The sequence below is a fragment of the Haliotis rufescens genome, unplaced genomic scaffold (assembly GCF_023055435.1).
Source record: "Haliotis rufescens isolate VD_foot unplaced genomic scaffold, xgHalRufe1.0.p SCAF_1, whole genome shotgun sequence".
NCBI classification, from domain to species: Eukaryota; Metazoa; Mollusca; class Gastropoda; order Lepetellida; family Haliotidae; genus Haliotis; species Haliotis rufescens.
In genome coordinates this window covers 61,668,259-61,812,437 of record NW_025963779.1, presented here as the reverse complement: position 1 = coordinate 61,812,437, position 144,179 = coordinate 61,668,259, and the positions used below count along the sequence as shown (strand labels likewise).

Genomic DNA, 144,179 nt, shown 5'->3' with positions numbered 1-144,179 from the left:
TTCCCTTTATACTTCTCAGGATAGTTCCAGAAGTCATGTAGCCAGTTCAATAGGGGTGTAGAGATGGAGGTGTATATAAGGAGTTGTGGAGAGATGGATATACGTGGAGACGGGGCAAGGTGTAGCGATGGAGATGTATATAAGGAGTTGTGTAAATATGGAGATACGTGGAGACGGGGCAAGGTGTAGAGATGGAGATACGTGGAGACGGGGCAAGGTGTAGAGATGGAGGTGTATATAAGGCGTTGTGAAGAGATGGAGGTGTATATAAGGAGTTGTGGAGAGATGGAGGTGTATATAAGGAGTTGTGGAGAGATAGAGATACGTGGAGACGAGGCAAGGTGTAGAGATGGAGATACGTGGAGACGGGGCAAGGTGTAGAAATGGAGGTGTATATAAGGCGTTGTGAAGAGATGGAGGTGTATATAAGGAGTTGTGGAGAGATAGAGATACGTGGAGACGGGACAAGGTGTAGAGATGGAGTTGTATATAAGGAGTTGTGTAGAGATGGAGGTGTATATAAGGAGTTGTGGAGAGATGGAGGTGTATATAAGGAGCTGTGTAGAGAGGGAGGTGTATATAAGGAGTTGTGTAGAGATGGAGGTGTATATAAGGAGTTGTGGAGAGATGGAGGTGTATATAAGGAGTTGTGTAGAGAGGGAGGTGTATATAAGGAGTTGTGTAGAGATGGAGGTGTATATAAGGAGTTGTGGAGAGATAGAGATACGTGGAGACGGGACAAGGTGTAGAGATGGAGTTGTATATAAGGAGTTGTGTAGAGATGGAGGTGTATATAAGGAGTTGTGGAGAGATGGAGGTGTATATAAGGAGTTGTGTAGAGATGGAGGTGTATATAAGGAGTTGTGGAGAGATGGAGGTGTATATAAGGAGTTGTGTAGAGATGGAGGTTTATATAAGGAGTTGTGGAGAGATGGAGGTGTATATAAGGAGTTGTGTAGAGATGGAGGTGTATATAAGGAGTTGTGGAGAGATGGAGGTGTATATAAGGAGTTGTGTAGAGATGCAGGTGTATATAAGGAGTTGTGTAGAGATGGAGGTGTATATAAGGAGTTGTGTAGAGATGGAGGTGTATATAAGTAGTTGTGTAGAGTGAGGTGTATATAAGGAGTTGTGTAGAGATGGAGGTGTATATAAGGAGTTGTGTAGAGAGGGAGATACGTGGAGACGGGGCAAGGTGTAGAGATGGGTTGTGTGTAAAGATTGAGGGGTTTACAGATGGAGTTTGTGTAGAGAGTAAACCTTCAAATGTTCGAGTGAATTATTGCGGGGCAAACAAACAGCTTGAGCATATTTTGTTTCAAAGCCTGTTGTCAGTGATTGACAACCCACTCAAAACACTGGACTCAACCCACGCCGCTTCACTCAATATACTTGCTAACACCAAAGAGTTCGCGTTTTATTTAGTCATGGCAGAATGTAGATGAACATACTGTGTTTTCAAAGTATTTATTCAATGCTAAATTTAACATTTGAAACCTCAAGTTGCGCGTTCGGTTCCAAATTCAATTTAGCGCGGTTAAATCTACAGGTAATTAACCTAGCTCTACATTGAAAACAAAGTATGTTTATTTCCTAATTATAAGTGTTGTTGCTGCTTGATGAGGTGCCTCACATCTGCTACTGCCATAACTAGTTTTTCACTCACAGTTTACAACAGGTGCCTGGTGTTCCTCCATCATACAGTTTGGAAATGTTTCTTACATTCATTTTTGATAACATTGAAGGCCAATATCACTCAGTGATATAAGAATTAATGTTAGGAACTTGAGGAAGCAGTATCCATGATCTCAAGATCGATGTCTTGATTGCTTCAATAAATGTGTGACCTCCATATAGGTTTAAGGTCACAGGACGTCACATAATGAAACTTTGCTCAAAACACAAGAAATTTGGATTTCATTCTTTTCAGTTTGAATTAGACAAAACTTGACACATAGTGTGATGAAGAGTTTATTGTGACACCGAGCATAAATATTTACCATTTTCGTGAATATAAAAATCACGGTTATGATACTGACAGACCAAGGGTCATAGTCGGGGAGAAACAGGGATTCGAAACAGATCAGGGACGCAACCCTGCACAACGAGATAGGAGACTATACTCTCTTGCACTCGGTATAGGAAGAATAAGCGGGAAATGCAGGAAAAAGATCATTATTTACAAACGCCCACGGCACACAATTGTGAACAGCATGGTAATATAAAATAAATTTGCATAAAAATTTAAGAAATTAAAATGAGAACATTATAAGTGTAACATATTTATTTGTTTGAGGATTGACTGTGATTTATTTGGGTTCATTGAGGTATGGATCGAAAAACCGACGTGCAAACTATGAATCCGCGTAGCTAATCAGAATCAGCTCATCAGAATGCACGAATTACAATGAACACAACGACAATTTATTTATATAAACATGACATTAGGCCTGTTTACAAATCAAGAAATTGAGCTATATTTAAATAAATTATCAACTCAAATAATCAACAGTTTATATAATATAACGTTATCCACATGCTCGTAAGTGCAATATAAAACATGCTGTCTAGATCTGCGATCAAATAATTGAAAACTTGCAGGTCTGTTTGTTCGTTACAACTATATGATGGTCTTCTGTATACAATCGAATCTGGACCATGCAAACCAATTAGGATCTACGGCATTGGGACACGATGACATGCATCGACCAAGTCAGCAAGCCAAGTCCCGAAAGTTGCCTCTTACGACCAGCATTGGTTGATGAAGACCAATTCTAACCCGGACCTTCTCGGGGAAATTTTATGTGGGGGTTGTAGCGAAGTGGTTAAAGCGTTGACTCATCACGCCGAAGGCCGGGGTACGTCTCCTCCCATGAGTATTTTGTGTAAAGCCCATTTCTTTTGTCAACTGTGATGTTGCTAGAATATTGCTAAAAGTGGCTGAAAACCATACTCACTCTTTTATGTAACTTTGCATTTACCAATGACTAATCTACTGAGGCTTTTGTCATGGAAAAACTAATACATACTGTTCCTGTATATAGTCTTACGATATCTTCTGAAGAAATTTCATTGAGTAGGCGCTATTTAGGATATAATGTGCGTTATCTTATCTGTATACAGATGTTTCCATACACAGTCCAGGCAGGTAATGTATAGAGTGTAGATGGTCGGGTAACATTCACCTGAAGACACACACGATGTTGGACCGTGTTTTGCTGGCAGTGCTCGGACTGTCCTATTGCCTGCTTCTGGTGGGGAGTGCGGCGGAAATGTTCAAAGACCCTGGTTTCGAGAGTCCCGACATCCAGTCTAGTTGGACAGCCAGAGGATGTCAGATGCGTTCATCCACTGATCATGTGGAGGGAAAGCACTCGGTGGAAATCTCATCACGGTAAGAGTTCGAATCCAAAATTCCCTGTGATTATGTGTCGAGGTTTGTCAGCACCGTACCCGTGCTCGTGAATTTCCTCAAAGTGATAAACATCTACATCACTGTCTTTCCAAATTAAGCTGAAACGCAGAAACAGAAATATTGTTCAGAGCGGCGTTACGCCAACCTCACTCACTCACTCACTCACATACATCCATGTTAATGTGTTGTACGCAGAACTGCTTCATGGGCGGGGCCTGGACAGATGGCTTCCCTCCACGTCAACACCCGTTACTTCGTCCAGGCCCGTGTCAAACAGCTGAACGATGTGACTGGAAAGATATTTCAGAAGTTCGCCATTTTAATGGACATTCAGCTTCATAATGGTAACCTAAAATAACAAAATGTCTTCACATAGATCAGTGTTGTAAAGTCGTCATTTTCGTCAACAACCGAAGTCTTCATTGAATAAAAAAAACAAATATTAATCTGCCTGTCCCACACGAGAAACTTTAGCGGAGTAAAATGGCAGTGCTATACCTTACCTGAATATATATGTACTCGAGGTAATAGACTAGTACATTCTAAACATGTATTGACGTTGCACCAATGTCGAAGCAATGACCCCGGATGATAGCCAATGCTTTTCACAGTTCCCTCACATCTACCCTGCTGGACATATTTGCTTGGGATGACAATTGTCTCTGGGGATAGAACATAGTAATGGCCAGAGGACGACACTGATCTTGTTGCTACGTTACGCTCCTTGGCCGTGCCAGGATCCGCTGATTTTGGGTTGGAAGCCCACATTCGCCTGTATGATGCTTGATTTGTCATCATAGTACCCTATGGCTTCGCCCGATTATTGCTCTGTTATTGTCGTGATAGAACTGAAATTATGTTTGTTTATGGCATTAAAGCCAACTTTGTAGGCACTGAGTAGACTCTGTTTATCCTAGGTTCCCACAGCTACGTGGACGTGGTGGAGAACAAAGCCATGTACAGCCAAAAGGGATGGACCTCCATCTCGGGCTACTTCATGTTCCAGGAGACAGGTTTGTTTGTTTGTTGATTGGTTGGTTGGTTAGAGCCAAGCCCAGCAATATTCTATTTATATGACTGCGGTCTGTCAATAATCGAGTCCGGGACAGACAAAAAGTGATTGATATTGTGAACAACGATCTATGCCGTGAAGGTACGGTGACACGCTATCAAACAACACATTGATCCCGTCGATCCATTTGGTCACTTAGTATAGGTTGCTGGGGACCTGTTCTACTCCTGAAGCCCCACGGGGCCCAGAAAAAGCGCAACACGCTTGATGGAAATGCAATATTGTCACGAATTGTAAGATTTACGTTGACTGTGCGTTATAAGGGTGATAGCAATATAGAGACTGTTCAGTCTCCGGTTCAGTACAAAGCCGAAGCAACGCACTGCCATAGTCGGACGCTTACACCTTTTGTTAATTAAGATTATTCTTTATTTATTTTGTGTAATATATAGTACTCAGATGCATTGGTAACTGTACCGATGTTCCTGGTTCAGATCACACGACCATAGAACTGAGAGTGTCCGGGCCAGACAAAACCGTCAATTACCGAGTGGATGACATGTCACTGACGGAAATACCCGAGGACAAGAACTGGAAGTCTGAGGCCGACAAGAGGATTGATCAGCTCAGGAAGAACAACATACACTTTAGGTATGGAATCCTGTTTGTCAAATAGTTTTGCACATGGTCATTTGTATATAATTGTTCGAAGTAAAGGATGAACTGTACTTCAAATCCTCTACAGTATTGCCGAGTAGTGAAATGAATTGCTGTTATAAAACTCAAGTATTCAACAGGATTGTTTTTTAAATTCTAAAAAGTATGTTTAATGAGGTGTGATGAAACTCCGTCTTTGGCGACATTTGTTCTATATTTGCACGTGGCTCCTGACCCCATGAGTTCAGATCCCAATCACACGTGTCTCCTCATTACATGAGTTCAGATCCGAATCAGACACGTGTCTCCTCATTACATGAGTTCAGATCCCAATCACACACGTGTCTCCTCATCACATGAGTTCAGATCCCAATCACACACGTGTCTCCTCATTACATGAGTTCAGATCCCAAACACACATGTGTCTCCTCATTACATGAGTTCAGATCCCAATCACACACGTGTCTCCTCATTACATGAGTTCAGATCCCAAACACACATGTGTCTCCTCTTTACATGAGTTCAGATCTCAAACACACATGTGTCTCCTCATTACATGAGTTTAGATCCCAATCACACACGTGTCTCCTCATCACATGAGTTCAGATCCCAAACACACGTGTGTCTCCTCATTACATGAGTTTAGATCCCAATCACACACGTGTCTCCTCATTATATGAGTTCAGATCCCAATCACACACGTGTCTCCTCATCACATGAGTTCAGATCACAATCACACACGTGTCTCCTCATCACATGCGTTCAGATCACAATCCTACACGTAGACACATGCTTTCAGATCACAATCCTACACGTGAATACACCTCTTTCCATACTTATCAGAAATCTATTGCACGTTTCCGACTGTCATGAGCTTGTGTTCATGAACACTATCAGATAGTGATAAACGCAGGTACAGTTCTGTTTATGGTTTATCGCCACATATTCCAGCTTCATGACGACAGACTGTAAATAATCGGGCCTGGACCAGACAATCCAGTGACTGATATTGTGAGAAATGATCCACGCCGAAGGTGAACGATGACACGCAATCAACCAAGTCACAGAGCCTGAGCACCCGAGCCATTTGTTCGCCTCTCACGATCAGCACAGGTTGCTGGGGACCAATTCTAACCCGGAATCCACACAGGGGTTCCAAGAATAACACTATATAGCCATAAGACATCATACCACATATTGTAATCACATCATCTTGATGGAACATCATTTTCGCCTTTGTTAAGGGTACTTTGTGTACGTGTGTCAAAACGTTTGGGGGCATTGGGGTAGCCTTGTGGTTAATGCGCTGCTTCGTCACACCGAAGGCACAGGTACAATACAAGAACCCAATTTCTGTTTGTATTGGAAGATTATTGCGATACTTCCCGTAAAACCAGACTCACTTATCCAAAATGTTTGGTATTTCTTTCAGCGTAAAACAATTCAACAGCATTTCAATGACGCCATTTCGGACATGTCTGTTACAGCGTCCATGCTCCGCCACATGTATCCACCGCTGACCTTGACATTCAGGTAAATGGACATGGCGATACACCCATAGGGGCACATATAGAGAATCTCACATAGGTGGGTTTTGTTATATCAAATATATCAACACGAGTCGATAAGTTCATAACTCCGAGGCTTTATAACTTTTTTCTGTTTGTAAACAATAATAACCAGTGCATTGAGTGTAAACAGTACACCTAACCAGCAGAAAGGTGATATCATTTGGTTGTGACGTCGCAATGGCTTGCAAAGCATTGTGATGCAATCCATTCTGGTGATATCTCCTCGGAGAATAAACTGACGATATCTCCTTTGGAAACTAGTTTTGGATCATAAAAGATCCGCTTCGGGTAGACACAAAGTAAATATAGCGCGATACGGGTATCATACTTGTGTTTTGGATATTGTGTTTGCAGTGTTTCTGCGACTGTTTTCAGCCCGTTAATGTTTTGTTTACGGTTTTAATTTTTCGGTCAATTCCTATTTCAAGTTAATACTTTCTTTTGCCCGACAGTTGTGTCCACTTTTGAGTGGTCAGAACCACATATTAACTTGTGCAAGAACATTTATATAATCTCATACAAAGGTGGACTTGGTGAAACACAGCTTCCCATTCGGATCCCAGACGCGATATCATGAGATGTTTACATACCCGCACTACGACGACTTGTTCTACTACATGTTCAACTGGGCCACCGAGAACGACTACTACTGGTTCCAGAATCATCAACCACGGGTAATCCTTCCAACCACGTCCTTACTTGAGAACCATGTGGGGATTCCGGTTTAGGATAGGTGCCTATGTCTATCGGAAGAGTTGAATTAAGAGGCTGACCAGGCTGAATACCTCGGTTGATTGTGTCATTGTACCCAGTATACTTGGATCGTTGCTTCTATTATCAATCACTGGTTTGTCTGGTCCAGACTCGATTATTTGCAGGTCATCATTATTCAAGTCTTTAAAAGGCATTTTGAAGTGATACACATACGGGGGAGACTTTATTGATGTCAACTTCTTTATTATGAGGAACACAACATTTCAGAGTATATGCTTACTCCTTCATCAGGTGAATAAATATATTATTAATATGTTGTTGTTGCTTTAAGTGTTTAAGAGGTCGTCTTCTGCCTTAGCAATTTCGGCTGACCTGTACCTCTTTGGGACTCATGTGTGTGAGTAGGGTACACATATCACTTGCGAATTTGGTATTCACAGAATTTTTGTTTTTGTATTGATATGATTTCTATTTTCGTATATTGATATCACCAAGTCTTCATTTTTATCTTTGGCTGCTCTGTATACACTTTCGAGTAGCTGTCCATCACTCATAAATAGTGTTAGTTTGGCCTTCGCTATTGCATCTCTTGGCTTTAGGAGATCTACGATAGATGGCGGATGTAACTGCAATTCTTGTTTTAACCGAGCTCGGGGTGGGACGTGGTCTTGACATTTCAGTAACAAGTGAGCAATGCATTCAGGTTAATTGCAAGATGGGCATACCTTGTCATAGTGCTTTTTGTGACCGAATCTGAGGCGTGAGATTGCAATTTCAACTGTCCTTTCATTGGAGTATAAGTATGGCTTTTGGTGGATCGGTTAAATTTTGTATAGCCATCTGCCGATCTTACTTGCGTACCATTGGGCTTGCCATCTTTGGGCTATGGAGGCTTTGATTTTGCTTTTTATCTCTAGTTCAGGGAATAGGCTGTATCCCTGCTTTGTCTAGAGCTAGCTTCGCCAGTGTGTCTGCGTTTTCATTTCCATGAACATCTATGTGAGAGGGGATCCAACACAGCTCCACCTGGTCCGATAGTTTTGTGTAGTCGTATCGAATATTATTGACTGTGCACTGATAGTTATGGACAAACGGAAGTCAGGAGTAAATTATCACTGCTAGGTAATTCCAGTTGTCCATAACTATCAGCGCTAATTACTGTAAAGTGTTGGCTTCTATTGTCTATTGCTCATCGCCAATCAGCGGCAGTTATCTGTTGGCCTCCCGTGTTAAGTTTCCACCTTTTGTTATCTTATCACTTTTGATGTTCTTACATGTACATATACATGCTCTCTGCCTTATATCATTCATTCACCTGATGAAAGAGTAAGCATATACGTTGTGTTCCTCATCATAAAGAAGTTGACATCCTTAAATTCTCTTCTTCATCATTATACAGCTGAAATATTGATGGGTGCGGCGCCAGACAAGAAAAATCCAACCTACGATAACCTCAAGTCAAGTCTGTATTTTGCTGTTCTTGTTGTTGAATGTATATTGTCCTTTCACTTGCTATATTCAATTGTTCTATGAAAAGTAAAGTGCAGACCAGGGTTAATTTTATGTTGTCAAAAGCTTGAATCTAAAATCAAGAGCATATCTTTAACAGACTAACGGCAGTAGTGCGACTGTATAGAAACATGGACCTGTATGACTGAACGATCCTACATCTGTGACTATCGTAACTCTCACAACCCATTCATAGAAGACGTAGCACTTCCGTCACGGCCTTGAACCAAGACAATGCAAGGAGTGCAATTACTGCCTACAACGTTGAGGATAACTCAGGTGCCATACACTCAGTAATATTACTCCAGGTTCAGCACATGCCACGGAGACAGGGGATGATTGCTTGGGGGTGTGCACCTCATTTCAGTAATACCCCAGTACATTATAGACGTTTGCCACTTTGGGCATTGTACAGCCACCCAAGGGTCATAATCAGGGCCAAGTGAGAACATTCTGCACTTCTGTATTTCTAGCACGACCCTGACTACGGGAATGTTACAAAAGCACTGAATCTACTTCACCAGCATGGGTAGGTCTATTCGGGTGTGATCTAAGGGGGGGGGGGGGGGGGGGGGGGAATAATTAAATGACACTCGTATTAATGGTGTGAGAAGTATTATTTACATGTACATGTATTTCTGTTAGGCTAGGCATCTTGGGATGCATGTTTCATGCATTGATAACATGTGTAAGTTACAGTATAAGAAGGGTAGATATTTTTCTCAATTGCGTGAAGTGTTGACAAACAACATGAATCTACATATCATAGGACACATTTCAGAGATTCAGCTGCCAATTACCATTTCGTATGATGAAGCGTCCCCAGCAGAATTTTTACACGTTTTATGAAATGTTCTGTTCAGGATTCATTAATGCGTTTGTGTGTACCTGATTTATGATAAATGCGATTGATACCTATTTAATGGTGCCGTGCATGTTTGTTTCATCATAACTATTGAGTTCAATTGAGTATATGAATGGTTTGGCTGTCTTTCCATTATTTTGTTATTTCATGCACGTGTTCTAAATTCACAATGCATTCCAAACCCTGTCGATATGCTTTAAAAGTCCTCCTATTGCACTTGCGGCACATCTTCTATCATCTTTCCTATCTTAATTTTGTGTATTTATTTTGCCTTGATATTAGAATATCTATACGAGGTCACAACATATTCTGGGGTAACGCTCGTCGAACACCAGCGTGGGTGCAGGGTCTGAGTCCCGACCAGGTCAAGCAGGCAGTGGATGAAAGGATACAGTACATCGTCAAGGACACCAAGGGGAAGTAAGTCACAAATTAGTGAGTAAACATGGTGAGCTTTAAAACAAAATTCCTGCTCAGAAGCCTTCATTTGTTCTGCGAAAAACCAATCCTATCTCCTTTACCTTGATGTTAATCAAACAGGTTGCAACATTGGGATGTCAACAACGAGCATCTTTACGGGCACTGGTTCGAGGAACACACTGGAGACAGATTCTTCACTCACAAGATCTTCGCCAAGTTGCACCAGGCAGATCCAAGTGTCAAGCTCTTCCTCAATGATGCCAATGTTGTGGCGAGAGGCACATTGACATCAGTGAGTACAAAAAACGGGGTTATTCTAGACGGGTAATTTCCATGATCGTTACAATAATAACTGTGTTTTGAAAACCTAATTTAAGTGGAAACACTTTGTCTCTGGCATGGTGGTTGTTGGGTCATTGGTTTTTGAGTTATAAACTTATTATGTAATCAGTCTGGAAAATAGTGATATTGTTATGGTTCTGTGAGTTACAACTGTTCCGGTGATAATTATCTCATCAGGCATACGTGGACCAGGCGAAGGAGTTCAAATCGGCCAATGTCGGTCTGTATGGACTGGGTGTCGAGAGCCACTTTACACCCTACAAGGCCCCTGATCCAACACTTATCAAGGTAATAAGACAATCAAGAATAACTTACAGACACTTGCACACTACATGGACCTTCAACGCATGTCCAGGTAGGCAGGTCAGTCAGTCGCTTCATTTCATACAGTATTTCTGAGTCAATACTTATCAATAAAACAGCAACTAACATCATCACTTTCGGTATGCATGTGAAAATGAAATGCTTTTTTTAAAGATTTGATGGCAGAAAAACAAGATCGGCAATATATGATGTATTTGAATAAAACCTCGGTAGTCATGTTAATGACATGAACAACACATCGAATTACAACATTCCTTCTAATTTAACATGTCTTCAACTAATACTGTAAGCACAAGATATGGGTTAGAATTGGTCTGCAGCCACTCATGCTTCTCATAAGAGGCGAGTGTGTGATCGGGTGTCAGGCTCGCTGCTCATGATGTCAATGACTTGCTTGTCTGATCCAGACTCGAGTATTTCCAGACCGCCGGCATATAGCCACCATGTACTGCGGTGTTAAACAACAAGCAAATAAATAAAGACACAAATGTTAGTAAATATAAGCAAGTTATCAGAGTTTGTTTTAATCCTGTTGACTCACAATCCCCGGGACAGAAAGTGGTGTTATATATAATGGCAGCAATAATTATATACTTCTCAAAAGAAACAACACCCAAGTTTTTCATATGACTAGAGTTCAGTCAGTCATGGATGATAGTATATATTTGTTAAGGTGGATGACATATATATTTTATCATTTAATTGTTAATTTATTCACGCTTGTGCTTCATTTGATTTCACCACTTCAACGAGTTTGGTACATATTTCTGAACAATATTTCAGAGACGTCTGGACATGTTGGCCACAACTGGCCTGCCTCTGTGGGTCACCGAGATGGACGTTGTGGCCAGTGACGAAAATACCCGAGCTGACTGGTATGACACGGCATTGCGCATTGTGTTCAGTCACCCGGATGTGGAGGGCATCATACTCTGGGGATTCTGGGATGAACATCACTGGAGAGGCCCGGATGCAGCTCTTGTTAATGGACCCCAGTTCCATGTGAGTTTTATTATACAACTGAATTTGTTTATGACTGCTATTTCTTTGATGTGTGAACATGGATTATATAACTAAGAAAATAAACATACTCAGTACGTGGTGGTAGGTAACCTGTAGATTTAACCTTGTAAATTTGAATTTGGAAGCAGCGTCAGCGTGGTCAGAATCGAGTATTTTCCAATTTCCTGGTGGAATGTAGAATAAACATGCATGGTTTAGATTAACGCAGCAGGAAAGAGATACATCGACCTCCTCTACAAAGAATGGAGTACGCATGTCACGCACAGGGTGTCATCAGGGACACAGTTTAACGTCAGAGGATTCCACGGAAACTACAGGGTGGTCGTCAAATACCATGGCAACCCGGTGATGCAGCAGACTTTTACCCTCGGGAACCAAGACAAACAAGTTAGCATCCAGATCACCAACGTCAACCGTGAGTTCTGTTACATTCTACTATTATGAATCAATCGCACAATACATATAATATACACTGGATGAAATTCCCCACGGTATGATCAATAACCATGGCAAACCCGGTGGTGTAGTAGGCCGTTTGTTTTAGAGAGCAGAATATTAATGAAATTTAAAAGAATTATTTACAAAAAATAATTATATTTTTCAAAAATAAACCTGAGTTTTGTTGCCCTGCTTTTGTATTTGCCAAATGCATGTATTTGTATCTTTTTTTGACATTGACTAACATGATACAATGAATAACCTATTTGATACCTGGCCAGGCTTTCGGTTAACGTCAGATTTGGTTCTTTCACAGATATCATCAATATCCCCACGGCGACATCCCCGCTTGATTACCATCATTCAGTACCCCATCCTGTGACACACATCAACGAACGAACAATTGGTCACATGACTTCCGGCTCTTCCAATCAGCTTAAATGTTTAACCAGATACTCAGGATTTTCTGAAGTCGCAGATGACAAGAAGGCGGAAGTAGGATGTCCTTCCGGGTACGTCCTGACTGGATGCTCAGGAAAGGTGAAGGTGAGTAACAGCCAGATTACACGGAGTTTGATTCCTTGCACAACCCCAAGTTATAGCTAAAGCATGAGTGTATTCATTCCACTCCCCATCTAGCATTCACCTGCATTCACCTGATCATAATGTTAACTTATTAAGGTATTACATCTCCGAGTTGCTTAAGCAGAGAGTTCACGCAACTATTTCTTTTTTAAGGACAATCGTGATCAAACCGATGGGGAGAAAATATCCTTCCACACTGGAGCCACATGTGGGGCCTATGAAGGAGGGTCACCTACGGCACGTGAGTCAAGCTGCAAATTATCGCACATCATTCTGACGTGAAGAAGTATAGACATTTCTGATACCTCTTTATAGTAAACATGCTTTCAAAAATGTTTAAAACGCCTGAAACATGTGCTATTATGAACATCACTCACACACTCAATCATATTTTTATTCAATGCCAAATCGACTCTTGCGACAAGCTTGAGGTAATGCAGTCTCATTTAAATCAGATCTAGGTTCTAAGATCTGAGGACATTCCATTACGGGTCACGTCAGAACGACCTTTCGCGAACTTTGACCGACCACTGAAATGACTAACAAGAAGTCGACATCAGCCAATTAGAAAGCAGCTTTGTCATGCTTTACGCCACTCGTTTCAACTTGGCGACTTTCATTTCACACTACGCTTGAAAAATATGTTGACACAGTTCTCGATTAAAATTTTCAAAACTAAACAAACGAACATTCCGAAATGTCTTATATATGGTTGAGATTGTATGGCAGTGCTTCCCACGTGCTGTGCAACGCCTCCTCCGTTCAAATGTATATGGCACGGCAGCGAGAGGTAGACGATAATTTTGACGGAATCAGTCGTACGGGCCGTAACTGTCGTTCGGAATACCCGTGTTAACGTTTCGAGGTTGCATGATTAGAAAACACATTCCGACTGTCACTTTCATGATCTGATAAGTAACGCTTTGATTGGTCGGATGAAAGGTCGTTCTGACGTGACCCGTTATGGGATGTCCTCAGATGTTTGTTTAGCGATAGCGAGAACTAAGATCTGATTTTAATGATATTGGAGGTAATGGAGATCGATCTTTGGTGACCATGTCTCAACTGGGATGAATTTTGAGAAGTAAAAGATATTTCATTCAAGTGATTTTCTGTCAACTATATCTACCATACGAACGGATCTCACAATTCTAACATTGATAAAAAAAATCATCCCACCCGATCTCGTTTCAGTTGGCTATGACTCAACTGTTTGTCGTCTCTCTGGGTACGTTGCTTGTCTCTCTCACAGCTCTCCAGGCGGTGGCAAGATGTTGCATGTTGACGGGTCTCAAGTGTGACTACCGGACGTCCGGCCCTTCACTGGATGTCCTCGGCCAGAGAATTGAGACTAGGTGTCAGAACAACATGTATGCCACTGGTAAGACAGAGCTTGTCTCAATATCCTATGAAATAGAAGTACATAGGTGTTTTGGGTAACTTTGGTAAGTACTCCACCCATGAATATATAGAACTCTTACGATTCTCTACAAAATGACGTTTCCACTCTAATCCTTCAAATTCATGCATTCAGGATTCACTTATAATCCAATAAATCCTGAGGCTGCAGCAAAATGCAAACAGACAGGAGTAGTTCATGGTCTTAATAGAAGGGGCGCAGGCAGAAGAAGGAGTTGGCTGTCAATTCGCAGTAGGGAAACATATTGTTAAACAAAAGGCTACATCAATGGCCACAATGCGGGACACTGGGGTGACGTCTCGAGTGATAAATGGCGTTACCCCCAATTATCGGTGTCTAAGTTTCAAGTGTTAGTGTTAGAGTTTACATAAACAATCCCGAATGTCGTACATACAGCAAGAATCCAGAGGATGTATGTTGTCATCTTTGACGTGTGAGTCTTACTTTAATAAGGAATAGAGACAACAATCACCGACTCAAACTCATTTAATATGGCCAGGAATATCAGCAACATTTACACCTCAAGAGCACTTTAAAGTGTCTGTACCTCTTCCATATCAGGTTGTGCTGCGCACACCTTCTTCCGGTTATCTGACGGAACCTTCCCATCAGCACATTCCTGTATTGCTCAGAATTTTGAAAACAAAGGAGGTAAGTATGTTAAAATTGTAATATAATATATAGCATTTATGAATAAGCTGACCAATCTGGTCGTAAGCCTCATGGACGTTATATCAATTTTTCACATAGATGTACACATTCTACATTGGATGGAACTGATCCCTCCAATCTCTTCCACATACTACACTGCAGGGTTGCAGTCTTCGGCAGTGTGTTGCTCGGCTCCCCATCTCACATGCCGCGTGAAGGTCTCCCCTCCCTCGGGTCACAAGTTGGGGGACACAACGTCTGTGTCATGTGACTCTGGCTGGCACCTCGTGGGATGTTCAGCCTACTCAGAGGATGCTAAACTGAGTGGGGCCTATATAAGAGGTACACGGCATTGCACTACATTTCAGTAACTTTAAAACCTTCGAAACCTCCTCCAACAAAGCGTTTTATTCCAAAAATCCCTACATTGTTGTGAGCTTTCTATAACGTTTAGAAACTGAGAAACATTTGTGACATATAGGTTTGATAATGATGTGGGTTGATTGCTAACTTCATAAAATTACTTGTATGATAATTGTATTATGGGTCCATGACCTTTCACTGAATGCACATAAGCTAATTTACCGAAAAACATTCACTGATGACGCACCAAAAATATATTTATAAATATATTGGAACATGTATTTGAATGTTCCTTAATAATATTACATAAATTTAATGCAGAAATATACTTAAAAGAATATAAATAATCTATCACATTAATATCACAAATACTCCCGTTTTGAACTGTAGACTTAGGAGTGTGTAACATTGTTGGTGGTACCACTGACTTGTAATGTAGACAGTCCAAGGTAATGTTCTTGCAGGTAACCCGGAACTGTGTGAGGCAGTGAATGGTGCCGAGAGACTGTACGGGGAGATGGGGGCCGAAGCCTACGCCACCTGCTGCCGCACACAGTTATGAGAATAAAACTCACAAACCTCACTGTGTTTCATTTTGTATGGAAATCATCATGTACTGAAGACAATTTGGTCAATCGCGTTAACGCGTTAACAGCAGAACTACCATGGATGCAACCAATATAATATTAAACATTTCATGGTTCCAATACCTGCGTAAGTTAGTATCTCTATAACAAGTAACGGAGTCACAACAAAATGGAACTGACAAACTCAAGACCACTACACATTGTGCTACACATCATCTACATTTTCCTAAGTTAAGCTACGTTAGGCTACAGTAAAGTACAGTAGCTAGTACATTCAGGTACGTTGAACTATATTTAGAAGCGCTACATTACGTTAAACTAGAGTAAACAACGCCCATTTCGCGCAAAGTACAGGGTATATAAAGAGACATGTGGTTTTCATCATTCTTTCACTTTTGAATTCCTGACAAAGCACATATATATTTCATTCCTTTCGTCCTTTTGGTCTTAGTTGGGGTTAGCTTAACTAAAGTCTAGCTATGAGGAAAACAAGAAACAGGAGAGGTCAAACCCCAGCTTCTGATATTGCTGAGGTTACTGAGGTTCATGAGAATCCTGAGGTTCCTGATGTTTCAGGGGTTGCTGAGGATCCGATCTATGGAGACTTGCAGGATATTGATGAAGTTGATGCCACTCCCCCAGATCCAGAAAGCTCTCAATGTCCAGGAAGAGGCAGCTGCTCCAAGAAAGTCAGCATCCAGGAGATCTGGCCTAAAGCTCAAAGATGATCAATTAACAAAATGACTAATTTGTTTTTGAATATATTCTAGGTACCATGCATCTGGTCCCCATCTGAAGGCGAGACTTTGCTTCTTAGACCAACACGTGTATAGGGTACCATTGACCCATGTTTTTAAAAAAAATAAATAGAATTCAATGCCACAAATATTTTATATGATTAACATCTTGTCTTGTTCTTCTACTTGCAGCTCATTGCCCAACTGAAGGAGTGCCACCCTGAGAGATGTCGAGAGTCTGCTGCAGCAGAAGGAAAAGCTCCTAACTCAGAGTCAGATACAGAGGATCTTCCAGTGTGTTGTAAAGAGCCTCAACCTATCTCCACAGCTCAATCAAGAAAAAGACGTAAGACCTCCGAGACTGCAATGGTCATCCTAAAGATTGAGGAAAGGTTTGACACAACCCAGAGGCAGCAGGAATAGCTGTTGCAAATGGTAAGAACCCGAATTTAAGAACACGTATTATAAGAGACAATTATTGAAATGACATATCATCGTGATATTGATTTTGTTATTTGAATTTCCTCTAACTCTAACTGTAAATTTCGACATGGACTTACAGTACTTAACTGTTTACGACTGATTGAAATATGATTGATGATTATAAATTGATTTTTATATGAAAGATAAAATCAAAATGTGATTTTTCAACCACACACCATCCCTCCGGTCACATCATCCACCAGTTGGAACTACCAGATGTTTTCAAATATTGCGGTTTCATAGCAGCAACAGTGCCCACCCTGGCAGCATGTTTATCAACAACAGCAGCCGCATCAGGGACAGTCAGAGAGGTCTTAAAGTCTCTACAGGACTTCCTTGAATTCTAGAGTGAAGGTTTTGAGGAATGGATTTACGTTTGTTCCTGGTTGGCAACCACTGTCACCACATCCTGCCTGGAGGATCAAAGATTATTGATGCTTCCCTGTATTTTTATTTTGTATGATTGGCGGACTTGTGCCCCTACTAAGATGTAGTTTACCGTAGTTGTTCGTAGATATTTTATGCCTTGATAACTACGATGTTCGTTACGTTTGGCTACAGTAGACTATGGTTATAACTTGGGCAAGCTACATCTAACTACATTAAACTAAGTTACCACTACGTTAACAAAAATGTCAGCTCACGTAGCTAAGTACGTTTTTTCACGTAAATGACTACGTTATGAACACATATAGCCACGGACAGCTACGATGAACCACGTACGGATACGTTACACTATGTAAGAATTTTCCACGCTTAAGTGCGTTATTGAACGCAAGTGTGACTTAGGTTTATAGGACAGTTAGTACGCTGTCGAGCTTTCATCGAAAACCATGATTTTGAGGTATCCATAGCGTCTACATAACGAGTTCACCGTATATGTAACGCATGTCTAACGTGTTAGTGGTGTATCACCGACTTATACAATGTACAAAACTTATGACAGCGTATAAAAGCGTATTGCCAGCGTGTGTCTGGCGTGCACTTGTTCCACGTATGGCCAGCGTATGCCCAGCGTATGAGTAACGTATTACTAGCGCTCAGCGTAGGGGAAAGGTGCCTAAAACGGGCCCCGCGTTAGTATAACTAGGAGTGTACACCCATTCATCCAGTTACCACGAAAAGCGCGAGCGGTCTAGATATGTAAAAGGTGAGAAACGAAACCGTAATTTTGAACTTTTTTATATAATTGCCCGCAAAGGGGTAGAAATCCTAGCGATTTCAGGAACTAATATTTCGGTAAAATATGAATTGTTCAAAAGTGAATTGAGTAACAACAAAGTTTCAATTACGTTCAATTACAATTCATACGTTCCGAAAATTTGTGCATGCACAAAAGTGTGAATGATACAACACTGCTGTGGGTTAGGGTTAGAGTTAGAGTTAGGTTAGGAGTTACGGTTGATGCGCGTGTTGCGGATGTGAAAGAGACAAAACTGCAATGATGTGTGTTGGTCGTTTGTAATGACGCAAGACTGCATTGGTGTGCTCTAGGCAGGTGTAAATGAGACAAGACTGCAGTGATATGTGAATAAGGCAATGAATGAAACGAGACAGTGGTGTTAGCGGGTTTATTGTTGACGATGTACAGCTTTTCATTGTGTCCGGCAGCACGTGGCGTATGCTATCACTTGGTAGTCCCCGTACAGCCTCTCCTGGCCATTCACAGCGATACATTGGTCGTGACCTAGCAACATGGAATAAAAGAGGTGAATAAAGGTAGCGATACTAATGCATTTGCCATTATTGCAGGACAATCTATGAAAACACAATGCGATTGTACACTTATAACTCATGAAGCACCGTAAGGTTCATTTAATGTATGCTCCTCACCCAAGCTTGCTCCTTTCCCTACATGTCTTCGACACATATCACATGGCTCCAGCATCCACTACATGTCTACACAATATACACCACATGTCTCCAGCATCCACTACATGTCTACACAATATACACCACATGTCTCCAGCATCCACTACATGTCTACACAATATACACCACATGGCTCCAGCATCCACTACATGTCTACACAATATACACCACATGGCTCCAGCATCCACTACATGTCTACACAATATACACCACATGTCTCCAGCATCCACTACATGTCTACACAATATACACCACATGGCTCCAGCATCCACTACATGTCTACACAATATACACCACATGGCTCCAGCATCCACTACATGTCTACACAATATACACCACATGTCTCCAGCATCCACTATATGTCTACACAATATACACCACATGTCTCCAGCATCCACTACATGTCTACACAATATACACCACATGTCTCCAGCATCCACTACATGTCTACACAATATACACCACATGTCTCCAGCATCCACTACATGTCTACACAATATACACCACATGTCTCCAGCATCCACTATATGTCTACACAATATACACCACATGTCTCCAGCATCCACTACATGTCTACACAATATACACCACATGTCTCCAGCATCCACTATATGTCTACATAATATATATCACATGTCTCCAGCATCCACTACATGTCTACACAATATACACCACATGTCTCCAGCATCCACTACATGTCTACACAATATACACCACATGTCTCCAGCATCCACTACATGTCTACACAACATACACCACATGTCTCCAGCATCCACTACATGTCTACACAATATACACCACATGTCTCCAGCATCCACTATATGTCTACACAATATACACCACATGTCTCCAGCATCCACTACATGTCTACACAACATACACCACATGTCTACACAATATACACCACATGTCTCCAGCATCCACTACATGTCTACACAATATACACCACATGTCTCCAGCATCCACTACATGTCTACACAATATACACCACATGTCTCCAGCATCCACTACATGTCTACACAATATACACCACATGTCTCCAGCATCCACTACACGTCTACACAATATACACCACATGTCTCCAGCATCCACTACATGTCTACACAACATACACCACATGTCTACACAATATACACCACATGTCTCCAGCATCCACTACATGTCTACACAATATACACCACATGTCTCCAGCATCCACTACATGTCTACACAATATACACCACATGTCTCCAGCATCCACTACATGTCTACACAATATACACCACATGTCTCCAGCATCCACTACATGTCTACACAATATACACCACATGTCTCCAGCATCCACTACATGTCTACACAATATACACCACATGTCTCCAGCATCCACTACATGTCTACACAATATACACCACATGGCTCCAGCATCCACTACATGTCTACACAATATACACCACATGTCTCCAGCATCCACTACATGTCTACACAATATACACCACATGTCTCCAGCATCCACTACATGTCTACACAATATACACCACATGTCTCCAGCATCCACTACATGTCTACACAATATACACCACATGTCTCCAGCATCCACTACATGTCTACACAATATACACCACATGTCTCCAGCATCCGTTACATGTCTACACAATATACACCACATGTCTCCAGCATCCACTACACGTCTACACAATATATACCACATGTCTCCAGCATCCACTACATGTCTACACAATATACACCACATGTCTCCAGCATCCACTACATGTCTACACTATACACACCACATGTCTCCAGCATCCACTACACGTCTACACAATATACACCACATGGCTCCAGCATCCACTACATGTCTACACAATATACACCACATGTCTCCAGCATCCACTATATGTCTACACAATATATACCACATGTCTCCAGCATCCACTACATGTCTACACAATATATACCACATGTCTCCAGCATCCACTACACGTCTACACAATATATACCACATGTCTCCAGCATCCACTACATGTCTACACTATACACACCACATGTCTCCAGCATCCACTACACGTCTACACAATATATACCACATGTCTCCAGCATCCACTACATGTCTACACAATATATACCACATGTCTCCAGCATCCACTACATGTCTACACAACATACACCACATGTCTACACAATATACACCACATGTCTCCAGCATCCACTACATGTCTACACAATATATACCACATGTCTCCAGCATCCACTACATGTCTACACAATATACACCACATGTCTCCAGCATCCACTACATGTCTACACAATATATACCACATGTCTCCAGCATCCACTACATGTCTACACAATATACACCACATGGCTCCAGCATCCACTACATGTCTACACTATACACACCACATGTCTCCAGCATCCACTACACGTCTACACAATATATACCACATGTCTCCAGCATCCACTACATGTCTACACAATATACACCACATGTCTCCAGCATCCACTACATGTCTACACAATATACACCACATGTCTCCAGCATCCACTATATGTCTACACAATATACACCACATGTCTCCAGCATCCACTACATGTCTACACAATATACACCACATGTCTCCAGCATCCACTACATGTCTACACAATATATACCACATGTCTCCAGCATCCACTACATGTCTACACAATATACACCACATGTCTCCAGCATCCACTACATCTCTACACAATATATACCACATGCCTCCGGCATCAACTACATGTCTACACAATACACACCACATGTCTCCAGCATCCACGATATGTCTACACAATATACACCACATGTCTCCAGCATCAACTACATGTCCCCGCTAATATACATGTCCCTGTTATATATTATATATCGCATATATATATATATATATATATATATATATATATATATAGTACATGTCCCCATTGTTGTAATTGTGTTACTTTGTTTCTGTTAAGATTCAGGAGAAGTTCATTTGTGTTTTCAATAATAATTAGTTGTCAGGAATGTATTACTACCTAATATAAACAGTTGTGCTTTTGGCGACAAGTCTAATCTGGAACCTTTTCGGACAGCATAAGTCTAATCCAGCGTGGTATCCTACTTTCTCAAAGGGATTTAGACTATATAAATGGGCAAAGGCATGCCTCTCATCTCACATTGCATGAAGACCAGCGGTTGTGTGAAGATCGTGTGTTCATCTCGAATATCCAGCTTAGGCCTAGTTTGGAACCATGATCACTTTTGCTGCTAGGTGAATATTATTTTCTCTCACTTTATTCATATGGCCATTGGTATCGTATAGTGTTTTATACTGGCATTGTACTTGTCGACAACGTGATGAACGCCTTATGGACATTGACATGCATCCAACTAGCAGAACTCGGGGAGAGGTAACCAATATGTTCAACGTGTCTCAGTCTATGATTTGCAGAATTTGGAACCGTTTTCGGCAGACATAAAACGCGAATAATCGACCTTGCACAAGGCGCCCCAGGTCAACAACGTACAAGCTCTGGATCGATTAATCAGAAACAAGCATTGAAGAAATCTATCCAAAACAGTCAGTCAAATTACTGTTCACTAGCGCCATGCCACCGTACGTACTACATGTTTATGCCTTATACTATATACATCTGCTATACACCGTGAGGATCCGGGTTAGAATAAGTCTTCAGTAACAATGTTAGCTTAAGTGGCGACTAAGGATGTCGTAAGAGGCGACTAAGTGGATCGGCTGGTCAGACTCGCTGACTTGGTTGATGCATGGCATCGAATCCCAATTGCGTGGATCGATGCTCATGATATGAATTGCTGAATTGTCTGGTCCAGACGTACAGCTGGGATATTGCTGAGTGCGGCGTTAAACAACAAACAAACAAAGCAAGTATCTCCTCACCTCCAATGTACGCTCCTGCCAGACCCGCGTCCTCTGAGTAAGAGGTACATCCGAGAAGAGTCCAGCCGTGGTCACATGACACGGATGTTTCGTCCCCCATGGCGTCCCCAGTCGGAGTAGACTTGTTCACCTTGCAGGTCATGTGGGGCGCGGAACAGCAGGCGGCATAAGAGTAGATTCCTTGTTGTCAGGGTGAAGAGGTACACGTACAGACTTGGACTCACATTTCAAGAGTGTGGGAACAGAACGGGGCTTTACAGTTACAGCCTACCGTAATCACCTAATAAATATTCAAAGTGTGTAAATACACATTATGCTATCGTGCTTTAGATAACGTCGATTATCACAATGACTTTTTGATTGATACTGCATAAGACGACGTTCAAATTAAAGTTTACAAAGCAATTCTTGACTTCCCCGCGTACTCACGTCCTTCAGAGTGTTGGTTCTGGGCAAGGCATGAGTGAAGGCTTGCATCGGGGAGGGAGCCGTCAGTGTACTTGTAGGCAGTGTGGCTCGTGCATCCTGGGGATAGTGGACACGGTCATCATAAGATTGTTTGTTTGTTTGTTTGTTTAATTGTTTGTTTGTTTAACTCCGTTCATGCACGAGTATGGTCACCTGTTAAAAGCAAACCTATAGAGGGCATGAGTGGCCTAGTCGGCGAAGGTGCTTATGCCCGGATCTGCTATTCGTGGGTTTGAATCCTATATTCGAACCGATTATGATCCGTTGTGTGTAGGCACCTGTGTAACTGAAATACTGTTCAAAGTGACGTACACCAAAAATCACTCGCCTGAAGCATGCTCGGAGTCATTTGATCAAATCTCACATACAGGAAGCTTGAACATGTTTAGATATCTGATAAAATATTATCTGTGACGTGCGGCTTTTGACATAGACACAGACACGTGCATGCATGGGTACTACATTAACAGACACCTTATTAAATCTTATCTGGGGTGTGCACCTACATTCAGAGACACCTTATTAAATCTATTCTGGAGCGTGCACCTACATTAACAGACACCTTATTTAGGAGATAAACATACTGTGTTTTCAATGTAGAGCTTGGTTACCTGTAGATTTAACCCCGCTAAATTGAATTTGGAACCGAACGCGCAGCGTGAGTTTCAAATGTTAAATTTAGCGCTGTTGGGTGTGCACCTACATTCACAGATACCTTTATAAATCTTATCTGGAGCGTGCACCGACTTTCACAGATACCCTTATAAATCTTATCTGGAGCGTGCACCGACATTCACAGATACCTTATTAAATCTTATCTGGGGCGTAAACCACCATGTACATGGACCTGGCTACATCTAACTTATCCCACGTGCAAGAACACCTAGTCACATCTCACCTGTAGCGTACATGTTGTTGAGACACCTAGTTTCTATCCTCTGATCCAGAACTTGATCTGAAGGGCCTGACATTCTGTAGTCGCATGTGAGACCCGCCAGCTTGCAACAGCGAGCAACGGCCTGGACGGCTGAGTTACAATAAACACAGCTCATTATTCTCGTGTACTACTACCTACTGGAGGCAAATTGCGCCCAACCCTTTAGCAAGTCATAGTCAGATGGAGAACGAAATCGAATGGCGTATTGTCTAATCAGAGATGCGTCCCTTTGCGAGTAAGAACAATATTATCTTGGATTCCAAGAGTCTCGGGGCGGTCGGTTAGCCTAGTGGTTAAAGCGTTCGCTCGTCACTCCGAAGACCCGGGTTCGATTCCCGACATGGGTACAATGTGTAAAACCCATTTCTGGTGTTTCCCGCAGTGAATTTGCTGGAAAATTGCTAAAATCCTAAAATGCTAAACTCATTCACTCACTCACTCCAAGAGTCTCAGACCTAGTGTTTTTTTCATAATTGAATTCTCGCGTTATACTCAACTCATCCAGGCGCTCTTAAAAGCAAGAAAAGATGAGGATGTAATTGCATACAACACACACTTACAAACTCATATATTGTTTTTATGATACATACATGCACTTGTTGAAGCGCCATTAACGCTCCTGCAGGCTGCAACGGAGTGCATAACAATCTCCTCTCCATCTCGATTACTGCGCTGATCCTGCCAGACAGACACGGAGCAGGATGTAGCCAGTACAGCATATCACATGGGATTACATTTTACTTTTCAGATTATTGTCATCAGTAAATTGAAATCCCCTGGAAGATCCGGGTTAGAATTTGTCTTCAGACTTGTCGAAAGTGGCGACAACGGGATCGGGTGGTCAGGCTCGCTGACATCGTATCCCTATTGCGTAGATCTATCCTCATGACGACAATCACTGGATTGTCTGGTCTAGACTCGATTACTGATTTACAGACTGCTGTCATATAGCTGGAATATGACTGAGTGCGGCGTTAAACAACTAAAAAAACAAAAACAAAAAACTTTCTCGGGGGAAGCAGGGTTAGAATATTAGCCAATTTGCCTACGCCTTTTCTAAGAAACGAGTAAAATGAATCGGTGACTTGCAATTGGCGTGAACGTTGCTCATAATCTCAACCAGTAGCTTGTGTGGTTCATACATTTTGCTGACTAGAGGCTCGGCGTTCAGCTCATTTACTCACTCACTCAATGAATGTTGCGTGACCGCCTACCTTGCTTCGACCGGAGCATCCCGTGAGGACATAGCCAGTCGGACACGTGACCTCAGCATACTTGTCGTCTGCTACCTCCGACAGTCCGGAGAATCTGGTGATACACGACAGGTGACTGGAGGAACTGGATGTCACGTGACCGATACTATGTTCTCCTATTTGAACCACGTGATGTTGGGGTGATGGCCGCTGGTAATCCACGGGGGACGCAGTTGTTGCTATGTGGACAGCGCCTAGTTTCATACATCATGCCATCCTTTTAAACGAAACCTTAGCTTGACAGTCATATGTGTAACGTAAATCAACGCTCAAATTGTCAGATAAGACGTTCCAGTAGTTGTATTAAATAATCTATATGTATAAGTATGTATATGTATGCCACACCCGCTCTGATAGTTGTATGCCACAGACGCTTTATCTACTGTGATACTGTATGCCACACCTGTTATATCCGTTGAAACTGCATGCGACACCCGCTATGATACTGTATGCCACAGTCGCTTTATCTACTGTGATATTGTATGCCACACCTGTTATATCCGTTGAAACTGCATGCGACACCCGCTATGATACTGTATGCCACAGTCGCTTTATCTACTGTGATATTGTATGCCACACCTGTTATATCCGTTGAAACTGCATGCGACACCCGCTATGATACTGTATGCCACAGTCGCTTTATCTACTGTGATACTGTTACCACTCCCGCTTTATCTACTGTGATACTGTATGGCTTGATCTACTGTGATACTGTATGGCTTTATCTACTGTGATACTGTATGGCTTTATCTACTGTGATACTGTATAGCTTTATCTACTGTGATACTGTATGCCACACCTGTTATATCCGTTGAAACTGTATGCCACAGCCGCTTTATCTACTGTTATAAAGTGACCATGCCCGTTTTATCTACTATTATACTGTATACCACAACCGCTTTATCTACTGTGATATTGTATACCACAACCGCTTTATCTACTGTTATACTGTATACCAGAACCGCTTTATTTACTCTGATACTGTATACGACACCAGCTTTATCTATTGTGATACTGTATGCCACACCTGTTATATCCGTTGAAACTGTATGCCACACCCGCTATGATCAATACTGTATGCCATAGCCGCTTTATCTTTGGTGATACTGTTACCACATCCGCTTTATTTACTCTGATACTGTATGCCACACCTGCTATGATACTGTTACCACACCCGCTTTATTTACTCTGATACTGTATACGACACCAGCTTTATCTGCTGTGATACTGTATGCTCACCTGTAACGTCAGTGATGTCAACTGTAACGCTTGTGTCTGTTTTACCAAGAACGAATGTCTGCTTTTTTACTGGTGTTCCATGATACTTAACAATGACATCGTAGTCTCCATGGAACCCTCTGATATCGAACTGTGTCCCTGAAGTCAGTCTGTGAATCACGTGGGTACTCCACTCATGGTGTATCAGGTTCAGGTATCGTTTCCCAGCTGCATTTATCTGTTATTGTTTTTCAAAAGAAAAATACATATGATTGTTGGTTTCCAAGACTAAAATATACATGTACTTGTACGTAATCAAGTTTCATGACTCAATATTGACCCCTTCGGAGGGCGGGTACATCTCGAAGATCTAGAGTACAAAGTTCTGAGAGCGGGTATATTATGGTGTTCCAGACAAGGGAATAAAGACCTACGTGGTAGCTGTTGCCGCTGACTAAAGCAGCATCCGGTCCCTTCCAGTGGATGACACTCCAGAAGCCCCAGAAAATGATGCCCTCGACGGCCTTGTGACTGAACAACATGCGCAGTGCGGTGTCGTACCAGTCGGCACGGGTGTTCTCGTCATGGACCACAATATCCATCTCGGTGGTCCAGAGAGGAAGACCCACAGCTCCCAGTTGGTCCAAACGCAACTGGGACAACAGATATTGTCATTACAATCCGGCAGGTATTCCATTAATATTGACTTAATAATTATATTTCTGAAACGGTAGCTTACCTTCATTAAAGTGGGATCTGGTGGCCTATAGGACATGAAGTGACATTCTAGGCCCAATCCATACAGTCCTACATTAGCAGCCTTGAAGCTCTTGGCCAGGGCCAGATAGGCCTATATAACAATCAGATGAAGTAGGCATAACAAATCTCAAACAGTACAAAACACACATTAAACCGTGCACTATGCCTCTTTATTTAACAGTTACATACTACGGTTTTCGGTCACTTTGAAGTAAACTTACTTGTTATCAAAGATAGAAAGTATGACACACGTATTGATGAGTGTCAGAAGTTTTTTTCTCTAGATTAATAAACTACATGAGTTGATACATAAATATAGGATTAACTGTTCTTCCGTGTAAAACACGTTGTCCAGAAGCAAACCTAACAATGTCATTATGGTGTCAATAATGACGTTAGTGGCCTCATGATGCAACATGTCAACAATCATCTCGTATCACGTCAACAATGATATCTGTATTACGTCAACAGTGATATCGGTATCACGTCAACAATTATATATGTATTACGTCAACAGTGATATCTGCATTATTTCAACAGTGATATCTGTATTACTTCAACAGTGATATCTGTATTAATTCAACAATGATATATGTATTACTTCAACAGTGATATCTGTATTATGTCAGCAATGATATCTGCATTACTTCAACAATTATATAATATTATGTATTTCTTTAACAGTGATGTTTGTGTTACGTGAACAATGACACATGTATTACGTCAATAAGCATACTTGTATTACGTCAATAATTATGCTTGTCTTACGTTAACAATGTCAGTATCACGCCAATAATGATATCTGTCTTGCGTCAATAATAATGTCTATATTACGTCAAGAGGTATGCTTGTTTCACGTCAACAATAGTGTCACGGAAACAATGACGTATCTATTACGCCAACAGTAATATCTGCATTACGTCAACAAGATATGCATACCGTCAACTGACTGCATTACGTCAACAATGGTGTTTGTATTACGTTAACAATGCCTTAGGGCTCATGGCAACACTATTGTGTGTGCATATGGATTTACATTAACTCGGTTAACATGAACCACATGGATACTGTGTCTACCGAAGTGGCGACCCCCGAAGACACCACGTGGTCCTCGTTGAGGAACAGTTTGACATTCGGATCTGCTTGGTGGATCTTGGCGAAGATCTTCTTTGTGAAGTCAGGATCCTTGGTTTTCTCTTCGTACCAGTGACCTTGGACCATCTCGTTCATCACATCCCAGTGCTGGACCCTGTTACAGACGGACAGATCGGCGCGTCACTGGATCACGTGAACAACACTACACCAAAGTTATTTACTAAAATGTACACGACATCCCAGCATCCCAGCGTTCACACATGTCAGCCTGCGCATGATTAGTGGATGTTAGGCATGTACTTCTACCTGGGGCAGGCACAAGTTCTGTGGAAAGGACAGCTTGATAGACTCGGCTTACCTCCCTTTAGTGTCCCTGACTGCGTAGTTTATCCTGTCATCCACCGCCTTCTTGAATTGGTCAGGGGACAGGGTTCGGATCCACTCTGGAGTCTGCTTCTCCACTGCCCAAAACATATTGTGCGCGCGCACAGGAATGCTTGACAGGAACATTGAGGTACATATGTATAATAAACTATTAACTATAAATATAATAGTATATATATAAGAAAAAATGCATCGTACATTGTAGCTCTAATTGATCACTTGATAGTATTGAGCGTTCATACACACACGAACACGCAATTACATCCACACGCACACCAACACACACACACACACACACACACACACACACACACACACACACACACACACACACACACACACACACACACACACACACACACACAACCAATACACACACAAAACCAATACACCCAAAACGTCACACCCGACACGCACACCAGCTCACATACACCAACACTCCACACCAGACATCACGCGCACGCACGCACGCACGCACGCACGCACGCACGCACGCACGCACACACACACACACAGCCCACAGCCCACAACACACAACAACACACACACGTCCACACACACACACCCATGCCAATACACAAGCACATTGAACACAGCCTCATTACAAATGAACACACCCATGCTGCCGCAGGACATTCAGCGCGTGTGTCGCATTACTGTAGTCCGGGTTGTCCTGGAAACAGTGAAGGGAATATCATGTGTCATTGAATGTGCAGTAAATCTTCGTGACTCGAATTCCATCCTTGGTAATGACATTGAAGGTAGCCCTTGCTAAATAAATTGTTTTAATAGCAATGCATAGCATATTTGTAAGATGAATATCAAGAAAGGTTAAGAAGGTAAGAATGATTCAGATGACATAATGGTGCGGTGAGATTGGCCTTAATGCGGGGTGGAGTTAACATGCGATGAAGTATGGGGAGGTCTTGGATGGTAATAGGTGATTATCTTGTGTTAAATATTATGTTGGCATGTACCCTTGGTGGCGGTGAGCTGTGCCAGTAGTAGTTGGACAGGGTGGCCCAGTTGAACATGTAGTAGAACAGATCGTTATAGTGCGTATACTCTGCCATTGTCTGCCAGGTGGTTTGGGATCCGAACGGGCAGGCGTGGCGAGTCAAGTCAATCTGGAATCAACAAAAGTGGCTGAGTTGTGTTTTACGCCGCTTTAACCAACATTCCTAGCAATATATAGGCGGGAGACACCAGAAATGGACTTCACATATTGTACCTATGTTAGGAATAGAACCCGGGCAACCGGTGTAACGAGCGAAAGCGTTAACCCCTAGGTTAGCCAGGCGTCCCTGGAATCAATAATGACTTGTGATGGTGGCGATATCTTGACAGTGCGACTCAGGTGGTATGGTAGAGTTTTTAGTATTGACTTTGACTAGGAATTGTCGTCAGTGTCTGAAACAGCACTCAAAGTAAATCACAGAAAAGATCTTTATCCCTGACTTAATTTTGTACGCGTAGATAAAACACAGCAAACACGTTATCAACATATCTAGACTACCCACAGATTCTCCATCGACGATCGACAGCAACATGGTTGTCTAACTAGCACAATTCTCTGTCATCTCTTGATTCACCTGTATTTCCAAGTCAGCTAGAGATACATGAGGCTGTACGTTCACACTGGAAGGAAATATTGATGAGTGACAGATGTAAGGGAGGTCACTCTAATGCTTGGCTATTCAGGAAGTGACTGTAACCGAGATGTCACGTGTTTGAAATCGCTGGAATGACAGGTGGTGAGTTTTAGAATGTCATGATTCAATCGGATCATTCGGTGTGTATGAGCTGTAATGGTTAGGAAAGTACGTTATGCGGCTATTTGACGTGTCTTCCTCAGTTATATGTTTGAGTTCAAGAGATAAACAACGTTAAACTACAGCCGGCCTTCTCGTCTCTTTTAATAGCTTAAACAGATTGAGCCATTGGATGTCATTCGCTGTTATATATTTCGTATTTTTCGGCTTTGAACATTATTTCATTAAGAATTGTTTGTTTTGTTTTAAGGCCGCCCTCAGCCATATTCCATCATCATCATTGACATCATAAGCTTCGATCAACGCAATTGGGATACGATGACATGCAGTAACCAAGTAACCAACATGCCTGACCACTAGGTCCCGTCAGTCGCCCCTTACGACAAGCACGGGTTGCTGAAAAGCAAGTCTAGCCCGGATCCCCACCAGTCAGTAATGTACGAATTCCAATGGGATACACCGTATACGTTTATGACTATTGTCAAACCCACGACTTCGCGGGTGGTGTTGGTGGAACAGTTATTTTATTGAGGACGCTGAGCCACTCGTGCGCCCAGTTATGGGAGCCAAACAAAGATATTGGCATGTAGTGCAATGTTGAATCATCACAGTAATGTTTTGCTAGTTTAAGACACTGATGAGGGCTAAACTTCATGCTATGAGACTTCCTCGGGTACGTTAACTGGATTACACATCTATTTCACGAAGCACAAAGAACATACTTAAAGTGGATGTTGCTTTTTCTGAGCTGGTCGATCCTCATGTCCGCCTCCGACTTCCAGTTCTTGTTCTCGGGTATTTCCATGAGAGATACGTCGTCAACCAGGAAATTAATTGCAGCGTCTGAACCCCTCACCCTCAGCCTGACTTCTCTAACACCTGTACACAGTTAACATGAACATCTGCAAACATCTCATCGACATTGATATACACCTGCACATAATGTTAACCGATGCAATATCCTATTATTCGCCTGGACATAGTGTTCACATCTTTCTATGCATTAGATCTTTATTTTAAGATTTACCAATACAATATATGTTCATAAACATCGGACGATTCGGTGCACATCTCCCAATGCAATTTCTCTGGATGTAAATTGTATCCAATATCTGACATTATCACATTATTATATCATTAACGACTACCAAACATGATCATGCGATACTAGTATATCATATTTAAATAGGGGCGGTCGGGTAGCCTAGTGGTTAAAGCGTTCGCTCGTCACGCCGAAGACCCGGTTTCGATTCCCGACATGGGTGCAATGTGTGAAGCCCATTTCTGGTGTCCCCCGCTGTGATATTGCTGGAATATTGCTAAAAGTGGCGTAAAACCATACTCACTCACTCACTCATATTAAAATACAATTACACTGACTATCTGGATACAGTGCTTTCTGTATGTAGCTGGTCCTCACAAATAGAATCAATGGTAACCGTTACACAATCAAGGACATCCTCTGAGTGAGTGAGTTTAATTATACGTGTATTGAACGTGTATTTTAGTTATATCACAACGTGTCAACTTGATGTGGTAGAAAAGCCCGAGGTGATGAGGTCTTAGACGTTGAAACTTTGGTGAAACCATGGATCACGGGTGTGTGCTGATAGACCTAGAACCATAGCCATTGTAGACCGGGATTGGAACCTATGGCTATAGGTACAGCTAATAATGACAAAACGTATATTTGACTTCCTCCATGTCCTCCAACCTGTATACGGGTAGAAGAAGAAGCTGTCTAGTGAGGCCCAGCCGGACTTTGTGGAGATGGTCTTGTCAACAGCAATGGTGTCATACAGCCGGGTACCTGCAGGTGGCAGATTACAGAAAAAGTCCAGGCAAGTCTTATTGATATATCATCATCAACCCGTATATAAAATATGCGTGTACACAGCTATGCATTTTGAAGTCGAGAAGAGCCATTATGTACAGGATAAAACACGAGTCCGAGGTTATGCTTAGGATCATAAATTGTATGGTTAAGATTGTAAAGAGAGCTCAGGGAAAGGTGAATTCTTAATTTCCCGAGTTTTCTTCTCGAGAGTTTACAGTCTCGAGCATACCGATGAGGATGGTTTTATTTAACTAACATACCGACACATAACGGAATATGTTGAGAAAATATGTTGAGAAAATATGTCAAATAGCGAAAACAAAAACTTATATTGGCTGGTTTGTCCCCCTTTAATGTCGCATATTCCTTTACAAATATATAAGACAAGCAGTATGTTTTTAAATCAATCAAATACGATTGCACTTTCAGTTAATGATCAATTTACACGAACACATATTTTTTATTACATATCCCAACTAATAGACCGCTTGTTACTTTTTGTTCCCTGTCTGGCACTCAGCATTAAGGGGTTAAAACAAGGACTGGTTTGCTCGGAGTCAGATTTGCACCCCGTCTGAGTGGGGTATTCATGTTAAACTACGGCATGGTATCTCAGTAGGCGAGCCTTTTAAAATCTACATCAGTCAAGACTAGTACAAGCAGCCACACACACACGCGCACGCTCCCGCCACGCATACACATGCATGCTCGTCGCAATATAAGCGCAATAATATCTTGGACGCGACGTTAAACCCCATTTCACCTCAAATCACCAAATAATAATTTTTCATATTTCCAAAACATGACTAAGTCTTCATAAACGTTTACATCTATGTAGAAAGGCCTTGAGTGGCTTAATTAGTACCGAGCTTATAACTGGAATATTGCTGAGTGCGGCGTTAAACAACAAACAAAAACGTACCGAGCTCTGAATCAAGAACGAAATGCCATGTAGTATTTGGGTTCTATTCCCCGGATCGTGAACTTTTTTAAGAAAAGTTAATTCAGGTGTGACAGGATACGACTGTAGTGCAGATAGATATTTGTTAAGACTTACCATAGAAGAGGTTATCAACCTATTTGTAAAAAAACTCTTTCCGCGGAGGTACAGGTTATCTATCATAAAATATATATGAAATACTTACTTCATCCTAGCTAGACCTACATATTATTGTAACATTTATAAAAGAAAAAATACTTCAGCGGAGGTACAGGTTAATATAAGTTTCTAAACAAAAGTTCGGGTGCACATTTTGAACCTTCGGTGACGTCATTCCTCTCTCTCTCCGGGTAATACCTTACATACAATCCCCGAGATATTATATAACGTTCCAGTGATTTCTTCTCATAGACTGTCCGTAAGGCTGCTGGGATTCGAACCCTTACAAATCGAATTACATTTGCTAATGATTCTCAAACAGCTACCTCTTTAGCCACAGAACAGAAATTATATTTGGAGCGTTAATATTAGGTCATGCATTGTATTCGGGAGGCCGTTTATCGTTCACGAAAATGTGTACAAACTCATTACTTCAAAGGAAGTGCAAAGGTCTGTATTACTTGAATAAAACGCTTTCCCTATTTTGACATTTCAAAACCTCGTCAGTCCTAAGATTTATTTCCTCAGATACATGTTTTTAATCTCATGACAACCCTCGGATGTGTTGTTCCTTCACATGCAGGTCATCAGCGGTCCTATGCGATGCCATCAACCTCCGACAACAACGTGACGTCTCAGGCGTATTCTTATATTGAGTTAAACTGAAATTCACATGGGTAGTATTGCAGCCACATTGTGACGACAAAAGGTCATGCATTATATTTGATACATTGGGTGTTAAGCTTGTCGACAATTGACAGTAAAATAACTTGATTATCGCAGATGTTAATTTAATATCTAGTATGTGACCACACACAAATGACTATACAAACCGTGTGTGTGTGTGTCTGTGTGTGTGTGTGTGTGTGTGTGTCTGTCTGTGTCTGTCTGCCTGTATGTCTGTCTGTCTGTGTGTGTGTTTGTGTGCATTGGAAAAATGCATTTGGAGGGGGGGGGGGGGGGGGGGGGGGGGGTCGTAAAAGGGGGGTCAAATGAACAGATCATAAGTTGCATCCACCAACTGCTGGGTACAAAGCACATGGAATGGTGGTGTTCAGTGCCTTCACGTAGAGCGGCATTTGTTGTTCTACTGAATCAGAAACTTTTACGAAAGAAAAACGAACAAAACACAACCGAAATTGAGGAAGGTGAGGGATTGACACACAACATGTATGTAATGGCACGGAACACATTAGTCAAACTCGTAGGCTTGACACGTGTTATGGCCACCGGAAGAATTGTTGTGTCGGTTGGAATATGCACGCGCAGCACGAGCTAACTGTGACTGTGAATTGACTGTGGCAGCGACTGCAGGCGTCAGTAGCCCTTACACCAGCATTGACTCCGTCATCCATATACATGTACATTCATACAATTACAACATATCATATAATTTGTGCGCTGAACAGAAACCCAAATTCTCACCGATCGAGCTTATCTGTCCTGTTTATCTGTCCAGTAGGCTTCGTGAAGAATATCTTACCATTGTCGGTGACGGACTGCATCATTATGGAGTACTCCTGGTACATCTTGTCCGCCAGGTCGTTGAGCTGCTTGATGTGTGCCACGATGTGGTACCGTGTGTTCGGGCCCAATGGAACGACCTGCTCCACTCCAGCCCAGTAGGCCTGACTGCCGAGAGCCACGGGATTTCACAGACACAGGTCAACATAGTGATACAAAGATGTCTGGTTAGGTGTTCTAGAACGTTATCAGTGTTGTGTGTTTTGATTATCATTATTTGTAGAATTTATATGACCTTGAAAACAAGGCAGATTGTATGTGTTGAAGCTCCAAAGGAATATGTAATTTTTTAGTATTGTAGAGATAAGTGAATTAGTTTTGCTCCTGCCTTGGTGAGGATCTTTCAACATTAATTCCCGAGAGACAAATAGTCCGTCTTTTTAGAGTTGCAGAAAAATTGTTCTTTATATTTTTACCCATCGTTTCGTTTTTCTGAGAAAATATAGAACAATTTTGTTTCTTGATCTCAACTGCAGACATTAGCTCAGGAAGTGTGTTGTTGGAAAGACGTCACATAAAATCGTTTGTGACCTCGTGAACAAAAATTTGCGTCATCTTCAAGTATTGGCGACAAAGAAGTCACGTTGGTTTTGGCCTTTAGCAAGCAATGAAAACAATGGAACAATTGGAACGAACTAGCCAATCAGTCTTAAGCAAAAACCAAAATGGTCATTAATAAGTATTGAAAATAATGTGATTTATACCCGTGCCCCATTGGGTAATATTACAAGTTAAAATAATTTTACGCATTATATAGTCCTCCCATGCACATTTGCGTCACGTACCGACTCGAGACTTTGACGGCATGATGACCACCATGTTGGTCAGCAGACGCACTCATTGAGCATCCAGAACATGTCCAACCGGATGTGGGGTTTGATGCTTCGAAACCTGGGTTCTGTAACAGTTCTGTTGTTGCAGATGCATAGCAGAACAGAATACATGACACAGCTATCCAGAGAACCATGTTCTGGGGTCTTGCCTGTTCTAAAATAATTACTACTTATCTCATGTTTGAGAGGTCGGGTTGCAAGATAAGGATAGAGTACTAAACTTTGACACTCTCTTCTCTGATTACCAGGCGCTTAACCTTATTAGCTTGTCCAAAGTGAATATATGAAAGAAAACCGCCTTTCCATATGGCCCTGTCGTGTGTGACGTCCAGTACCGTTCTGTCGATATGGTCTTGAGCTCTGTTCAAACAGGTCCACCTAAGCTAATGAGTCAATTGTATGCATTATGGTTTTCCACATGCCTCTTCAAAGCCGTTATGAAAGGATTTCTGTACATAGTTATCTATATTTAGAAAGCCCGCCATGCACATCGCGTTTTGACTCACATCAAGTACGACCGGAACATTACCTTGCCTTTCTCCTGCTGATCACACAGATACAATTCGCTATTTCATGTGGGGTGGTTAAAGTGTTCGCTCGTCACGCAAAACATATCCGTGTTCGATTTCCCCAATTGGTATCAGGTGCGAAGCCCATTTCTGGTGTTCCACACCCCCCCGTGATATTACTTGAATATAGTGGCGCAAAGCCATACTCATGTTGCACTCAGCAATATTCCAGCTTTATGGCGGCGGTGTGTAAATAATCGAGTCTGGACAAGACAGTCAAGTGACTTCATAAGCATCGATCTGCGCAATTAGGATACGATGACATGCATCAACCAAACCACCGATCCTGACCACCAGATCCTGTTAGTCGCCTCTCACGACAAGCATGCATGGGTTGCTGAAGACTAATTCTAACCCGGATCTTTACGGGTATATGGGGTATAAACATTCGTACCTCTGTCAAAATGAAGAAAATCGAGCCCACACATTCCAGAACCATCAAGAGTGTTAAGTTTCGGGTGGGGTGAAAAAGGGGTTTAACGTCCCGTACAAGATCATTTCATTCATGTATCGAGTGACGTGCATGCACGTGCGTGTGTGTGTGTGTGTGTGTGTGTGTGTGTGTGTGTGTGTGTGTGTGTGTGTGTGTGTGTGTGTGTGTGTGTGTGTGTGTGTGTGTGTGTGTGTGTGTGTGTGTGTGTGTGTGTGTGTGTGTGTGTGTGTGTGTGTGTGTGACTACTTCTAATCGTCCTGACTAATACCAGTTTTATAGAGCTAGCCCACTGAGATACCATGCTTCAGTTAAGCACTGATGCCCCACGCAGACACATTATACTCCGCTTCGTCCAGTCCTTGTTTTTCCCCCTTAATGCCGAGCGCTAGGCAGGTTAACATCAAGTTTCAATATTGCCGCAAGGTGTAGCACACGTCCTTAATAGTACAGTGGGAGCAAAGGCCACAATGATTAGAAAGCCAAATATGTGTAAACACGGTGACACAGACTAATGTTCCAAGGGGACGGCGGAGTTCAGATCGTTACTGCCACCGTGTTAAGTGACCATTAGTTTCCACCGCACTTACACAGATTGGCAAGATACCTCTTTGTTGCAGAAGGTTTTGGTATGAAATGTTAACATTGAAACCTAAACATCAAACTACGATACCATACAAATATAACGGACAAAATCAGATGTTCTCATATATAAGTGTACTTGTATTTTGGTATTCATGGGGGTAAAATGCCACTCTTGTTACAACTGGCGCACGTCGATAACGGGGCCACAACCACATTAACCAGCAAAAGTATATCTGTTTGAATCTGTATGTATTTTTCGCCGCCTAACGTATTGCGACATACTTTTTAAATCCCACTGCAAAATGACGAGCAGGAGAAAGTGGCTGTCCTCATTTAGGTCGTTGCTTTATGGTAGTTTAAAATGTAAGTGAGCGCAAGTACCTCGAGCTCGTGTTTCCACTGCAAGGAAAGGAGAATAATATATTTGAGTAATTAATATGTAGATGTTTTTTTTCAGTGAGAGACTTTGTTGTTGAATATATTGTGTATGACGGATTTAGTAGGTGGGAGTTGTACTATGGCAGTTTTGTGTTTGTAGGTTTGCAGATTCCTCTCTGCCATTTTTAAATTTTAAATGAAGAGATTCGCAATACTGAATAGTTACCATATGCCGAGAACATGTACACAGTAATTATTATCTGCCATGTCGTTTGACAACCGTTTATAACTGATATTGTTTGTTATATTAACCGTTAAAGGGATCTAATGTGGATGTTGTAAAAATGTCATTAAAAAGTACCATCTGAAGTAAAAAAGCATGCTACAGACCCTTAAGTTGGATACCAAACAGAACAATGTGCAGTCACAGCCGAATTCATACAACTGTTGATCTGCATTTCTTGTTATTTAATTTAGCCAACGACATGCATTTACATATATGTCATATAAAGTTGGGTTTCGTGTCTTGTATAAAATGGATAATTAAAGAATATATTCCGACAGGTTTTTTTATATAATTACAGATATGTCCAATTCATTCAATGAAAACAGTACACAACGACAAGTAATGCGAGATTTTGTATTGGCAAATTGCTATCAGTGTGCACGACAGCATGTGACATAGGCCACGACGCCCATCTCGTTGTACAGTCTCTGAGCTCCGTTCACAGCGATACACTGCTCGGGATTGCCTGAAACAAACAATGTATTAATGTAAAACCTGAGGTAAAAAATATTTTTTGCATTTACGGGAACATTTTGTTTAAGTCACAGCAGCGGTCGGTCAAAATCAGCACAAAAGTCATCAAGATATGGCACAATATACCTCCTGTATACGCCCCTCCAAGCTTTGCATCCTCTGAATAGGCCGAACACCCGACGAGCTGCCAGCCCTGGTCACATGACACCCCTGTCTGATCCCCCAAGTTGTTGCCAGAGGGGCTGGAGGTCTTCACGATACACGTGAGATGGGGCGCAGAGCAACAGACAGCAGACGCCTCCACCTCTGAACAGACAAAGGAAGATAAAGTTTCGTATACTAGAATTGATTTCTGAATGTGTCTATTTGTGTTACATTGTTAATAAACTTCATATAGGACCAACTCCAAACACAATAGAGTATTTGATAAATACATACATGTCGCTTATTGTGAGGATGTAAGATCAGATGTATCACCAGAAAAAGCATCACTTACTGCCGTGGTTTTCAGAGTTCTGGGCGATGCAGGAGTGCGTAGTTGGGAAGGCTCCGTCCAGGAATGAAAACCAGGAATGGGCTGAACAACCTGAAGACAGGAAACAACTCACAGTATGGTTGACCAGGAAATCGGGGTAATTCACCTAACTAACGAAGCTACTAACAATTCAATAGTGATATGTGATTATGGCACATATATTCAAACGCCTCACCTGTAGCTACCATGTTGTTCTGACATCTTGTTTCAATCCTCTGGTTTAATACGTCCTGTGAAGGCCCTGACTTCCGGTAGTCACAATGGAGTCCCGTCAGTTTACAACATCTCGCCACCGCCTGTGCCGCTGCAATCAAGTCGCACATACGTGTATAGGTATTCATGATGTAACACTACCATATACGGTAACCTCATCTGATGGCTGTCTGAAGAATGAAGTGAACTGTCTTCTTGAATTTGATAGCTTGATACTGAGGTGTTTAAGTACTTCTTTACTCACGTGCTGTGGTGCCCGTTCCGTCGTAAACCTGGCATTTAGCGACGCCGCCCACCACACTGATTGTCTCGCCGTCCCGTGTGTCATGACCATTCTGTATAGACAATCACACAGGTAGCTGTTCATTATGATCACATTGTCTAAAGGCAACGGTGTTACTCCTTTCCTCCGTTCAAATAAGAGTGAGTGCTTGCGTTTGGTTCAACACAGATTGGAACAGTATTTCACTGTTTTCATGCTGTTTCAGCTCGATATTGGAGGAGAACCTAATGTGATGTAGATCTCAGATGTTTGTCACTTTGGTGAAAACCACGAGCACGGGTATGCTGTAGACAAACCAAGAAACAGTCAGTGCGAACTGGGAATCGAACCCAACTTTCTGGCACCCCTCAAACTGCCGCACTATAGGTGTTTGGGCCACCCGTACACAGCCAAATGTCGCTTATAATCATATAATCTGAAGGCAACAGTGTAACTCTTTTCCACCTTTCAAATAGAATATGCTCACTGTCATTTAAGTGACGAGGTCGGTTTGTTATTTCTGTGGGGAAGTTAGCAACCAGGTCCCTGTTCAACAAAGCGATCTTATCACTTAGGTCATCGTGATTCCAATCCTTCCAATACGTTGGCTTGCCACAGTCGTAAAGCTGAGATTGCTTGTGGTACTAACCCTCAAAGAAATCTTACCAGTCCGACTGTCGTAAAGCTGAGATTGCTTGTGGTACTAACCCTCAAAGATATCTTACCAGTCCGACTGTCGTAAAGCTGAGATTGCTTGTGGTACTAACCCTCAAATATATCTTACCAGTACGACTGTCGAAAAGCTGAGATTGCTTTGTGGTATCAACCCTCAAAGATATCTTACCACTGCGACTGTCGTAAAGTATGAGATTTTCGATCGCCTTAGCGTTCAGGCTGACTTAGCGCTACTACTGTCGTAAGTCAGTGTTAAGGGATGGGATTAACGATCACCTTAGCGCTAAATCGCTTTGTACAACGTCACCCTGATCATTGTGCAACAGTTCTCTGTTCTGTAATGTACAACTGGTACCTTTATTTTCCCTGAGCACCCAGTCAGAACATATCCTGATGGACAGGACACTTCGGCCTCCTTATCATCTCCAACTTCAGTGAATCCCGAGTATCTAGACATACACGTCAACTGATTGGATGAGCCTGAGGTCATGTGACCCACTGTATATTCGCCAATGTGAGCGACCGGATGCTGTACTGTAACTGGATGGTCGACCGGCGACTGTGTTGTCTGGATCTGAATGACGTCTGTTGGCACAAAGATATATAGAGTGTATGTAAGTGAGTTCGAATTTGTTACACATTTAGAACAAATATTGCTTCCAACCAGGCTATCAATACCCGATTTCCCTTTCAAAAAATAAACGTGCGTGCTTTAGTGGTAAATCCTAAAATTTAGCATCACTGTTCGGCTCAGAGGAAGAATGACTCCCATGGAATTGTGCAAGTTGCAGGTAAAATTCTTCTTGATAGTTTTTCGTCTTTTTCCTTAACTAGTGAAGAAAATGCCAGAAACACCTACGATTAACGTTGGTGATCTGGATGTCAACTTGTTTGTCCTGTTTCCCGAGGGTGAAAGTCTGCTGCATCACCGGGTTGCCATGGTATTTGACGACCACTCTGTAGTCTCCATGGAAACCGCGGACATTAAACTGTGTCCCTGATGACACCCTGTGTGAGACATGCGTACTCCATTCTTTGTAGAGGAGGTCGAAGTATCTCTTTCCTGCTGCATTAATCTTGAGAGACATATATGTTTAGGGTGATGAAAGGGTATAGTTAACTTTGCACATCATACTCATTTTCGGCGTTCCATAAATTGTGGACATTTGCATTATTGTCAGATCTTTCCAGGTACTTAATATTCCCAACCATATGTGTTTGTTTGGAAATGTTTATTCACAACAATTATTTTTATGAGAAGATTTGTCACTCATTGAGAATGTCATTACCAACGAATTGCTTGAGTTTAGACAATTCAGTTTAGGAAATATCAACTGTGACCGCAAATCAGGAAACAATAAAGACTAACTTGTATTAACATTGTTATTGCATTGTTATTCGAAAGATTTAGACAACAAAATGTCCATCTCAAACCCAAATGCCCCTCTTGAAAATCGAATGGTTGCTCGATGATTCCTAGAAAACAAGTGATGTCTTACTAACAAATATAGCTACCGACTTCTCACGAATTTCATTAACGATAGATAATTTTATAATTGATACATGCTCGTCACAATTCATAATTTGATGTAAAACATTTGCAGTGAATATGTTTCACTGGTACGATTATTGAAATGTGGGGAACACATACCTGAAAATTATTGCCGGACACAAGAGCTGCATCTGGACCTCTCCAGTGATCTGGGCCCCAGAACCCCCACAGAATGATGCCCTCAACAGCTGGATGACTGAAGAGAACGCGAAGAGCGGTTTCATACCAGTCAGCTCGAGTGTTCTCGTCGTGGGTCCATAGATCCAGCTCTGTCACCCAGATCGGCAATCCTGCTGTAGCAAGCTGATCCAAACGTTTCTACGCAAAATCGAAGTACCTTGGATTGACAGAGTATTGTGCTGGTGTTAATGGATCCATACCACAATCTACTGTGACTGCATGGTGGACTGGGTGAGGGGAACTTTAGGTGGAGACTGGGTGTTCTTTCTTGCCCAAGTGATATAAAGTAATACAATGTACAAATGATAGTTGTATTGGATACCCATGTTAACAAAATGCATCTGGATCTTTGGTCCTTCATGGAAATATATATATTAAACGTTCTGATGTATTCCCTTAAAGAGTGTGGGCCTGGTTTTTAATCGTTACCTTAATGAGCGTTGGATCTGGTGCAGAGTCTTTACCGAAGTGGCACTGAATGCCAATACCGTACAAGCCAACATTGGCAGCCTTGAACTCCTTTGCCTCAGTCAGGTAAGCCTGTAAATATACACACATCTAGAGAGTAGTACTGACTGAGTTCTAAATGATGAGCATTGATTAGTAAGTTCTCTGCACGCTTCTCAAGTTGTCTATTTTCCAAAGGTCAAAGAACCCTGCTTATTTTACTGACTTGTCACAGCGAAACAATTTCTGATTTGACTAGTAACTATGGATATACCTATATGGTTTTACGAACTGTAGACTTGTGCCTTCTTGAACACAAGATGTTATGAATGGGATTTGAGGTCGGAAATGGACTCGTATACATCATCCACTTTCAAGTTGTTAAACAATTATTTTAGTATTACCGATGTTGCCGTTCCTGCAGACACGACACTATAGTCGTTGAGGAACAACTTGACGCTGGGATCAGCCTGGTGAACCTTGGCGAATATCTTCTTGGTGTAGTCAGGGTCTCCTGTCTTGTCCTCGAACCAGTGGCCATGGACAAGTTCATTGTTGACATCCCAATGTTGGACTCTGAAGATAGTAGGGGTCACATTCAGGACCATCGCAACCTCACCTAGTCGTCGGACGTCACAGACATCCATATTTTAGACTGTTGATAGACGGTGTCACAATCATAATCATCGTAACACGTACTTCCCCTTGGTGTCCTTGACGATGTACTGTATCCTTTCATCCACTGCCTGCTTCACCTGGTCGGGACTCAGAGCCTGCACCCAGTCGGGCGTGTACTTCGTATTAGCACCCCAGAATATGTTATGTGCTCGTACAGGAACGCTTCAAGGGAATTGAAAATAATCACAAACAGGCTGGAATATTAAGTCAGTTCTCTTTAAAATGAGTGGGTGAGTTAGTATGTTACACATTATGTCAACTTAATCACGGCGCATCATGCATGAGAGGGAGAATAGCTTATAAACGTCGATCACCTTGGTGAAACCCACGAGGCATTTGGTGCAGACAAACCAAATTTCATAATAAGGACAGATATGCGATTTGATCACACGATCAGCGGATGTTTTCACTTTTAAAGACCATAACTCTGAATAAAAAATAGTTTTACCGTTCCCCAAGTTCTCCTTCGTCTTCGTCTTCACTTATATACTGAACCAAATTAAAAACTTCACAATCCTAAAATTTTAACATTTTGACCAGTTATCATTGTGGGCCCTTATTGTGTATTTAAACAGTAATGGCCACGTATTGTCCTCAGATAACACCCGTTTTTGTTCAGGTGAATCGATCAAAATCATGTGCACAGCACTAAAGTGGCAAAAGTGGTTTTTCACGTGCATCTGGCAACGTGGCCATAATACCGCACGTGTTTTCAGCCATACCTGTTAGCAGTCATTAACAGATGAAAAACACAAGAAAACAAAAGTCTTTACGGCCATTTGTCATGCCACGCCTTTCAAATGTGCAACGTGAACGTGCCATCGGCATGTTGCAGACGGGAACGTCCGTAGCTGAAGTCGCAAGGACGATGGGTTGTAGTCGACGGACTGTTTATGATTTACAGACGCGTCTACAGCAAACGGGTGCCACCGCTGATCGCCCTCGGCCAGGTCGACCACGTGTGACGTCACATGCAGAGGATCGTCAGATTGTCTTACGTCACCTCCGTAACCGATTTTTGACGGCTACATCAACCAGAAATGAACTGTTTAGGGGTAAACTGACTGCGCAAACTGTTCGAAACCGTCTGAGAACTGCACACCTTCAAGCACGACGGCCATACTGCGGGCCGATTCTGACTCAATTACACAGACGTCAACGTCAATTGTGGGCACAGCGACACTTACGATGGACTCAGAGGAATTGGAATCAAGTCGTCTTCAGTGAATCCCGATTTAATCTTCGATTTGCTGATGGTAGGGCGAGGTTGTGGAGGTGCCGTCGTGAACGTTACGCCCAGTGTTGTGTACAGGAAGGGCGACAGATTTCGAGGCGGAAGTGTCGTGGTGTGGGATGCTTTCTGTGGCAATGCACGTTCCAGGCTTCTTGTCATCCGTGGCAACCTCAACGCTGCTGCTTACCGCGACCAGGTACTGGCACCAGAACTTCTGCCTTTTATGGCAGCACATGGACCCGGTTTGATCTTCCAACACGACAATGCCAGACCCCACACATCAATTTTGACAAGGAATTTCCTTCAGAATGCGGGACTCAACGTCATGGACTGGCCGTCAAGGTCTCCCGACCTCAATCCCACCGTACACGTCTGGGATGCTCTTGGCAGAAGTCTGCGCACTCTCCAGAACCAATCACAGAATTTGCAAGATCTTGGCACCATTTTGCAGCAACAATGGCGTCGTCTTCCCAATCATGTGTTCACAAGCATCACAAGGTCGATGCGTTGGCGTTGTGTGGCAGTTGTCAACGCACATGGCGGCCATACACGCTACTGAACTTGTGTGCCATCAGGTTCTCGTGCTTGGGACTTATGATTTAAACTGTTGATGTTATTACCGAATACCGTAGGTGCTTGGAACAAATTATGGTTACCACCGTTAATTAAAATCCTTCTTTGGACATTAATGATTAAAAATTACCTTCTCTGATACATTTGTCCGTTGTATATCATATATGGGATTACTTTTAAAATGTGAAATTTTTAATTTGACCCAGTATATCTTATACATTACAAATTAAAAAACACCCATCTACATACTTGGCCTTGGCTGCGATTGTTACAAACTACAATTTGTATTTTTTTTCTTGCTATGTTTACGTAAGCAACAGCCAATAATATTCAATTTCGTTGTAAGCATAATTGGGTAAGCGAATGTGCTTTCTTAACACAACTGTGTCATTCGTAAGATAAATCCTGGAACCTGGGTCAGGGATGACACACTCAGGGCACATCTCATAACCATCCGATGCTCATTTTATTTGTTCACGAACACCCGGTGTCATCCATCCATATCATTTTCACCGCTGTTTTCCTTTTATGCCCATTTTAAAGCAGCCAGATATCTAAGAGAGGTGGCTGAAAGGTTCTCCGCCTAACGTGGATGGACTGCGTTGGTTGCTAATTTCTTTGCAACATAATCCCTTTTAAGGTGTAGTTGTACAGTACATGACAGTGACGTCACATCCTCTGGCCAATAAAATGCTCTTACTTGTGTCATTCACCTACCTCACTAAATGGTAGATATGTAGATAATAATGTATCACTCTGAATACCCATGGTCACTTCCACATTCCTTATTCATTTTCCAACTGCTCTGGACAGAATGTAAGTGACATTCAACGCTATACTGGGTAAATTGGCGTCAGATGTAGTCACGTGACATCACAATATTCCCTAGCATCAAAACGAAAGTTAACTGTTAAGTTCAGTAAATGCTAAAGATTTTCTATTCTAAATTCTCACAGATGCTTGTGCCAGCCATGTTATGTTGATGTCAATGCAAAGCAAATGTTGATGAAGGTACATCAGCATTGTTTTGTTCAATCACAATGCATCACATGTCTGGATGCAAAGATTAACTGTCAAAATATGGTAAGAATATACTAGTATTGCAGCCTAACAAGACCTTATTTCTTATCAAATATCAAAGATTCAACTTGAAAGAAACGTTACATTTTTCAGGAAAAATCAAAAATATCCGGGACATGCTTGACTCAGTCTATTGTCGGACAGCTGAGAGTGTCGTCTGCTATATCTCTGCTGGATGGTTCAGAGCGAGGAACAGATATCAATGAGAATATCCAGCCTCGTGTAGGCAGGGTGGTGTAGAGGCGCTTCCATAGCGGAAACGACGTCATCATTTGCATATATGCTTGGTGCCTGTAGAAATATGCTGCCTGGCTGTGAATTAGTTTCAAAAGCAGCCTTAACGCATGGACAGTACTGTACTTACAACATACAAACTGATAAGGATGTACGGTACATCCTTCGTAGTTAGGCTCAGAACCTTTCAGCCACCCCTCGTATGTATAAGAGTGCCCTACCCATGCTGGTGGAGGACATTCAACTCGGCAGTGGCCTTGCTGTAGTCAGGGTTATGCTGCGAGAAAACAAACCATTTCAGCAGTGATAACTCAGTGAAATTACCCAATACAAGTCTCTTCATGGAGCCCTATTTGGGAGCTAGAATGGTTTGACACTGTTTTTTTGTAGACATCAAGCCATATCAGGATAGGGGATACCAGAAATGGGCTACACACATTATACTCATTCAGGGAATCCAAACGAAATAGCAGAATGATAACAGACGTTAATACATCAAAATATGATACTTGCTTTTGTCGTATTCTTGTTGAACCTAGTTCTGGAAATGACAAAGGGATAGTAGTTATCTAGTATACTGACCATGGTGACTCTGAATGCAATGTAAACTAAAGATTGAGAAAGAATTAGGGCGTACCCGAGGTGGGGGCGACCACTCCCAATAGTAGTTGCTGAGGGTGGCCCAGTTGAACATGTAGTAGAACAGTTTGGCATACTGTGGATGCTGTGTCATCACTTCCCACGTGGTCTGAGAGCCGATAGGATATCCGTGTTTCTCCAGGTCTACCTGAATAAGAATGTATGAGTGATTATTTTTAACGCAAGTTTCAGCAATACATCTAGCAGTATGAGGCTTCAAGCTGACGAGGGAACGCTTTGACCACTTGGCTCCCCCTCCGCCCACTTGAAAAAGACGGACGTTACGGACCCACCGGACGAATATACGGGACTCAACGAGATTTAAGTGTCTGCTGTTATATCAGATATTCCCTATTCATAATTAAGAATGAAGATTGTGTGGCACCCACAGCTTTGGGCTTATATTCAGCAAAATCTTTCGACTTCATTATATCCTTTGACATAAGGAGTTCATCCATAATAACACGTACGTACGTTTAAGAGTGGAGAGGGTTGACATCAGTAGATTTTAGTACTTACCATGGTGAACAATGTACGGTAAATTCGTGAGTAGTGGTTTTGAGTTTATCACTTCCATTTTGTTGTGACTCCGTTATTTGTTATAGAGACACTAACTTAAGCAGTGAATTAGGCTGTGACTAAGGCGGTAGCTGTGGATCACCCGTACGTACGTCAATCTCCAGATCAGCTGTTGACACGTGTGTTGGTACATGGACACTGCAACCAACACATTCCGATTTAAATGCAGGATATATGACTTAATACGCACGCACTCCCTCCCTCACACAGAGGTAGTCCTTGTTTGTGTTACCGTTGAATATATCTACCAGTTACATAATGAAAGTATTGTATCCAGATAAAGATGGCATCTAAATGTGACTTTTCGCATGATAGTCATGCGTGTTTATCGTTATGGCGTTTAACATCGTGTATACAGTTAACATCGAGAAATATTGTATTGTTAGACATGCAATAAATAATCCGATGTTTACCAAGATACTTTCAAGGCCGCATTCAACCAAACTCACTCACTCTTTCACTCACTCACTCACTCTATCACTCACTCACTCACTCACTGAGAAGAAGTAGTGCAATGATGCATACACGTTTACAATGACCCGTGCCCCCCAGAGCTTACTTAAAGTGGATGTTGTTCTTCCTTAGCTGGTCGATCCTCTTGCCCGCAGCCGACTTCCAGTTCCGGTCCTCGGGTATTTCCGTGAGTGACATGTAATCCACATTGAAGTTAATGGCCGGGACTGGCCCATTTACCCTCAACGTCACACTCTTGTAATCTAAACAAGAAGCAATTGAAGGTACACGTCATACATGTATAATACACACAAAAACAAGTTAAGGATCACCCTATTCTTTCATATTACGATAGTTAATTTGGCATGGTAATATATATTACATCCATTGTCAACGGTTGTTACAAAAAGTATGTCTCTAAGCAGACTGACATATTAGAACTATTACTATTCGACGAGAGATTCAGATCGCACCATTCGCAAATTACTGACCTGAGTTAAAAAATTGGAAGTACGAAGACAATTCGATCCATCCTGATTTGGTGTACACAGAGTTGTTTTCCAGGATTATAGAATAATCGTGGGAACCTGGAAACAAAATTAAGATAAATTTAGCAAATGGCATTGGGGCATGCTAACTATGTGGTGACAATATAGTATATGCTGTCAGTATTTATTTTACTTTTCCATACCCAGTGTCTCAGTGGAGTAACAAAATACTATTCTTACTGGATCTTAACTATTTCAAATTTGTATTGTCGCCACGGCTGCATTTCATAAAGAATGACTAATCTATGTATTCATGTGTAAGTCAGTACCATTCGATACAATTCAGTGACTAGAAAATTGTTAACGGTAATTTGTTTTCGGTTTGGTTCTTGAGGCAACAATCTCTGTCCAATCATCTACTGCGTTATTGCCGGAATACTGCTTAAAGTGAGTCAACTGTTCATCTTCCCGAGGGAAGGGAGTTAACATACTATGAAAGTCAAGTTTCCACCCTTGCCGAGCTAAGCTGGAATTTCTGGGCTCCTTCGTAGTGCCACCAGTGGTTAATTACGAGTTTTGCCGATTCTATGTCCCTCCTAATGACCAAACAGATTCCACCTCTCATATCCCTTGCATTTGCTTCAAACAAAATGGCGGTGCCCAATGAAGACAATATGATCAATGATCAAAATCTATATTGTGATAAAATGGGTCATTCTTCGCGAAGTGCATCAAATCATGTGAGCACCTTGATTAAACACATGAAACGATTTGGGAAATATCTGTTGAGTTTGCGGCACACATGTTTTGCAAAACCTGCAATCGACCGAAATCTGAACGGCAGTTTACGAACAGGTTGTCTATTTCGTAACTCGATTTTGATTGGATTATGCATGGACTCGTTTGTCTAGACAAAATTCCATAATTCCAGCCAAGTTCAACAAGGGTCGATACTGGACTTTTATAGTCAATCAACTCTCTTGCCTCGGGAAGATGTCAATTGTTATATTTAATGTCATTGTACCGCTTCTGATATTCACCGCTATTTTTCTCAATATCAGCAAGAATTGTGTATTTCTGGAAAAGTGTCCCGTGAATATCATTCAGTTGTTTGATGTGGGCTTGGATAAAGTAGCGGGTGCCACTCTTGAGGTACACTGTCTGCTGAGGACCCGCCCAATCCGCCTGTCTAAAAGTGAGAAAATCACCATCAAGTAATGACATGTTTCAAAGTATGTTTACAATAATGGATTGATAGAATGGGCCATCGAAATAGCCGTAATATATTACACGTTATTCAACCTTGATATTTTACTTATAATTACTAATAGTTACAAAGGACAAATAGCAAACACGCCCATTCCACTAACCTTCCGGTGATTTTGACGGAGTGTTGACCTTGACTGTGATCAGTGCTGATGTCCATTTTACAACCGGCACATATCCAGTTGGAGGACGGGTTGGAACCCTCAAATCCAGGGTCCTTGAACATCTCTGCCATTCCTACCCCAATCAGCAGGGTGGGGGCGAGTATACACGCCAGCAGCCGGCACGACGCAGACATGACTGTTGACCACACTGATCCCGACTGGGTGACAGTTTAACAGATTGTCCTGGTATAAAACTAACGACACCTTAACACTGATAAGATAACAGTGTTAACAACTAGAACTGGTTGGAATGATAAAAATTGAGTGTCGCGGCACTATACTATTAGGTTAAATCACTGAAGTTGCAAAACGTTACCGATAATCCTGTAGTTACAGATACAGTATTGTGTAGTTAGGTTGCAATATAGGTTGCAATTTATTACATTGACTCTGTGGAGTTAAACAGAATAAAATCCAAATCGTGTAATTTTGACAATTAATCCAAGACTGATGCATTAAATATCACATCACGATCTTGAATCTTGGTGACACTTGAAACTGACACACTATTCTTATCAAGATACAATGTTCACCTTGACGGGGAAAGAATACAGGCGACATTTTTACGATTACAATTTAGCATTAATTCTTTAAGAGAGAAACTAAATATACTGAACAACAAAAGTTCCCGTGACATTGAATAAGATTTAATGCAAAGTTATGTTTTTTACCAAATCTGAAACAATTTCGGTTTGCAACAGATAAAAGACAAATGTAAGTGTTCAAATGGTTTAATTTGCCATACTGACTTCAGAAGATGCGTGATTTCATTAAAAAAAACATGAATAGCCAAAATGTCAATTTACAAATCAAAAGCGTGTGTGTCCACCTCTGGTTGCGATGCAAGCAACACATCTTCGTCTCATGGTATGGACCAGGCGTCGCTCAAAGTCCTGTGGGATATCTGTTCATATCTGATGGAGCATGTTCCTGGACTGTCTGTGGAACACGTGGTTGACGTCGAAGGCGCCGATCCATCTCATCCCACATGTGCTCGATTGGTGAGAGATCAGGGGAGCGAGCCGGCAAGGGGATGACATTCACGTTGTTTTGTTGAAGAGAATCCCGAACAAGTCGAGCAATGTGAGGCCGGGCCGTGTCATGTTGAAAGGTAATGCCTGGGCCATGACGACGCAAAAACGGTAGAACACCAGGGCCGATGATCTCGTCGCGGTAGCGCTGTCCATTGAGATTTCTCTCTATCACTATCAAACGGGTCCTCTGTCTTGCTGTAATCCCACCCCATACTATAACGCTGCCGCCCCCGAGCCGATCTTCTTTCACGACACAATGATTGAAGTAACGTTCACCTCGACGTCGGTACACTCGAATCCGTCCATCGTTGTGGCTGAGGTGAAAACGAAACTCGTCAGTGAATAGAGCTTGTCCCCACTACATGGCCGTCCAGCGTAGACGCTGTCTGCACCACTGTAGACGTGCTTGACGGTGGTTTCCTGTCAATATGGGACGTCTGGCGGGTCTTCTGGCGACAATCCCTGCACATCTGAGGCGACGACGTACGGTTTGTGAAGATATTCGTCGAAGGCCAGGGATGGTTCTTGCAGTCACTGTTGCTGGCTGGAATCGATTTCGTAGGTGTGTTGTTCGAATCCAGTTGTCTTGTCGATTATTGGTTACGCGTGGCCTGCCACTCCGAGGATGGTCTCTGACTGCATTCGTCTGTTGCCAACGTTGCCATAAACACCAACATGGTGTTTCTGTGGCCGTTAAATTGTCTTGCAACATCACGTTGACTCGATCCTGCTTCAGGCATACCAATGGCTCGCAGACGCTCATTTTCGGACAGGCGTGTCATTTCGTAAATTTAATGTTGAATAATTGCGTAATTTTGTTGTTTTTCTGAGTGGTTGTTGTCGGCACGATGCAAAACAATGCATATAGAATCCCGTTAACGCACATGTTTTTTTATACCCATTTTTGGGTAGTGAAATGCATGGGGCTTGCATACAAGTCAACTTTTGCATGGAATGCATGCTTTTATTGTAGCAGTTGCGTTTTTGTGACTTGATTCCATACATGTACTACAATATTGAAAACCAAACTTTACTTGTTTGAAAAATACACTAAAATATTGGTGTCACAGGAGCTTTTGTTGTTGAGTATGTGTATCATACTCTACCACGGTTTTTAAGGTGAACAAGTGATGCATTGCCTGTGCATGTGTTTGTGACGGGTACCACCAGTGGAGTAGGATAGGCTTACCGTTTCGCGAACACCTGGTATGATCACTATCTGATAATGATTCACAAACATCTACTTATGATATAGTCACATTCGTAAAATTTAGTTTGCTTTTAGCAGATATTTCTTATGATTGTGGAAATGTTTTGGTCTGTTTTATCATTCAATAACGACAAATTGCGTGAATAATGTATACTGGCAGATGCAGAGTAATATTGGTATTGGAACCAGGAAATGTTAATTATATTGGTTGCATCCATGGTAGTTCTGGTATTAACGCGTTAACTCAATCTTCTTCAGTTATTTGTACATGATGATATCCATACAAAATGAAACACAGTGAAGTTTGTGAGTTTTATTCTCATAACTGTGTGCGGCAACAGGTGGCGTAGGCTTCGGCCCCCATCTCCCCGTACAGTCTCTCGGCTCCATTCACTGCCTCACACAGTTCCGGGTTACCTGCAAGAACATTACCTTGGACTGTCTGCATTACAAGTCAGTGGTACCACCAACAATGTTACACAGTCCTAAGCCTACAGTTCAAAACGGGAGTATTTGTGATATTAATGTGATAGATTATTAATATTCTTTGAAGTATATTTCGGCATTACATTTATGTAATATTATAAAGGAACATTCAAATACATGTTCCAATATGTTTATAAATAAAAAATTTGTGCGTCATCATAAAAGTGAATGTTTTTCGGTAAATTGACTTCTTATGTGCATTCATTGAAAGGTCATGGACCCATAATACAATTATCATACAAGTAATATAATGAAGTTAACAATCAACCCACATCATTATCATATCTATATGTAAAAAATGTTTCTCAGTTTCTAAACGTTATAAAAAGCTAACACTAATGTAGGGATGTTTGGAATAAAACGCTTTGTTGGAGGCGGTTTCGAAGGTTTTAAAGTTCACTGAAATGTAGTGCAATGCCGTGTACCTCTTATATAGGCCCCACTCAGTTTAGCATCCTCTGAGTAGGCTGAGCATCCCACGAGGTGCCAGCCAGAGTCACATGACACAGACGTTGTGTCCCCCAACTTGTGACCCGAGGGAGGGGAGACCTTCACGCGGCACGTGAGATAAGGGGCCGAGCAACACACTGCCGAGGACTGCAACCCTGCAGAGTAGTATATGGAAGAGATTGGAGGGATCAGTTCCATCCAATATAGAATATGTACATCTATGTGAAAAAATTATTCATTTAGTTAAATATTACGTTTATGTGGCTTACGACCAGACTGGGTCAACTTATTCATAATTGCTATATATTATACTACAATGTCGACATACTTACCTCCTTTGTTTTCAAAATTCTGAGCAATACAGGAATGTGCTGATGGGAAGGTTCCGTCAGATAACCGGAAGAAGGTGTGCGCAGCACAACCTGATATGGGAGAGGTACAGACACTTTAAAGTGCTCTTGAGGTGTAAATGTTGCTGATATTCCTGGCCTTATTAAATCAGTTTGAGTCGGTGATTGTTGTCTCTATTCCTTATTAACGTAAGACTCACACGTCAAAGATGACAACATACATCCTCTGGATTCTTGCTGTATGTACGACATTTGGGATTGTTTATGTAAACTCTAACACTAACACTTTAAACTTAGGCACCGATAATTGGGGGTAACGACATTTATCACTCGAGACGTCACCCCAGTGTCCCGCATTGTGGCCATTGACGTAGCCTCTTGTTGAACAATATGTCTCCCTACTGCGCCCCTTCTATTAAGACCATGAACGAATCCTGTCTGTTTGCATTTTGCTGCAGCCTCAGGATTTATTGGATTATAAGTGAATACTGAATGCATGAATTTGAAGGATTAGAGTGGAAACGTTATTTTGTAGAGAATCGTAAGATTTCAACATATTCATGGGTGAAGTACTTACCAAAGTTACCAAAAACACCTATGTACTTTTATTTCACAGGATATTGAGACAAGCTCTGTCTTACCAGTGGCATACATGTTGTTCTGACACCTAGTCTCAATTCTCTGGCCGAGGACATCCAATGAAGGTCCGGACGTCCTGTATTCACACTTGAGACCCGTCAACATGCAACATCTTGCCACCGCCTGGAGAGCTGTGAGAGAGACAAGCAACGTACCCAGAGAGACGACAAACAGTTGAGTCATAGCCAAATGAAACGAGTTTGGGTTGGCAGGCTCAGCATTTGTATACATTTTTTTTTATCATTCGAGTACCTCCATACCGGAATTGTGAGATCCGTTCGTACAGAAGATATAGTAGACAGAAAATCACTGGAACGAAACATCTTTTTCTTCTTAAAATTCATCCCAGTTGAGACAGGGTCACCAAAGATCGATCTCCATTACCTCAAATCTCATTAAAATCTGATCTTAGTTCTCGCTATCGCTAAACAAACATCTGAGGACATCCCATAACTGGTCACGTCAGAACGACCTTTCATCTGACCAATCAAAGCGTCGCTTACCAGATCATGAAAGTGACAGTCGGAATGTGTTTTCTAATCATGCAACCTCGATTCCGAACGAAAATTACGGCATGTACGACTGATTCCGTCTACCTCTCGCTACCGTGCGATATACATTTGAACGGAGGAGGCGTTGCACAGTACGTGGGAAGCACTGCCATACAATATCAACCATATATAAGACATTTTGGAATGTTCGTTTGTTTAGTTTTGAACATTTTAATCGAGAACTGTGTCAGCATATTTTTCAAGCGTTGTCTGAAATGGAATTCGCCAGGTTGGAACGAGTGGTCGGTCAAAGTTCGCAAAAGGTCGTTCTGACGTGACCCGTAATGGGGTGTCCTCGGATCTTATAACCTAGATCTGATTTAAATGAGATTGTATTACCTCAAGCTTGTCGCAAGAGTCAATTTGGCATTGAGTAAAAATATGATTGAGTTTGTGAGTGATGTTCATAATAGCACATGTTTCAGGCGTTTTAAACACTTTTGAAAGCATGTTTACTATAAAGAGGTATCAGAAATGTCTATACTTATTCACGTCAGAATGATACGCGATAATTTGCAGCTTGACTCACGTGCCGTAGGTGACCCTCCTTCATAGGCCCCACATGTGGCTCCAGTGTGGAAGGATATTTTCTCCCCATCGGTTTGATCACGATTGTCCTTAAAAAAGAAATAGTTGCGTGAACTCTCTGCTTAAGCAACTCGGAGATGTAATACCTTAGTAAGTAAACATTATGATCAGGTGAATGCAGGTGAATGCAGGTGAATGCTAGATGGGGAGTGGTATCAATACACTCATGCTTTAGCTATAACTTGGGGTTGTGCAAGGAATCAAACTCCGCGCAATCTGGCTGCTAATGTTACTCACCTTCACCTTTCCTGAGCATCCAGTCAGGACGTACCCGGAAGGACATCCTACTTCCGCCTTCTTGTCATCTGCGACTTCAGAAAATCCTGAGTATCTGGTTAAACATTTAAGCTGATTGGAAGAGCCGGAAGTCATGTTACCAATTGTTCGTTCATTGATGTGTGTCACAGGATGGGGTACTGAATGATGGTAATCAAGCGGGGATGTCGCTGTGGGGATATTGATGACATCTGTGAGAGAACCAAATCTGACGTTAACCGAAAGCCTGGCCAGGTATCAAATAGGTTGTTCATTGTATCATGTTAGTCAATGTCCAAAAGATACAAATACATGCATTTGGCAAATACAAAAGTAGGGCAACAAAACTCAGGGTTATTTTGTGAAAAAAATAAAATAAATTTCTTTCATTATTTTTTTAAATTTCACTTATATTCTGCTCTCTAAAACAAACGGCATACTACATCAGCGGGTTTGCCATGGTTATTGACCATACCGTGGGGAATTTCATACAGTGTATATCATATGTAGTGTGAAATTGATTCATAATAGTAGAATGTAACAGAACTCACGGTTGACGTTGGTGATCTGGATGCTAACTTGTTTGTCTTGTTTCCCGAGGGTAAAAGTCTGCTGTATCACCGGGTTGCCATGGTATTTGACGACCACCCTGTAGTCTCCATGGAAACCACTGATGTTAAACTGTGTCCCTGATGACACCCTGTGCGTGACATGCGTACTCCATTCTTTGTAGAGGAGGTCGATGTATCTCTTTCCTGCTGCGTTAATCTAAACCATGCATGTTTATTCTACATTCCACCAGGAAATTGGAAAATACTCGATTCTGACCATGCTTCTTCCAAATTCAAATTTACACGGTTAAATCTACAGGTTACCTACCACCACCACATTAAGGCACGTACTGAGTATGTTTGATCTCTTTATTATATAATCCAGGTTCACACATAAAAAAAATAGCAGTCATAAACAAATCAGTTGTGTAATAAAACTTACATTGAACTGGGGTCCATCAACAAGAGCTGCATCCGGGCCTCTCCAGTGATATTCATCCCAGAATCCCCAGAGTATGATGCCCTCCACATCCGGGTGACTGAACATAATGCGCAATGCCGTGTCGTACCAGTCAGCTCGGGTATTTTCGTCACTGGCCACAACGTCCATCTCGGTGACCCACAGATGCAGGCCAGTTGTGGCCAACATGTCCAGACGTCTCTGAAATATTGTTCAGAAATATGTTCCAAACTCGTTGAAGTGGTGAAATCAAAATGAAGCACAAGCGTAAATAAATTAACAATTAAATGATAAAATATATATGTCATCCACCTAAACAAATGTATACTACCATCCATGACTGACTGAACTCTAGTCATATGAAAAACTTGGGTGTTGTTTCTTTTGAGAAGTATATAATTATCGCTGCCATTAAACACCACTTTCTGTCTCGGGGATTGTGAGTCAACAGGGGGAAAAGAAAACCTGATAACTTGCTTATATTTTCTAACATTTGTGTCTTTATTTATTTGCTTGTTGTTTAACGCCGCACTATATGGTGGCCATATGCCGGCGGTCTGGAAATACTCGAGTCTGGATCAGACAAGCCAGTGATTGACATCATGAGCAGCGAGCCTGACACCCGATCACATACTCGCCTCTTATGAGAAGCATGAGTGGCTGCAGACCAATTCTAACCCGTATCTTGTGCTTACAGTATTAGTTGAAGACACGTTAAATAAGAACGAATGTTGTAATTCGATGTGTTGTTCGTGCCATTAACACGACTACCTAGGTTTTATTCAAATACATCATATATTGCCGATCTTGTTTTTCTGCCATCAAATCTTTAAAAAAGCATTCACTACACCCTGCATATACTCAGAACAAATTCCAGGAAATAACTTCTCATAAATAAAATATCCAAATGCTTCTCAGACAATATATTTTATTGTCACATGCATACCGAAAGTGATGATGTTAGTTGCTGTTTTATTGATAAGTATTGACTCGGTAACACTGTATGAAATGAGGCCACTGACTGACCTGCCTACCTTGACATGCGTTGAAGGTCCATGTAGTGTACAAGTGTCTGTAAGTTATTCTTGATTTTCTTATTACCTTGATAAGTGTTGGATCAGGGGCCTTGTACGCCGTGAAGTGGCTCTCGACACCCAGTCCATACAGACCGACATTGGCCGATTTGAACTCCTTCGCCTGGTCCACGTATGCCTGATGAGATAATTATCACCGGAACAGGTGTACCTCACAGAACCCTATACAATATCACTATTTTCCAGACTGATTACATAATAAGTTTATAACTCAAAAACCAATGACCCAACAACCACCATGCCAGAGACAAAGTGTTTCCACTTAAATCAGGTTTTCAAAACACAGTTATTATTGTAACGATCATGGAAATTACCCGTCTAGAATAACCCCGTTTTTTGTATTCACCGTTGTCAATGTGCCTCTCGCCACAACATGGGCGTCATTGAGGAAGAGTTTGACACTGGGATCTGCCTGGTGCAACTTGGCGAAGATCTTGTGAGTGAAGAATCTGTCTCCAGTGTGTTCCTCCAACCAGTGCCCGGAAAGAAGCTCGTTGTTGACATCCCAATGTTGCAACCTTTTTTTATTAACAACAAGGTAAAGGAGATTGGATTTGCTTATGCGCAGAAAAAAACAAGGCTTTTAAGCAGGAATTTTGTTTTGAAGCTTACCACTTTTTACTCACTAATTTGTGACTTACTTCCCCTTGGTGTCCTTGACGATGTACTGTATCCTTTCATCCACTGCCTGCTTCACCTGGTCGGGACTCAGACCCTGCACCCACGCTGGTGTTCGACGAGCGTTACCCCAGAATATGTTGTGACCTCGTATAGATATTCTAATATCAAGGCAAAATAAATACACAAAATTAAGATAGGAAAGATGATAGAAGATGTGACGCAAGTGCAATAGGAGGACTTTTAAAGCATATCGACAGGGTTTGGAATGCATTGTGAATTTTGAACACGTGCATGAAATAGCAAAATAAATGGAAAGACAACCAAACCATTCATATACTCAATTGAACTCAATAGGTTTGATGAAACAAACATGCATGGCACCATTAAATAGGTATTAATCGCATTTATCATCAATCATGTACACACAAACGCATTAATGAATCCTCAACGGAACATTTCACGAAAGGTGTTAAACTTCTGCTCGGAACGCGTCATCACAGCAACCGGTAATTGGCAGCTTAATCTCTGAAATGTGTCATATGATATGTAGATTCATGTTGTTTGTCAACACTTCACTCAATTGAGAAATATATCTTCCCTTTTAATACCGTAACTTACACATGTTATCAATGCATGAAACATGCATCCCAAGATGCCTAGCATAACAGAAAAACATGTACATGTAAATAATACTTCTCACACCATTAGTACGAGTGTCATATAATTATTCCCCCCTTAGATCACACCCGAATAGACCTACCCATGCTGGTGAAGTAGATTCAGTGCTTTTGTAACGTTCCCGTAGTCAGGGTCGTGCTAGAAATACAGAAGTGCAGAATGTTCTCACTGGGCCCTGATTATGACCCTTGGGTGGCTGTACAATGCCCAAAGTGGCAAACGTCTATAATGTACTGGGGTATTACTTAAATAAGGTGCACAACCCCAAGCAATCACCCCCTGTCTCCGTGGCATGTGCTGAACCTGGAGTTATATTACTGAGTGTATGGCACCTGAATCATCCTCAAAGTTGTAGGCACTAATTGCACTCACTGCATTGTCTTGGTTCAAGGCAGTGACGGAAGTGCTACGTCTTTTATGAACGGGTTGTGAGAGTTACGATTGTCACAAATGTAAGATCGTTCAGTCACACAGGTCCATGTTTCTGTAAAGTCGCACTACTGCCGTTAGTCTGTTAAAGATATGCACTTGATTTTAGATTAAAGCTCTTGACTACATAAAATTAAGTCTGGTCCGCACTTTACTTTTCATAGGACAATTGAATATAGCAAGTGAAAGGACAATATACATTCAACAACAAGAATAGAGAAATACAGACTTGACATGAGGTTATCGTAGGTTTGATTTTTCTTGTCTGGCGCCGAACCCATCAATATGATCAGCTGTATAATGACGAAGAGGAGAATTTATGGATGTCAACTTCTTTATTATGAGGAACACAACGTACGTGCTTACTCCTTCATCAGGTGAATGAATGATATAAGGCAGAGAGCATGTATATGTACATGTAAGAACATCAAAAGTAATAAGATAACAAAAGGTGGAAACCTAACACGGGAGGCCAACAGATAATTGGCGCTGATAGGCGATGAACAATAGACAATAGAAGCCAACACTTTACAGTAATTAGCGCTGATAGTTATGGACAACTGGAATTACCTGGCAGTGATAATCTAGTCCTGGCTTCCCGTTGTCCATAACTATCAGCGCACAGTCAATAATATTCTATACGACTATACCAAGATTTCAGACCAAGGGCAACAGGATGCGCTGTCTTGGATCCCCTCACACATAGATATTCATGCAAATGAAAAAGCAGACACACTGGCGAAGCTAGCTCTAGTCAAAGCGGAGATACAGCCTATTCCCTGAACTCGATATAAAAAGCGAAAATCAAAGCCTCCATACCCCAAAGATGGCAAGCCCAGTGGGACGCAAGTAAGATCGGCAGATGGCTATACAAAAATTAACCGATCCACCAAAAGCCATACTCATACTCAAATAGAGGACAGTTGAAATTGCATTCTCACGCCTCAGGCTCGGTCACAAAAAGCACTATGACAAGGTATGCCCATCTTGCAATTAACCTGAATCCATTGCTCACTTGTTACTGGAATGTCAAGACCACACCTCAGCCCCGGCTCGATTAAAACAAGAATTGCAGTTAGATCCGCTCTCTATCGTAGATCTCCTAAAGCCAAACTAACACTATTTATGAGTGATGGACAGCTCCTCGAACGTATATAAACAGAGCAGCCAAAGATAAAAATGAAGACTTAGTGATATCAATATACGAAAATAGAAATCATATCAATACAAAAACAGAAATTCTGTGAATACCAAACTCGCAATAGATAGGTGTACCCTACTCACACACATGAGTCCAAAAGAGGGAAAGCTCAGCAGAAATTGCTAAGGCAGAAGGCGACCTCTTAAACACGTAATTTAAAAGCAACAGCAACATATTATTCATTCACCTGATGAAGGAGTAGGCATACACTGCGAAACGTTGTCTTCCTCATAATATAGAAGTTGAAATCCATAAATTCTCCCCCGTATGTGTATCACTTCAAAATGCCTTTCAAAGACTTGAATAATGATGACCTGCAAATAATCGAGTCTGGACCAGACAAACCAGTGATTGATAATAGAAGCAACGATCCAAGTCTAATGGGTACAATGACACAATCAACCGAGGTATTCAGTCTGGTCAGCCTTTTAATTCAACTCTTCCGATAGACATAGTTTGATGGGCACCTATCCTAAGCCGGAATCCCCACATTGTTCTGAAGTAAGGACGTGGTTGGAAGGATTACCTGTGGTTGACGACTCAGGAACCAGTAATAGTCGTTCACGGTGGCCCAGTTGAACATGTAGTAAAACAAGTCGTTGTAGTGCGGATATGTAAACATCTCATGAGATCGCGTCTGGGATCCGAATGGGAAGCTGTGTTTCACCAAGTCCACCTTTGTATGAGATTATATAAATGTTCTTGCACAAGTTAATATGTGCTTCTGAATACTCAATTGTGGACACAACAGTCGGGCAAAAGAAAGTATTAACTTGAAATAGGAAATGACCAAAAAATTAAAAACGTTATCAAAACATTAACGCGCTGAAAACTGTCGCAGAAACACTGCAAACACAAGGTCCAAAACACAACTATGATACCCGTATCGCTATATTTACTTTTTTCTACCCGAAGCGATTTTTTGATCATCCAAAACAGGTTTCCAAGGGAGATATCGTCAGTTTATTCTCCGAGGAGATATCATTAGGGTAGATTGCATCACAATGCTTTGCAAGCATTGCGACGTCACAACCAAATGATATCGCTTATCTTTCTGCTGGTTAGGTGTACTGTTTACACTCAATGCACTGGTTATCATTGTTTACAAACTGAAAAACTAGTCTAGGAGTTGTGACTTTTTGTCGACTCGTGTTGATATATTTGATATAACAAAACCCACTTATGTGAGATTCTCTATATGTGCCCCTATGGGTGTATCGCCATGTCCATTTACCTGAATGTCAAGGTCAGCGGTGGATACATGTGGCGGAGCATGGACGCTGTAACAGACATGTCCGAAATGGCGTCATTGAAATGCTGATGAATTGTTTTACGCTGAAAGTAATAACAAACTTTTTGGGTATGTGCGTTTGGTTTTACGCAAAGTATAACCATAATCTTCCAATACCAACAGACATTGGGTTCGTGTATTGTACCTGTGCCTTCGGTGTGACGTGGCAGCGCATTAACCATATGATGTCTTACGGCTATCTATTTTTTATTCTGAGTGAGTGAGCGAGTGAGTGAGTGAGCGAGCGAGCGAGTGAGTGAGTGAGTGAGTGAGTGAGTGAGTGAGTGAGTGAGTGAGTGAGTGAGTGAGTTGGGTTTAACGTCGCTTTTAACAGTATTCCACTTAGGTCACGGCGTGTCGGCTTAATGTGGGAGGAAAGCCAGAAGTGATGCAGGTCTCTAACGTTTACCACTTCGGTGAAACCCACGAGCACAGGTATGGTGCTGACAAACCTAGAAACATAATCGGGGCAAACCGGGATTCGAACCCACAGTTTCTGGCGTGCCCAAGGGATGCAACTCTGCACAGCGAATTGCGGCGCCTTAGACGACTGGGTCCCACGTCTCCCCGTTATTCTTGGAACCCCTGTGTGGATTCCGGGTTAGAATTGGTCCCCAGCAACCTGTGCTGATCGTGAGAGGCGAACAAATGGCTCGGGTGCTCAGGCTCTGTGACTTGGTTGATTGCGTGTCATCGTTCACCTTCGGCGTGGATCATTTCTCACAATATCAGTCACTGGATTGTCTGGTCCAGGCCGGACTATTTAGCTGGAATATTGCTGAGTGTAGCTATAACCCTTAAACAGAACTGTACCTGCTTTTATCACTATCTGATAGTGTTTCATGAACACAAGCTCATGACAGTCGGTGACGTGCAATAGATTTCTTATAATTAGGGAAAGAGGTGTATGCACGTGTAGGATTGTGATCTGAAAGCATGTGTTTACGTGTAGGATTGTGATCTGAACGCATGTGATGAGGAGACACATGTGTGATTGGGATCTGAACTCATATAATGAGGAGACACGTGTGTGTTTGGGATCTAAACTCATGTGATGAGGAGACACTGTGTGATTGGGATCTGAACTCATATAATGAGGAGACACGTGTGTGATTGGGATCTGAACTCATGTGATGAGGAGACACGTGTGATTGGGATCTGAACTCATGTGATGAGGAGACACGTGTGATTTGGATCTAAACTCATGTGATGAGGAGACACGTGTGTGTTTGGGATCTGAACTCATGTGATGAGGAGACACTGTGTGATTTGGATCTAAACTCATGTGATGAGGAGACACGTGTGTGTTTGGGATCTGAACTCATGTGATGAGGAGACACTTTGTGATTGGGATCTGAACTCATGTGATGAGGAGACACGTGTGTGATTGGGATCTGAACTCATATAATGAGGAGACACGTGTGTGATTGGGATCTGAACTCATGTGATGAGGAGACACGTGTGTGTTTGGGATCTGAACTCATGTGATGAGGAGACACTGTGTGATTTGGATCTAAACTCATGTGATGAGGAGACACGTGTGTGTTTGGGATCTGAACTCATGTGATGAGGAGACACGTGTGTGATTGGGATCTGAACTCATATAATGAGGAGACACGTGTGTGATTGGGATCTGAACTCATGTGATGAGGAGACACGTGTGTGTTTGGGATCTGAACTCATGTGATGAGGAGACACTGTGTGATTTGGATCTAAACTCATGTGATGAGGAGACACGTGTGTGTTTGGGATCTGAACTCATGTGATGAGGAGACACTTTGTGATTGGGATCTGAACTCATGTGATGAGGAGACACGTGTGTGATTGGGATCTGAACTCATATAATGAGGAGACACGTGTGTGATTGGGATCTGAACTCATGTGATGAGGAGACACGTGTGTGTTTGGGATCTGAACTCATGTGATGAGGAGACACTGTGTGATTTGGATCTAAACTCATGTGATGAGGAGACACGTGTGTGTTTGGGATCTGAACTCATGTGATGAGGAGACACGTGTGTGATTGGGATCTGAACTCATATAATGAGGAGACACGTGTGTGATTGGGATCTGAACTCATGTGATGAGGAGACACGTGTGTGATTGGGATCTGAACTCATGGGATCAGGAGCCACGTGAAAATATATAACAAATGTCGAGAAATAAGGAGTTTCATTACACCTCATTAAACATACTTTTTAGAATTTAGAAAACAATCCTGTTGAATACTTAGTTTTATAACAGCAATTCATTTCACTACTCGGCAATACTGTAGAAGGATTTGAAGTACAGTTCATCCTTTACTTCGAACAATTATATACAAATGACCATGTGCAAAACTATTTGACAAACAGATTCTATACCTAAAGTGTATGTTGTTCTTCCTGAGCTGATCAATCCTCTTGTCGGCCTCAGACTTCCAGTTCTTGTCCTCGGGTATTTCCGTCAGTGACATGTCATCCACGAGGTAATTGACGGTTTTGTCTGGCCCGGACACTCTCAGTTCTATGGTCATGTGATCTGAACCAGGAACATCGGTACAGTTACCAATGTATCTGAGTACTATATACTACACAAAATAAATAAAGGATAATCTTAATTAACAAAAGGTGTAAGCGTCCGACTATGGCAGTGCGTTGCTTCGGCTTCGTACTGAACAGCCTCTATATTACTCTAACGCACAGTCAACGAAAATCTTACAATTCGTGACAATATTGCATTTCCATCAAGCGTGTTACGCTTTTTTCTTGGCCCCGTGCGGCTTCAGGATTAGAACAGGTCCCCAGCAACCTATACTGGTCATAAGAGGTGACCAAAATCGATGTTTTGGTTAAAAGCGTGTCATCGTACCTCGACGGTATGGGTCGTTGTTCACAATATCAATCACTTTATTGTCTGCCCCGCACTCGATTATTGACAGACCGCAGTCATATAAATGGAATATTGCTGAACTTGACTCTAACCAACCAACCAATCAACAAACAAACAAACCTGTCTCCTGGAACATGAAGTTGCCAGAGATGGAAGTCCATCCCTTTTGGCTGTACATGGCTTTGTTCTCCACCACGTCCACGTAGCTGTGGGAACCTGGGATAAACGGAGTCTACTTAGTGCCTACAAAGTTGGCTTTAATGCCATAAACAAACATAATTTCAGTTCTATCACGACAATAACAGAGTTATAATCGGGCGAAGCCATGAGAGATGCAGGTCATACACATTCACCACTCCATGAAAGCCATAGGGTACTATGATGACAAATCAAGGATCATACAGGCGAATGTGGGCTTCCAACCCAAAATCAGCGGATCCTGGCACGGCCAAGGAGCGTAACGTAGCAACAAGGTCAGTGTCGTCCTCTGGCCATAACTATGTTCTATCCCCAGAGACAATTGCCATCCCAAGCAAATATGTCCGGCAGGGTAGATGTGAGGGAACTGTGAAAACTGCATTGGCTATCATCCGGGGTCATTGCTTCGACATTAGTGCAACGTCAATACATGTTTAGAATGTACTAGTCTATTACCTCGAGTACATATATATTCAGGTAAGGTATAGCACAGCCATTTACTCCGCTGACATCTGTTTTTTTTAAAGCAATAAAGACGAAAATGACGACTTTACAACACTGATCAATGTGAAGATATTTGGTTATTTTATGTTACCATCATGAAGCTGAATGTCCATAATAATGGCGAACTTCTGAAAGATCTTTCCAGTCACATCGTTCAGCTGTTTGACACGGGCCTGGACGAAGTAACGGGTGTTGACTTGAAGGGAAGCCATCTGTCCAGGCCCCGCCCTTGCACCAGCTCTGTGTACAACATAATAACATACATGTGAGTGAGTGAGTGAGTGAGTGAGTGAGTGAGTGAGTGAGTGAGTGAGTGAGTGGGTGGGTGGGTGTGTGAGTGAGTGAGTGAGTGAGTGAGTGAGTGAGTGAGTGAGTGAGTGAGTGGGTGGGTGGGTGGGTGGGTGTGTGAGTGAGTGAGTGAGTGAGTGAGTGAGTGAGTGAGTGAGTGAGTGAGTGAGTGAGTGAGTGAGTGAGTGAGGTTGGCGTAACGCCGCTCTGAACAATATTTCTGTTTCTGCGTGTCAGCTTAATGTGGGAAGACAGTGATGTAGATGTTTATCACTTGGAGGAAATTCACGAGCACGGGTACGGTGCTGACGAACCTCGACACATAATCAGGGGGAATTTTGGATTCGAACTCACTGTCATTGTTTCCACTAGAGCCTAGTGGGTGCAACTCAATAAAGCGAAATCGGTGACTTAGTGGACTAGGCCACGATGCCTTCCCTCCCTATGCAGTTCCAGAGGACCATAGTAGATGGCCGTTTTGTATTTTTAAAAGGTACGTATATGATAGCACCTAAAATAGCTCAAGGTTTAATACGTTATCACTATTATCGCTGGCTAACAGACACACATTTTCAAACTATACCTTCTCAGCCAATCGCGCAAGGAATAGCGAAACGTACCGATTATGTCAGGGTCAGAGATGGACCCAGCTTGATGATCAGCGTTGCCCTTACCGTGATGAGATTTCCACCGAGTGCTTTCCCTCCACATGATCAGTTGACGAACGCATCTGACATCCTCTGGCTGTCCAACTAGAGTGGATGTCGGGACTCTCGAAACCAGGGTCTTTGAACATTTCCGCATCACTCCCCACCAGAAGCAGGCAATAGGACAGTCCGAGCACTGCCAGTAAAACACGGTCCGACATCGTGTGTGTCTTCAGGTGAATGTTACCCGACCATCTACACTGTATATATTACCTGCCTGGACATCTGCATACTGATAAGATAAATGTTTTTAATTTGAAGTTTACATAACGATAAACAGCTGTATGACCGACGCAATTTGCCATAACACATAATAATGGGTTTTTTTAATTTGAAGTTTATATAACGATAAACAGCTGTATGACCGACGCAATTTGCCATAACACATAATAATGTTTTTTTTAATTTGATGTTTACATAACGATAAACAGCTGTATGACCGACGCAATTTGCCATAACACATAATAATGTTTTTTTTCAATTTGATGTTTACATAACGATAAACAGCGGTATTGATGACGCAATTTGACGTTCATGCTTTTTTTCACGAGACCGTGTTCTTTATATGACGTAAACACTGACGGACTACTTCCACTCTCCACCCTCATTCTTTGGAGGTTCATACTCCAACACAAAGTGAAAGTCAATTCTTAATTATAACCTTACAAGCGCATACTCAATGAAATGTCTTCAGAAGATATCGTAGGACTATATCCAGGAACAATATGGATTAGTGTTTCCATCCATGACAATAGCCTCAGTAGATTAATCATTGGCAAATGTATAGTTACATAAGTGAGTGAGTATGGTTTTAAGCCACTTTTAGCAATATTCTAGCAACATCACAGTGGACAGCAGAAATGGGCTTTACGTAATATACCCATGGGAGGAGACGAACCCGGGCCTTCGGCGTGATGAGTCAACGCTTTTACCACTTAGCTACACCCCCCCCCCCCCCCCCACCCCCCCACCCCCCCCCCCCCCCCCCCCCCCCCCCCCCTCCCACCCCCGACATAAAATTTCCCCGAGAAGGTCAGGGTTAGAATTGGTCTTCAGCAACCAATGCTGGTCGTAAGAAGCGACTAACGGGACTTGGCTTGCTGACTTGGTTGATGCATGTCATCGTGTCCCAATGCTGTAGATCTGGATTGGTTTGCCTGGTCCAGATTCGATTGTATACAGACGACCATCATATAGGTGTAATATTGCCGAGTTGGGCGTCAAACAACGAACAAACAGACCTGAAAGTTTCAATTATTGGATCGCAGATCTAGACATGTTTATGAGGCACTTAGGTGCTTGTGGATTACGTTATATTAGATAAACTGTGGATTATTTGAGTTGATAATTTATTTAAATATAGCTCAATTTCTTGATTTGTAAGCAGGCCTAATGTCATGTTTATATAATTAAATTGTCGTTGTGTTCATTGTAATTCGTGCATTCTGATAAGCTGATTCCGATTAGCTACGCGGATTCATACAGTTTGCACGTCGGTTTTTCGATCCATAATAAAATCCACAGTCAATCCTTAAATAAATAAATATGTTACACTTATTATGTTCCCATTTCATTTTTTTTATTTATTATGCAAATTTATTTTACCATGCTGTTCACAATTGTGTGCCGTGGGCGTTTGTAAATAATGGTCTTTTTCCTGCATTTCTCGCTTATTCTTCCTATCGTAGATACCGGGGTGCAAGAGAGTATAGTCTCCTATCTCGTTGTGCAGGGTTGCGTCCCTGATCTGTTTCGAATCCCTGTTTCTCCCCGACTATGACCCTTGGTCTGTCAGTATCATAACCGTGGTTTTTATATTCACGAAAATGGTAAATATTTATGTTCGGTGTCACAATAAACTCTTCATCACACCATGTGTCAAGTTTTGTCAAATTCCAACTAAAAAGAATGAAATCCAAATTTCTTGTGTTTTGAGCAAAGTTTCATTATGTGACGTCCTGTGACCTTGAACCTATATGGAGGTCACACATTTATTGATGCAGTCAAGACATCGATCTTGAGATCATGGATACTGCTTCCTCAAATTTCTATCATAAAACTTATATCACTGAGAGATATTGGCCTTCAATGTTATCAAACATGAATGTAAGAAACATTTCCAAACTGTATGATGGAGGAACACCAGGCACCTGTTGTAAGCTGTGGGTGAAAAAACAGTTATGGCAGTAGCAGAAGTCAAATGTGAGGCTACTCATCAAGCAGCAACAACACTTATAATTAAGAAATAAACATACTTTGTTTTCAATGTAGAGCTAGGTTAATTACCTGTAGATTTAACCGCGCTAAATTGAATTTGGAGCCGAATGCGAGGCGTGAGGTTTCAAATGTTAAATTTAGCGCTGAATACATACTTTGAAAAAAACAGTATGTTCATCTCCATTCTGCCATGACTAAACAAAACGCGAACTCTTTGGTGTTAGCAAATATATTGAGTGAAGAGGCGTGGGTTGAGCCCAGTGTTTTGAGTGGGTTGTCAATCACTGACAACAGGCTTTGATACAAATATTCTTAGGCTGTTTGTTTGCCCCGCAATAATTCACTCGAACAATATTTGAAGGTTTACTCTCTACACCAACTCCATCTGTAAACCCATCAATCTTTACACACAACCCATCTCTACACCTTACCTCGTCTCCACGCATCACCATCTCTCCACAACTCCTTATATACATCTCCATCTCTACACCTTGCCCCGTCTCCACGTACCTCCATCTCTCCACCTTGCCCCGTCTCCACGTACCTCCATCTCTCCACAACTCCTTATATACATCTCCATCTCTACACCTTGCCCCGTCTCCACGTACCTCCATCTCTCCACCTTGCCCCGTCTCCACGTACCTCCATCTCTCCACAACTCCTTATATACATCTCCATCTCTACACCTTGCCCCGTCTCCACGTACCTCCATCTCTCCACAACTCCTTATATACATCTCCATCTCTATACCTTGCCCCGTCTCCACGTATCTCCATCTCTACACCTTGCCCCGTCTCCACGTACCTCCATCTCTCCACAACTCCTTATATACACCTCCATCTCTACACCTTACCTCGTCTCCACGTATCTCCATCTCTCCACAACTCCTTATATACACCTCCATCTCTACACCTTGCCTCGTCTCCACGTATCTCTATCTCTCCACAACTCCTTATATACACCTCCATCTCTACACCTTACCTCGTCTCCACGTATCTCCATCTCTCCACAACTCCTTATATACACCTCCATCTCTACACCTTGCCTCGTCTCCACGTATCTCTATCTCTCCACAACTCCTTATATACACCTCCATCTCTACACCTTGCCTCGTCTCCACGTATCTCCATCTCTCCACAACTCCTTATATACATCTCCATCTCTACACCTTACCTCGTCTCCACGTATCTCTATCTCTCCACAACTCCTTATATACACCTCTATCTCTACACCTTACCTCGTCTCCACGTATCTCTATCTCTCCACAACTCCTTATATACACCTCTATCTCTACACCTTACCTCGTCTCCACGTATCTCTATCTCTCCACAACTCCTTATATACACCTCTATCTCTACACCTTGCCCCGTCTCCACGTATCTCTATCTCTCCACAACTCCTTATATACATCTCCATCTCTACACCTTGCCTCGTCTCCACGTATGCACATTATGTGAATAACGGAAGGTACCGGTAGGGCAGGACATGATGACCCTTTTCGAGAACACTCAGTGATCTTCAGTGGTCCATTCACACTATTTTCACAGCTATTTTACCCTTTACGCAAAATGGAATATGTTTCGGTGGACAATCAAGGCTCTTCACACTCTTGCATTGAGATTTTATATTTATAAAATGAAAGAACAAACGCATTTGCAGATAGGGTATGGAGCGAAGCTAATCAACAACAAAGAATACTGTTCTCTGAGCGTCAAGACAAAGAGAAACATTTCCTTTCGACCCAGCATTCGACTAAATCATTTAAAACATAATGACCAGTTTCGGACTAGAATACTCTTTTCCTTTTTTGTTTTAAATGGTACATTTACTGAAGGAAACATACACGTGAAACAGCACCCTCCTCTTGCTGAATATTATCGACAGAAGCTATTGAGCTATATTCCGTTAAATTTGGGAAAATTGTAAAATGTCAGTTAGCTGCATTTGTAAAACAATACCATCAATATACAATACAATAACACATCAACCGTTATCAGTTCTTTATTTCGATTTAGAGACAATGTTTTTGCTACACTGCACATACGTGAGGTACATATATCAGGCCAATGTGAAATTCAAGTCAGAAAAAACGAATACACATTCAAACTCTGACTGTAGTTTTCTTAACTTATTGCAAAATGTAAGCTCAAAGATTGTTGCTAAGTTGGTTATTTGTTACTGGGTCAGTGAGGCATTTTAAATCCCATTTTAACACCAAGAATGCACAACATCTCTTTATCATGAATGATGAGATCTGATTGGTTCACGCAATTTTGATAAAATACGATGTATCCAGCCATGGAGGGAAATAAAATTCTCAGCGGGAGAATATATCCCTTATACTCCACCACGAAGAAAACAGGCTGCACGTGGATTTTCTCAGCGGGAGAATAAATTCCTTACACCCGCTTCGAAGCAATTAGCCGCACGCTTTTTACCGAGTTAATGAATGTCACGCGACATAGCACACGTTAACCTCAGCCTGAATCGAACAGCTGTTTTCTATCAATTTTGAATTTGTTTTAACCTCTCCTACAATTATCATATTAAAACATGTCGGTAAGATTAATTCGTTGTAGCAGTATCACTCGGGGTAGATGTGGTTTTATGCCTCTAGCTCGTGGTATAAAACCTACCGCGGGATGCTGCTACAACTTATTTTGTTCAAAGCGTCTTCAGCATCAGCAGATGTTATCACGATAGTTACTGAAGAAGAGAGGATTTTATCTGGAAATTTAATTTTGACCAATTCAAATGCTATAAGTTTTTCACAAAAGCAGAAAAATACGTATAGGACACATTCAGAAAGCTAATTTTGACCAATTCAAATGCTATAAGTTTTTCACAAAAGCAGAAAAATACGTATAGGACACATTCAGAAAGCTAATCGATAAAAATCGTCGATATATCGGTGTTTCTCTAAGCACTACTACTCCTTGAAATATAGAGTTGATGCTGTCCGCCCATCAACAACATACGTAGGATACGGTAGTTCGGTCCGGCCTGTCAGTCGTACTCTCCACGTGGCATGTGGGGGTACCCCCGTCGTCTGAAAGTATTAAAAGTGAAAGGTAGTACTTAAGTTAGGGCAAGTGGAGGATTCCAGAAGCGAGCATATTGCAGTGCTCTGACTTCTAGGTAATGAATGGTTATGAATGTAAGAGAATTCCTTTATCTTACCTTATATAGGATGCGGCTGATATTACCAACTGTCAGTTCTCAAATGAATGCATTCATTGCTTCTGTTGTTTTCACTGTACCTGCTATATATGAGCCTCGTGCTTCTTTCCATGGATTGTGTCCTCCACAACCAGTGAGGGTGAAGCCGTCGGGACATGTCGCCTTCAGCAGTCCATTCACAGGTTGAGGCTTTGCAGAGTGTACGCTACACGAGAGACCCGGGGCTCGGCAGCAGGTGGCATAGGAATACACGCCTGCAATAAGAACACACTCCTGCAATAACATTGTAATTGTTCATGAATTATAGTAATTGTTTATGAATTATAGAAATTGTTCATGAATTATAGTAATTGTTCATGAATTATAGTAATTGGTCATGAATTATAGTAATTGGACCTGAAATATAGTAATTGATCATGAAAGCATTGCAATTGGTCATTTAATTATGGTAACTTCATAACATTTCATATGGAATGTATATATTTCTTCAATCGTGACGTATAGCATGACTCTATATTATCGCGGGCTCTATATTATCGCGGTATCGGTAAATCTCGTAATCCACACACCCTGTCGACTGTTTCGCATGATCGAATACAAGACACGTTGCGGTATGTCACGGCTATTCGCAAGTACACACATTAACTTTTTTATGATAGTTTCTGGAATATTTTTGAAGTGCAATTACCCCTACCTACATTCGAAATTGATTAGAAAAGAACCCACTGGTTTAGACGAAGTCCCTTGACCGAACCTAGGTCGTATGCATACTGATTAGGCATAAACCAAAACAGGAAGTGATGTAAACCACACAATCCACACGTATCACACCACAAAAAAGCCATACCGCGGTAACAAAGAGTTGCCCGCCCTTGATTCGCTAATGACAGGTACTTTGTTTACCGAACTCGATAAAGAAAATCAGCATCGATCAATCCTAATTGATGTGTCATAAAAGTTGAACAAAGACCAACACATATTTTGCGTATGGCATATTTAATAAGTTTGTAAGCGTGCGCCATTACGATCCATTATAAATTAACTACCGCGATAATATAGCGTACCATCATACCAGCTGCTGGTACAAACTACAAATAGAAGCTAATTTAGTGATGCAATGATCGTGATTCCTTGTGACTTAGCTAGTTGCGTGTTTCTTTTTATCATATGGCCAGTTAAGATTCCTTGTAGCATATGCCCTCAGCACCACAGTCTTAAGATTTGTTTGTTTGTTTGTTTGTTTAACGCCGCACGCAGCAATATTCCCGCTATATGACGGCGGTCTGTTAATAATCGAGTCTGGACCAGAAAATCCTAGTGATTGACATCATGAGCATCGATCCACACAATTGGGATACAATGACATGCATCAACCAAGTCAGCGAGCCACCCGATCCCGTTAGTCGCCGCTTACGACAAGCATAGTCACCTTTTACTTCAAGCACGGGTTGCTGAAGACCTATTCTACCCCGGATCTTCTCGGGTCCACAGTCGCAAGAGGCGACTAAGTTGTGAACTTGTGGGGATTCCAGGTTAAAATTGGTCCAAAGCAGCTTATGCTTAATGGATCGGGTGGTCAGGCCCAGATACGATGGCGTGTTAACGTACCCGACGGCGTTGAGCGTTGCTGATAATATCAATAACTGGATTGTCTGTATTGTCGATTAAATAAATGCTGTCGTCATATAGCACGAATAATACCGAATGCGGCGTTAAACAACAAAGATACACGTAGGCACGCACGCACACGCACACGCACACGCACACGCACACGCACACGCGCGTTGCTTTTTTACCTGTAACTGAGGAACCACCGGCGTATGCATGGCAGTAACTGGGGTTGATCCTTACGCCATCCAGATAACCATTAGGCTGATGCGCACCACATCCTGATAAAAGTAGACATGGTGGATAGTTCTTTAGCGTAGTGGACATAGTACATAATGCATACTTAAGTAGGAAACCAGGTTGACATGAGAGGGTTTGAGTGTGTGGTGGATATGGTGCGGAATACACAATCGTCCTCCAGATAGTAGAGGCTCAAAGTTGTTAAAGAATCAGTGTGTATGGTGCATATCCTTGCATATTTTACCTTTCGTTTATGTTTCCATAAACCTAATTTATACAAGACCAGGCCCACTAGCGAACTGCTGTTTCCTTATTGGCTGAAAATTGTGTGGAAGGGCTTGTTTTGCGTTTCTGCACTGAACAATGTCACTGGTTTCGTATAGTTGTCTGCCGCCTTTTGTGTTAATGATTAAGTAAGGAGTCTGAAAAGGTTATTATTATTGACGTATTTATCTATTAGATTTAACTTCAATATTGCGTTGTGTTTACGGAGGTATTACACTTCAATAAACGCAAATAAATATTGAAGTAAGTTTTTCAATGGATCGGAAATATAGTTCAATACCCATGACTTGAAAGGACTTGAAACATTCCGACTGAACATGTGCATCATCGATGTTCTTAGATGGTCCATCAGTGAGGTATTCACACTGTAGTCCGTCTTGTTTACAGCATCTAGCAGAGGCGTACTGTGCTGAGGCGCCAGCTATTCAGACATAAACATACAAATGCCATCATAGAATGGAAAACTTAAACTAGATGGACTGGTGCTGTTACCATTTGGATTTTAAACATAAAAAAAATGTTTAAAAAAATTAACGAGGCAACATCATACTGGCACACATCGAAATGGGCAAGACAGACATTTTATTCATTGCCTAGAGTACACTTTAACGTAAAAGGATATTGTACTCATGTGTGATCTTATATTAACATATGCTTAAGGAACAGAGAAACAGACTTTATGTTCTCACTATTTGTAGTGTTTAACATATTCACCAATGACTGGTTATTAGTTATCTTGGCATGGGGTGAATGTTTCGTTTTTAGTAGTGTGTACTTGTCACAAATGAATATGACAGGACACTCATCTCAAACAACTCCGATGTTACAATTTGTACATAATTAACTTTAATAGTTCATATGGATTTATCATAAGTATTCGAAACCTGCTACATTTAAGACTTACTTGTGCTCGTTGTGTCAATTTGGCAGAAAGGAGTGTCCTTGACCATGACTATTTTGACGCCGTTGTTTTTGCCACTTGAAGACTGTAAATATAGCAGTGTTGACGAGGTGAACCCACTTGTTAGTGTATGACTGACACCACTGTTGGCGTCCTTGGTTGTAAGAAGTATATACGTATGAAGTCGTTTTAGTCAAACTAACACCGATAATGTCGATCCTCTAAAGTGATCCTTCGAGTGTTGTTGGTTAAATAAAGCCAGCTATACCAAGGCATGTCAGCTCGTTGTGGGAACGGTCTGTCAGAATGTCGATTTACTGATTGGTAACTAATAAAGGCGTTGCTGCAAATGATACTACACTGTCATTATACTATATCCATGCTCGATTATGTAGTGTATTATATCCTTTTCATTATAATAAATGCCTTAGACAGATTCACCACAACATCATCGTTTCAGGATTGAAGTCACCTCTCCTCTTATGATCACGATCATAGAACAGAATTTCTCTCGCAGATGTTAATTTGATTGACAGCTAATTCTATCTTGGTATCATTCGATTCAGGTTCCAAACGAAGAATTGGTGGGCATTGGATCCAGGTTTTATATGTCATGATGGGATGGAAATATGCACTGAGTAATCGAACATATTTTGAAGTGAGCGAATGAAGTGGCTTTAACGCCGCTTTAAACAGTAGTTCAGTTGTATTTCGGTGCGCCAACCTGGTTAGGCAAAAAGAACGTACTTGGCCCGAATAAAAGCAGTAGTTATAACGACGTAAACACACGTTAGTACCGCAGATTTTGAGGAGCAGCCTATCAGCATCTCATCAGCCTCACAGGACACCGACACCAGACTGCCGGCCGGGGACATCCTGTCAGTACACGTCAACTTCGCCGGACCAGCAGACAGCGACTTCGTCGTGATCCAGTTGGGGATGACTGCAACCAAAGATAGGTCATTCACAGATACTGTCAGCGATAGGTGTGTTGATGACGCAAGAACACTCATTGGCCCTGTGCATGTAGTAAATTATGACAACGATCGGCGTGAAGATCCGGGTAAGAATTAGTCTATGATTGTTGTTAGAGGCTAGAGAGGCACGGGATAAGGTGGTCATGGACATGATGAGGCGGTCATGCTATGATATCAATCACTGGATTACCTTGGCAGGCCGACATACAGACTGCCGTCATATAGCTGGAATATTGCTGAGTGCATGAAACTAACACATATATGTCAGGTCGAGGCATTAGAACTAAACCTTGGTATACTGTTAATGACACGACTTTAGGGTCCGACCATCGGTGTCAGGTATTTAAACGCCCTAAAGATTATACAGATACAGATGAAACCGATAAAGATGATACAAATAAAGAAGATAAAGGTGATAAAGATAAAGATGTTGAAGATAAAGAAGTTGAAGACAGATGATAAAGAAAAAAATTATAAAGATAAAGATGTTATAGATAAAGATGTTGAAGATAAAGAAGTTGAAGACAGATGATAAAGAAAAGAATTATAAAGATAAAGATGTTATAGATAAAGATGTTGAAGATAAAGAAGTTGAAGACAGATGATAAAGAAAAGAATTATAAAGATAAAGATGTTATAGATAAAGATGTTGAAGATAAAGAAGTTGAAGACAGATGATAAAGAAAAGAATTATAAAGATAAAGATGTTATTGATAAAGTTGTTGAAGATAAAGATGATAAAAAATAGACGATGAAGTGAGATGAAGAGATAATTCTGGATAACTTTTCCACCTTCTAATATGAGTTAGAAAAGATAGGTGTTGTTTGTTTCAACGGTACCCTCATTTTATGCAATCCTTCAACGGATCTGGAAGTTTGCAATGATATAACCATATGGAAAATGTACCTTGGCAGTCCAACGATGTTGATGACCACTGTCCGTTCGCCAGACAGGTGATGGTGTCGTCCCCGCCATGGTTCCTGTAGCCAGCAGAACACGTGAAGGTCACCGTCGTGTTGAATGTGGTGGTCATCTGGACGCTGGGCTCTGCGTTGCTTCTTGCGCCAGGAATCCCACAATCCACCACTAAACCAATAATGCAGTTAGCATTATCAACAATATTAATGTTGTTGCAATTGTAGTGTTGTGCTCGTATCGTAGTTGTAATACATTAGTATGACCTGTATCTATTACTTTATAAAGTTAAACAAGATAAAGATGATACAAATAAAGAAGATAAAGATAAAGAAGTTGAAGACAGATGATAAAGATAAAAATGATAAAGATAAAGATGTTATAGATAAAGATGATAAAAAAATAGACGATGAATTGAGTTGTTCAAAGAGATAATTCTGGATAACTTTTCCACCTTCTTATATGAGTTAGAAAAGATAGGTGTTGTTTGTTTCAACGGTACCCTCTTTTATGCAATCCTTCAACGGATGTGGAAGTTTGCAATGATATAACCATATGGAAAATATACCCTGACAGTCCAACGATGTTGATGACCACTGTCCGTTCGCCAGACAGGTGATGGTGTCGTCCCCGCCATGGTTCCTGTAGCCAGCAGAACACGTGAAGGTCACCGTCGTGTTGAATGTGGTGGTCATCTGGACGCTGGGCTCTGCGTTGCTTCTTGCGACAGGAATCCCACAATCCACCACTAAAACAATAATGCAGTTAGCATTATCAACAATATTAATGTTGTTGCAATTGTAGTGTTGTAATCGTATCGTAGTTGTAATACATTAGTATGACCTGTATCTATTACTTTATAAAGTTAAACAAGATAAAGATGATACAAATAAAGAAGATAAAGATAAAGAAGTTGAAGACAGATGATAAAGATAAAAATGATAAAGATAAAGATGATAAAAAAAATAGACGATGAATTGAGTTGTTCAAGAGATAATTCTGGATAACTTTTCCACCTTTTTATATGAGTTAGAAAAGATAGGTGTTGTTTGTTTCAACGGTACCCTCTTTTATGCAATCCTTCAACGGATGTGGAAGTTTGCAATGATATAACCATATGGAAAATATACCCTGACAGTCCAACGATGTTGATGACCACTGTCCGTTCGCCAGACAGGTGATGGTGTCGTCCCCGCCATGGTTCCTGTAGCCAGCAGAACACGTGAAGGTCACCGTCGTGTTGAATGTGGTGGTCATCTGGACGCTGGGCTCTGCGTTGCTTCTTGCGACAGGAATCCCACAATCCACCACTAAAACAATAATGCAGTTAGCATTATCAACAATATTAATGTTGTTGCAATTGTAGTGTTGTAATCGTATCGTAGTTGTAATACATTAGTATGACCTGTATCTATTACTTTATAAAGTTAAACAAGATAAAGATGATACAAATAAAGAAGATAAAGATAAAGAAGTTGAAGACAGATGATAAAGATAAAAATGATAAAGATAAAGATGATAAAAAAAATAGACGATGAATTGAGTTGTTCAAGAGATAATTCTGGATAACTTTTCCACCTTTTTATATGAGTTAGAAAAGATAGGTGTTGTTTGTTTCAACGGTACCCTCTTTTATGCAATCCTTCAACGGATGTGGAAGTTTGCAATGATATAACCATATGGAAAATGTACCTTGGCAGTCCAACGATGTTGATGACCACTGTCCGTTCGCCTGACAGGTGATGGTGTCGTCCCCGCCATGGTTCCTGTAGCCAGCAGAACACGTGAAGGTCACCGTCGTGTTGAATGTGGTGGTCATCTGGACGCTGGGCTCTGCGTTGCTTCTTGCGCCAGGAATCCCACAATCCACCACTAAAACAATAATGCAGTTAGCATTATCAACAATATTAATGTTGTTGCAATTGTAGTGTTGTAATCGTATCGTAGTTGTAATACATTAGTATGACCTGTATCTATTACTTTATAAAGTTAAACAAGATAAAGATGATACAAATAAAGAAGATAAAGATAAAGAAGTTGAAGACAGATGATAAAGATAAAAATGATAAAGATAAAGATGATAAAAAAAATAGACGATGAATTGAGTTGTTCAAGAGATAATTCTGGATAACTTTTCCACCTTTTTATATGAGTTAGAAAAGATAGGTGTTGTTTGTTTCAACGGTACCCTCTTTTATGCAATCCTTCAACGGATGTGGAAGTTTGCAATGACATCACCATATGGAAAATGTACCTTGGCAGTCCAACGATGTTGATGACCACTGTCCGTTCGCCTGACAGGTGATGGTGTCGTCCCCGCCATGGTTCCGGTAGCCAGCAGAACACGTGAAGGTCACCGTCGTGTTGAATGTGGTGGTCATCTGGACGCTGGGCTCTGCGTTGCTTCTTGCGCCAGGAATCCCACAATCCACCACTAAAACAATAATGCAGTTAGCATTATCAACAATATTAATGTTGTTGCAATTGTAGTGTTGTGCTCGTATCGTAGTTGTAATACATTAGTATGACCTGTATCTATTACTTTATAAAGTTAAACAAGATAAAGATGATACAAATAAAGAAGATAAAGATAAAGAAGTTGAAGACAGATGATAAAGATAAAAATGATAAAGATAAAGATGTTATAGATAAAGATGATAAAAAAAATAGACGATGAATTGAGTTGTTCAAAGAGATAATTCTGGATAACTTTTCCACCTTCTCATGTTAGTTAGAAAAGATAGGTGTTGTTTGTTTCAACGGTACCCTCTTTTATGCAATCCTTCAACGGATCTGGAAGTTTGCAATGATATAACCATATGGAAAATGTACCTTGGCAGTCCAACGATGTTGATGACCACTGTCCGTTCGCCAGACAGGTGATGGTGTCGTCCCCGCCATGGTTCCTGTAGCCAGCAGAACACGTGAAGGTCACCGTCGTGTTGAATGTGGTGGTCATCTGGACGCTGGGCTCTGTGTTGCTTCTTGCGCCAGGAATCCCACAATCCACCACTAAAACAATAATGCAGTTAGCATTATCAACAATATTATTGTTGTTGCAATTGTAGTGTTGTAATCGTATCGTAGTTGTAATATATCAGTATGACCTGTATCTATTACTTTATAAAGTTAAACAAGATAAAGATGATACAAATAAAGAAGATAAAGATAAAGAAGTTGAAGACAGATGATAAAGATAAAAATGATAAAGATAAAGATGTTATAGAAAAGATGATACAAAAATAGACGATGAATTGAGTTGTTCAAAGAGATAATTCTGGATAACTTTTCCACCTTCTAATATGAGTTAGAAAAGATAGGTGTTGTTTGTTTCAATTGTACCAAGATCAAGATCACATGAACCAATCAGATTTCATCATTCTGACATGGAGGCATGATAATGGCTTTTGTTTACCCCTACACTGACAACAGAAATCTAGATTATGTGTATTTGCTGTAGGGAAGCTTCATATTGTTCACATAAACACTGTCAGGAGGAATCTAGATCACATACAACGTCAATAGGGACGACACAATTCGTCTATGTTTATACATTCACGGTACAGAGGAATCTAGATCATGGACTTAGAGAAGATACATAGTCACGTGTGGTCACATATTACCTGGATCTTAATAATTTAATGCAAGCTCGTGCAAGTGTTTCTAGTGTCTAATGTAGGCACTCAAACGAACTGGTTTGTGAGCATACTTGACTTCATCATCATCGACTTCATTTTCCTGCACATTATTCCATTCATTTTGACAAAGTGCTATTTCATTGTTCACTAATGGTCTACTAGAAATATTGTCAATTATTGACAAGACATATTCCGGGCATCAAAGGCTACTCGCGCTGAGGGAAAATGTAAACGTATATATCAATATTTAAATGGGAACGTTTTGTCTGAACTTGTCATCTATGAAGCCTGGTTTGGATATTGTGACTATGGTGTCCTGAGTGCTCCTCACCAACGAGTCAGACTCACAAACAGACTCACACATTGCTATTTCATGAAGATCAATTAAAAAGAGGGTATTCGTCACGTGAGAATAGCATTCTCTTTGATACCACTGTCAAATACTTTTATTGTCGAAAAAATATCGAGCTGGCTAAACACAAACATATCACATGTCACTATATCAGAAATATAAAGGTTACCCTTATTGATAGCAGATGTATGTGATGTACTGATGTTAATCTGGTGATTTTTACCTATACACAGCAGTTATGTTTACCTGTATATTACAGCAATGTTCACCTATAAACATTGGTAATGTTTACTGTACACTGTAGTGATGTTTACCTTTCACTGTAGTGATGCTTACCTGTACAATGTATTATATGGCAGTGTAGTTTGTTATTTTACAATGATTGTAACAGTAACATCGATTTTGGTTGACATTCGGTAGACGCCCATTGTGTTTGGACAGTGATCAGTCGTCAGGAAGTTACTATATGTAGAACCTGATGTGGTGTGTAAACTCTACCGGTCCGTTCTACCGCGGGCGAGGGTATGTCCTTTTTTTAGGGTACTGTATAGAAGATTCCAGTTGCTAGGTAGGTTGTATATGAGGAGACAAGGGCGTGTTTACGTATCTGTCACACATTTCGTCTCTCATCGCTTCGGAACGAGCTTTCACTGTCACCGCTGGGTGAACAGAAAATATTATCCCTGACTGTTGCTATCACCACTGTATGTTTGTGTTTGATACTCACCACTGCCATTATGTTATAAATTGCCACTGAATATTGTACTACCACTCTTTTGTTCCTGCCATTGTATATTGTACTACCACTCTTTTGTTCCTGCCATTGTATATTGTACTACCACTCTTTTGTTCCTGCCACTGAATATTGTACTACCACTCTTTTGTTCCTGCCATTGTATATTGTACTACCACTCTTTTGTTCCTGCCATTGTATATTGTACTACCACTCTTTTGTTCCTGCCATTGTATATTGTACTACTACTCTTTTGTTCCTGCCATTGAATATTGTACTACCACTCTTTTGTTCCTGCCATTGTATATTGTACTACCACTCTTTTGTTCCTGCCATTGAATATTGTACTACCACTCTTTTGTTCCTGCCATTGTATATTGTACTACCACTCTTTTGTTCCTGCCACTGAATATTGTACTACCACTCTTTTGTTCCTGCCATTGTATATTGTACTACCACTCTTTTGTTCCTGCCATTGTATATTGTACTACCACTCTTTTGTTCCTGCCATTGTATATTGTACTACCACTCTTTTGTTCCTGCCATTGTATATTGTACTACCACTCTTTTGTTCCTGCCATTGTATATTGTACTACCACTCTTTTGTTCCTGCCATTGTAATTGCTGTGCAGTAATTTGTATTGATTTGTACCCCTAGTTAATTTGTGTAATACATTTCTTGATTGTATACCTTGTTGGTTGTTTGTTGGTTTCACACTAGTAGGTTCTTTTACGTATAGATTTCTGGGTTAATTCCTTCAATTTGGGAATCGACACGTAACAACTGTAGTAATGATAACCTTTACACTGTAGCGATATTTACCTGCACACTTTAGTGATGTTTATCTGTACACTCTGGAGATGTTTACCTGCACACTGAAGTGATTTTACATGTATACTGTAGTAATGTTTACCTGTACACTGTAGTAATGTTTACCTGTACCCTGTAGTAATGTTTACTGTACACTGTAGTGATGTTTACCTGTACAGTGGAGTGATGTTTACCTGTACATCGTAGTATGTTTACCTGCACACCGTAGTGATGTTAACCTGTACATTGCTGGGATGTTTATTTGTACACTGTAATTATGTTTACCTGTACATCGTAGTATGTTTACCTGTACACTGTAGTGTCGGAGGTGACCACTGCCCACTGTCCTGACAAACAGTGACCCCGCTGCCCCCTGTCTTGTTGTGACCCAGCTCGCACGTGTACACGCTCAATGCCCCCAAGTAGCTTTCGTTCCATCCTGTCTCTGCCATAACCAATGTAGGTCGCAGCGGGGGGCGGCCGCAATCGGATCCTGAGCACGATCCCATAGTTATAGTACATGCCTCCGTTTATATATTATTATGTCACCGACTTAGAAAGAGAAAACTTGACATAGGTATTTTGAAATTCCGGCACCCCGTTTAAAAACTCGCCAACCATGCAGATACCCAAACTGTTTTCATGGCAAAATCGTGTTAACGGCGGTCTAGTCGGGTGGGGGGCGGGGATGGGGGGTGGTGGTGGGGGTGGGGGTGGGTTGGTGGGACGTGGTAAGGGGTGAGAGAACATTCCTACATATATCTCACACAACGTGGGTAGCATCCCTGCTCTCCTTCCAGTTTTACAACGGTATAACCCACCCAGTGGAACACCCATTTCGGCATTAAACCACCAGATTGAATCAGGTTTTACAAAACATTTCCTTCATAAAAATAACATTTACTGAATCTAAGATTGATGAGACTGAAATGTGGAAAGTTTGCGATCCAACACAATTGATAGTCTTTTGGCGTGTGTTTGAGGTGTCATCCAGTGTGTAAGACTACGACCTTACCTGACAAGCACACGTGGCCATCTCCCGACGCAGCAACAACACAGATCTGATCCTTTCTGCAAGGGCGACCCCGACAAGGGCCCGGTGACACCTGGAAGAAGAGATTCGTCAAGGATTCGTTTCATGATAAAAAAAAGTATGATCTTATTAGCCTCTTGAATCTAACCCTGTATAAGACCTTTATAGATACCACTCTCCTATATTGTACTTGGTCCAGTAAGAATATCCATCACAACCACATTAGGTCTACATATCCGTGTCCCTTAGTCTAATATTTCTCTGTATAACCCTAATATAGCAGGTATCTGATCATCCATGTATTCTTGTGATGATACCACGCGGGTATATTTACAGGTTCTGATACAAGGTTTGATCCGGGTAATCACATAGAGTCTGATGCAAAATCTCATACGTGTATTCATACAACATATGATACAAGGTCTCATACGGGTATTCATACATCGTCTGATACAAGGTCTCATACGGGTATTTAAACAGCGTCTGTTAAAGGTCTTATGCGGGTATTATGGAGCGTCTGATGCAAGGTCTCATACGTGTATTCATACAACATATGATACAAGGTCTCATACGGGTATTTATACAGCGTCTGATAAAGGTCTCATACGAGTATTTATACATCGTCTAATACAAGGTCTCATACGGGTATTCATACATCGTCTGATACAAGGTCTCATACGGGTATTTATACAGCATCTGATAAAGGTCTTATGCGGGTATTATGGAGCGTCTGATGCAGGGTCTGATACGGGTATTTATACAGCGTCTGATAAAGGTCTTATGCGGGTATTATGGAGCGTCTGATGCAAGGTCTCATACGTGTATTCATACAACATATGATACAAGGTCTCATACGGGTATTTATACAGCGTCTGATAAAGGTCTCATACGGGTATTTATACATCGTCTGATACAAGGTCTCATACGGGTATTTATACAGCGTCTGATAAAGGTCTCATGCGGGTACCATGGAGCGTCTGATGCAGGGTCTGATACGGGTATTATTTACAGCGTCTGATAAAGGTCTCATACGGGTATTTATACATCGTCTGATACAAGGTCTCATACGGGTATTTATACAGCGTCTGATAAAGGTCTCATACGGGTATTATGGAGCGTCTGATGCAGGGTCTGAAACGGGTATTTACACAGCGTCTGATGCAAGGTCTCATACGTGTATTTATACAGCGTCTGATAAAGGTCTTATGCGGTTATTATGGAGCGTCTGATGCAGGGTCTGATACGGGTATTTATATAGCGTCTGATAAAGGTCTTATGCGGGTATTATGGAGCGTCTGATGCAGGGTCTGATACGGGTATTTACACAGGGTCTTATAGAGGATCGGGTACAAGTTCTGATACAGATCTGTCTCTAGAAGTAGCATATATAAAATATGTTCATAGTATATACTCATATAGCATAACCCCTATAATCTCCCCAGTATATATCTTCTTGTATCGTTGACATTCATAATTTATCGGAATCATTTCTCTTCAAAAGTACAGATTGTCACGTGTTCTAAATGATCGTATAGTCTTAAACTTTATCACATATAGTAAACTCAGCATTATGAAAGAGCTAACCTAATCACGCAGCATTATATTCGCACATTTCAGGAAATGCAGAAATGGTGCACAATACAGACAAATCTATCAAATAGCATATTCAAATATCAACTTTTAGATGACTATAATAGACTCAACTACGTGTACATTATGTAATTCTGAACCGAGGACTGGATTCACCTTATTACGTCTGGTGACATAACACCTGGGTGACTTATTCTTCTCGATAAACAACTGGTTTAATGAAGCCATCATCCTAATAGTTTTCAACCTTATGTTTGGATATCAAAATAACATCTTTCTTGATGCCAAGAGATATTTTATCTTTCAAGTATAAAATATAATAAACTATCTTTAGAAACTTTCTTCCTCTCAGACAATATATCATTCACTATAAGGCATCCGATCCAACATACATAAGATGTATCGGGCACAGTTTACGTTCATGGTTTCTTGTTTTCTACAATTTTGGTTAATTGTTATAAATATGAGGAAGTGTCACATATATTATAGTTGTTATTGAATTTGTAAAGTTTATAAGTGTATTAAATGTATTCGGCTCTATAACGTGCCTGGATATATACTTTGTCGTAATGTTGGGGTAATGTTCTTAAAACATGCATTTCATTTTCAACATGAAAGAATGAGCCTTTAGATTTACAATGTATGGAAGGTATATCCCACCTTGTAACGATCAGTGTTGCAACTGCTTTAGAATAAGCATCAAAATAGCATAAACATCTCTCTATTTTTTAGTGTGTTAGTAATGTTCTCAAAACATGCATTTCATTTTCAACATGAAAGAATGAGCCTTTAGATTTACAATGTATGGAAGGTATATCCCACCTTGTAACGATCAGTGTTGCAACTGCTTTAGAATAAGCATCTAAATAGCATAAACATCTCTCTATTTTTTAGTGTGTTTGAACTGTTTATAACAGAACCATCATTATGAATCATTGACAGATGACTGCCATGACTGTTGTAAGGTATCTGATAACAATCTTATAAAGTTATTACATAACCAACTCCTTGTCTTTACCAGGCATAGCCAAATCCATACCAAAACCTACATGTTTCACTTACTTGCCCAAGCTATACGCCCACTATACAGCTTTGGTGTGGTAACATGGTACGGGAAGGAACAGTTCTACACCGACATTTGAGACCCTTGTAATGTAAACAGGTAACAAGTGGAATCTGCCACATTCACACAGGATCATGTCATTATATTTGATTTATGTTTTAACACTTCTTAAGAAACGGTCCCGACTGATACTATCAGCTCAAGCGGATATGGCGTAGAAAGTATATAGATCATTAAACGTATGAGAAGAATGTCAGGTTCAACGTTATCTGTTCAAATGGATAGATTTGCCTCCAGCATACAGAGGTATACCTGCACGAAAGACTCAAATAATAATTCGATTGACAAGACAATAATCGCATTTCACATCACTTTGATCCGGGTCCATTGTAAAACTGGTTATAGTAAACAATGAGTTATTTTATATTGTTTTGAATTCACCACACTGCAATAGTGTGCACATAATTCAATCAATCTTTGTTAAGGCACATGAGAGGCCACATGTCTATAGTACATACCACAGTACATTTAACTATTATTTACAAATTTGGTTCCATAGAATAGTGTGTGGTATATGAACATGGACACATGTAGATATTTCATAATATTTGGATCATTCGTATCGTATAACATCATGTTTTTGTAACATTTCTCAGGGTAACTGAAAGAATTAAATTTAGGAAGATTCAGTCAGTACTTAATCATTTTAATCATTGAATATATGATTTCACATCTGTCACATTCGCCATAAACCATCAATCTAAATGTGTCGATGTTTGCACCAAGAAATCTTTTACATGCATACAAGTGAAGTTTTTCGATTAAAATCAATGGTTTAATCCCCATACTCCAACAAGTAAAGTAAAATTGGAATCATCTTAACATAAAAAATCTTATAGAATCACTTGTAACTTATATCACCAAGAATGTTTATGTTCGTCATTATACCAAATCAAATCTTCTTGACCACTCTTGCATGTATAGACCAATTAAGATGTTACTGAAATGAACACCAAAACATACTTTTCCAAAAAAAAAGAAACGCAAAAGGGATATTTTGGGCCATAAATTAGCGGAACAGAGGTACAAAATGAGGGGTTTCATGTGTTATAATGTCAGTGACAAATTTCCCGGATCAAAATGATCACAACAAGGACATGCAAACCATTAGTCGGGTAACACGAACGATTCGGAAAAACGCACCCAGTGCATTAACAAAAGGGCCATGGAGCTGCACGTGCAGCAGCACTATGAACGATGCAGGGTTTTTGATTGACATCTGCGCCAATCGAACAGTTACAGTTCAACAACATGCCAAGATTAACGGAAGTGCAAAGAAACAACGACCGCTTGCAGGCAGGCAGGGGAATCCCGATCAGCTGTAGCCAGGGTTGTCAATGAAGCGCCCAGCACCATCACAAGGCTAAGGGATCGGTTTCGCATGGGTCAACACGTGATCGGCAAAGGTCGGGACGACCAAGAGTAACCACCCCAGCGTAAGATCGCTACATCCGACTGCTCCCTCTACGTGAAAGGACGACCACAGCCACCTCAACCCCATCCCAAATACCCGGACTGCGCAGAATCTCCAACCAGACCGTACGAAACTGTTCAAGATCAGCAGGTCTACGAGTCGACATCATCGTCATTAACAAATTCATTGGTGTCGTCAACACAGGGTATGGCCTCAACTGCGATGGAGAGATGTCTGGTTAAGCGACGAATCAAGATTTCTCCTCCGTCGAGGGGATGGAAGAGCACGGGTCTACAGACGTCGGGGAGAACGTTACGCCAGAAACTGCGTACAGGAAGGGGACAGGACATCTTTCATAATGGCAGGAGAAGTTTGGTCCATATCCAGGGCAATCTTACGGCTCAATGATACGTCAACGAATTTCTCCAACCACACGTCTTCCCAACTGCACCAAACGGCAACGGTGTATTCCAGCAGGACAATGCTCGGCCCCATACAGCATGGATCACAAGAACCTGTCTACACAACAACAACGTTGATGTTCCCCCTGGCCCTCCAGATCCCTGGATCTCCAACAGTTTGTCTCAATACCTTGTACGGTTCCTCGTATAAATGTATTTTCCTACCTCACACAAATCTGGCTTTGCGTTTCTTTTTTGAGGAACATGTTTATAGTGCGTTGTTACAGCCAAAGTTTCACATTTAAATGACCATTTCTAATATTTGGCAAATCTACAACTATCTTTTGATACCCTTATTTCAGTTTTTGACTCTACTTTCCATTCATCACAGAAACTTTCTTATACATCAGTTTGCTTTCACAACTCATCAGCTGTGCTTGAGAACATCATAATATCAACTGCAAACACTACAAGAAAGAGTTGAACAACATCTGGATATAACCGAATACAGTTTGCACAATAGTTATGGATTTCTGATGCTACTTCATTTATAAAAATGGAAAAAAAAAAAAGACTCAATACACTTAATTGCATTCAAACAAACTTGCTCTCACAGGAGATATCGCCTGGGTGAAATCAAGCGATAATTTGTATATATCGCTGCAATGAAATTGCATGACAATGCTTTGCAGACCATTGTGACTTCTTTGGTTACATGACGTCACAATCAAATGGCATCACAAAGGCTCTGCTACTGAATCGGTTAGCAATACTTTTTACACTAAGACACTGCTTATTACTGTCTACAAACTGAAAAAGTTGGAAGGGTGAGATTATCTATATACTACATAATAAGTTCAACATTTTTGTGTCTATGGGACACTGGAATTTAGCGTTTTTCCTTTTCACTCAAATACATGTCACAGCTACATGAAGGACTGTACAACGTTATAGAATTCACCTTTCTTGAATCTTGAGATTACTTTAAAATTTTCAATTATCATGTGTATGTTTATTGTATACATTAAACACGTCCCATTTTAATTCTGGAAACCCAAAAGTCCAGAAACTCTACGGTCTTTGCCCAGTATCGGTCAAAGTTATTTACAAAATTAAACATGCTGTTTTCATGGGAACATACCAAGGAAGAAAAAATATTTAAAAAAATGTTTAAAAACTTAATATTTACACTATGTCGCCCATGGGCCTGCCCATGGGCGAAGTTCGGCCCATGGGCCTGCCCATGGGCGAGAATATATTCCTTTACTTAAAACTCATGTTTTTGTTTCGCAAATACATTAAATGTATTCATTCAAGTATCATGACACAAAATATAACTCATTTTAACTTAATTCAACTATTTTATAGCGATATTGAAATATTTCGCCCATGGGCGAGAAAAAGGTTAGGCCAATGGGCAGGCCCATGGGCGAGAATGTGTTCCTTTACTCAAAACTCATGTTTATTTAGTTTAATAATTTTGTATTAAAATCCTTTTCAATTTGTTTCAGTTTTCCCTATTCCATGCATGTTTATGCTGCTACATCTTATTGCTCATGTTTCCAAGTATTGTAAAACACTTTAGTGTTTCTCCTTCTTAATCTAACGTTATAACATTTCAGGTCATTACCATCATCTAATACACAAGAGATGATACCAAGACATATTTTATTCGGTTTTATGGTCTGTGCGGTCTTACAATTGAATTAATTAGTCTTTAAATCTTATGTCTAGTACATATTTTCACAAACAGGGCTGTTAGATGATATAAGGAAGGTAACATCCAGTTGGGGACTGAATACGACGTACTTTAGTCTGTTAACGACGTTTCTACAATTAATATTTTGAATAAGCCGTTAATACGCCAGTTGTGACAGGGATGATGGTATGGTAGCTGTAGCAGACAGATTGACAGCCGTTGTTACGTGAGTCACTAGGTTATTAGTACGGCATTGGCCTTGTTGATTGTTACTCTACTTTGAGGATTTCTGTGGCCAGTGGCGGACGTAATTCAAACTCCTTCCACACTGACATCGCACCAAATATATTTGTGTACCGATTACATAACTCTTACTGACAGGGTAGGGTGGTAGTTCACGCGAAATGGACGACACTGTGTAAATTGAGCGGCTCCTTTAATATCGCCTCACAACATACTTTTAATGAATGACCCATTAAACGATGATACACATCCGGATCGCGGAGAAAATACAAGATTCGTTCTCGTTGAATATATATATCAAGGCACCAATTCATCTTTCATAAACTTTTTGTGCCTTTGTGCTTAATATATCCACATATCAACGAAAATATGTAATACATGTATCCACAAAAAATATACATGTAGGGCATTGCCTAAACGTCGGGCCGGGCCAAGACGGGCCAAAGGGTTATTGGCTAATGACTTCATTATCGGCGATCATACCTTCATATAATTGATGCAATATAAACACATGACATGAATGAACAATCACCAAACAAAAAAGTGCACCATAATTAAGTAATTCGGAGTAAATCGCTTGAAAACCAGAAAGTGGAGCTGTGTGTAAACGTCGCTGATCTAGCTAACCTGTAAAAGAGCAATCGTTAACCGAAATAAGATTTAAAACGAATCAAATACTTCTAGCTATCGTGATATAAATTTCCATCTGTCGGCATAGCGTTTATATTTATAGGAACGTATTATATCTCAATAAATACCACTTTTTAATGTCACTGTTCGTCGTATTGAAAGCGGACACGTTGGTTAAAGTAGACCTCTTCTCCCTATACTCTCAACAGTCACACAGGTGTTCGGTCCTACTTGTCCCGGGCTGTCAAAATCAACTTAAACCTAACAGATGTATCATCAAATGGATTCACATCTATAGATTAGTATTATATGTACCTAAATACCACATTATAGTGTCTCAGATCGCGGTATTTAAAGAAAACAAGGGGCTCAAAGTGAAGCCCTTTTCCCTCTACATTCTCAACATAGTCTCTATCAGAAGTGTTTGGCTCCCGACTTGGCCCGGGCGGTCAAAATCAACTATAAACACACAGATGTATCTTCAAATGTGTTTACATCTATAGAATAGTGTTATATTTACCTATACACCACTTTATAATGTCACGGTACATCGTATTGATGTGGGCCATGGGCCACACATAGTGTAAATATTGGGTTTTTGAACAATTTTTTTTTCATTTTTTCTTCCTTGGTATGTTCCCATGAAAACAGCATGTTTAATTTTGTAAATACCTTTAACCGAGACTGGGCAAAGACCGTAGAGTTTCTGGACTTTAGGGTTTCCAGAATTAAAATGGGACGTGTTAAAATTTTTTATCAAATAACGTCAATAACTGTATCTCGTCACCTTATCTGCTGTGTCCTCCTGGGATAGGTTGTCACCATCAGGGACCCTGGGGGTGATGTGTTCTGGCGCCATGTACAGATGGCACTCGCGGAACTCGGCGTCATATTTTCGGGCCTGACACCCGCCAGTGACCACACAAAGTCGAGAGCACTGATAAAAATTGTTCACAATCACAGTGGCAAACATCACACTGCCATCGGCTGGGGACTCGAACATCTCCACCCCTAGCCCGACACAGGAAACCACCCGACACAGGATCCACAACGCTCTCATCGAAGTCCCCATCACGCTTTGGTCGTTGAGGCGGAGATTTAAGTTAGAACGTTGTTCAAGTATGTACATTATATATGAGTTCGGGTTTCTCCGTACACAAATGCCTGACTACCTTCGAAGAAAGAACACTTCTTCGATGATCTAAACATGTATCAACACAACGTTTCAAAATCGGCTTTATGTGGTTTTAGGTGTTCTGTTCTACAGGCAATGTAACCTTATAAATATTATTTTATTATCTATATGGTATAAATTTAAATAAGTCTGATCTGGAAAGTATTCATGATTGTGATTACGTGGACTAAACGGATTTTACGTGCATTTGCACATGCTTGTGACGAATGCCATCAGTGGGGCAGGAGACGCTCACATTTTCGCGAACACCTGATATCATTACTGTCATAGTGATTATAAACACGTGCTTATGATATAGTCGGAATCGTACAATGTGATCTGCTTTTAGTAGAGATTTCTTATCATTAAGGACATGGTTTTTTGTCGCTTTTATTTACATGTTTGATTAAACTGTTCATTGTGTGTGTACATGACTAACCATCTGTCAAGATTTACCAGCGTAGCTTGATGTTATATTAAAATGAATATTGGTTAAAGAATTGACCTTTGAAATTTTTTCTCTTTCAACTGTTAAGATAATAATATCCCTACTGTGTGTTGTCGGTTCAGTTGGCCCGTTTTGATATACTGAACCGCAAAAGAAACGCGAGATTGTAAAATATTAATTTTATATGGTAAAATGCGGAAAATATATGTCAAGACTGCAGGTGTGAATATTCCGTGACGTCCTGATGCGTTTGTGAGACCAACATTCCATCGAACGGTACAACGAGGCCTGAAATTAGTCGCCACAACGCAGCCTTGTCCAAGGCCGTGGGTGACAGTTACCATTCTTTGCCGTGGACACCAACATGCACGTGTAACTTATGGAGGCTATGGGTATAAAAATCAACTTGAACTGCCTTTCTGGCACTCGTAATTTTGATGCGGCAGGTTTGCCTCGATTATGCACACAACAGAGAGAACAAGCGATCGGTCGATTACAAGCTGGACAACGGTCCCAGGTTGTGGCCAACACTTTCAATGTTCACGTCAGCACAATCCACCGTCTGCAGCAGCGCTACAACATCACAAACAGTACTGCAGACCGCGCCCGACGTGGACGCCCCCGAGTGACCACGCCCAGGCAGGATCGGTTCATCCACAGCCAACACCTACGGGATTGCTTTAGACCAGCCAGTGTGACAGCTCGAAACACCATTGGCACTAGAAAGCGACCGATCAGTGACGATACGGTAAGGACGTCGGCTGACTACCAACAACCTGTATTGCCGTCGGCCCGCTCGAGTGCCCATCCTCACCGCCCGCCACCGCCAGGCACGGCTTAAATGGGCTACATAACACCGACATTGGCGGTATCAACAATGGAGGACAATTGTCTTCTCTGACGAGAGCCGGTATTGTGGATCCACGTCTGTTGGGAGAGTGAGGGTGTGGCGAAGGAGGGGTGAACGCTATACGGACTGTCGTAACTGGTTTCGGGCGTCCAGTGCGACCCTGCTACAGTTACTAAATGTATTGCCGTTCCTGGTCCTTGTGGTCAATTAAGCCAGGCCATTGCCCTCGCCTTGTCCGCCGCGGCTCGGCTCCGTCGAGGACTGATTGGCCTAATGACCCTTACTCCAAGTTGTCTCTATCAGCATGCACACCCGCATAATAAAGAAACGCAACACCAGTTTATACTCACATAGTTTTACTTACTCTCAGCCCATCTATCACTACAGAACAGGATCAGACTGGCCAGGCTCGTCACTAGCTGGTGGAAACTTAGAACGATCGGGATTCGACTCGATCGACTGCAAACCGCGCTCTCCTCTCCTAATGTTGAGGGTATCATTTTATAGTGTTCGAGCCTGACCTGTCCTTGTCACATGTCTCAATACCTCCATTTGATTCGTTACAAGTTTAGATCTGACCATGAACTCATGTGTGTCGCCATCGGAAAAATACCAAAAGCCTACGTGCCAGATTGCTCATCTCTCTATTGATTTTGTGACTCGCTCCGAAGCTCCAAATGGATTATATCTTGTAATTCCCCATTTGTTTCATTAACTCATGGACAATAGCCAGAGACCAATCCAATGATAAATGTGAAATGTCTTTTCTCTATTGATTCCTTTCCAATTACAAGTTCTGTCACGAACTATATCTAATGGGTTCTATTTATTATCATTAGTTTCTGAGATGCACTTTTAACCTTATAACAGGACCATTGTGTCGTGGAAAGAGACCCGTGGGGTGGTCAGAGCATCATGGAATTGGCCCTCATGTGTTTCACAATATTGGCGCTGGCAGGGGGAATGGCATCACAGCGCAACGCTACATTGACCAGATCCTGAGACCTTACATCGTACCCTACTTCGCACGTCACCAGAACCACGTGTTCCAGCAGGACAACGCGCGTCCCCACACGGCCAGGCTCACCAGGAACTTCCTGCACCAGCACAACATCCAAACCATGCCATGACCGGCTATGAGCCCGGATTTAAACCCGATCGAGCACCTGTGGGATGAAATACAGAGACGGCTGAACCAGGTGGTACCAACACCAAGAACTCGTGCTGATCTGGAGGCAGCTTTCGTCAGGGTGTGGGCACAGGTGCCTATGGCCTTCGTGAACCGCCTGCTACACTCCATGTACCGTAGGTGTATGGCTGTGTTGAACACACAGGGAGGGCATACGAGGTACTGACATTTCCCACCCCACCATTTCCATGTGTGTGATCGGCCCAAAGCAAGAACGTGCAAAACTGTCTCAGACTTATTGACCTCTCTGTCGCTTTTTGAATAAACCATATTTCACAGTCACACAGTACTCGCGTTTCTTTTGCGGTTCAGTATTGTTCTAAGCGGGCGAGGTTATCTAAGGTAGAGCGGTTTTGGGTGAAACCGCTTTGATCTTGGTTTATTATGTTATTTTGGTCTAGATAGTGTTAGAGCCTGTTTTTGACCATTGCCTCCATGGCTTTACGTTTGAGGTGAGGGAGATTTGTATATAAGAATTAGCTTCGTCTGCCGGTTTGTTTGGCTTTGGTACTTGGATCACCAATGCCTCTTTCCATGAAGTAGGGACTTGACCGTTTTGGTAGACGAAATTGTATAGTTTTAGTTGTGATTCCTGAAGATCTTGGGGCATTTTTGTAATTATTTGTTATGAGGTTAGATCTAGTCCGGGGGCTATTCCTTTTTGTCGAATATTTAGTACATGGAACAGTCCCTCTGTTGCGCATGGGATGTTTATTTCTAGGTTATTGTCTTTGGGTAATTTGGAGAATTTATATTAATTTTGTAGTTGTTTTTGGAATTCCTTTTTGAAGTTGTTATTGCTACTACTGGCTGAGAAATGGTTTGCTAGATTATTTGCTTTATTTATTGGAGTTTGTTGAGTTATTTATGTTTGGTGTTTTTTTGGTCCGTTTCATGCCACGGATGGCGTGAATTTGGCCTTTTTGACTGAGGGATTCTAAGTCTTCAGATTTTATTTGTTTTAGGAACCAGTGGTATTTATTTATAGTGTTCGAAATTGTAGTATAAGTTTTATATTTATATCCTTATCCTTGCATTTCCAACTTCTTCTTCGATCCTATGTGGGACGTGCTTGAGTCATGTTTCCAGGTTCTGAAAATAAAAAAAAGCCTCCGAAGCCCCCAGCATCTCCACGGTTACGTCCAAAAGCTTGGTCAATTACATGCCTCTCGTGCACGCCGTGCCTGCTTGAACTGACCACGTGTGCGCCTCTACCAATTCATTCTCTTTCGGCTAGAGTAAATGAGTGAGTGAGTGAGTGAGTTGGGTTTAACGCCGCTTTTAACAGTATTCCAGTTATATCGCGGCGTGTCAGCTTAATGTGGGAGGAAAGCCAGAAGTGATGCAGGTCTCAGACGTTTACCACTTCGGTGAAACCCACGAGCACGGGTATGGTGCTGACAAACCTAGAAACATAATCGGGGCGAACCGGGATTCGAACCCACAATCATAGGTTTCTGGCGTGCCCAGGCGACGCAACTCTGCACAGCGAATCGCGGCGCCTTAGACGACTGGGCCACCCGTGCCCCTAGAGTAAATGAGATGCGGGGATGGTCTGGTGGGCCTATCGCGTGCGAGATAGGATGAGTATATAAATATACAATTTTTACTAAAATATCCAAATCTATAAACTTATCCCATTTCACACTTTGGATGATGGGCCGCAGATACCCTAACCTGTATAGACTACAACCGTAAGATGTGCGTGAGAAGCTCGCTCTAGACAGTGCCATTTTCAATTTGTTTTAAATTTTGAAAACTGTCTAGTGTCTAAAAGACATAAACTCGTGAGCGAAAAACGGCAGACGACTTAAAATCGATCCTGGAAGGATATCGATTCTTCAAACAAAACACAGCAACTATCCCCCACGTACCACAGAGTTTGGTAACTCATTTAACGCCTCTACTAACACATTCGAGTGTATGCATGGGAAACCCGACACATCAAAATACACGTAACGCCACGTAAATGTTTAATTATTTGGATTACCTAGTATAATAACAGTTTATGTTCTGCGTGAGACAGTTGTTGTACGAACACAAACGAACCGATTGTGACTGAATGTATATGATCAGACGCAACAATTGTTCACTTCGTAAATTAAGATTTATAGGTCTCTACAGACCAACTAATACACCCTCCATAAGGGACCCGATCTGTGAAAAATCGAACATAAAAAAAACACGTAATACCACGTAAATGTTCAATGATTTATACTGTATGAATAATTGGAACCCGCAAGGATTACAAAGCATAGCAGTTTATTATCTGCGTGAACTGGGGCTAGACAGTTGTGCCAACACCAACGGACCGAACTTGTGAAGCCCTTGTACGTCTGTGACTGAAATGTCGCGAAGGTCGTGAGACGAGAAAAAAGAATCAGACTTCCAATAGCACCCTTCCATGACGGCTGAAAGGGTGCAGTTACTATGGAGGGCCATGGTAGAAGTAAGCGCACGAGTCTCGTGAGGATTGGACTTTGTAGGTGGAAGCAGCCCGGCGAATGTATACCTCGCAGAATGATGGAGCGGAGCCAGAAGGATAGTGTCGAACAAGAAATTTCCGACGAAGACACGGTTGACAATGGGATGAAAAGTCTCTTCCGGGAACGACTGTGGAGGCGAGACGCATCGAGATATATTCGAAGCGCCCGAACCGGTCACAAGGAGAGGTCTTCATGGTCGTTCGATCCCCCAAAAAGCCGAGATCGGGGAAATCGTAAATAGCCGGTCCGGCTGTCGGGGAAGTTGGTTCTTTGCCGAGGAAATCCCAACGGAGCCCAAGGAACGTTTTGCAAGTTCCGGATCTGTCAAACTGGACCCTTGTGACATCCAAAGCATGAATTTCGCTAACCAGTGCAGCGGTGGCCAAAGCCAACAAAAAGACGATTGTCTGGAAGTCCGTCTCCGACAGTGGTTCATAATCGCCGTAAACAATGTGTTGAAAAATAACGTTTAGGTCCCACCAAGGAGGCCGAAAAAGAGCAGCTTGGTCGGCTAATTTGTAGGGAAGGATGTGCGATTATTGCTCCGTAACCGTGGAAACCTTCGCACCGGAAGTAGTGGCAATGACGGAGTTAATAGCCGCGAGGTAGGTTGCCAACGTAGATCCCCTAAGTTTCCGAGTCGAACACAGTAGAGCACGATGGGCAGCAGTGATGGTCTTTGCTACCCGCTGGGAGTAACCATTTGCGCCAAACGCAAAGATGGAGCGTTGTCAGAGACTGATGGAGCCACCGACAGAGAGGCTGAAGGGGGGGGGGGGGGGGGTCGTCGCGGAGCGGAAGAGGATGAAATCGAGGATAAAGTCGGCGAGCCAGGTGGGGAACCAGTGTGTTGGCCAATAGGGCGCGAGCAAAATCAGAGACAGGCTATTGGTGCCGACCCGGTGAAGGAGCCCTGTCGAGAGAAAGGCTTAGGCATTGAGACCCTCCCACGAGATCGAGATCACTAAAGCGTCATGCTCCCAAGCCCGAGCGTCGGGGATGGGAGATATGAATCGGGATAGTTGAGCGTTGAAGTGCGTGGCGAAGAGGTCTACTTCCCGGGCCCGATAAAGTTGGCAAATCCATTGGACTGATTGTGGATGAAGAGACCACTCGGTTGGTGATGGTCTGTCTGGTCGGTACAGGGAGTCTGCTATGACGTTGAATACCCCCGGAATGTGCAGAGCGCGGACATGCATGGTGAGGGAGTCGATGAGAAGAAAAAACTCTAGAGCAAGTGAGAGTAGGGACATCCTGTTGATGGACTGCCGCCGCGTTGTCGGACTGGATCATGAGGAGGGGGACCAGAGAAGGTTCGACCAATGCGAAATCGCGATAATGGCTGCCTTGAACTCGAGATTGTTGATGTGAAGGCAACACTCAACGTCGGACCACCGCCCTGCTACTTGCCGATCTTGAAAATGTGCTCCCCAAACGACGGTTGAAGCATCGACGAACAGATGGAGGGACGGCACGAATGGCGTCAAGGAGACCCCTTCGCAAACATTCGACGCGACCAGCCACCATTGAAGATGAGGATGGAGATTGAGCGGTAGAGAGATCAGCGTGTGACAATCCTTGATCCTGATAAAGGGCGCGAGAAAATATTGAAGAGTACCCGTACAGTAAGCGCCAGCGCCGATGTTAGGAGGCCCAGGAGTTGTTGCCATTGGTGCCGTTGAAGGTGAACGAACATCAGACCTTGCAGAGTGTCGAACAGGGCTACTATGAATTGGAGACGTTGGGCGGGAATGAGTTTTGGGGGAATAAAACCCGGGGATCGTGGGAAGTGCACCGAGACATTCGATAGCTCATTGGCTGCTTTGTAGCTTAGGCTATATGGGCTGATGACCTAGATCCATCTGCTTGTTTGTTTGTTGTATACTGCCACACTCAGCAATATGAGGATGACATGCATCAACCAAGTCAGCGAGCCTGACCACCTAATCCCCTTGGTTGCCTCTTACTACGAGAATGTGTTGCTAACATCTTCACAGGTTGACCTACAGATCTTCACAGATGATGACACGAAAATGCTTCCAAGGTCATTTACAGATGAAGTTACCTGACATGAATTGGTATTAATTCCACAACTGATGATCAGAAATAGGTGGTTGCTAGGAGCTTGATGACTGCAATGTCACATGCACATTCTAAAAGTGCCAGCAAAATTACTCAAAATGGAAGGTTTCAGAGAATCTGAACGCTATTTAATATATACCTCTGACATATGCAGGCAAAATAAAACATAACAAGCTTGTAAATTTGAATATGTTTATTTGTTATTATGATTATACCATGTACAAATATACATCCATTCTGTCAGGCAGAAGCTGTCGATGGAGAAGGCTACAATAAACACACTGGTTCCAGCATCCTATACCATCTGACTACTCCTCTGTACTGCAACCACCAAATAGCTCAATTGTATCAACCAGATACTGGAAATTATGAAATTAATGCAAAGAATGCAAGTGTCAATTGCTTGCATTAAGTTCATTGTTGTTTATTGTTCAAGGAAGGGCTATTCACATGAAGTTCACAAGGGAGTTAATTGACTGTATGAAGTCCAGTTTCCACCCTTGACGAACTAGGCAGGAATTTCTTGGCTTGATCATAGTGCCACCAGTGGGTATTTATAGATCAGTTCCTTCTGTCCCTCCTATTGACCAATCATATTACACCTTTCATATCAATTGCATTTACTTTCAACAAAATGGCGGCACCCGGTGAAGACGATCTGATTGTAATCAAGATCTATACTGTATTCAGATGTGTCTTACTAAAGTGTATCAAATGACATGAGCATCTTGATTAAAAACTTGAAAAGATTTGGAAAATATCTGTTGAGGCTAAGTTGGCAGCACACATGCTTTGCAAATCCTGCACAGCTGTTTACGAAGCGGATGTCGATTTTGTAAAGGGTTTTGATTGGACTACCCAAAGACTTAGTCCAGCCAAAACATAATTCCATTATTCCAGCCTAGATCGGCAAGGGTGTAAAATTAGACTTTTATAGTCAGTTAGCTCCCTTGCCTTGGGAAGATGCATATGGATCAATGCATGCACCATTGAACAAACTGCATCAACCGCTATGGCATCTATCAATGAGTTGTAGCATCCTCCATACAGATGACTTATGGCATCCAAAATTAGGGTTCAAACAGCAGTTATGTTAGTACTGGTTCCTTTCCAAGCCTCCATCTCAAGGTAATTTGAAAGTTTCAGACACCAAACTAGCTGCCGGAGCATACTCAGTGCCCGAATCGTGAAATGGTATTTTCATCACATATGAGGGTCAAGTATCGGTGCAGTACATAGTATAGTAGCAACAACGTATAGCTAGTGGAACTACAAATAAAACATGGTTTATGGCATGGTGTTATAAGCATAACAATGTGCAAGACTAACTGTCAGGATACTGTAATACAATATTCTGTACTCCCAGAACATCATCAGGCAACATGTCACTCTGATATTTTGATATGACCTAAGCATGTTGTTAACAATCAGATGAAATAATGTGCTACAAAAATAATAAATTGCAAAAACTACAAAATACAAGAATGCATTTTCAATACACCAGAGTATGGGGTTATAATCTCTACTGATCACGCTGATACAGCTAATGTCAAAGGGTCTCGGGGAACTATTATCTGCATTTTTTTATAAGTTGGTAGTTGCTAAAAGATTTAGTCTATTACAAAGTTTTATAAATTCTTAAAGTCTTTCAAAACAATGCAGCCCATACAAAATCTGCTTGAATCCTAGATAAGAGCTAAAAATACTTTTTGTCCTGTTACTGTTAAACTTTTCTGTCACGCAGAAAGACACCTAATGTTGAGGGGTCATGTTTACAAAGTAACTGGTCTGACAGGACCATCTTCGAACCCCCCGTTTCAGCATAAGACTTACAGCAGTCAGTCCTTTGAAACTACCTCCAACATAGCTGAACGTTGATACAGATCTACAAAAATAATGAAATGATACCAGTGGTGAATGACAACAAACATGTTGGCCACATGTAAATGGACTATGGTGTTCAATATGCATAGTAGTCACCTCATAATAAATACTACACACAGTTCATGGTTTTCTAAGAAAAGAGAACAACACAAATGAAATATTTAAACAATCACAGATATTTCAATGACACCTATTATGATAGGATGTTACTTGAGTAGAATGGACAGTACCACCTGTTGCTGTGACTGTTTTCTGACTATATGATCGTAAATATGAACAAAATATGTATTTGTCATTGTATCCTCTTCAAAACAAGTTAGAAAACACCCACAATTGGGAGGTTGTGTGCGATACTAACCACTTGCTGTGACAGAATTAATATAGCCATATGAAAAAAATGGGTGTTCTTTATCTTCTTTTGAGTAGTATATGATATTGAGCTTGTTTAACTTTCTGGCTACTGGGTAGATAACAGACCTGAACTGAAGGACTTCATTGGCACAAGCACAATACTGTGTCTTCCTTCAACCACAATACTAGGCATGAGGCATGGTAGTACTGGTGTCACTTGGTGACAAGCATGACTGAGGAGATTTCGAAAGGTGTAAAACATTCATTATTTACTGTAAAATTGGCAGACAAATTGACAGTGTTGTGCTTAGTGCAGTCCACCTGTATACCAGACACAAGTAACGTGACAGTATCCATGAGAGGATGACAATCTGATGAGCACTAGATGAGGAAGTTGTCAGCATTATCATGTTACCTGCCTTATATCATATTATAGCTAAAATGGATAGAATTATCATTAAACCACCCGCATGTTATCAGAAATGAGCGGGCCACTGTAACTTGATCATGCCCTCATATTGCTTGACGACGGGCCTTATCACGCCCGTTGTTAGCTGACGTCATAGGACAGGGATAGGTGACGTCACTTTTAATAGTGACGTCATCTGGTTTGTTCTATGACGTTTCCATATTTGTAAAAGTGGGTCAGTGACATTCGTGTTGATTGCAGTAAATGTTTCAAAACCGATATTGTTGTTTCTTTTTATTTGATAACAAATTCCATCCATTTTAGCTATAAAAACGGTAACGCTAATTTTTAAGGGCATTATCACTTGCAGAAGCCTCCAGTCTTTTCAACTGCACTCCTTCGTCGGGCAGTTAATGGAAGACCTTGGGGTTCTGCCAATGATAATGCCCTGAAAAATAGCGTTACCCTTATAATAACCATAGTGTGCATAAAATAACCGAGGCTATTTGGAGATTTTGACATGCATCAAATTTTCATTTTCTCACATGTAATTAATTAACCTTGTCATCATGGTCATAAAAATTCTACAAAAACTGTACAAATAGTTGATGATAAAATGAGGATGACATACAGAATAGTGACTGAGAGAAATGATATGGAGAAACAAAACCTTTCCTAAAGCAGATCCAAAATAAGCTGACAAAACAAACAGTATCTTAATAGCAGTAATAAAATCCAAAAACCAAGCTTTAACTGCAAACATAAACATAAACTTTAATTAGGAAAGCATCAATCATGAAGATATGTAATTGCCTGCAATTACTTTTTGTGACAATGATTTTTAGTACTGAAAGGCATCACTCAGTACTATTGCTAAGTACAAACAATGTGTTGTGACAAGCTGTTGATTCAGCACCTGTACAGTTCAATCACTTCAGTTAGCCAAGGTGTTTGATCAGATCACTGTAGAATGAACCACCAAGGAGAAATAAGAGTATTGCAAAACATACATCTTACATCAGCAGGATAGCAAGGATCAGTGAATATTCAGAAACATTTAGTCCATACAAAGATCTTTGTGAGCATGATGAGCTACATGTTTGAAAAAAGTAGCTCGAATACCTTAGAACACGTAATGAGGAATCTTGGTCAATAATGCTCATTAACAGGAAGCATTTACAAGTGCAGTGACCACTTGACAACAAAGGGGAATATATACACAGGACACAATGGCTGCATAGGACAGCGTCACAGAAGCCTAAAACACTGACAGTCAACTCTCCACTGACTGAGATACCATCTCAAAGGTTATCAACCAAGAGCAACCCAGAAGACAACATGACATACATGGATTTCCAGCAAACAGACATTTCTCAGCCAACATTTTCAACACGAAGCAGTATTCAGTTCACTTCCATTGCAGATGCAAACCCACACAATTCTTTGCCATTGGGTTCAGTAACACTCAAACATTTACAGCAATTCTAGCGGATGTAGTGGTTAGCCGGCATCCATTGGACAGCCTGAACACTTCACGAGTCCTATCTGTGCAATATCACTAGCGTGCATCTGATTAATCATCACAAACCATCTCCCACATAGACACATACAGCCACAACATTAAGGCACCAATATATTCGAGAAACATCCACATACTGATTTCACAGAACACACTTAAATCTGCATAGATGAATTATTTTGGCTCCTGTGTTGCAGACTATGTCCAAAGGACACTGACCACCGTTACAATGGATACTGTTTGTGCATAATGCTGTCATCAAGCAGTGCTCCACTAGAATCTGTACTTGGACACAAACTACTTGTACCATGGAAACTGATCACTGTCACCATGGTTGCTTTGATGTACAATTGTGTCTTGATCTGATGCTCCTACGATGCACAATGAAGCAAAGCGTGGCAAGACAAGACACTTCACTTCACGATATCAACACAAACTTCACAAGTGATATAGCTGTGTGTAAGGAATGCAAACATTACATTTGCTTGACAAGGATACATGGGCCATCACTTAATACTTTGTAATCAAAAAAGCAAATATGGTACAGGCTTGAAACGTCCATGATGACAGTTGAAATAAAAGCACTTAAAATTATTAAAAAGTACTAAAGCAAAGGAAGGTAATCTGTTAACTGATATGAAGATTATATCCAATAAATAAGTAATCAAAGTGTGTAGGCAGCTCATTCTCAGGTGTACTAGACTGAGGGTGTTCATAGATACACTTGCACTCAAGCATCCATGTGAACATGTTCATACATGCATGTGCATTGTGCAGGGCTAGCTTTCAATCCAATATAAACCCTGTGGCATTTCTAAACCACACATCTATTTAAGCACAATGGTATTGATATCCACCAATGGAGGATACTCAAATATTTTTTGTAAAATTATGTACATAATTTGTGTAACTGAGTAGAAAAGCAAAATAGGCACAATATTGGTTATTTGTAGCAATGAAGATAAGCCTTCTTTCACTTGGAACATAGGTCAGACTTTACACTGTTTGGTTCGTATACAGCTGGTGTATGTTCGTGTCAGTCAAGTGTTGTGGTAAAAGGATGCTGTGCTGTACATCATCGCCACACAACACAGTGCCTGGATACACCTGTGTCATGCAGTGTCACCACAAGTATGCACCTGCTGATGTCACACACTGGCGGACTACAGCTTCACATATGTTTTTGGAGGGCACCTACTGATATCATGCAACTGCTCAAATCTAATGTTGTCTGGCAACACCTTTGCAAATGCAAACAGTGCCCCCCTGCACATAACAGCTGGCAAGACGTCCACACGTATACCTGCAGGGCATGTGCACACCACTGAATTGTGTTGATGTGTGGGCCATGCACATGTCTTGACGAATGTATCAAGTATAGAAACTTCATCTGGAACAGAACCTGAGCAATGAATGTCGAACTTCCACCCAAGATCAAGATGGTTCTGTGAGACAGTTTGGAAGGCAATATTATTGCTCCTGTTTCAATTTAAGTGTAACAAATTCATTTTTTAAACAGCATATAACCATTACATACTGACAATATAAAGAATCTTAATGAATATTTGTGAGACCTTTCGGTAATATTTTGGGAGACAATGTTTCGTATGTCATGTGGAATAAATAACTTGGTAGGAATAAGATGGACACAGAGCGTAACAGTCTCATAGAATCAAGTGGAGCATTGTTGGTCATTTGTGGTATAACACTACACCCTCACTGATCTCAATGCATTTAGTTCCTCTAACACCAAGTGAAATGTGGGCCTGTCATCAGGCTTCAATGCCCATGCTTTCTTCATGATGGTGTAGACCTCAGGGGGGCAGCACTCAGGGGCCTCCATTCGGTACCCACGCTCTACATGCACCACCACATCTGCTAAAGGCTGAAACAAACATACATTTGTTATCAGCGGAGAAGACTATTGTGGTATTCTACCATTCATATTTCATATTTATCCCAAACTTTGTCAGTTGCTCTATCAAACATACTAATGTTATAGGTATAAAAACCATATCTGCCAGTGGCTGTATCAAACATACTAATGTTATAGGTATAAAAAACATCTTTGCCAGTAGCTGCATGAAACATACTAATGTTATCATGTTTAAGTTTCTTTTTTCGGTTTATAAGTTCATAAAACACTTCCCCTTGGGTTTTTATGATATTTAAAACCCTCGTTCTTTTAACCCTCGGATGCAAGTTTTAAATATCATAAAAACCCTCAGATGTGCTTTATCCTACACATAGCGACTAGCTGAACTACTTTTTGTTAAACAATCTTACGACACAATATAATCCTCGGACAAAGTTTAAATGAAGTATTAATGGAATGCTAATGATAAAGTATGATGAACACACTGAAGATTATTGAACACCATGAACACATATGAACTTACTATCCTAGGATATGGTACTCTTCCAAATGAGTAAATCTCCCACAGTAGAATGCCAAAACTCCACATGTCAGATTTGTTTGTAAAGGCCTGTAAAATCAATTGATAAAGCATATCAGCATTCTTTGAAGATGGATAACTGTGACTGTATGGTTTAGACAGGACTGACAGGTACAGTGTGCACTCGAGAATAGTGCTTTCACTAAAATTGCTATTTCAGCAATACAATCAGCTGTACACACATTTTCCCCAAGATGTACCAGTGATTCATTTTAAAATACCGACTGAAAAGAATTTTTTGAATGGATGACACTTTTTTATGGGAAACAACTTCTTTATTCTTTGTAACAATGATTCAGGGCTACTTCTTGCCTCTTCATCAATGTTTCAGGGCAAATGATGATAAAGGGGCAAGAAGTACCCCTGAAACGTCATTACAAAGAATAAAGAAGTTGTTATCCCCCCAAAAGTGTCATGTATTCATGTTCTTTCAACTTCTATATCCCTTTCAAAGACATTGTATCTGAAACCATTACCCTCCAAGAATAATATATTCAAATATTTTGTGTTTTTAGCTGTTACTTTTACTATCACTACAATTATCCTTCAGTGTTGACGGAGGAAACACCACTGCCTAGCACTCGTGAGGTTCTGTCTGCTGCTGCTTCTGACTTACATTGTCCCGTAATGCCTCAGGTGCTGTCCATTTGATCGGGAACTTGCCACCATCTGTGCTGAAGTCTTCAAATTTAGCTAAACCAAAGTCGGAAACCTGCCAAGAAGCATATACATTGTACATATTAAACTGTAATCATTTGTGATAAAACATCACAGCAAGATCTATTATGAGAGTCAATACATGGGTCAAAACTAAAATATCATGCAAAATGGAACCGATACACTGAGCTCTCCAACTACTAACTGCACAAATACTAAATTATTACCTTCGAGGGCAAACATATCGGGGTTAAAAAAAATCATATGTTCCCTAGGGTCAAATCATGTCATGAGACAACAGCGTATTGTTTCCATCATCCGGACGGCATTGTTGACGTCATTCAAATCTTATTTTGGCATTGAGGTCGAAATGATGTTGCACTAGAAACGACGTCATAGGTGAAGATTTTACACAACATTTCAGAGTATATACTTACTCCTTCATGAGGTGAATGATGAAGGAGTAAGGATATACTCCGAAACAACGTGTTCCTTATCATAAAAAGGTGACATCCATAAATTCTCTTCCTTATGTCATCTATGATGATTCCCCAGAAATAAGTGGTACTGTGCCGTTACTCTCTAAAGCATGGCAATTTTATGATGTTTTTCAAGCTCGGTCAATATATTTATCCCTTTATGATGCATGCAAAACGTCATCCTTGTACTCAAAGTGGTTTCTGAGAAAATCTGTCCAAAGTGGGGTACAGAGCATCATGTCTAAAAATTCAGACAAGGGACATAACTTTGTAAAATATTATGTCCCCATCCTGTGTTTCGAATTTGACCGAAATAGGTACTTTAGAAATAAACGACAAGTGGGAGTTGTTTATTGTACAATAAAATACTCCAGGGAGAATTAACCATGAGGGGCACATGTTGCGAGCAGATGTTCGAATCTCTAGAAATGATGTCATGGTAGAGCAATGTTTTATCGTGAAATAGATCACGCTTCGTTCTTCATTGGTCTCTGCGAATATCGCATAGCTACTTCATATTCCTTAGTACTGCATGCGAAATGTTATACTTCTATCCATAGTGGTTTCCAAGGAAACCTGTCCTGTGCACCATGTCAAAAGATCAAACAAGGGCCATAACTCTGTCAAATATTAATTCATGATGCTGGGTTTCGAACTCATTCAACACATGTACTCTGTATTGATGTATGCAAAATGTCATCCTTGTCAATGGTTTAAACAAGCAACTGGTTTCCACTAAAGTTGGAAAGAGCCCAAACCTACATCCCCAGCCCCATTGCTTGCAGGGTATAATAACATGTACTGGTTACCCTTCATCAATTACTAAACTGTGAAGACAAATAGTTTGGTAAACCGAGCGAGGAATTTAAACAGAACTACTTCAGCTGTTGTTGATGTTACTTGTATCAGTATCATAAGTATACTACTACTGTTTTGGGGTGTCCAGTTGTCTCCCTCCCATATTCTTTACTTCTATTTCATTATTTCAAGATCATTTTGCAATCCAGTGTATACTGTAAGAACAGATTATAAAAGTACCTTCGCTGTTCCATTTTCATGTACGAGGACGTTACGGGCTGCTAGATCCCTGTGCACTAGGTTCTTACTCTCCAGGTAGTCCATAGCTGCACACGTGTCACTGCAAAACATGACCCTCCATGTGAACTGATATCACTTCATTGATTAGATTAGTTGTCCTCTATAAAAGTGACCAATCTTACTGGCTATTAAATATTCATCAGTAAATATTGAACCTGAACAATAAATCAAATTAATAAAAAAAATGATCCTATTTATGTCCAAAAATGTTAACATGACAACTGACATAAGTCTGGTGACCGATGGACTAAAAGACGGTTTCAAAAAAAAGGCTCTACTGGTCTACAATTTGCTAGGGGCGGTCGGGTAGCCTAGTGGTTAAAGCGTTCGCTCGTCACGCCGAAGATCCAGGTTCGATTCCCGACATGGGTACAATGTGTGAAGCCCATTTCTGGAGTCCCCCACCGTGATATTGCTGGAATATTGCTGAAAGCGGCGAAAAACCATACTCACTCACTCACTCACTACAATTTGCTGAGCTGACAACTAGCAAATGAAAATGAATGAATCCATTTATAGTTTTTAACTTACGTGGCAAAGTTAATCTGGTCCTTTTTTGTGATGACACTGCGACCACGACTTCGGAGATACTCTACCAAGTTGCCTTTACCCATGAACTCTGTTACAAGGAAGAACTCATCACTGAGGACTACACCAATCAGTTGGACCAGGTTGGCGTGTCGTAGAGACCTGTTGGGAAACAAGCAGTGCATTTACAACTTCTCTTGTCTGCACACAGCAAGGGCTGAACTGAGAAGCATGGTAGTGAGTTTCTCTGTCGTGCATGCCACTTTTTAAGCACCTGCCATTTTATACTTCATTCTGCCATGGCTAGCTTTTACCAATTATCGTCTACCAAGCTGAAAATGTATCTGTTATACACACAAGATGCACACACAGGAAATAAGTGTGACATAGATGTGGTAATGTTTTGAGATAACTCTCAGGTGATTAGAAACACTGGGATGGAAATTCTGTTAAAGCATGGCGGCAGCAGAAAGCACTCACACCACTGAAGATGGGGCACTCATACACAAATAATGGGAGATACCCAGACATGATAGACTGATGTTTTGGCACGTGGGATGAAGGAACTTACGTCATTACGGATGCTTCCTTGAGAAAGGTCTGCTCAGCTTTGTCCTTATCTTTCAGTTGTTTGATGGCAACAGCCTGTCCTTTGTACACTCCCTTGTAAACATCTGTAACATAGTGAACCTCTCATATAATCCCTTGTAAACATCTATAACATAGTGAACCTCTCACATAATCCCTTGTAAACATCTGTAACATAGTGAACCTCTCATATAATCCCTTGTAAACATCTGTAACATAGTGAACCTCTCATATAATCCCTTGTAAACATCTGTAACATAGTGAACCTCTCATATAATCCCTTGTAAACATCTGTAACATAGTGAACCTCTCATATAATCCCTTGTAAACATCTGTAACATAGTGAACCTCTCATATAATCCCTTGTAAACATCTGTAACGTAGTGAACCTCTCATATAATCCCTTGTAAACATCTGTAACATAGTGAACCTCTCAGATAATCCCTTGTATACATATGTTAGGCTAAAAAAGTAATAGTCTTGGTCATCAGGCACTGCATGCATCATCATAAAGTCTGCCACATGATTCGTTTTTATTTCCATATTTCCTTTTTCAAAAAACATTCCTTAAATTATCATCTTAAACACAACCCAAGCAGTAAAATGCTACAATACTTAAAAACAATGCAATCCAATATAGTGTGCAGTTACTTTCCATTACATGTCGCTACTTTACTGCGCATCTCGTGTTATGGTCATGGCGGTAATAGGAGTTGGTGTGCTTGTTTTGCCTTTTGCAAATCCGTCAATGAAAACATGAAAATTTTACGATAAAACTCCTCTAGACATGATCATGATGATGATTTACAAATTCAATGGTATTTGTGCACAGTATGCCGGACAATGTTTCAGAGATTAAGATTACATGTGTATTTGTTTCGTAAAAATGCGAGAAATAGCAATCAGCTGTTCAAACATTTTCTCCACTATGGATGATTTAGTCTAAAAGATACTTAATGTCATAGCAAGTATCGTAACTGAAAAGAAATTTCAATATAGTGACAGGAAGACCAAAGACTTTGTATCTCTAACGACTAATGTTCGTTTAAAAGTAGTTCATGGTGAGATGATGTGATTTGCCGATCAGTTTATACATGACTTCGCTTAATTATGCTCATGTGTACAGTTGGCTTCTTTGACGTCCACTTTCATCTCGCAAATGGGAGAATTGAACTGGCAGAGAGAATCCATGATCCAGGACAATTAAACATGTAATACTTGTGAAAAAAGCTAAAATGATATAGGAATCTGTAGCATTGCAACATACTGGTTTCCTTGATCCTGACATTACTTACTTCCAAACTCTCCCTTGCCAATTTTCACCCAATCGGAGGGATTATCCATCTTGATGACCCAGCCGCTGGACTGGAAATCTTGTACACTGACCGTCGCAAAACTCTCCCCATCCTTTTTGACAGGGCGCACTAGCCTTGTACACAAGCCGTCAGCATCAGTCTTGTAATGCTAACAATACAGGGACAGGAGTTACAAAGGTTACATGATCCATACAACAGACTCTTCTTACATTGAGATTTATACAATGCCTGGCGGTTCTAGCTAACACAAACTCATTGAAGCAGAGGAATAAGGATTGATATCAAACATTGAAATTGAAAATAGAAATAGTTGAATATAAATCTGATGAGTAAAATGAAACTGATAACCATGACTGAGTGTAGATTGGAGAAAATAGTAGCATGAGAGAGATTCATCATGTTTATTGAAGATGTCAATATTTGTTATTGTGACGTAGGTTTCTGAACAAGTCCACGCTAGTATAAGTACAACACTTCTACATGGCATGCAGCATGCTGTCACACTATTATCATGGGCTAACACTTATTGCAGGGGTGTGCAAATATCAACTGTTTGCAACTTGTCCCTGGACAAGGAAACTGTACAAAATCACAAATGGAGACAAGCATTTTTTTTATGTATAAATAAGATGTAAAATATATTTCCATCCACGAAGAGTGACTTTGTCCATTCCTAGTCCATAATCAAATGTAAATCACATGTTATCAACAGCCAGTCTGACCTGCCAGGACTTCATGGTATACAGTGATTTGTTCTAAATCATGACCAAAATTGGTCATAATGCCGTCTGTTAGGTTGGTCAATGATGATGATGCTTATATTCTTTCAAAGCTACATTTAGTACTTGCTACAAATATTTGATCACAATTGACTGACTGTCTGCTATGTTTTAAGGTTGTATGGACAACTGAACTCCTGAAGCTGACTGTATTTTGTGTCAGACGATCTGATGCAACAAACTGGGCAAGTCAGACATTGATTTTCCACACCCCTGACATTGGTATAGAAGCATTCTCCCAATGCTTAGAGCTGTAGTGCAACATCATTCCGAAGTGCACAAGTAAATTACTTCAATTGATTATCATGCCTACTTCCTTCACATCTGCTACAACCATGGTCGTCCATGTGTTCAAGCTGAACATATTAACTCCCTTTCAGGTTTCTAGTAATGCACTTCTGTACACTCTCTATGGTCATGTATTTATAGCTCATCAAGTTTGGTTCGTAATTTCTCAATTTGTTCTGCTACCTGTACTAATTCGGCCAGGTTCCGAAAATACCCCTCTTCATCAACCGTGAGCCTGTTGTTGCGGTAGAGAATGCGATAATGTTCCACCTTATTGCCACAACACACACACAGCGTGTAGTCCCCGGGGTAGTTGCTGCTCTCTCGTATAAGGAACAGACCATCTTCAGGGGGCTTCAGCAGCACCTCAGCTTGAACCCGTGTTATTTTACCATGAAACCATCTACAAGGAAAGCAGGGGGAAGCATACACAGAGCTGTCACTACAAGGGACTAGTGTCATGAGTAGAGAATGGGTCAGTCAACTCGGCTACAATCACAGACTTCCCATAATCTGTCCAAGATCCTCGATCACTTTTAGCTATGGTGTTAGCCAAGGAAAGAGAAACGTATTTAGGATAAGACAAAATAATTGAAAATCTAATTCATAAATCCTTATATCTGATGGGTATAAAGAGAGTAAAAAAGATTCATGAATTGGACACATGTCCACACTTTACATATAGTGACACAAACAGAACTATGTAACCATGGGAACTGGCAATTAAATAGAGCATGGAACAAACCTTGACCCACCCATCCAACATTTTGATATGACATTTCTATAACAAGTTGTCACTGTTAATACCACCCAACAAGAAACCAAATTGTCTGGTACGCCCATCACTGATAATCCAACAAAACACGGATGGACCAAACTCAAAATGTGAAACTTATTTGATAGAGCCCACATTGATCACAGAATCGGACAAAGCTCAGGTTTATCACTCCACCCAATATGGTCCTTAATATGTAATGCATAAAAGATAATGTTTTTTTGCCTCCAGTCCAATCTGTAAACCATAAAATTATGACATGTTGCCTTAGCAAATAAGAACGTGACATCCTTGTTGTCTGCTCTCACGACAATCTGAGTCACATGATACCAATGCTAATCTAGATGGATGATATATTATCAGATTGTAAGGAAGTTCTTGTCTTGCTCAACTTTCTGGTATCTGGTGGCAGCTGTTAAACTACACCTGGGGCAGGAGGATGTAATAGACGCAACAGGATGCTGTATCGCATAACCTGGCCCAACAAGCTATTAACTGTGGGAAGCAGGCTGTCTTCCTCACATCAAAGTCATTGTTGAGGAAGATCGATATTGACATTGTAGTATGAGACAATGGTGGTAACTTGAACTAGGGCAGCACAATTGTGATAACTTCAGTACAGGACACCCACATACATGAGCCGGAGACAAGGGACACCCATATCTCCCTGAGAGATGGGCCAGGGTCAAGGATACAATTTTGTCAGTTCAAACCATCAGTTCTGCCACTCAGTAAACCACCAGTCAAGCAATGTCAAATAATTTGAAACCACAAACCAAATCGATTCAACTGACATTCACATGAACAGATTATTTGAAAAATATCAAATCCGTTTCGCACAGACGATTCTGCAAAATAAACAACCATCACTAGATGAGATAAGATAATGTAATATATCAACTGCAAAACATTCGTTGCAAACTTTAAATTCCAAACCCAGGCAGAGCATCCCTATGTTGTTGACATGTGTTATCAGTCAATGAAATGTCATCAGCAAAGGTACATGTAATCAGCATGATCAGCCGACACGCAGATGTTTAGTGGAGGACTGAAGGAGTGAGTGAGTGAGTGAGTGAGTGAGTTAGGTTTCAGTTATAGCATGGCATAGCAGCTTAGTGCAGAAGAAACGACCCAAGTGATGCAAGTCAACTGTTACCACATCGCTTGGGTTGGTGCTGGCAAACCAAGGGTCATAATCAATATAAACCTGGGATTCAAACCCTAAATCTGCAGATCCTGGCACAAGTGAGGGATGCATCTGTGCACAGCATCACCTTAGACCACTGTCATGAATACAAGTGGGAATGGCTCCTTCATGCACATGTGAACACATAAGCTGTTTGGATCACATACTTTCAAAAATAGCATATAGAGACATAAAAAGTGAAAATGTGATGAATAGCAATCATGGTGATATAGGTTGAAACAAGATGCAGAAAAACAAGAAAGAATTCACCAGCGCCAGAAAAACTACATCATGTGAGTGACCTGCATCAGCCTAAGTGTTAATATGTTGTTTTTATTATTCCTTAAACTGTGAGGAAGTATGACATGTTATAATGTTAATGTTTGTACACACATGACAGCAAACATGCTCACACATTGGTGGAATGCAATAGCTTGGATATCATCAAGCATAGAGATATAATCAAGGTAGGTTCATGCCAGGCTGTGACAAGGGGAGGCAACCACACAGGGATGTGCACAGTACATGGTTAGTACCCACAATGCACTGGACAAAATGGTGACTGAGACCAACAACAAACTTCCACATGATTACATGTTCAAACACACACGACCAGGTGCTCTGTGCACTAACCTAGGACACCGTGCACACAATGACAACCCCCTTTATCCCTCTCACACTACAAGGCCAGCAGGTTGGCTGTCCAGTGGCAGACAACATTGGTCTCATCCAACTCCTTTCGGACTAGTTATTTATATAAAATAACTACACTTGGGGATAAAATAATGTGTCGCTCCAGATTATGACGAGTCTAACAGACTAGTGAACCCTGCTTTCTTGTTGTACGATGTGCATAATGTGCTCTCTGACCATGCTGATATATCTGATGAACATAAGTGAGTGAGTCTGGTTTTACACCGCTTTTAGCAATATTACAGCAATATCACGGCGGGGGACACCAGAAATGAGTGAGTGAGTGAGTATGGTTTTACGCCACTTTTAGCAATATTCCAGCAATATCACGGCAGGGGACACCAGAAATGGGCCTCACACATTGTACCCATGTCAGGTATGATATACATAAATGTATGGATGCCATGAGTCTGTATGCACTCTGCAACTTTAGCCACTAGTCCAAAGCCTTGGTCTCTTAAAATGTCTTTCAGTCTTGTATGCTTTGGTAAAAAGCACCATAATCTACTCGAACTGATGTCAACTGAGATACTGGACTCAAATGTCTGTGACACAGACTGCAGTATGAAGTGGCTTGTAGCCACCAGAGTCAAATCATTATTGATTTACCATGTGTCCAGCCATAGAATTATTTCTAACAAATGGATAACTATTTTGACATGGTGCGAAAAAAAACATAGCCTATTTAAATCCAAGGCAGTATGAACACAACATTTTTTGTGTACGCCGTCCTAACAAATGAAAGGTATTACTAGTGGCCATGAAGGTATGCTATTCCTTGGGTGTGAGACTCACTATCTATGCACAGGTGTGCCAGTCCTGAGGTGTGAGTTTGTTGTTTAACGCTGCACTCAGCAATATTGCAGCACTCAGCAATATTCTAGCTACAGTAAACTACGGTTATAACGAACACCCTTATAATGAACACGCTTATAACAAACTGACGTATATAACGAACTGACTTTTTAGTCCCGACTATTTTCTGTAGTTATGCTGTATATATGCTTATAACGAACTATGGTTATAACGAACTAAAATAGTAGTCCCTTTGAGTTTGTTATAACCTAGTTTACTGTGACGACGGTCCGTAAATAATCGAGTCTGGACCAGAAAATCCAGTGATTGATATCATGAGCATCATTCTACACAATTGGGATATGATGACATGCATCAACCAAGTCAACCCGATACAACAAGCATAGTCACCTTTTACAGCAAGCATGGTTTGCTGAAGACCTCTACTACCCCGGATCGTCACGGGTTTGAGGTGTGAGGCCAGCTGGACACACACATACACTACTCTTGATGTGTGAGGCTAGATGGCTTTTACAAAGGTCCTGACATATTAGAGTGAGACATGGAGAGTGCTAGTCTTGAAGTGTGAGAGGGAAGACAAGGCAACACAAGAGACATCCAAGCTACCTGAACCAACTCTATCAGGTTGTGAAATGTACAATCTCCTCCATCCACTTCCAGCTCTCTGTTACGAGCCAACACCCGATAGTGATCAACTCTCCCTTCATACACAACTGATAAGGTGTAGTCGCCATGGTAATGGACACTGTCACGAATCAAAAACACTCCATCCTCCTGAAATTTCAACAGACGTTCTGCCTCTTCCCGTGTCATACGACCATGATACCATCTACAAGAGAATAGTAGACTTGGTGAGGTCAATTCCTGCTATAGACTACAAGAGAGCAGTTGACTTGGAAGGACCCTCTGTACTCTTAATTAGTGATGACTTGCAAGCTGAAAGCTACCATAATGTACAAGATGACAGACTTGATCTGTCCATCTTCAGGACACAAGTAGACTTGGTGACACCCTATCAGGCATGACATACGCTGGTGGAATTTCTGACACCTGCATCTGAAAACCATTTGCTCCATAAGAAACATCAACACCACCTCATGAAATGAAATGTGTGGCATTATTGCACAGCCAGTAGCCTTTCCACTAGAAACCAAGAACTGATAATCAACATCATCGATATCCAGGTCCACTTGATAGATCTGAAAAAGCTTCAAGTAATACCATAGAGCAGTGCTATGTGTTGACTCAACAGACTCAACAACCTGGAAAACGAGTACATCCACTCATCCAGCCACCTTACGTTCCTGATGGGAAGCGGAGACAACAAACTCGTACCTAAAGGCCTACAGCTAAGAAGCCCTGACAACTCACCAGCAGCACACACCATCCTCCAGAAAGCCTCACAACATCTCGTCATAGAACGGATGCGCCACCATGCAAAACCAAGTCCCTCACCCTAGATGCCATCACAAAGCATCAGGACTACCTTCAATCAGTTCTTACAGAACAAACATACTCCACCCTCAGAAAGATTCAGACCAACAGCAACTGCAACCTGGATTCTGCCACAAAGACTCACATAGCCAAGTTCATCACTTGCTTGATAACGGTGTAAGAACCTACACCAAAACGTCGCTCCTCATTGTAATAAAGAAGTTGTTCATCCATATATCTTATCCTTACTTAATAACCATAGAGCTAACCAGGCATCCAGATAGGTAACATCACCGTGGAATAAGTGATATCCTTTTGTGTCAACATGGACAAACTTCATGACAAATACCAAACTATGTGGTTGATGTTGTGTATGCCAGACCATGATGCCCCAGAGCAGTTTGTTTGTTTGTTGTTTATGCCACATGTGGCAATATTCAAGCTATATGACAGCAGCTCGATCTGACACACCAGTGACTGATATTATGAGCAACATCACACACTATCAGGGTACGCTATCGACACTATGAACCAGGTCACCAAACGTGACCAACCAATCCACTTAGTTACCTCTTACTCGAAGTATAGGTTGCTGGGGAACTAATCTTACAGAGAATCCTAACAGGGTCAGGAGGAACCTCCACAATAGTGACACCCTGAAAAGACAGGTGCTGTTGGGATCAGGGAAATGCACCTTCATCATGACTAACAAGCCTTGAACAAGTTGTCACAAGGCCATACTCACATATACGTCCCAGGCAAATTTCCGGACACATATAGCTTACAGTAAAACAAATGTGAAGACTCCAGTAATAAAGCTCATTTCACATTCTTTCAATTTTGAGTTATTCACAATGAAAATCATTCATAAATTTCATTTTTAAATTAGTTCCTGTAAGTACTGTTCTGATATTTGCTACATATTGATTGTACACGTGTACGTACGGCATTGCATGGAGGGGCACGGATGTGCGGGGCTGTACATAGGTGGCTGGGATCATCCCTTCCTTGCCAGTGCTGTCCTTGGCACGATACCAGTTTGGATCCTGCAAAATGAGAAGAAACAAAATGGACCAAAACTCAATGGCCGCAATGTTTTGAACGAAAACTAAACACAAATGTGTTTGTTGGAGAACTCTTATACCAGCCATGTTGGAGGTACATGACCATGATGACAGCGGCCTGTAAACCAGTGGGAGACATGATGAGCCGCATCCCCACTGCAGTGGTTCAATGAGATCAACCGAGTGACCAGCCTGACCACTGATTACATTGAATCTCCCCTTACAACAACATGCAATAGACTATAATAGAGTTCTGAGGAACTATTCCAATCAAGCAAATGTTAATCATCATCATAATCATTCCATACTTCCAAGTATAAAGGCTTCCATTTCAATTTAATTTTTATATCATTTCCCTCATATTCTGTCAAGTCCCTTTAATCTGACATCATTGGTTGCATTTGATTATGTCGGATTAACGATTATATCAGATAAACAAAATTAAGGTTACGATAGGTAACGAAACAAACACATAATAAAAAATAAAAATGAAAAATGCATATTACATTGTTCATTAGCGGAATATGTTTTCTAATCATGCAACCTCTAATGCTTAGCACAAAACAACTGTTACGGACTGTATGACTTATTCAAAATACTTTAAAAAGGATAGCCTGGAATGGAAGTCGCCAGTTTGAAACTGGTACTGCAAAGCTTAAGAAAGCTGACTTCCTGTTAGTCATTTCATTGGTCGGTCATATCTCTGCATCCGTTGTAATTTGCTGCTACAAGCCGACTCATCTCGCATCAAAACACGGACTCTGTATTCAAGCATTGCATACACATGATATAGATCACTCGGAGCACTCCCATGCACATTTGATCCGTGACCATGCACATTTGATCCGTGACCATGCACACATACCAAACAATAATCCTGAGACAATATTAACTCACCCGTGTAGATCGGACTATAAAGAGAATATCTCCCTTCTGGAAGGGAAGGTCTTCATGTGACTTTCCAGGGAAGTTGTAGTTGGCAATAACCTCCATGCCCTGGGTCCATGGACCATTCGCCTGCAAAGAGAACTCAGCTATAGAGACTACTGGCAATCCCTTGCTACCACCTAGTCCAGTTCACGGTAGTCCGCAAGCCCCAGACTACTAAAATGTGCTGAGGACAAGGGAAAATCCAATGACGGAGGTCGTCATAGACTTGTAGCATTTGAGACCTATAATTCTGAGCCAGTTCTCAATGCTTCAATTTTGCTACAAACTGAATAAAACTGCTAGAAAATGTAAACATAGTAAACACAGTAAACATTTCTGTCTTGTTCAAAGAGGACTTGCTATAAACTCTGATGACTAGTGAAATAAGGTTAACAAGATGAATTTCAAAGGCTGCACCTACACACATTTCTTTCAAGTGTTCGCTTGACTTTTCACAATTTCTATTGATTTTTGCAAATTGCAATTCTACTGAGTTTCCATTGATATCAGGATAAACAGTTATTTGTTGCAAATGTAAGTAAGAGCATCAACTTGAATCTGTCATAATAGCATACCAAACTGATCACAAGAACGGCCAATCTACCCGAACAATCTGTCATAATAGCACACCAAACTGATCACAAGAACGGCCAATCTACCAGAACAATCTGTCATAATAACACACCTAATTGATCACATGCAAAACCAGTCGACCAGAACAATCTGTCATAATGGCACACTAAACTGATCACAAGAACGGCCAATCTACCAGAACAATCTGTCATAATAGCACACCAAATTGATCACATGCAAAACCAGTCGACCAGAACAATCTGTCATAATAGCACACTAAACTGATCACAAGAACGGCCAATCTACCAGAACAATCTGTCATAATAGCACACCAAATTGATCACATGCAAAACCAGTCAACCAGAACAATCTGTCATAATAGCACACCAAACTGATCACATGCAAAACCAGTCAACCAGAACAATCTGTCATAATGGCACACTAAACTGATCACAAGAACGGCCAATCTACCAGAACAATCTGTCATAATAGCACACCAAATTGATCACATGCAAAACCAGTCAACCAGAACAATCTGTCATAATAGCACACCAAACTGATCACATGCAAAACCAGTCAACCAGAACAATCTGTCATAATAGCACACCAAATTGATCACATGCAAAACCAGTCAACCAGAACAATCTGTCATAATAGCACACCAAATTGATCACATGCAAAACCAGTCAACCAGAACAATCTGTCATAATAGCACACCAAACTGATCACATGCAAAACCAGTCAACCAGAACAATCTGTCATAATGGCACACTAAACTGATCACAAGAACGGCCAATCTACCAGAACAATCTGTCATAATAGCACACCAAATTGATCACATGCAAAACCAGTCAACCAGAACAATCTGTCATAATAGCACACCAAACTGATCACATGCAAAACCAGTCAACCAGAACAATCTGTCATAATGGCACACTAAACTGATCACAAGAACGGCCAATCAACCAGAACAATCTGTCATAATAGCACACTAAACTGATCACAAGAACGGCCAATCTACCAGAACAATCTGTCATAATAGCACACCAAACTGATCACAAGAACGGCCATTCGACCAGAACAATCTGTCATAATAGCACACCAAACTGATCACAAGAACGGCCAATCTACCAGAACAATCTGTCATAATAGCACACCAAACTGATCACATGCAAAACCAGTCGACCAGAACAATCTGTCATAATAGCACACCAAACTGATCACAAGAACGGCCAATCTACCAGAACAATCTGTCATGATAGGACCCCAAACTTATCACATGCATGTTAAGTCCTGTTCTTGTTATACTTTTTATAAACAAGTTAGTATGTGAAATGGAGATTCTTGGGGTAAGATGCATATTTGTGTTAGATAATTTTGATGAAATCATGTTATTATTACTTGCTGATGATGTCACTCTCAATGACAATTGTGTAATTGGACTGCAGAGAAAACTAGATGCTTTACACTCTTATTGTGACAAATGGGGCCTTGAAGTTAATTTAGATAAGACAAAAGTCATAGTTTTTAGAGAGGGTGGTTATCTGAGGAAAACTGAGAAATGGTTTTATAGTGGTTCGCAAACTAAAGTTGTATCATATTTCCAATACCTGGGTCTATTCTCTTCAAGGCTTGTTTGGACTAAAGCTTGTGATACATTAGCTATTCAAGCAAGGAAAGCGGCTTTTCCTGTGTTAAATATGATAAAGAAATTCCCATCTCTCCCATTTTCTACTGCTGCTAAAATATTTGATTCAAAGATTGCTACTGTTCTTTTATATGGCCCAGAAATTTGGGGATGTGCCTATAGAAATAGCATTGAAAAGGTTCTGAGTAATTTCTTTTAAAGTGTTCTTTCCGTTGGTAAAAGAACATCAACAAATGCAATTCTAGGAGAGCTGGGAGGAACATCACTGTGTGTACACTATGACAGTCATTGTATTAAGTACTGGTGTCGGCTACTTAGATTACATGAAACGAGATATCCGATACATCACTACTCGAACCAGAAAAACATCTGTCTACTTTAGCATGTGAAAGAGATCTTCTTAGAGCTTTATGTAAATCCCGTTGTTTAAGCCCAGTGAAATTGGCACTAGTCCTGTAGTCCTTGTCAAACTGCCCAACAGTTAAGGTATCGTAAGGACTAGTAGAAATTTGCAGCTTTTAAGGGTTTTGCTATATGTAATCATTATAAGGACTAGTGGCCTAAAAACATTAGTTTCTACCGCTGTAAGCCATAATCTAAATGTACAGAAAACCTGATTTAATACAACCACAGAGTCATCGTTTAGTTTGTGTATGAAATGTAACCTCTATGAAATGGAAAATGAATAGAGTCTATCATTTTTTGTTAATTTGTCCTTTTCATAAAATTAGTATCATGGTATAGAAAATTTAATTCCAAAATGTTACCATGTACAACCATCTGTCCCCAAATGTATCAGTCTTATATCTCCCAGAAATGATTGTGTTATTAAAAACCTGTCCATAAATATCTAAAAAGACATTTACCTATGTAAAATGTAAATACAAATGTAAAAAAAGAGGAATGTTTGTTGTAAGAAAATGTGTGCTTGTGCATAGTATATATTATTCCTGTAAATGAACTTTTTTGGCCTTCATTTATGAAAAAAACTTCTTCTTCTTCTTCTTCTTCAAACTGATCACAAGCATGGCCAACCTACCAGAAGAATCTGTCATAATAGCAAACCCATACTGAACACAAGCATGGCCAATCTACCAGAATAATATCTCACAATAGCACACCAATATCAAACATAGGCACGGCCAACCTACCAGAAGAATCTGTCATAATAGCATCCAATTCAAACATTGGCACGGCCAACCTAATAGAAGAATCTGTCATAATAGCACACTAAACTGATCACAAGCATGGCCAATCTACCAGAATAATATCTCACAATAGCACACCCATATCAAACATTGGCACGGTCAACCTACCAGAAGAATCTGTCATAATAGCATCCAATTCAAACATTGGCACGGCCAACCTAATAGAAGAATCTGTCATAATAGCACACTAAACTGATCACAAGCATGGCCAATCTACCAGAATAATATCTCACAATAGCACACCCATATCAAACATTGGCACGGTCAACCTACAAGAGCAATCTGTCATAATAGCACACCAAACTGATCACATGCAAAACCAGTCGACCAGAACAATCTGTAATAATAGCACACCAAACTGATCACATGCAAAACCAGTCGACCAGAACAATCTGTCATAATAGCACACTAAACTGATCACAAGAACGGCCAATCTACCAGAACAATCTGTCATAATAGCACACTAAACTGATCACAAGAACGGCCAATCTACCAGAACAATCTGTCATAATAGCACACTAAACTGATCACAAGAACGGCCAATCTACCAGAACAATCTGTCATAATAGCACACCAAACTGATCACAAGAACGGCCAATCTACCAGAACAATCTGTCATGATAGGACCCCAAACTTATCACATGCATGTTAAGTCCTGTTCTTGTTATACTTTTTATAAACAAGTTAGTATGTGAAATAGAGATTCTTGGGGTAAGATGCATATTTGTGTTAGATAATTTTGATGAAATCATGTTATTATTACTTGCTGATGATGTCACTCTCAATGACAATTGTGTAATTGGACTGCAGAGAAAACTAGATGCTTTACACTCTTATTGTGACAAATGGGGCCTTGAAGTTAATTTAGATAAGACAAAAGTCATAGTTTTTAGAGAGGGTGGTTATCTGAGGAAAACTGAGAAATGGTTTTATAGTGGTTCGCAAACTAAAGCTGTATCATATTTCCAATACCTGGGTCTATTCTCTTCAAGGCTTGTTTGGACTAAAGCTTGTGATACATTAGCTATTCAAGCAAGGAAAGCGGCTTTTCCTGTGTTAAATATGATAAAGAAATTCCCATCTCTCCCATTTTCTACTGCTGCTAAAATATTTGATTCAAAGATTGCTACTGTTCTTTTATATGGCCCAGAAATTTGGGGATGTGCCTATAGAAATAGCATTGAAAAGGTTCTGAGTAATTTCTTTTAAAGTGTTCTTTCCGTTGGTAAAAGAACATCAACAAATGCAATTCTAGGAGAGCTGGGAGGAACATCACTGTGTGTACACTATTACAGTCATTGTATTAAGTACTGGTGTCGGCTACTTAGATTACACGAAACAAGATATCCGATACATCACTACTCGAACCAGAAAAACATCGGTCTACTTTAGCATGTGAAAGAGATCTTCTTAGAGCTTATGTAAATCCCGTTGTTTAAGCCCAGTGAAATTGGCACTAGTCCTGTAGTCCTTGCCAAACTGCCCAATAGTTAAGGTATCGTAAGGACTAGTAGAAATTTGCAGCTTTTAAGGGTTTTGCTATATGTTATCATTATAAGGACTAGTGGCCTAAAAACATTAGTTTCTACCGCTGTAAGCCATAATCTAAATGTACAGAAAACCTGATTTAATACAACTACAGAGTCATCGTTTAGTTTGTGTATGAAATGTAACCTCTATGAAATAGAAAATGAATAGAGTCTATCATTTTTTGTTAATTTGTCCTTTTCATAAAATTAGTATCATGGTATAAAAAATTTAATTCCAAAATGTTACCATGTACAACCATCTGTCCCCAAATGTATCAGTCTTATATCTCCCAGAAATGATTGTGTTATTAAAAACCTGTCCATATATATCTAAAAAGACATTTACCTATGTAATTTGTAAATACAAATGTAAAAAAAGAGGAATGTTTGTTGTAAGAAAATTTGTGCTTGTGCATAGTATATATTATTCCTGTAAATGAATTTTTTTGGCCTTCATTTATGAAAAAAACTTCTTCTTCTTCTTCTTCTTCAAACTGATCACAAGCATGGCCAACCTACCAGAAGAATCTGTCATAATAGCAAACCCATACTGAACACAAGCATGGCAAATCTACCAGAATAATATCTCACAATAGCACACCAATATCAAACATAGGCACGGCCAACCTACCAGAAGAATCTGTCATAATAACACACCCATACTGAACACAAGCATGGCCAATCTACCAGAATAATATCTCACAATAGCACACCCATATCAAACATTGGCACGGTCAACCTACCAGAAGAATCTGTCATAATAGCATCCCATATCAAACATTGGCACGGTCAACCTACCAGAAGAATCTGTCATAATAGCATCCCATATCAAACATTGGCACGGTCAACCTACCAGAAGAATCTGTCATAATAGCATCCCATATCAAACATTGGCACGGTCAACCTACCAGAAGAATCTGTCATAATAGCATCCCATATCAAACATTGGCACGGTCAACCTACCAGAAGAATCTGTCATAATAGCATCCCATATCAAACATTGGCACGGTCAACCTACCAGAAGAATCTGTCATAATAGCATCCCATATCAAACATTGGCACGGTCAACCTACCAGAAGAATCTGTCATAATAGCATCCCATATCAAACATTGGCACGGTCAACCTACCAGAAGAATCTGTCATAATAGCATCCCATATCAAACATTGGCATGGCCAACCTACCAGAAGAATCTGTCATAATAGCACACCCATACTGAACACAAGAACTGGTGACATACCAAAAGAAACTGCAGCATGGCCTGTATTTGTCTAATATGAGACAAGCATTGCGGCCTACCTGTGCATTGTTGTCCGGATCCATGGGCATGTTTGTGTGGGCTCTGCGGTCCAACCCCAAATCTCCGTGCAGAACCTGCACAGCCAGCGTAATGGTCACCAGGGGCCAACCTAAACAAAAAAATACACGAAATGGAAGCAATCTGAAACGTCATTGTATGAATTGAAGTTCATAAATAAACCAAAACAAGATGCCGGCACAACATAATGTTAACTAATTCAATAAATATGCAGCCATCTTGGGGACCCTGGATGCTCGCTCCAAGGCAGAAGGGTTTTGGCAAGTGCATAACATTAAACCAATAATAATTATCTCTATTTGAATTCAACCCATATATCATGTATATCGAGCATAAAAAAATGATCTTGTGATACATATCGTGGAAAGAATATATCTCAGTTTACCGATATACCAATAAAACTGTGCACCCTTAATATCTATGAACAAAGACACTTGATCTTTGTGTTGGGATCTCCAATAAACCAGATTTGATTACAGGGTGAGTGAGTGAGTTGGGTTTAGTGCCGCTTTTAACAGTATTCCAGTTATATCACAGCGTGTCAGCTTAATGTGGTATAAAAGCCAGAAGTGATGCAGGTCTTTGACGTTTACCACTTGGGTGAAACCCACGAGCACGGCTATGGAGCTGACAAACCTAGAAACATAATCAGGGCGAACCAGGATTCCAACCCACAATCATAGATTTCTGGCGGGCCCAAGGGGCGCAACTCTGCACACAATCGTGACTGTGCCACCCGTGCCCCCACAGGGTGAGTGAGATGAGATGCAAATTATGGTTGCACTGGCAATGTTTCCACCTTTTTGCAACAATAACAATGGACCAAAAAAACATCATTCAGATAGGATCAGTTTGGCATAGAAATAACATTGTGAACTCAGGATAATACAACAGATGCAAAATCCAAAACATCTGTAACACTGTCCTACCTGTAATTACTTATCGCCAATGTATAACATCTCTTTTTTTGTGTATCACAATCTTAATCCTCTATACACAATGAATATGGTTTAACCATTGTGTTCCTGATCTCAGTTGGTTTTAAATAGATCAAATTACAATTGCTGAATTCTCCCCTTGAAACACGGATGCATATTGTTTGTCAGCAGGCTGACAGCCGCCCTTTTCAATCCATACCTTTGTGGTTTAATTGTAATCATTTAATTGCAATAGCACTAAAGTACTTCATAATCATTTCCAGGAGGAAGTACTCACACGATTAGATTTCATGTATATCAGCTGGTATATTTTACATTTGTGTAATCAGTAAACATACAATAAGTTGTTGGATTTAACTTCTGGAAAGAATGCAAAGATGCAGCAGATTTCAAACACCCATCTCTGATGTGTGCCACATGATTGAGCATGATCACTGCAGACAAGAATGAATGCAGCTTGCCCAGATAGGCACTGTAACGTATGCATCGTCATCCATTAGGCGACAATTTTTTTATTTCTTGGTTTACGGATGCACCGCTCTTTCAAAGTCCAAATGTCAAATAAAAATAAAAATGAAAATTACCCTTTTTTTTATTAACACCAATCTTTTCAACAAAAAGTTAAAACAAAAAAAAGATTTCATTTCCTCATCGAGGGTAAAGCAAAGGGAAGTCACTCTGATATTTCTTGCTGGGATCCTTCTCTAATACCATCAAAACTTGTCAACGCAAAGCGCAGTGGTGACCAGTTTAACTATTTCAACACTGTTGGCCGTTCAAAGCCACAAGTCACACCGCACGGTAGACCGTCCAAGTCACGTCAAAATAGTTTATAATTATATTAACCTACCTGTCATATCATTCATTTATTAAATCTATCACATTTCACAATGTCTGAAATACGTATTCCATTTGATTTTATCATTTCTTTATCTATAGATCAAAAATGTATTAACTAGACTCTATTTCCCGCAAAGTTATTGAAAATAAAATTCTCGGACACACTTCGACAACGGGTCCTCATCGAACATGTCAAACAGCAAAATAAAGACGTTCCACGTGCTGAAACGTCTTTATTTACAAAGTAATAAAATCATCAAAAATATAATCTATAAAAGTTGCCAAACTGACATCTTAGTTATTATTTCCAACTTTTCGTGCGATCACATGTAATCGTCAGTCAAATGACATCTCGCCTTTCGTTGCCTCGATTTCTCGGCTCGGACACGATGTCTTAATGCCAAAATATATGCATAAGAAATCTTTTGTCACAGCTCGTAACCTAGCTCTATGCATCCATTAAGTTCCATATTTTTAATATAGAATGCGATTTCATGCTTAATCGTTCAAAATAACATGATTTAACCCAAACCTTTCGCCAAAGTCTGAAAATTACCATTTTGTAATTTGATTGGCTGCCTTAGGTCACGTGCTTAAATTTGACCAATCACGAACCTTGTAGCAGATTTTGTTGGTGAAACAATATAAGTTTTTTTAATGTATACTGACATGGCAGCCTTCGACGTATGTTTTATTCATACGAAGCTTTGAAAACGGAGGTATTTCCTCATGCTAGTAAGCGGACAGCCACTATCATCGGGAAATGGGTGATGACAGATATTATTTGTAATTCTTTTTTAAAATAACGTTCCAACAACGTAAACAAATGAAAATAAAAAAGAAATGGGTAAGTGGATTTTATGAATTCTTATATTTGCCGAAAAAATCGTTAAATTTGCTCTTCATTGGTCCTTAATCTGGACGCTATGAATGTTTTAGCTTACATTATTTTTATTTAAAACGAACTTTATTTAGCTGTTAATGAATTATTTAAATAATGTAATACACATAACTTTCATATTTATAAACAATAGGATTAATTAGACCTTTCAAATAGTGTATGGCCAAACATGTAGTAGCAAAGAAGTTAATTTCAGCAGATAATATCCTTGATAAATGTTGGTTTCATCTATCACACAAGAGTCTCTGGGAACTTGGTGTCACAGCAGTAATCTTCTGGTTGTCTGGTGTTGAAAGAGTTAAACGTTGCCCATGCTGCCAAAATAGCAGCGTCTTTCATGTATTTCCATCCATGACATGAATATTGTTATGTTGCCATTTGTGCACAAGCTGAGTGCCAGGGATATAATAAAATGTTCTTGAAAAATTAAGTTATTTTACTTTTGTTACGCCAGGATATTTTTTTTCATACCTACCTAACTTTTTAGGACAAAATTCAAGTAAAAAAAATGTGAGAGGCTTTTTTTTTCACTTTTGAAATGAGTTTGAAATCCGTAAACCAAGAAATAAAAAAAGTGTCGCCTTATCTTCATTTTATCAAGATATTTACCTCACATTTTTAGTCCACTGGTCCTCATAATGACACCATATACAGCAAAACCGTTACAGTGTTTTAGATGGCCGTTGAACATAGACTGATAAAATTTCAATTTGACAGATGGTTTGCATAAGTTGTTGGACTTTTGACCAATACAAATGCAAGCAAGGCATCGCCATGATCACTCATTTCATAATTTCATAATTCAATAGTAAGTAGTAAAGATTAGTCCTACTTGCCATGCTCACAGTAGCGATTTAATACAACAATGCACAGCTATAAAAGATAGTAATTGAAATTCTGGGCAGCATGTGTCTTTTCACATGTTGCATCGTACTTTCTGTATCAAAGTGAAAAGCTGTCAGGACCTATAGTGACTTAGTCACAATTTTTTTTATCGCAGCGTTCATTGGCCAGATTGTATATATTCATCTAATCACGATTGATATTGCATTGATTTCTTGTTACGATTAGTCTGTAAGGCAAACAAATGGAAGAAGTAAAGTTTTCTGGTGCACAATATCACTGGGAAAAAAAGAAAAGTCTTTTGTTTAATTTGAAATGAGGGTATACATGGTATATTGGCATTTGTGAACTGATTAAAGACTGTCCAAACAGAATTGTTTTTTTTGTTTTTTTTGACTTACTGAATTTTGCCATTGACTTAATAATTTTCTTTGGTTCAGAGTCAATGACCTAAATGAGTAAAAAATGCCTTAAAAATTTCTACTAGCCCTTGTGATACCTTAACTATTGGGCAAGGATTATGGGGCTAGGTGCCAATTTCTTTCGCTGCTGATGCTGCACTATAACTGTCGCAAGTCTAAGTATAGGATTTGTGATTGTCATGATTATCACAGAATCCCTGGACTCATTCACTGCCATAGCTTTGTTTCGATTTACACACACTAGGTGGCACTTCCTTGTTTGAGAAATCCGGTGAGAAATTCCTGGATACAGTGACAGACAGAAATGGCTGCATCATTTCTGAATCTTTGGTAGTTAATGTGTCATTACATCATTACAGAATTGAAATAGTCTGATAGTCTGGCCAAGTCTGAAGCTAGAGTCTCGTAAAATTATCTTTGGTCTAGCAATGTTCAGCAGATAATATGCCAAGGATATATATGTAATGATATAAAATCTACTGAAACTGATGTCATGAGCCAAGTTCAGAATCAAATCTTTTGGCACAGTCTGCTCTAAATAATCAAGGATGTGTACGCCAACACATACAATTTCACCACAGACTGTATAAAATCTTTTATCATACCTCCATTTCAGAATGATGAGATCTGATTGGTCCACGTGATCTTGATAAAATACTGCATAACCCAGTGTCCAACCCAGAATTGAAAATCAAGGGGGACTTGTCCCCCCATTATGTAGAAAATAGGGAGGATTTTGAAAAAGTAGGGGGGAATAACTGCTTTCTTCAAAAATGTCTTACTTTGTATAATTATGTACTGGAACATCATCATATAAAAGTGTAACAGATCAGAATGAAGAACTGAAATGAATAACAATGCTTTGCGATTTTTTCTATCAGTAGTAATTACAGTGACTGTGGTTTCATCAATGTCTTTTTTAGAACATCTATTTTGATTAAAAAAGTCTGTAATTTTTTTTTTTTTGCGCGACACTTTCACTATTCAAAAGATCGTCTGCAATGACGATTCATATTGTGTGATTTCAGAAACCAAACTAAAACTAAAAAATACTCAAAAATATTTTCAGAACTATTCAAGATAGAATATTTATATTCTTTTAACATCTTGTCAAAGGTTTTTGATTACTAAACAACAAAATACAACATAACTTTGAGCAAAGTTTTGATACGCTTTCTACTAAAGTAAATTAAATTTCGTTTCCTATGCAAATCCTGTCGATAATTTATTCAGCAACCCAAGGGACGTAACTTGTGTTCGAACTTCCGGTTATTATCGATCGGCTTTCGACATTTGTTTACAATGTTTGCTGTGAACTGTCTTTCTTCGTTAATTGATTAAAGATTTAGTGAGTATTGAATCTAAAGGTAGGGATAAACAACTGATAAAGTAAGTGACTGTACAAGAAATTACTGTGCGCGACAGAACGCGCATTGAGTTTTTTACGAGGGGCGATTTGATTTTTTTTTTTGCGTGAATCGCGCAATCGCGCGGTCTGGGTTGGACACTGCATAACCTGTCTTGAAGGGTAATAAATTTCACAGCGGGTGACTAAATCCCCTATACCCCGCCACGAGCAATACAGAATGCACGTAGATTTCTGAGAGACAGAATAAATCCCTTATACCCTGCTTCAAAGCAAAAAGCTGCATGCATTTTCTGAGTCAGTGGAAGTCACGTGACACAGCACAAGTTAACCTCCGCTCAATCAAACAGCTGTCTTAAATCAATTTTGAATTTGTGTTAATTCTTTTACAATGTCACATTAACATGATTAAAACATTTCAGTAAGATAAATTTGTTGTAGCAGGATCACGAGGGGTACACAGGGTTTTATGCATCCCTCGATAGGTTTTATACCACGAGCCAGAACACATAAAAGTTAAAACCCCATTTAACCCTCGTGATCCTGCTACAACTTATAATGGATCCCATAGATAACAAAAGATAACAAGCCATATATCGGACATATACCATAGAGATTAAACATGTTAAATACTTATTTCTCCATTTGACCACGTCAATTTTGTCATGTATGTCAGCCTGATAAATGTGTTTTTGAAATACAGTTTGTACAAAAGAACAAAAATGTACACATCTAAACATGCTAAAAGGAAACAAACAGGACCCAAAAGAATGAAATCAACCCTTTCATGGAACAGAGATGTAAGGCCTGGCGATCAAAGCTGAATTCTTAGGGAACAAGAAAAAACCACAAGATAACTACAAATGACACTGACTGTGGCACAGTGACCTGAAACTAAACCCTTGGTCCCGTGTGACTGTGTCAGTGCTTCATTCAGTGATTGTCGGTCCTATTGAGACTTTAGGGTGGGGCATGTCCACAGTCACAAGGACCACTCAAGTCATTCTACACTCATCACTTGCGCAAGTGAACTGTGACGAGAGCTAACATAATCAGCTCAGTGGTACGTCATTGTGTATGCTGACTGCCATGCAGGATTCAAGACCGTGTCATACTCCAGCAGACGTCAAGTATCTCCACTCACTTCACAGATAATGGCCTTGCTAAGGTCAAAACATTCAACATTCCAGTTACAAACAAGAAAGAAGATGTTACAAAAAATGGTTTTACTAACTGGCTTCTTAACGCCATTCTAAATTGAAGACTTACCACATGCTATAATATCTGCACAGTTCTTATCTTCATAGTTTCCTAGGGTTTATTATTATGATGAACATGCTTCCTCGTTTATCATCAAGGGGTTATAGTATTCGGTCCAGCATACACTTTGGGGAGTTCATGTTCTCCTCACACATTATCACACTGTTCCTTCCCATGAAGACTTACTACCATAATCTTACAGCTACTCCTTCTTCTGTTGCTAAAATACTGCACTGTTTAATACTGTAGTTGGCTGCGACATAAAGTCCAGGGATATCTTTTTTATTTGTTTGTTGTTTAACGCAGCACTCAGCAATATTCCAGCTATATGACAGCGGTCAGTAAATAATCAAGTCTTGGCCAGACAATCCAGTGATTGACATCATGAGCATCGATCCACGCAATTGGGATAAGATGACGTGTATCATCAACCAAGGCAGCAAGCCTGTCCACTCGACCCCGTTAGTCGCCTCTTACGACAAGCTTAGTCTCCTTCTATGGCAAGAATGGGTTGCTGAAAACCTATTCAACCCCCGGATCTTTACAGGTCTAGTGGTATCTGATTGATAAGCATTTCCTATCAACAAGATCAATGGCTACCCAGGTTAAATACAGTACTGTTACATTCAAAATTATAGCACATAAGTAGAGACGTGCATACACAGGTGTGGATGCTTGTACTAGCCTGGACTTATGCCATTTTACAGTGCTAGCCCACTGACTCTGAGCTGACCAGTCCTTGTTTCATCCCCTAATGTTTATAGCGCCAGACAGGGTAGGGACAAGTACATTGTTTAAAGTCTTCGGGTATGTTGGGCCTGGGATCAGCACCCAGCACCCCCTTCCCCAACCCCTCTCTCTGGGCAGATGCTACATACACAAGACCACAGAGGCAGTCACATGTAAATGACAACCCTATATATGAAGTTATCAGGTCACAACATGAATGCATGTTAATATCATATGCATTTTCATAAATATAATAAATGAATGTCTTTAAGATTAACATTTGTATTTTCTGTGCAAGCAAATTCTGGCATAATTTTTTAAAAGTCACTACAATACACAAACAATTGTAACAATTCCTTCATCCATGCTATCATCATTGATTGCATATTGTAAAATGCCAGTCAGCAGTCTACAAGCAACATGACAACAGACTTAAGTGAGCCATGACCACACAAACCTGAGACTGAAAGAATGATCTATAGCACTGGGTCATGATGACATACAATCAGCCATGCCACGGAGCCTGACTACCTCTTCTATTTTTGTCACTTACACAAGCGTGAGGTTACTGAGCACAAATACTAACCCAGGGTTTCTTATTATTATTTATTATCAACAATGATTCATACTTGATAACAAGTATAAGTTTTAAATAAACTGTAGTATGTATAGAAAAACAGTAGTGCCTTCTTCATTTACTTTGTTAACTGTGACATCTACAAAGACCATGACGACTGGCTGTGACATCAAGAAACATCGTGTCAACAATGATGTGCATACGAAGCCAAGAAGAAGCCTTGTCTATATCAACAATGGTTTCTATATTATTCACGCTAGTCAGCTATCCCCAGACTACTAAATTGTACTGTGGACAAGTAGACATCCAATGATCCATCGGTGTCCTCACTGATTAGTAGCACTTGACTCTTGAGGGTTATAACTCTAAACCAGTTCTCAATGCTTCAATTTTGCTACAAACTGAGTCTGGCATAAAATGTAAGTACAGCACACATTTTTGTCTTGGTCAAGCAGGACTAGCTACAAACTCTGAGGACCAGTGAAATGAGGTTTGCACTAGTCTTATAATCATTACTTCCTTAGGATGTTGGGTATGTGAATATCAGGATCAGAGATAAGGGATACAAAAATAATACTTTTTACTGTAAGTTTCTATCTATAGACCTACACAAACCATACTTTTTGACCATAATAGTAGAAATATCTCAAGAAATGACAACGATGTTACTAATATAACTATCAAATTATAATGTCCATTTACAAACACATTCAGAAAATATGACAAAAACCTAAATGCCACACGTAGATCAGTGTTTGTTTTAACAGGCATACGAAAGTCCACCTTTCATGCTGTGTTGTCAACGAATAAGAACAAAAGAATGCTAAGGTCATCTTGTCATCCAGAATAATTGGAAGGGAAACTATTTATCATGGTAACCTTTCTTGAATAGACACCCTTGTTAACTGCTACACTTGTGCCAGTGTCCAACTCACAACTCGGAAGAAGATACAAGGGCAACTGGATCTGTCATGCTTAGTTAGCAGCCTGCAACTTTACCAACTGGTGTTTTCAATCCACAACATTCAGGGGAATTATTCTCTTACCAATGTCCTGTTACTGAAGCTTGCATAGGACAGTTCAGGTACTGTATAATCTATGATCCACAAAGCCACAATACATGCCTGATGTGATAAGATATAATAGTTTATGCATTTTTTATTTACCACCTAGTTTTTTACATGTCATATGAACATGATGAATAATTTATTTCCATTTATCACAAGCATGATAAATGCACTGTGAGTTATCATAAGCATGATAAATGTTGGTTGGTAATTGGCAATAATTAGGAAGATGTATTGTGGAGAAGGTTATCATGGTTATAAGGTCTATCTGCATTATGGGCTGGCATACCATGGCAGGTTTGAATTTTACACTGACTTGACATTATAAATTATGAAATAAAAAGGGGGATAACAATGGCTGTGCCACCATTATCAGTCTCTACTTTACCAGGACAGGAGTATGATGTCTTTCTCTATAGTCCGATCATCCTCACAATAACAGGCCAAATACAATAACCTACATTTATAACGAACATGCTTATAACACACTGACCGATATAACAAACTTATTTTTAGTCCCAGCCATTTGTTGTATATATGCTGTATATATGCTTCTAATGAACTACGGTTATCACGAACCTAAACTAGTGGTCCCTTTGAGTTCGTTATAACTGTAGTTTACTGTATTAACAATAAAAGCTAACAGATATCTTGTCAACAGACGAGCTGAGACTCCAGGACTTGGTACAAGCTGTATCATTCAACTCACTGTGTTAAAGGAAGTGAGGTTTGATGTGTGTCTAGTTCACCTTATTCATACATTCTCCATGTTCTAGCCAGATACTGTGATCAGCAGACAAATGTACATGTCAGGGTTGACATGGTGAGACAACACAACTTTAATCAAACTAGTCGACAAGATGTATCAAACAATGGTATTTCTAAATGTAACACTACTACAGTCTACTGGTCTTGAACATTAATCATCTTCCCGAGGCAAGGGAGTCAACTGACTATAAAAGTCTAGTTTCCAACCTTGCCAAACTGGACTGGAAGTTCTGGGCTCAATTGAAGCGCCGACCAGTGGCTATTACAAGTTTTGTCCCTTCCATGTCCCTCCTAATCATGCTAATGACCAATCACATTCCACCTCCCATATCCCTTGCATTTGCTTCAAACAAAATGGCAGTGCCCAATCAACTCGATCTGATCGATGATCAAAATCCATATTGTGATAAAATGGGTCATACTTCGCGAAGTGAATCAAATCATGTGAGCGCCTTGATTAAAAACATGAAAAGATTTGGGAAATATCTGTTGACGCCGAGCTGGTGGTACACAAGCTTTGCAAATCCTGCAATTGACCGAAATCTGCAGGGCAATATACGAACCGGATGTCGATTTCATTACAAGATTTTGATTGGATTATGCATAGACTCGTTAGTCCAGCCAAAACTATAACTCGGGATTCTAGCCTAGTTTGGCAAGGGTGGAAAATGGACTATTCAAGTCAGTTAACTCCCTTGCCTCAGGAAGATGGCATTAATGGGCAACTGGTCATGTTGCAGTAACTAGAACCCTGCTCAGCAAAGGGGACGTTTATTTTTCAAGTTGTGTCATGGTCGTGTCATGACTGTTAGCAGAAGGGTCACACAATTTTGTTCAGTATAATCAGTGATCATCTTGAGCATAGGTGCCACTTGGTAATAGGGCTAATGATACACTGGTGCACTGTGAGTTTTCATGCACCGATACTATACATGATACAGTTTTTTTTCCGTATCGATACAAGATGGTACACTTGCTAATATAAATTACTTTCTACTCATTTAATTACCTACCCTTCCAGCATTTTTTCAATCAAAATATCACAAATGTGTTGTTATAAGAGTTTCAAGTTCACAACTAAAAATAGCCAACTTATCCTTTTGAACCTGCTTTGAAATGATTATACTTTATGGTCAAGTGTCCATGTGATTTGACGTAAATATGTGTACTGTGATAACCGACTACCCACTACACCCATGGATTCAAGCTGCTCTGGCCATGCTTATAGTTTCACCAACCCATTACCCTCCAGCTTCTTGAGAGTTAGAATCCTTCCTGTTTTAGCATGCTCACAGTAAACATGATAAAGTATTCTTTTTAAAGTATTAAAATGCGCACTTGATTGCAACTGGTTAGAATTCTGCTGTTATTCATGAGAAGAAAGACACTTATTTCTGAATATCATGAGCAAATTATATTGTTGGGAATATTAAAAACACAAGATAATGACCTTGCCTTATATATAGTAACTTTGAAAAAATTTTAGCCTGGACAGTTGAAAAAAGCCTGCCTTAGCAGGTTAAAGGGACACTATGTCAACGGCTCTGTGTGTTTTTAAATCATGCAGGAAATCATTTCGGAGCACGACGTCACATGCCAAATTCAATTCTCAAACCAAACCAATAGAGCTCTGCATAGCAATCCAACAATGCAAGCACTGTGCAGAGTAAACTGCCTTCAGTCATATTTTCCTTATTGGAGCAAATTGAAGGGAGAGCTCATGTATTTTTCTTACGGATGAGTAACAAAATACTAATTAGCAGTTTAATTAGATAAGAAGCCAGTGTTTATCGAAGTCTTGATTACAATAAAAATATGCCTCAGTCGATTGAAGCTAATCACTCTCCAGCCCCGAGTTCCTTGCTGCCAGCCTAGTAACTCTGTCCCAGTGTCACATCTTACAGATTATCATATAATGGGTAGGTTTCTCGGCAGGATAAAGCCAACGGATAAAAACGATATCCCTTGGGGTCATATGCGGATAGAGATGCAAATATCAAAGGTCAACTAGGAACTACTTTCACTGTTTATAAACAAACATGGCGTCGCCCTCGTCATTCGGCGATCGAGTCAGAATTAACCATCGGGAATCTGAATCTGTATCTATTTTGTTATGCAAACAATATGTAAAGTGCACCAAAAGGTGCGCATTAGGTCCGTCTGTTCTCATTTCAGAATAATTGCATTTGGTAACAAATAAGACAAAAATCAGGTCACATGATAAACCTACACCTGCACCTCTCACAGAATAAGGTAAGCAGAGATGAGCAGGCTCTGGGATTATCGGCTATTGTTTACAAACAAGGCTTCATAGTGAGTGAGTGAGTTGGGTTTAACGCCGCTTTTAACAGTATTCCAGTTATATTGCGGCGAGTCAGCTTAATGTAGGAGGAAAGCCCAAAGTGATGCAGGTCTTCAACGTTTACCACTTCGGTGAAACCCATGAGCATGGGTATGGTGCTGACAAACCTAGAAACATAATCGGGGTGAACCGGGATTCGAACCCACAATCATAGATTTCTGGCGTGTCAAAGGGATGCAACTTTGCACATCGCATCATGGCGCCTCAGGCGACTCGCCCACTCGTGCCCCCAAAGGCTTCAGAACATCAACGTCTTGTCCCTTTATGCACATCTTCTATAATTCAGTTTTTGCTTACAATCTGCCCGAAATAACTTCCCCCAAACATACATGCTCAAATAAGCATAACCTCAACATATTGAAAAACCATAGCCAGGTGATCATGCTGATAGTTAATAGTATTATGAGTAAGCAATGTGTAGCTTATGTTTGTGAAGTTTTCTTTGTAACAGTTGGCAGACGATAAATTGACATAAACATTTCTTACTCATTACATTAACTGCTAATTTCTCAAAACAACATGAAAAATATGGCAATAACTGGTTAGTGGCCAGGGTCAGTACCAAGGCTTTTGAAATGCAGAAACATGCACCCAGTTTACATTGTACGGTGAACATTTATAGCTAAAATGGCACCTCATCAAAACGTGACCGGGCAAAAACGTCCCTCGCCTCAAGGGAAAACGGCTACTATTGCCTGGCGAAAGTGGCACCTTTTTTTTTTTTACCTTGGTCAAATAAATAAAATTAAACTTACATGGTAACTTGCAAACACCAATAATTGTGAAATGTTTACATTAGAAATTAGCCTCTACTCCAACTATATTCCAACTTAGCTACCCTATACGCAACTGAAATTATTGTGAAAACATAACATGCTTTGAAGTAAAATAAATGAAATTAAACTCACATCATCTCTTACAAACACAAATAATTGTGAAATGTTAAAACAAGTTAACCTTAGAAATTAGCCCCCTTCTCCAAATTACTCGCCGACTCTGTTTGGAAGCGCAGCTAACTTATTGTGAAAACACTACACGCTTTGAAGTTTAAGTACCTTTACTCAATTTGACTCAATGTCGAGCTGAAACTCTATTTAAGAGGCCTAACATGGTCAAAATTCCCAAATTCTATATAAGCAACCCCTAAAACCCCCCTCTTGGGTTGCACAGACCACCTTCGCCCCTTTCGGAAACACATTAAATGGCCTGGCCGGGCCCGTGTGCGAAATACGCATCAGTCGGAAAGCGCACGTTAAATCTCCAAAGTAAGTAAGTAAGTAAGTAAGTTATGTCAGATCACAATTATTCACAATGGCCTTTCGATGTGTTGCATGTAAGAAGAATGTCAGAAAAAATCAACATGCTGTATCATGTGACAACTGTGACCAGTGGACCCATCGTGTATGTGGTACCGACTTTCTGTACCTGTTATTGAGAAATTAGCTGAGTCAGCTACTATCACAATGTTCGGTGGTACATGGGCCGGTATTGACGAAGATATAATACTTCATAAACCGTTCTTATCGTTATTAAAAACAGAGGTGCTGTTTTCGCCCAAACACATTGTAGCTGTGTTCGCCAAATGCGGTGCCGTTTTCGCCAGAGAAATCTGTGACGTTTTGTGGAGATGCCGTTTTACTATTTAGCCTGCACTCGACTAAACTCATAAGCATGATCATTGCCCCTACATTGTAGTTAACATACTCTAAATTGACAAGACAAGCATACTTGAATGTCAAGCATTACACAATGTCCAAGTAAAATAAATTAGCTAAACATGTAAAATAATATTATGGTCTGAAATAGGTCTTCGTAATAAGTGACCATGATGATAAATAAAACATATTAAATTTAATAAATTATAGGCTGAAACATGTTTGTAAGAGGAGTGTCTTACTTCGAGACGGCACACCTGGTAAATAGCCTGTATGCGAAACGTCTATGTTATTAACTAAACATCTCGTCAAGTTCTGATGCAGTGTCAATTTTGTGATATTGATCACCTCACTGTTGATCACTTTGTTTCTCCACAGACGGGATTCGTCGGCAAAATGTCAGGTTCGTTAGAACAAGTATTCACATATGTTAGAGTCAGATGAACTAACTGAACTGTCAATTCAAAGATAATACGTTGTCTTATTCTCGTGTGATTAATCACGCCAGCTCACTCTGACACACAAATAATTAAATGCGACCGGTCAAATTCTGCGAATACTTCAGTTATTTCTACAGACAAAAGGCCTAATGAAATAAGTTACGATGAATTCAGAACAATTAAGACGAAGCGATCTATCAGAGAAGTGTTATGACGGGCTCCACTTACCAAATATATCCTCAGTAAAGTGTCAATAAACAATATTAACCAAACAGGAAGAATAAACTTCGTCCGCCATGCTCGGAAACAACGCCCCCTGTCTTCCAAGGGACGTAACTGCCTGTCAAAGGACCCGAATAAGTTGTAACAGAGGGGCGTAGCATCACATATCAGAAGCAGCTCTACATCGGGGCTGGAAAACATTCTAAAAATTGTAATCACCTTGAAATAAATAACTTTGAAGAAATGGTAAAACATTTGTTGTGTGGATAGCTAAAACGACATTTCAAGCGTAAATAAAACTCGCTGAGAAGAAAGACCTCTTCAAGTAAAAAGCGCTAGTTTTGGTAGATCTACAGGCTGCTGTAGATCTAGTGCTAAACATTCCTGAAGTGGAAGTTAGGTATTCTATTTTTGAACACTTAAAAATGTATCTGCGACAGAATTGGTTTATTGTTTACCGTCGATATTATTTAAATTACAAGGAAAGCTGTACTTTACCAATGAACATTGAACGAAGGAAGGGAGACAATTGCCGAAGTCTGAATGGTTTGGCATAGAAAAAAGCTTTTGACAGATCATCTCCTTGTACTGGGTTTTACTTCCTTGTCGACGTTGCGGTTGTTGTACACAGAAGGCTGACTAAACGTCACACGTTAACGCCTTCCATTTTTCGTTATAGCCTACAACTATAAAGGAACAAAATAAAATGGGGAAAGTTAGGCCTTTACACAAGTTACAATTTAATGTCGCTTTACTTTATGCAAGAATGTGCATAAAGACGTTGCATCAGGACATTCTGTCACACCAATGTGACACCAGAAGCATATGTAATTCTTTTCTGTCGGTTTGATCGGGGAGTTTATTTAGGACATGTGTGGACTCCCTGGTTAAATTTATACTTGAGTACAAATTAACACTTATTTCATCTGTCAAGGCATTAGGCAGTCAGTGCATGTTAGAAGAGGCCATTACACAAACATTGCGCATTTTCTTATAACAACCCATATACCAGCTGAGCCTGTTTGTAAGCTCAAATCATAGCCCCGCTAGCCATACTTCAGTTTTGTATAACCAAGAGTCGTTACAATGAGAATGGGCGTATCTAAATAACACTGGCATGAATAAACATCACTTGCATAACGCATACTATAAGTTGGTTTGTTGTTTGTTGTTTAACGCCGCACTCAGCAATATTCCAGCATTTTGCCGGCGGTCTGTAAATAATCGAGTCTGGACCAAAAACTCCAGTGATTGACATCATGAGCATCGATCCACGCGGTTGGGACACGACGACATGCATCAACCAAGTCAGCGAGTGCAGTGACATGCTTGTAAAGACAGGCTTCGGAACTGTGAAGGCCTTCTGCCGTACAAGATGCTGTTTTACTTCTAATTCCCTATTTTATTATTCCAATAGTTCCATTGGTGATATCACAAAATAAATGATTGGTTTTGTGATATCAATACAAAGATATTTTGACATGTAGAAATCGAATTTGTGATTAATGAATTAAATAAAATAAATTATTTTCTGAAATCATAAAAGAGGATCTAAATAGTAAAACAACGGTCACGCCTCCATGATTACTTGATATCTCCGGCTGTGAGAAGAGCCCACTTCCTCCGACATGCTTGCACTGACACATAATATTCACAATAATCTTTTCATCTTTTTTATTCGTAAAGTAGTGTAGGCCATATTCACATTTTATATTACAGCGTGTGCAGTCATATTAGAGGATTTAATTAACAATATACAATATAAATGTAGTTTACTCAAGTCGCAATCACATTGCTTTGTAAGTAAAGTTTTGAACAGTGGGTACATCGGTTGACGCCATCAACATATTAAACTTATATAATGTAGGGTACAAATGAGATTAAGGTGGTATATATTTCAAATCGTAGCGGCTATCAATTATTACAAAATGATACTCATCTTCTACTAGAACTACGTTACAAATCAAACACAACCGTCGATGTTTTATCCCTTATCTGTATGACCGCCTCCGTGATCTAGTGGTAGAGCTTCCACCCGGAGAGAGGAAGGTCCGGGGTTTGATCCCAATACCAAAAGACGTTAAAATATGGTACTTGTTGTTACCCTGTCTGGCGCTCGGCATTAAGCGGCTAAAACAAAGACTGGTCAGCTCGGAGTCAGTATAGTGAGCTAGCATTATAAATCGGCATCAGTCCGGAATAGTACAAGCAGCCACACACACAAACACATACATGCACGTCGCTATATATAAGTGCAATAATCTTGGACGCTACGTTAAACCCTATTTCACCTCACCTCACCTCATGTCTGTATTTCCCAGTCTCAATTAGAAGCTGGTGACGAAACAAGTGCACTGAGCAAGTGCAGTCCTTTATTAAAATATAGTTATTTCTTTTTAAAAATGATTCTAAGCTAAAATTTATTTTGAATGCACCATGTAGGGTTAATTTTAACTTGATGATAGGGCTGCGTACCAATCTTGAGCATAAGAAGATTTTAGGTAAGCGTTAATTCAGATATGAAGCTGTGAATAAATTGTTGTTGCCACATGTACCCAACACTTGTAGAGAATAGAAAGTGTTAAGCTTTTGATGCCCAGGTGGTCTTGCCATTATCACAATCAAACTTAATAAATTATAATGTTTCTTTACCAAACGGGATTCTGTCATATTGATTATTTTACACCAGTACTTAATAACACGTTTACATGCAAATATGTACATGGGATATCCGCATTCTCCTCTAACAAGATGATTTGGTGACGATCGCTTCACACACACAAAATCGCTTACACGTGAACATTTGTACAACGTACTTCTGTTTCTTGGTATTTATCAACACCCCATACATCAGAACCATACAGATTTTGGAGTCAAATATTTAAAAAAAACAGATCATGGGGTAAGGGCTGTAGCATACATTGCGATTTTATAATTACACAGAGAATAATTTTTTGGTAATGGTAGCTATCACAAACAAATTGTAAGACATCAATACGTTTTTCCAACAGACAGTATCAGCAAAAAAGGACAATACCATTTGAAAATAGCAACACAATACCTGTATAATATCAGGGTGTAATTGTACATCTGGAACACAACATGATTCTATTTGCAATGCAAGGTCAGTGATAAACATTGATAATAGGAAAGGGGTAATTACACAGCCTTGTCTAAGACCTAATGGGCAACCGAAACACTCAGATATGAAGCTGTCAGTGTTATTTATTTATTGTTGTTGCACATGTACCCAAAACTACTAGAGAATATAACGTGTTTAGCTTTTGACGCCCAGGTGGTCTTGCCATTATCACAAGCTAACTTTAATAAATTATAATATTTCTTTACCAAATGTGATTCTGTCATATTGATTATTTCACACCAGTACTTAATAACACGTTTACATGCAAATATGTACATGGGATATCCGCATTGTCCTCTAACAAGATGATTTGGGGACGATCACTTCACACAATAAAACTCGCTGACACGTGAACATTTGTACAACGTACTTCTGTTTCTTAGTATTTGTCAACACCCCTATACTTCAGAACCATACAGTAAAATTAGCCTGATTTTGGAGTCAAATATTTAAAAAAGATAGATCATGGGGTAAAGGCTGTAGCATGCATTGCGATTTTATAATTACACAGAGAATCTTCTTTTTTTTTGTCTAAGTGATGCATGATAAACATGATTAGACCATGACAATTATCTAGAAAATAATACTCCATGATATTTATAAAATGACACACACTCAAGTTTATGCTCGTTAAAATATCATTTTTCGACTTTTGATAATTGTTTTGAAGACAACAATCATAGTTTTATCTAGATTAACTGAGAAATGGGAGTTATCACAAACACATTGTGAGACATCAAAACGTTTTTCCAGCAGACAGTATCGGCCAAAAAAGACAATACCATTTGAAAATAGCAGCACACTACCTGTATAATATCAGGGTGTAACTGTACATCTGGAACACAATATGATTCTTGCAATGCAAGGTCAGTGATAAACATTGAAAATAGGAAAGGGATAATTACACAGCCTTGTCTAAGACCTAATGGACAACCGAAAATTAAGATATGAAGCTGTCAATTTTATTTATAAATTGTTGTTGCCACATGTACCCAACACTACTAGAGAATAGAAAGTGTTTAGGTTTTGATCTCCAGGTGGTCTTGCCATTACCACAGTTCAGTGATAAACATTGAGAATAGGGAAGGGATCATTACACAGCCTTGTCTAAGACCTATGGGCAACAGATAATTCAGATATGAAGCTGTCAATGTTATTTATTAAATGTTGTTGCCACATGTGCCCAAAACTAAGACGTATTGGACTACCGAAACACCCAGAGGAGTTATTATTAGCCTTAATACATCCTTTGACACAACTACAAATGTACTCCTGTGCCTTTAACAGTTTTGGTGAAACACCCCAATGCTTTAGAATAAACCATAATTAAGATCTATCAACGAAATGAAACGCCTTTTTAAAGTCTGTGAACAGTGCATAGAACCTACCACGTTTTTTAGACAAATAATGTCGAAAAACGTTTATAATAAGAAATGAGTAAATTGTACTTACGGGATAGGAGACACAAAGACAGAAATTATCTCAGTGGTGCCATTTCATTTGTATGTAGATGAAGAGGCTGCGTGGACATCAGCTAGTACATTCATGTAGTTCGCATTCCTATACACATGTGCTTGCTCGCTTGATAAGACGTGATATAAATTCACATATTACAGTGTATACAATCAGTTGTGGTTATGAAATATAATATCTATCTGTACCATGTTTACAAAACTGGTTGCTCTAAAAAGCCCTAATAATAAGAATACGAAATGCGTTCTTGTACACGTCTGTATATATGCACCATTTATCGAGGACTGGCCAATTTGACCAAGTTTATTCAAAAACATAATCTTCTTACACGATAATTCCTTAAACTATTACCAACATTTGACTAGATCTAGGAAGAGGCCACACACAAATATTCTTTGGAGTTTGCATGAGTATGTTCAGCATGTATGCACAAGAGCTTGAAGCAGATTATATTCAATTCTACTCAATTTAAATAATCTGTATTACATGTGCACTGCCACCACATACACGTAACACAATATAGGCAAATATTGTTAGGAAATACGAATAAATACCGCATATTGCATAATTTTTCCACATAATTTTGCACTACAGTGGGTCTTAAGGCTTGGTAATTAATAAGCTGCAATTCGTTCTTCTAGAAGCTGGCGAATTCGAATGTGTTTCCTTGCAGTCTGGTTAGAAGTGTAGTTATTTTAGGCGCATGTCGAAGTACATGCAACGTTATATACATGTGCGCACTCTATTACAATTAAGGAGGGGTTCCGAGCAGGCATATCTTTCATTACAGTACAGACCCGGAAGTGAAATACACCAGGAAGTAGGTGGCCGGGCACGGCCTACTGCTCAGTGTCTACATATCGTGTAGATATACACTTGACCTCCATCTGAATAGATGCATTAGTTGCAGCTGTTAGTTTCAAACAGATGTGAATATGATAC

General features: G+C 40.5%; 6 protein-coding genes across 9 annotated transcripts; 1 reads left to right on the top strand and 5 right to left on the bottom strand.

Moving 5' to 3' along the window:
- Positions 1-3,146: 3,146 nt before the first annotated feature.
- Positions 3,147-15,892, top strand: LOC124145006 (endo-1,4-beta-xylanase 3-like). Its single transcript, XM_048398985.1, has 18 exons — positions 3,147-3,394; positions 3,611-3,759; positions 4,333-4,428; positions 4,922-5,078; positions 6,572-6,617; positions 7,180-7,329; positions 9,352-9,407; positions 10,026-10,163; positions 10,284-10,455; positions 10,683-10,793; positions 11,613-11,831; positions 12,051-12,267; positions 12,607-12,836; positions 13,029-13,116; positions 14,128-14,256; positions 14,857-14,946; positions 15,109-15,288; positions 15,774-15,892. Exons 1-18 carry the CDS (start codon positions 3,201-3,203, stop codon positions 15,869-15,871), a joined length of 2,520 nt encoding a protein of 839 aa, XP_048254942.1. The 5' UTR covers positions 3,147-3,200; the 3' UTR covers positions 15,872-15,892.
- Positions 15,893-18,672: 2,780 nt separating this feature from the next.
- On the bottom strand, positions 18,673-36,207 carry LOC124145036 (exoglucanase XynX-like). Of its 2 annotated transcripts, XM_046514680.2 has the most exons (18): positions 36,010-36,207; positions 35,184-35,332; positions 32,479-32,574; positions 31,487-31,643; positions 30,585-30,630; positions 29,970-30,119; positions 29,610-29,665; positions 28,967-29,104; positions 28,591-28,762; positions 27,494-27,604; positions 27,189-27,407; positions 26,776-26,992; positions 25,498-25,730; positions 24,874-24,961; positions 24,245-24,373; positions 23,308-23,403; positions 22,879-23,058; positions 18,673-18,803 (listed from the first exon to the last, which is right to left on the bottom strand). In XM_046514680.2, exons 1-18 carry the CDS (start codon positions 36,189-36,191, stop codon positions 18,712-18,714), a joined length of 2,511 nt encoding a protein of 836 aa, XP_046370636.2. In that variant the 5' UTR covers positions 36,192-36,207; the 3' UTR covers positions 18,673-18,711. The 2 variants fall into 2 exon arrangements, 1 of the variants encoding a protein (XP_046370636.2); XR_007221962.1 differs by lacking the exons at positions 18,673-18,803; positions 24,245-24,373 and having other exon boundaries at positions 23,027-23,058.
- A 2,438-nt stretch (positions 36,208-38,645) lies between these two features.
- On the bottom strand, positions 38,646-50,224 carry LOC124145007 (endo-1,4-beta-xylanase 3-like). Its single transcript, XM_046514641.2, has 18 exons — positions 49,972-50,224; positions 49,642-49,790; positions 48,605-48,700; positions 48,220-48,376; positions 47,753-47,798; positions 47,080-47,229; positions 46,664-46,719; positions 43,343-43,483; positions 43,048-43,219; positions 42,626-42,736; positions 42,116-42,334; positions 41,324-41,540; positions 40,820-41,049; positions 39,772-39,862; positions 39,490-39,618; positions 39,276-39,365; positions 38,906-39,085; positions 38,646-38,771 (listed from the first exon to the last, which is right to left on the bottom strand). Exons 1-18 carry the CDS (start codon positions 50,163-50,165, stop codon positions 38,677-38,679), a joined length of 2,523 nt encoding a protein of 840 aa, XP_046370597.2. The 5' UTR covers positions 50,166-50,224; the 3' UTR covers positions 38,646-38,676.
- Positions 50,225-52,573: 2,349 nt separating this feature from the next.
- On the bottom strand, positions 52,574-66,683 carry LOC124145008 (endo-1,4-beta-xylanase 3-like). The gene is made up of 18 exons (XM_046514642.2): positions 66,455-66,683; positions 65,584-65,732; positions 64,911-65,006; positions 64,283-64,439; positions 61,863-61,908; positions 61,155-61,304; positions 59,081-59,136; positions 58,341-58,478; positions 58,046-58,217; positions 57,707-57,817; positions 56,588-56,806; positions 56,146-56,362; positions 55,577-55,806; positions 55,281-55,368; positions 54,203-54,331; positions 53,544-53,633; positions 53,187-53,366; positions 52,574-52,692 (listed from the first exon to the last, which is right to left on the bottom strand). Exons 1-18 carry the CDS (start codon positions 66,646-66,648, stop codon positions 52,595-52,597), a joined length of 2,520 nt encoding a protein of 839 aa, XP_046370598.2. The 5' UTR covers positions 66,649-66,683; the 3' UTR covers positions 52,574-52,594.
- Positions 66,684-71,246: 4,563 nt separating this feature from the next.
- LOC124145019 (CUB and sushi domain-containing protein 3-like) lies at positions 71,247-91,537 on the bottom strand. The gene is made up of 13 exons (XM_048382267.1): positions 91,266-91,537; positions 83,361-83,451; positions 82,653-82,838; positions 79,644-79,823; positions 79,066-79,245; positions 78,504-78,683; positions 76,803-76,982; positions 75,716-75,861; positions 74,922-75,003; positions 74,298-74,438; positions 73,681-73,773; positions 71,965-72,138; positions 71,247-71,753 (listed from the first exon to the last, which is right to left on the bottom strand). The coding sequence occupies exons 1-13, from the start codon at positions 91,479-91,481 to the stop codon at positions 71,671-71,673; spliced, it is 1,932 nt and encodes a 643-aa protein (XP_048238224.1). The 5' UTR covers positions 91,482-91,537; the 3' UTR covers positions 71,247-71,670.
- Positions 91,538-98,885: 7,348 nt separating this feature from the next.
- LOC124145037 (tyrosine-protein kinase CSK-like) lies at positions 98,886-143,240 on the bottom strand. 3 transcript variants are annotated; one of them, XM_048398963.1, is made up of 12 exons: positions 143,217-143,240; positions 124,214-124,323; positions 117,925-118,044; positions 116,909-117,009; positions 115,136-115,358; positions 109,972-110,140; positions 108,660-108,762; positions 108,092-108,250; positions 107,501-107,600; positions 105,943-106,038; positions 105,270-105,356; positions 98,886-104,755 (listed from the first exon to the last, which is right to left on the bottom strand). In XM_048398963.1, exons 2-12 carry the CDS (start codon positions 124,241-124,243, stop codon positions 104,579-104,581), a joined length of 1,365 nt encoding a protein of 454 aa, XP_048254920.1. In that variant the 5' UTR covers positions 124,244-124,323; positions 143,217-143,240; the 3' UTR covers positions 98,886-104,578. The 3 variants fall into 3 exon arrangements, with proteins under 3 accessions (XP_048254920.1, XP_046370641.2, XP_046370638.2); XM_046514685.2 differs by lacking the exon at positions 143,217-143,240 and adding an exon at positions 138,629-138,738; XM_046514682.2 differs by lacking the exons at positions 115,136-115,358; positions 143,217-143,240 and adding exons at positions 111,243-111,462; positions 138,629-138,738.
- Positions 143,241-144,179: the final 939 nt, after the last annotated feature.

Coding starts and splice junctions, on each gene's coding strand:
- LOC124145006 (XM_048398985.1), top strand. CDS start 3,201: ATGTTGGACCGTGTTTTGCTGGCAGTGCTCGGACTGTCCTATTGCCTG. Junction 10,164..10,283: donor GTCAAGGACACCAAGGGGAA/GTAAGTCACAAA, acceptor TTAATCAAACAG/GTTGCAACATTGGGATGTCA. Junction 14,257..14,856: donor GAACAACATGTATGCCACTG/GTAAGACAGAGC, acceptor CTTCCATATCAG/GTTGTGCTGCGCACACCTTC.
- LOC124145007 (XM_046514641.2), bottom strand. CDS start 50,165: ATGTCTGCGTCGTGCCGGCTGCTGGCGTGTATACTCGCCCCCACCCTG. Junction 48,701..49,641: donor TGATATTGAGAAAAATAGCG/GTGAATATCAGA, acceptor TTTTGTTTCCAG/GTTCCCACGATTATTCTATA. Junction 39,086..39,275: donor GAACTCTGAAAACCACGGCA/GTAAGTGATGCT, acceptor TTGTCTGTTCAG/AGGTGGAGGCGTCTGCTGTC.
- LOC124145036 (XM_046514680.2), bottom strand. CDS start 36,191: ATGGTTCTCTGGATAGCTGTGTCATGTATTCTGTTCTGCTATGCATCT. Junction 35,333..36,009: donor GCCGTCAAAGTCTCGAGTCG/GTACGTGACGCA, acceptor GGCTCTCGGCAG/TCAGGCCTACTGGGCTGGAG. Junction 23,059..23,307: donor GAACCAACACTCTGAAGGAC/GTGAGTACGCGG, acceptor CCTGACAACAAG/GAATCTACTCTTATGCCGCC.
- LOC124145008 (XM_046514642.2), bottom strand. CDS start 66,648: ATGTCGGACCGTGTTTTACTGGCAGTGCTCGGACTGTCCTATTGCCTG. Junction 65,733..66,454: donor TCGGTGGAAATCTCATCACG/GTAAGGGCAACG, acceptor TGTTGTACACAG/AGCTGGTGCAAGGGCGGGGC. Junction 59,137..61,154: donor TCCTGAGTCGTCAACCACAG/GTAATCCTTCCA, acceptor CTGTATTTCTAG/CACGACCCTGACTACGGGAA.
- LOC124145019 (XM_048382267.1), bottom strand. CDS start 91,481: ATGTTCGAGTCCCCAGCCGATGGCAGTGTGATGTTTGCCACTGTGATT. Junction 82,839..83,360: donor TGGCCACGTGTGCTTGTCAG/GTAAGGTCGTAG, acceptor GATCGTGCTCAG/GATCCGATTGCGGCCGCCCC. Junction 76,983..78,503: donor AACATCGTTGGACTGCCAAG/GTACATTTTCCA, acceptor TTATTGGTTTAG/TGGTGGATTGTGGGATTCCT.
- LOC124145037 (XM_048398963.1), bottom strand. CDS start 124,243: ATGCCCATGGATCCGGACAACAATGCACAG. Junction 115,359..116,908: donor GTGCCCCTCCATGCAATGCC/GTACGTACACGT, acceptor ATTCTCTTGTAG/ATGGTATCATGGTCGTATGA. Junction 106,039..107,500: donor ATGAAAATGGAACAGCGAAG/GTACTTTTATAA, acceptor GCTTCTTGGCAG/GTTTCCGACTTTGGTTTAGC.